The sequence below is a fragment of the Ixodes scapularis genome, unplaced genomic scaffold (assembly GCF_016920785.2).
Source record: "Ixodes scapularis isolate PalLabHiFi unplaced genomic scaffold, ASM1692078v2 PGA_scaffold9__187_contigs__length_104089568, whole genome shotgun sequence".
NCBI lineage: Eukaryota > Metazoa > Arthropoda > Arachnida > Ixodida > Ixodidae > Ixodes > Ixodes scapularis.
The window spans coordinates 101343230-101487408 of record NW_024609884.1 but is presented as its reverse complement, the minus strand read 5'-3'; the positions used below and the strand labels follow the sequence as shown (position 1 = coordinate 101487408).

The following is a 144179-nucleotide window of genomic DNA, read 5'->3' as shown; positions in this document are numbered from 1 at the left end:
TACTCTCACTCAAATATTTGCTTGTAACACCCGTAAATTGGTGGGGCGTTCACATCCTCATAACTGGATGTTAACTTCCAACACTTAGGAAGATTGCGTATGGTTGTTGATCGCTCTTGCCGTTTCGGTTCTCTACTGGTTCAGACCAAGGACTTTATCAACAAAAGAAAATGTGCTCAAAATTCTGAATGTTTTTAACCTTTTATGTTCAAAATACACTAGATTTATTGTTTATTTTATGTTTAATCTGTTGCTAGGGTCCCAGTCACTAATTCGAGCGAAAGCAATGCAAATCTAAAAAACAACAAAAAAACAAATGGCCAGAAACGCTTTGAATGGCCTCTTCAAGTACAGATGCAGCCTATGCTACAAGCGCAAGCCTTTGGTTCCGAGCACTCGCACTGCAGGCACGCGCGTGCTTGGACGCTGAAAGCCCAGAGTTCGCTTTTTTAGCTTCTGAAATACTTACACTTAAAGTGGAACGGAGTATTGTGTTGAGAACATCACATTTCAACAGAAAACTGGACTGTTTGACATGGTTTGCATTTTGCTGAGAAAATCAAATTTCGAGGTGCAAAATGCACGCTGCAAAAGGTTCGCGCTCAGCGCAATCCATTTATTCAGAAATTTTTCTTGCATGGCGCAGCGTAGCGAGGGACAGCGCGAGCGTCTGGCACCCCGAAAACGCGCTTTCTGGCAGGAGTGACTTCGCAAACGAAGTAGTTTTGCAGGATCACGCTGTCTGCTCTGCGCCGAAGATGCGGAGCAGAGGAACCTGCAAAACACATTAGGTTTTTAACCCCCCCCCCCCCCCCCCCCCTTTTTTTTTTTCATTTGACGGTGCTCCTTTACAGAACACTTTTTAGTTTTGAGAGACTCCCTCCTTTGTTTGGGGGTGCCAATTCGACAATTATATTTCTGTCATTTGTTTGCAGTAATTCTCCATTTCTTTTATTTTGCACCCAAAAACTGTGAACTTTAAACAAAACTGCGAGATTTTGAGCGACTGCCGACGTCCGGCTGTCTCTCAAAGGCCACTAGAATCATTTTTTTTTTTTTCAGGTATCTTTGTCGTAAACATCAGTAGTTCTATTTATCGTAAGATTAATAAGTCATATTTAGTCCTTTCAATCCTTTCAATCCAATTCTCGGGGACAACTTTCTGAGACTGTTCAACAACAACGAAAACATGTCCGAGTGCCTCAATGTTGTGTACATGTAAAATGATTCATGCAACAATTTTTGCACTTTCAGTAAATGCCGCTAAGAGGTAATCTCCGACGTTGATAGCTTGCAGAAATACCCATTAGTTTCCTTCTCTGCTCAAAGGCAGACGCAGAAAAAAATAAAGGAAAGAACACCTTTCCCTTTCTCAACTCGCAGTTGGAACAAGCAGCGATGTGATCTGAAGCTATACCGCCAGTGTTCCTCATAGTCATGCGCTGGGGTTGGCAAAGAATAAAGCATGGCTTGAGCTTTAGGCATTATTAGAGTTCGGCTATTCTCATCTTTGATCGAACACGAGTCAACACGAATGTTTGGCGATGCTGATTGTCAAAAACTCGAGCACTCGGCTCGGGCTCATGACAACCGAGTACGTTACGGTGTCGCATTACTCGCAGTGAGAAGTCGTGATGGCATGTGACATCACGGTGTCGACAACGCTAATACATCTATGTTTTTTTGCAACTCAAGAAGGTAGGGCGAGCGAAAAGATTGCTGGGAAAAAGCACACGAAACTTTGGAGAAGAGAGAGGGAAATTGATGTTCTGAATTTAAGTCGACTTGACGCGGTGAGTCATGCGACCACACGACGGGACCACGTGATGTGACATTATTTGACAGCATGTCTTGAAACCATGACGTCACGTGACCACGTGGCACACGATTAACCGTAGTGCCAATACAAAAGCGCCACGAAAACCCGCTATTTCTTACACATTGCAATTCGGTATATGACAATTTGATCACTACATAGAAATGCCAGTTGCCAATTTTTACTTCTCAAACACTCACTTTGTAATAGAAAAAAATTACCGTGAACCGTTTTGAACCGGTTACCGTTATATTTTTTTCCGGTTTAGTTCTGGTTCAGTTCCAAGATGGCAGCGAAGATTTCGGTTCAGTCCCGGTTCGGGTAAAAATAACGGTTCTGTTCCGGCTTTCGGTTCGGTTCGACACTCTGGCGGCAGCATCTTGGGCATGAGGTTTAACAACCCTTTCCTTGTTCAGATTACGCTGGACGTACTGCTGCCGGTCTCTGACAACGAATCAAGCAGTGTTGCGGATTGGGCACCCCCCATTCCATTCCAATACCAGGGAATTAGAGTTTTCGAAAATTCCTTTCAACTCCTAGGAATGGGACACTGGGCCCATTCCCACTCCTAGAATGGCTGAATCGTCCCATTCCTCTAATTCCTAACCGTTAATAGTGTCACTTAACAGCTGCATTGCGTTGCAGGGTTGTGCAGAAATATTCAATAATGTATTTGGAAATACAAATACTGGGATAGATGAAAATAGTTGCTAATATAGTGATACTCAAGTCTCAAATATATCTCTAAAAATGTATCGCAATACGTATCGGAAATACATTTTAAAAAGAGGCAAAAAGTCTTTGGAAATACAAATACAAGAATACATAGGGCAGAAATATGAATACTGATAATGCAATACATTTTTAAAATTTCTTTGAGACGCCAACTGAGATGAGGCTTTAAGTTTGAAGTGGAAGTTTTTTGTTGTCCCGAAATTACTTTCCCGCAGGCTTGGCACTTTGCCTTGAAGGTAGTGGTTCCGGACGAAGAGTCTTCAATCGGTTCAAAAAACGTTCCATCAAAAATTGACCGTGCTCCCTTCCCTGGCATCCTGACTGTCTGACCAGTGATGCGAAAAGATTTCGACCTCTAAATAAATTCCCTCAAAACATCACCACTTCCCTGTCCAACAAGGGCGCCCCTGTCAGCACTGATCACTTCACGTCATGGTGGGATGAACTAGTATTGCTAGTATTCTTGTATCTGTAGGTGTTGCCTTGAACATGAAACTTTACCCATGTTGCTGTATTAGCCCCGAGAAGTTCGCCTGGCGCCCCCTTACGGCGAACCGGGGTGACGTCACGGCGAGGAGAGAATTTTTCCCCGACTCGCCCCGCTCGCCCTGTGGACGCTGTGACGACGCTAGCTGTCGGCGCGCTCGTTTCTATTTAATTTTTTTTCCGTGTTTTTTGTAGGAAGTGTAAATTTTTATATACGCCTTTATTGAGGTATGGCCTGTGGCTACAGGCGAAACTTCAACAAACATTTTAAGCATGGCTGACAGGCCAGGCAACGCATGAACCACAGCTGGTATGTGAAAATAAAGAAATATGGCCACAATTGCAGGGGCATCACTACAGATTTACATCTCGCACAATAAACGCTGCTGATGGTCCGAATGAATTGGCAGGTTATTATACTATTTTTTTTTTATCTCTGTCTTTAAACAAGATCGCCGAAGCAGAAAAGCTGCATGCTGCTCGAGCAACGTGCTAAATACAGTCTCGGCCATGGGGAGAGAATCACAAGTAAGACAGCCCAAGTGCACGGGCAAAGTAAAAAAAAAAAAAACAAGGAACATTTATTATATTCATTGCTCGCACTTGACCTTTGCTGGATTCGGATAGTATTTCAATGGACTACACGGGTGGTATCTGTGGACTTGTTTATATCAATCCTCAAGTAATATATAACAAACGTAAGTTAAGGTGTCTAGCTCGTTATTAGTCCATTAAGCCCTAAAATTTAGATTTTACTTAAATCGAATTGTCCTGAAGCTAAAGTACCAGAAGCTTTTCTCACGCAGACTGTGGCCCTTCACAGGTTCCAAATTTTCTGCTACCAGTGCTGCATCTACCACTGGACAGACGTTCGAATGCTTGCTTTTACTCCTGTTTCCCTCTGTTGTCAGAGAGGATCCAGTTGCAGGGAGTTTGGAGGCTGAGGAAGCTTTTGGGGACCTGCGGCAGTGACTGTTAAATGGAAATGACAATTCAGACTTTGTATTTTCCGAATACCAAAGGCTGGAATAAAGAATGTCAGGAAAAAGTATAAACATTCCAAATTACGGCACTATTGCTGTGCATATTTTGGGCAGTTTACTGCATATCATAGAGGCAACTGGGGAAATTCGGCCGTTTTTGCTGCTACCATACATAACTAATTTCCAGTAATTGTGGATCCTCTAAGAAATATGCCTGCATACGCGTATAAACTATATAATTAATTCAGGAAGAAGCTACATTTATGTAAAACAACCCTGTTTCATGAGCACTTCAAAGATCATCAGACGCAGGGCCTTTAAAACATCTGCAAACCAGCGCATGCAGAGTGGGAGCGCAGAGTCGGGGTCGCGAGCTAATTTGCCGACCACCGAAAGGCCCATGATATAAAGGCCGCTTCAGATGCCTTGAAAGCGGGATGTAATATCGTCCTAAATCATGAACATGCAAGGAACAGAATTCCAGCGTCTGAAACACTTGCGTCACCGCTTCACCGACCCCTCTCAAGATTGCCTTGCGTCGTGTGGACGGACGGGGAGGTTCATCGGCGTAATTGCCTCCGCCGATAGTTTTCGGGATTTGTAACCCAATTTTAAAGGTAAAAGGGACAAGCAGGCTTATACTTATAAAATGTACGGAAGCACGTTAATATCGGCCTATCTCAACGTCTTGTACACCGGGTAAACGAAGTCCGGCTCCTCGAAGAGCTTGCGGCACACAACGCCAAACCAGGAAACTGGTGCTGGGAAGCGACCCGATGCGAGATCGCGGAGCGGGGTACTCGGCCTGACGTCACGGTACACCTCACCCAATCAGGGCGCGGCGACCGCAGCGACGCTTGTGTTCGCTCTCGGGGCTAATAGACCTTTTCCACAAGGGCGCCGCCATCTTGAATTGTCGTCACTTCCAGTATGGGCGAAAACATTACTTTGCCGTCGCCACGCCAATAGAAGACATTTGGGATATAAGCCTAACCGTCACACATTCTCGTTTTGGCTCCCCTCTATTTCTTTACTGGTTACAGGTTGAAACGTTTTACTATTTGTCGTCGCCCATACTGGAAGCAGGGCCGTGTTGTGTTGTGTAGCGAGGGGCGACTTACGGGAGCAAGACAGACACACGTGCGACGCTTAGGCAGCCATGTTTGAAGAACGTTTATTCATACCCGTGTTGCCAGCGTCTTGGGCAAACCTGCTAGTTAACCTATGTGTTCACAGATGGCAGCACTATCCCACATCTCCCCTTTTTATGGGATAGGCATAAGGTCTGCTACTGAATATATCGCTGTGGTGTTTTCAGACACCGGCCACCTCTGCTGTGTAGGTGCGAGTTGTCCCCGCATCTTGTTTGACCTTTTCCCGAACCATCGTCGTCTGACACACTTGTTGACGGTTTTGATTGGTTCGGTGAGGCAGGAGAAGGCGAACAAGGGATTAGATGTGTTCTGTTTCTCCTGACTGGGCCTTCTTGGGTGTCGACGATGTAAGATCTTGGCTCAGAAGTGCGACGGTGTACTGTTCCTCTTCTTTCCAGGTCAACGACCCAGACTTCTGTTCCGTCGACAATGTCGGCAAGGTCTTGTACTCGATGTCGGCGATCATAGGCCTTGCGCTGTTTCACGCGAAGCTCTTCCTCGTATTTTCGTAGCCGTGTCATGTCTGGAGTTGACGGAACCAGCATCTTCTTGGCTGTTGGGATTGTGGACCGGAGTCTTCTTCCCATGAGCAGTTCAGCTGGGCTGTACCCATTGTTCAGTGGTGTGGTCCTGTACGCGAGTAGTGTTTTGTATGGGTCTCCAGTTTTCTCCATCGATTTTTTGATGATTTTTAACAGCTGCTTCAGCCAGGCCGTTGCTTTGCGGGCAATGGGGACTGAATGTGATATGTTGGAAGCCGTACTCTTGAGCAAATGTGGAGAATGCCGACGTTTTCACGCGCGAGAACTGAGGACCGTTGTCCGACACGACAACCTCCGGTATCCCGTGGCGGGCAAAGATGCTCTTACAGTGTCCAATCACTGTTTCAGAGGTGAGATTGCTAAGCAGTGCTACTTCCGGGTACCTAGAGAAATAGTCCGTAACGATGAGCCACCACTTGTTCTGATGATAGAAGAGGTCCATAGCCACCCGTTGCCATGGCCTTTCAGGGAAGTCCGTTGGTAGTAGTGGCATCTTTCTGTTGCTTGACTTCTCGATGCAACGTTGGCACCTCTTTACAGTCTCTTCAACATCCCTGCTGATGCCAGGCCACCACAAAGAGTGTTTAGCTCTGGCTTGGGTCTTGACAATTCCAAAGTGCCCTTCGTGTAGAAGACGTAAGGCATCTTGCTGGCAATGCGCAGGCACGACGATCCTTGCGGTGTACAGCAGGATGTTGTCTTCTAGCGTGAACTGATGCCGAAACTCGTAGAAGGGTTTGACATCTTTGTTGAGGTCACGGCGACTGGGCCATGCCTGTTGAGTGTACTTGCACAACTCTTGGCATACAGGGTCCGTTTTCTGGTTCTTGACGAGCCATTGAAGACATAGCTCTTTGACAGGAATGTTGGCTCTGACTTGACGGACATAAGCACCAACCTCTTGCTCAAGGTCCAATGAGCCAGTTTCTTGGAGAGGCGATCTGGAGAGTGCATCAGCAGCAAGCAGCTCCTTTCCTGGCACATAGGTGATGCTGTACTTGTAGCGCATCATGCGCATACGCAATCTCTGCAACCTCGGGGTGAGGTCATCCAGTGCCTTCGATGAGAAGAGGGGAACCAGCGGCTTGTGGTCCGTTTCTAAAGTAAACTCCTTGCCGACAAGGTAGTCACTGTACTTCTCACACGCCCAAACAAGTGCCAGTCCTTCCTTCTCTATCTGGGCATATCGCCTTTCAGTTTCAGTCAGGAGCCTTGATGCATAAGCAATAACTTGAAACTTCCCATCTTTTCGCTTTTGTCGCAGTACTGCATCCAGTCCATAAGAGGATGCATCCGCAGTGACCACTGTCTCTGATGCGGGATCGTAGATGCCGAGGACAGGCTGTGATGACAGGATGCTCTTCCACTTGTCAAAAGCTGTCTGTTGGCTTGGTCCCCAAACAAATTCTTGCTTCGAGCTAAGCATGGAGCTCAGTGGTTGAAGAACGTCAGCCAAGTTAGGGACAAACCTTGCGAGGTATGTTGCCATTCCGAGCATTCTTTGGAGTTCTGGCTTTGATGTGGGAGGGCACATTTCTCGTACTGCTTTAGTCTTTGCATCATCTGGACGGATGCCTTGGCGGTCGATTTTGTGGCCCAGGAAGGTAATCTCCTCAACTTGAAAGGAGCACTTGCGATGGTTGAGTGTGACTCCGGTCTCTTGTAGTCGCTGAAGCACTCTACGGAGCCTCTCGTCGTGCTCTTCCTGGTTGGAGCCCCAAACAAGGACATCATCCATGTGGCAGACAGCCCCGTCAATACCGTTCAGGATGCTTGAAAACTGCTTCTGAAAATGTTCCGGGCAGAGGAGATACCAAATGGAAGTCTGTTAAAACAAAACCTCCCGAATGGTGAAATGAATGTTGTCAGACTCTTACTTTCTTCACTGAGCGGTATCTGCCAAAACCCCGAGTTTGCACCAAGTTTGGAAAACACCCTTGCGCCTTGGAGAAGTCCCAGTGTGTTTTCAACCGACGTGATGGGGTGCCATTCCCTCTTGACGTAGCAGTTGAGCTTTGTAAAATCCACACAAATCCTCACCGTACCATCCGGCTTTGGTACTACCACCAAAGGAGCACACCAGTCCGTTGGTCCATCGACAGGTGATATAACTCCCATAGATTTCATCCGCTGTAGCTCTTCTTTGGTTTGCCGGTACAACGGTAGAGGAACACGGCGTGGGGAACTCACAGCAAAAGGAGTCGCTTCGTCTTGAAGCTGCACGTGGTAGGCGTCCTTGATGTGGCCTAATCCTTTGAAGAGAGCTGGGAACTCCTTTTTCACGTCGAGCTGTGAGCTCCGGTGAATTTGGCTGTTCTTTGTGGCAAGGCGGTCCACAAAAGATACCACTTGTAGCGCTTGAATGGCGGGTCTGCCGAGCAGGGGTGTGCGTAAGTCCTTGAGGATTTAGACATCTTGTTAGGATGTCGAACCTTTGTAGGTCATGGTCAGTTGTGCCACACCTTGGACTGCTAAGGGACTGCCGTCTGGGCCGTGAAGTTGCCGTCGTGGTTCCTGAAGCAGTGGTTTCCGCTTGATTTTTCGGAACACGCTTGTCGGGATGACTGTTTCATCAGCCCCTGTATCAATTTTGAAGCTGACGGGGTCGTCTTGAAGCACCACCGTAGCCTCCCACTTGTCTGCTTCTGGATGCGACACACCTCCGATGAACCCGATCTCATCGTCGGAACCGGAGACATGGTTGACCCGTTTGGAGAGACAAACTGAAGCATAGTGACCTTTTTTGCCGCAGTTTTTGCACGTTTCGTAGCGAGCTGGACAGGACCTCCTCGAGTGCCGTTTCCGCCCGCACCAGTTGCACGATTGCTTGTCTTGAACAGCTGTGGATTTGGAATTCGACGCGGCAGCCGCGAACCTTTCCGTAGTGTGAGTAGCTCTGTCCCCGGTTGTGCCTCGGGAAGACTGCTTAGCTTGCTTGGACCCAGAGGAGAGCTTGTTGACACTGCCGTTCGACTTCCCGTCCTGCGTCAGCTCCGCTTGTTGTTGTCGAACACTTTCCACTTGCCTGGTGGACTCGAGGGCTTTGCGTAGCGTTAGATCCGAGTCCAGTTGGAGCTTGGCGGATAACTTCTTGTCACGAATTCCTACCACAAGGCGGTCTCAGACGAACTGTTCTTGCATGTCGCCGTATTCGCAGTGTTTTGACAGGCTGTGAAGCGCCGTCGCGAATTCTTCCACAGACTCCCCTTCCTGTTGGACGCGCGTGTTAAATTGAGCTCGCTCGAATATCACGTTTCGCCGGGTATGAAGTATCTGTAGAAGCTGGCGATGACGGTCTCGAAACGGCCTGCCTCCTCTTCCGAGAGTTGGAACGAAGCGAACACGTCTTCGGATTGGTCGCCCATTATGTATAGTAGAGTGTCTACCTGATGCTCTTCGGGGTTGTTGCTTAGTCCGGACGCATTGTGGAACTGTAGAAAGCGCCGTTTCCACTTGGGCCATTTGTTGGGGTTGCTGAACACAAATGGCTCCTATGGTTGGAGAACAAAGGATCCCGATTGGGGGCCCGTCCCGGGTGTACCGTTGGCGGCTGTCCCGTCGGCCATGGTCAGGAGTCAGGCGTGACTTCGTTTCCGGTTGATTCTAGAAGTGATTCAGCACGATCGCACTTCTGTCACTATGTTGTGTTGTGTAGCGAGGGGCGACTTACGGGAGCAAGACAGACACACGTGCGACGCTTAGGCAGCCATGTTTGAAGAACGTTTATTCATACCCGTGTTGCCAGCGTCTTGGGCAAACCTGCTAGTTAACCTATGTGTTCACAGATGGCGGCACTATCCCACAGGCCGTACCCAGGGGAGGGTTTCGGGGTTCGAACCCCCCCCCCCCCCCCCCCCCCCCCCCTTTCACTGTCGGCTGGGGAAGGAAGGAGCGATGGGGCGCATTTCGAAAGAGGCCCGCGGTGGTCTCGATTTCGCTAAAGTCACTGGATCGGGAAACCCAGTGGGGGACCCGCTGAAGTTCCAGCGATGCTGTTAGGGGTGCACGTGTGCCTGTATGTACAACACAGCACTCCTTACTATTACTGCTAATTAGAGGCGCGGGAATTCCAGCGCGTCTTCGCCGCACCCCGAAAACCGCAACGCACCCGGCCCACGACCGGTCTTTTCGGAACCACTCTGATAGCGCCTTCCTGTTTTCCCCTCTCATCCAAGTGCCTGGGTGCCATCCCCCTCGGCAGAAGATCTCCGGGCGCCTCGCTTCCCCATCCTCATACCACGCTCCGTTCCACCGCACAGTGGACCATAGCGGATGCTAGAGATCGTCTTCGCCAATCAAGGGCTGAGAGAGAATCACATGACGTTGAGCTTCGCATAGCACACCACAGAGGGTAAGGTGACACTCTGAGCTGGATTGGCTTGGATGGCTCGTAGCGGCCTCTGCAGTCCATTATAAGGTGACACAGAGGAAATGTTTGCTTGAGCAATAAACACGTACGTTTGAGGGAAGCTCGTATCGGTTCTTCGTTCGTTAGTCCAACTTCCCAGAGCACCGCGAGCGTGCGACGCCTCGGGGGCTTTGGGGGGCCTGCCGGGGGTATGGTCTGTATGGGGTGTTTTGCGCGGTGAAAAGAGGATGGAAAGAGAATGACGAAAATTCGTTCCGAGCTGTGTCTGCAGTTGCAGGGGTTCCGAATGACACTGGACCCTGCGAAGGATGCGCGGGGCTGCGGTTAGGGAGCTGGGTCAAGTATGGCTGTATATATATTTTCTTGTTCTCTTACCCCCGGTTCCCTCTCACCCAAGTCATGCTTACTGGGACGGAGTTTGGGCCAACAAATAAATTTTGTCGTAAGCTGGAAGTAAGCTTTGAAACAATTCACTTTCGCTGTGATGGTGCATGTGAAACATTTCGTCGCTCGCTATTGTTAATTATAGGTCGATTACGTGCTTGTTTTTTAAAAAGTAAATACAAAAAACAGCCATTCAAGATGGCCACCGTGTTCCAGAAAACCCCCCAAAGAAATTTTCTGTGTACGGCCCTGAAAGTGACGACAATTCAAGATGGCGGCGCCCCTGTGGAAAATGTCTATAAAAGGACAGTGCACACTTTTGTTGTAGGTGACCTCGTTGAAGACCATGCAGGCAGTTGCATTTGGAATTTTCGAGAAAAGTGGACCACCTGATGCATCCTGAAGCACATGTCTTAATCTTCTGTTATGGTTGAAAAATCGATATGGTGGCATCCCTGTTGCGACGTTCCTACCTGCCGACCCTCCGTCTCCAACGCATGAATGGCAGCTGTCCTCAAGTTTCGCCTAGCATCATTCAAACAGACTTTGTGTATTGCGACCTGAGATGGCCGGCACAGGTGCGAGCTCTCCAAGAAACAGCACGCTCGAGACGAGTCGCAAGTGTACAAAGTCTGGGTACGCACAACGAGGCAACGTCTGGCTTCCTTCCTGGGTTTCGGATTACCAGGGCTGCGGGTCACGTTCACGTCGGCTGATGACGTACCTTTGAGCCGTGCAATATTACAGGCGCAGAGGCATTCGGATATGTGCTGAAGTTCACTGGTGAAATGCGCCACTGCCGCCCCCCCCCCCCCCCCCCCCCCCCTTTGTTCTTTGCTTTGACACTTTTTTTTTATTACATTTTATTTTTTGCGTGTAAGTCTGTTAGGGTTTTACGCAGGTTCGCAGTTTCCCGCTCATTTTATTTCTGAACAACTGACTCGCTGACTGGCTCGGTATAGCTGAACGTAAATAAATAAATAAATAAGTAAACAAAATATATAAGGAACTTGGCCCATTCCATTCCCATTCTATTGCGGGCAAAAGGCATCTAATGCCATTCCCATTCCATTCCGGGGTCGAGAAAACGCGGAATGATTCTGGAATCATTCCAACTCCGGAGTGGCATGCAACTCCGCAACACTGGAATCAAGTTTGGGCAAGAATGCTGCGTCCTGCTGCCAGTATCTCCCCTTCAACAACGGCACTGCGGCCCATGTACCTCCTTTGTCATCACGCTCGAGGTATAGCGTTGTCAGTGGCCCACAGCGACAACTGCATCTATGAACTGAACGTGGCTACTTGTTACCGACCGAGCGAACACCGTCGTCAGTGACATCAACTTTTGAGGCTACAAAAATGCGCAGCGAGCTGCACTTCAACATTGGGTGCGGCAGCATCTTCGCCATGAGGTCAACCCTTTCGTCTTCCTTGTCTAGATTATGCTGGACGTACTGCTGCTGCTCTGACAACGAATCAAGTTTGGGAAAGAATGCCGTGTCCTGCGGCCAGTATCTCCCCTTCAACAACGGCACTGCGGCCCATGTATCTCCTTTGTCATCACGCTCGAGGCATAGCGTAGTCAGTGGCGCACAGCGACAACTGCATCTATGAACTGAACGTGGCTACTTGTTACCGACCGAGCGAACACCGTTGTCAGTGACATCAACTTTTGAGGCTACAAAAAGGCGCAGTGAACTGCATTTCAACATTGGGTGCGGCAGCATCTTCGCCATGAGGTTTAACAACTCTTTCGTCTTCCTTGTTTAAATTATGCTGGACGTACTGCTGCTGCTCTGACAACGAATCAAGTTTGGGAAAGAATGCCGCGTCCTGCGGCCAGTATCTCCCCTTCAACAACGGCACTGCGGCCCATGTATCTCCTTCGTCATCGGGAGGCATAGCGTCGTCGGTGGCCGACAGCAACAACTGCATCTATGAACTTGAACGTGGCTACTTGTTACCGATTGGGCGAACAGCATCGTCAGTGGCATTAACTTTTGAGTGTGTGGGATGGGGCCCCATTCACAAGCAATGAACCAACTTATTTATTTATTTATTTATTTAAAATACCCTCAAGGCCATTGGCATTACAGAGGGGAGTGGGGGTTAGTGGCAGTAGTACACTTCGCAGCTCAATCTGAGCAGTATAGATTATTCATGGCAGTCCTAAATAAATGGTCAGGAACAATTGTTGCGATAGATGCGGGAAGGTGGTTCCAATCCACTGAAGTTTTTGGAATGAATGACTCTTGGAATGCATTAGTGTTGCATTTTAGAATGTCTACTTTATACATATGATCAATGCGAGGTGAAATATAAGAAGGTTGATTCAGCAGTCGGTTGTGAAGTAATGAGTTAGTATGGTATATCTTATGAAAAAGACATAAGCGAGCTATTTTACGACGTAAATTGAGGTTAGGACAATAGGCTAGTTTTCATTGAGCTCACGCTTGCGGTGCGATGAAAGTTATTAAGAATAAAACGAGCAGAGCGGTTCTGAACTAATTCCAGGGCGTTAGTTAGTTTGGAATGACCGGGGTCCCAGATAGAAGAAGCATATTGTAATTTAGAGCGTACAAGCGTTTTGTACAGAGTTAGTTTCAAAGATGAAGGGGCAAGTGAAAAGTTTCGTTTTAGATAACCCAGCATTCGATTAGCGTTATTAATAACATACTCAACATGCATTTGCCAGGAAATATCTGAGGTTATATACACGCCTAGGTATTTATAAGAAGAGACAGAATGTAAGGGGACATCTTCGAGAAAATAAGAAGAAGGAAAATTACATTTACGCGATACTGTCATGGCCTTGCATTTAGTCGTGTTAAGTTCCATCCCCCATAATTCACACCACTTTGAAACATGGTTGATGTCAGTTTGTAAATTCAGAACATCCGAGGCGTTAGTAACTTCTCTGTAAATAACACAATCATCAGCGAATAAACTAATTGAAGAAGAAATCGAATTCGGCAAATCGTTAATATAGATAAGGAACAATAGCGGACCTAATACAGAACCTTGCGGTACTCCAGAATGGACGGAGGCGAGCGGGGACGTTTCATCGTTAGCGGTTACAAACTGGGAACGATTAGTGAGAAAACAAGTTATCCAGGACAGAACATTTGCGTCAATGTTAAGACTGTTAAGTTTTAATAGCAGCAGCTTGTGTGAAACTTTATCGAATGCTTTGGAAAAGTCCAAAAAAACGCAGTCTACCTGGGACCCTCGGTCAAGCGCTAGGTGCAAATCATGGGTGAATGACAAAAGTTGCGTTTCGCAAGAGAAGGATTTACGAAAACCATGCTGAGCGGTGCTAAAGAAAAGGTTAGATTCTAAAAATTGAACTAGTTGTGAGTAGATGATATGTTCTAGTATCTTGCATGGAATGCTAGTAAGCGAAATTGGTCGATAGTTATTCGGGCAATGTTTATCACCTCCTTTGTGGATTGGCACCACCCTCCCTATCTTCCAATCAGCAGGCAACTCTCCAAGTGAAAGCGACTGGGAAAAAAATTTGAGATAATATCAAAGAGCAATATATTTTTGTGTTCTTGAGGAACTTTGAGTTAATGCTGTCGGTGCCAGCAGAGGAAGAAAGTTTTAAGTTATCGATTATTTTAACAATACCAAATGGGTCGACAAGAACGGGTCCCATAGGCAAAAAATCACTCGCGTCAAATCTACAAATAGGCGTGTTAATAACAGACTGAAAGGACTTAATAAAAACATCATTCAAAACGCGAGCACATTCATCGCTATTAATTACGTCTCCATTCGCGTCCTTGAGTGAAATTACGAATTTTTCTTTTTTACTAACAACATTCCAAAACTGCTTTGGGTTAGTGGCTAACATAGACGGTAGCTTAACGTTAAAATACTCGTTTTTTGCATCTTCAATAGCACTTTTGTAAACTGCATTGGCGTTGTGGTAAGATTCCCAACGGTTACAGGTACTGGAAGATTTCGCGGCACGAAACAATCTCTTTTTCTTGTTCGATAGCCTCCTCAGTGATGGGTTATACCATGGTGATTGATGGTGAGACGTTACAGATCGCAGTGGAATGTACTTGTCGGTGAGAACAGCGACTTGACCCTTAAACATATTCCAGTTCTGCTCAACAGAACGCTCGGAGCAGTTAACAAAATAGTGATCAACAAACTGACTCAGGGCATCGTTTATAGCGTCGAAATTAGCTTTTCGGTAGTCACGAATAAGTTTTATCTGCTTTCTACTATTACACTTTGGTATGCTTAGAGAGATGAGTAACGAGCAGTGATCACTTAGTCCTGGTAGGTGAGATATTAGGGATACAAGGTCAGGTGTGGAGGTCAGAACAAGGTCAAGAATATTTGCTGACGTGGCTGCAATTCTTGTGGGTTCTGTAACTAGCTGCGACAAGTTAAAATCGGAACACATGTTCAAGAAATCGAAACACTCCGACGAAAATGGGTTAGGAAACGGGCTCTCATGTGACCAACAGATGTTTGGGTAATTAAAATCACCTAGAAGAAATATTGGACTGTTTGGAAACCTTGTTACAACTATATTGATAGCATCATGAAGTTCGTTTACAAAACTAGAGGTACACTTCGGCGGACGATAGCAAACACAAAGGATAACTTTTTTATAATTCACTTCAAAACAAACGCAGAGAAACTCAATATTTAACGCCAAGTTTACACAATAGGAAACAATACAGTCGGCTACTGCAATTAGTACACCACCTCCAGATCCAAACTGCCTATCGGAACGATACACGTTAAACCGCTTTTGACAATCAAATATTTCACTATTCCGTACTGTAGCGGAAAGCCACGTCTCGGTGAGTACGACAACGTCAGCCGATGACGAGTCAAGCACAGCGCATAACTCATCTCGCTTTTTTAGAACGCTCCTTATGTTAGTAAAAAAGATAGACATATTTTCGGAAGAATGACCATGATCGTTTCTCGGTTGCTATGACGAAGGGGATTCATTCGCTGACTCAGCAAGGACGCCAGCGGCTGTATCGGCGAGACTCAACTCAGAGGGAGCCCCGAGCTCGCGCACACTATCAGTTTCGGAGCAGTAAACATAAATTTTTTTGTCAAAATGAAGCTTGTTGTACCGTAATCTAAAGTTAATATTAGGATTTAATGCCTTCGCAAATTCGATTAATTTCTTTCTAGCCTGACGTGTAGCTGGTGAAAAATCCTCATTAATAGAAATGCCACTGCCTTTTGCCTTCGTTCTTAACGACAAGATGCTCTCTCTAGATTTCGAATTCGCAAATTTTACAATAATCGGTCGGCACTTGTTCCCGAGAAACAGGCCTATCCTGTGCGCTCGAGCTATGGCGTCATCTGTGACCTCCATATTCATTACCCGCAGAAGCACCGCTCTAACCTTCTCCTCAGACTGACTCATCGTTTCTGACGGAACGTCCTCGATTCCGTGAAAAATTAAATTACCACGTCTTGACCGGTCCTCTATCTCGTCCATGCGCTCACGCAGGAGAGAATTCTCTTTCCTGGCGTCATCAGCAATGCACTGTGCAGCATGTAGTTGCTTCTGCCATTCGTTAAACTTTGCAGACTCTTTCTCTACTCTTGTGAGCCTACTGTCGACTGAGATGAGTCTATTTTCCATCAGTTGTTGGTTTTTCTTAATTTCATTTACGGAACTCATTAGCATCTCCTTGCTCAGCTTAGGCCCGTAACAACTTTTGAGGCTACAAAAAGGCGCAGCGAAGTGCACTTCGACATTGGGCGCGGCAGCATCTTCGCCATGAGGTTTAACAACCCTTTCGTCGTCCTTGTTCAGGTGAGCAAAAACTGGAAAGACCTTCCGAAGTAATAATGGCTGCTTGATCTTGCAGCCGTGCCCACTGAGACATGGTTAAATCCTCAAATACTCGATAGCGAAATTGTCTTTCCAAACTATGTTATGTTAAGACCAAACATCTAGAGATGGGGGTGTTGTTGTTTGCGGGTTTCATGGCGCAACAGCAACGGAGTGGTGGGGGTGTAGCAATCCTTTCAAAGCATTTTTTCCTCACGTAAAAGTAGTTGAGTCTCTTTAGTGTGAAGTGTACTTGGCAAATAATTCTTTCTTTGTTGGTGTGGTTTACCGGCCTCCCAACTCGGATCTAAAATATCTGTATAGCTTGTTCGACTACATGTGCCAACACATCAAGGGTGAAAGAATCATCATGATGGGAGAGATTTTAATGTACCAGAGATAAACTGGGATTTGCTGCACCCAGGCACGTCTACTTCAGATGCTTTTCTTGACATTGTCTATGTTACACAAATCGTCAGGGAGCCAACCCGCATGCAGGGGTACTCTTCTAGTCTACTAGACTTGGTGTTTCTTAGTGACCATTTTCCACAAGCCCAAACCGATTTAGATGTGGTGGATGGCATATCCGATCATAAATGTATGTATGTGCAATACCTGCACGTGCTTCTGTGCCCTCTCATCGTTGTACTACCCATGTCATTGATTTTAGCAATTCTGATGATGCTTCTGCCCTATCTTACCTTGCGCATAAATTCTTTGACTTTTGCAAAATGTGTGATTGTAATTTCTTTAGCAGAGATGATCTATGGTACAGAGCAATTGTAAATCGTTGCATTACCCAGCTCGTCCCCCCAAAAAAAAGGATGATAAGGAAACATAACCCACGGATAATCAGTGAGATTATCCACCTGAAACGTCTACTAATCAAATGCCTTAGAAAGTCATCTAAAAAGTATTCCATTACAGACTGCAGAACAACAGATTACAAAGCAAAGCTTTCGGAACAAGCGTGTGCACTTAAATTAAAAATTAAACAAGTCTCCAGAGAAAGGCAGTCAGATTTGTTTACCACAAATACAGTCAATTCGATTCACCAACAAAACTCCTAAGGAAAGCTGGTTTATGGACTATCGTTGATCGTGTAAGACTCGGTCGGCTGAAATTTATGTTCCTCCTTTTAAACAATGCATCTAAAATAGATAAAAACAAGTACGTTAAGGGATCGGAAGCGAGAGTCATTAGACATACACATAGCGACACACTCGTTGAGTATTCCTTCAATAACAACAGTTTTAAATACTCATTTTCTCCTTCAGCGATAAGAGACTGGAACAGTTTACAAAGACACTTTTTAGTAGTACAAGTGTTGAATTGTTTAGTGATGCAGTTGAAAAACTACTACTTTGTCAATTTATGAATTGATGTTTTTTCCGTTACAGGAATGACGCAATATTTTTGCTGTTCCGTTTTTATTGATATTAGCCTCTTGATGTATATTTGTTTTTCCCCAATACCTGCAAAAATCGCAATGGGATTGGGAGTATTTTGAAATAAATAAATGAATGGAGGAAACTCCCCCTCGATAGCTCCATTCGAGAAAGAGGGAGACTCTCTTTTGCGCAGGGAGTAGCTCAGAGACCCGCTCCTTTGGGGAGAGTGGGAATGGAGAGAAGGACACTAGGGACCTCTGCCAGGCACAAGACAATGCTCTGCCAATTCCTCAGTAGTATTGGCAATATTGAAATTATGTTTGTACAGTTTATGGTGCTTAATCTTCTCTTTATAAATCGGTGCTAGATTTGATATACACATAGCTTGTTTTTATACAATCTCGATGCAATGTACATGCAGAAAAAACTATGTTCTTGTGCACACGTGACAGGGCCGTAACCAGGGGGGGGGGGGGGGGGGGGGGTTAGGGGGTTCTGACCCCCCCCGAAATTTTTTTTCTGCGTACGGCCCTGGCCGGTGCACTTGCAGCCAGCCGATTTTAATCTCCACCTCTGAGCACGCGCAGTGGCGCCGGTAGGCTACCGGGTACCAAACCGGGACCGGTTCTCCGGTTTGCTATAACTCTCCATTATATGCCACCGATGCACATGATTCATAGGCGAAAATAAGACAATAGACATTTTCAAAATGGCCGCCGTTGTCCCCGAACCCCCCCCCCCCCCCCCCCCCCCCCCCCCCGAAATATTTTTCTGGGTACGGCCCTGCGTGAGACATGGCAACACACTTAAAAAAGCCTAAACTAATTTGCTCCTTTTGAACCACAGAGTGCAATGAGCAACAAAACTAATGTGTGCAACACTCTTTTCGTTCTAAAATAGTTACATACAGCCAGACTTGTACGTAACTTAAATACTCTACTCAAGTTACTGTATCTTAAATACTTTTGTAACTTGGTATCTTGCAAATACTTTAGAACGTCAGTATTTAGTACTCTAACTTAAATACTTTTTTCAAGTAACTTGTACTCATTTTAAAGTTACCTAAGTTACTTTCTATTTTTTATTTTCTTTAGAGGTGGAAAGCTTGGAAAATATTGAACTCCAGTTATTTTCGCTAGGCGCCCCGCCATTGCAGATACATTTCGTGCCAGGTAATACACTGCACTTCCGTGCTTCTGCTGAACGAGGTGACACGGAGAAACAGGTGTCACAGCCTCAAGTTGAGCGGACGCGTGTCGTGTCTTCTAACTGGGCAAAACTTCAAAGCAAAAATTACTTACAATTTGTTTGTGGTCAAGCCCAAGAACAACAGAGATTCCGAAGCTGAAGGGCATGTGGGTGAAGGCATAAGATATGTGTACAAGGCTACAAGCCAGAGGGAGGGCACTTGTGTCGAAGAGAGGGTGGGTTCTACAAGTGTCTGGAAAGAGTCGACAGTAAACTGGAGTTTATTTTTTTATGTTATGGAGTGAAATCATATAAAAGAAAGCATCCAGCTTCAGAAATGCCTTTGCATCCGCACGCAGTCGCACACACCCGCTCGTTCGTTTCACTAGGCTCTCTTCGCACACAAGACTCGCAAAACGCAACTACACGGCTTCAATCTGGCGGCCCATCGCTTGTGGCGTCCACAGCCTTAGCAGGTTTTAGTAGAATGTGTCCCCCCCCCCCCCCCCCCCCCCCCCCCCCCCCCCGCTAACCCTCTGCTACGAAGAAACCGCCACTGCACCTGCGTGCCGATGGCCTTGGCTGTAGAGTTCCGGGTAGCAAAGGGGCTTAGCGGAGGGGGAAACGCGGTCTACTAAAACTCGTTATTGTCTTCGGTAGCACGAACGACCGCCGGCGCCCACCACGGCGGCCAGTGGCGTACCAACTTGTTTTTGAGAGGGGGGCAAACCAGACCCCTTTACCCCAAGGGTCGGGGGCGGTGCTCTTGGTATCCTTTGGGCGCCGCCGGCCCGTGTTTGGCTGTTTCAGGGGGGGGGGGGGGGGGGGGGGGTTGGTACGCCCATGACGGTAGCACCCCTGGCCTGGACTCCCCGACTGCACGGGACTGCCAGTGCACTGCCGGGGGAAGCGGAAATGAACACCCGACGACGCAAGGGGAGCGTCGGAGGCGAGCCTCTGAACTCCCTCCGCAGGAAAACGGGCCCCGCGCTGCCCTCGCCTATGTCCCCGCCATAGCGAGGCTATAAAAGAAAAACATTTTTATTTTTGTTTCATTCGTAGTGTCGTGTGACGTCAGGGGGGTGGGTCACGTGGCCCCCCGAGGTCACGTAACCCACCCCCCTGACATCACACGACACCCCCCCCCCCCCCCCCCCCGAGGTCACGTGACCTCAAGGACTCACCTATCCCTCAGTACGCTTCCAACCTTCTCCTCAAGAGCTGCGCTCTAATCTGGCGTTACAGGAAATTGTAAACGGCTTACATTTGTTTTTTTGTCGTATGCTTGACATACAATTTTGGGAATCGGTTGGCAACGGAGCGGAGTGCAATGGTTTTGTTTTCGATCAAACGTCCCCGCTCACCCGACGAAGCACGCGCAACTGCAAGCCTGCCAAAGTTTCCCTCACGTGCATGCGAACATGATTGAACGACAGAGGCACCAGCTGGGACACTTGCAATCCATCGTTTTACGTTTGCTTACTTTTGACGAAAATCTGGCATGTCGGGAAAACGGTGGCAAGGGGTTTTTCGGAAATGCTCGGCAATGCGTACAGCAATGTGCTGTACACTTCGAATTTCGAATCTCGCAAAATTCAAAGATTTCGAATCTCTTTCGATCTTAAATTCAAACGCTTCGAATTTTTAGACATACAGGTCGAGAAATGTGAAGATTTCGAATTTCTTTCTACATAAATTCGAAAATTTCGAAGGTTTCGATTCTCTTTTAGAGCTAAATTTGAAAAAAAAAACTTCGAAGATTCCGTTTTTTTTCAAGTCCAAGTTTTCAAAGTTCGAAGTCTGTTTTCATGTTCCTACACACTTTCAGTTTCAAATAATGTTTTCACGCCTCACTGGTTTTCACAATTCCCCTCTCCCACCAACAAGCAAGAGTTGCTACGCTTCTTGGGTATGGTCACATACCTCACAAAGTTTGTACCCAACTTGGCGCATGAAACCTACCCACTACGACAACTTCTGAAGCAAGACGCTGCATGGACCTGGGATGCGAACATGCAAGAGTGCTACAACAAGGTGAAGGGCTTGCTGGTATCGGCACCAGTTCTGCGCTTCTTCGATACAAAAGAGACGACGGTGTTGTCCGTAGATGCGAGCTCGTACGGACTGGGAGCGGTCCTTCTGCAAAATGAACGTCCAGTCTCGTATGCATCAGCCACATTGTCTGAGTCGCAGCGCCGATATGCACAAATTGAGAAGGAGCTTTTGGCAGTGGTTTTCGCCTTGGAACACTTCCACTACTATGTGTACGGACGCCAGGTCGTTGTGCAGACCGATCACAAACCACTAATCGGACTTTCGACAAAGCAGTATGATACAATATCCCCAAGACTGCAGCGCCTGCTCCTGAGGCTCCAGCATTATGATGTACACCTAACCTACGTTCCAGACAAGCAGCTGCTAGTAGCAGACGCCCTTTCCAGAGCACCGCTTATAACAGAAAAGGTGGACACGGCTGAAATTGAGACGTCGGCAGCTTCAGTTTGCCTAGTCGTTCAAGCGTCTCCTTGCAAGCTCCAACAAATAAAGGAGGCGACTGCCATGGACACTGCACTTCAGCGTGTACTTCAGTACATCAAAGATGGATGGCCCGAGCGCTCAAGCGACATGAGTCCGGAGACACGGGGGTTCTGGCACTGCAAAGAGGAGCTCCACTTCACAGACGGTCTACTGTGCAGAGGCAACCGCCTTGTCCTGCCCGCTGCATGCAGAGCAGATGCACTGACGAAGCTTCATCTTGGTCATCGAGGGATAGTGACTTGCAAGAACAAGGCAAGAGAGGCTCTGTACTGGCCTACCATGAATGCAGACATTGAAGCGTTGGTAAAAAACTGCACCATATGCCAGGAGCATCAGAGAGCTAACCCTCATGAACCCCTTCTTGACCGAGAGCTGCCAAATCTATCTTGGCAGAAGCTAGGAATGGACTTTTTCCATCTTGGAGGAACAAACTACTTGTTGGTCATTGACTACTATTCGAAGTACATTGAACTCAAGAAGATGGTCTCGACCACAGCAGCAGCCCTGGTGAACACCCTGAAGGAGATCTCTGCTCGGTTTGGGATACCTGAAGAGATCATCACTGATCAGGGTCCACCATTTGACTCCTTGGAATTCATGACCTTCAACAAGGAATGGGACGTCCGCCACAACCCATCATCGCCACTTTACCCCCGCTCTAATGGGCAAGTGGAGAGATGTGTACAGACAATCAAAGCATCCCTTCGTAAGGCTGCACAAGACGGTCAGGATCTTTTTGGAGTGCTTCTAGACTACCGCTCATCCCCCATGAATGGCCTTTCATCGCCAGCGGAGATGCTGATGGGCCGTAGGGTGAGAACACTTCTGCCAGTTCACCCACAACTGCTACGACCGCGGTACCCACACAACCAGTACCAAAAGCAGCTACAGAGGCGCCAGAGCCAGCTGCATCGTCATGGAGACCAGCACACAGCTCTGCTACCACCACTCAAGACTGGTGACGCAGTTTGGCTTTGGCTGAATGGAAGATGGGCTCCAGAAACAGTTCTGGATGTGGGACCTCATCGATCATACACTGTCAAGTCATCGAGTGGTGTGGTCTACATGCGCAACAGGTACCATCTGAGACCACGGTTCCAGAAGTGCATCGCAGAGTCACCTCCGCAGGCATCATCTGGGTGTGTTCAGTCCCGTGTACCAGCATCCCAGCCACCTTCAGCTGGGAACCACCAAACTCGTTCGGGACGTGCTGTGAAGCTCCCAAGCCGTTTTAGAGAGTGACTTAATTTTAATTGTTGCTAATTTCAGAAGCTAAAAAAAAAAAGGACGTGTTATGTATATTGTTAGTTAGCACGTCACTAGCGCCACCTAGCGCCAGCTACAGTGTTCCCAAGCAAGGGCCAAGCCTAGTCAAGTGTTGGACTACGCCCGATCATGTAACCGACCGGATATAAAACATGTGCTCTCAGTAATCCCAGTAATCCGATGTCATCCTGTTAATCCGTCCCAGCATAAACATAACAATTTAGACCGGGCGAAGTTGGTCAGGCAATTAAATAAGACGACAAGTGTCCCGGATGTGCTGGAATATTTGCCAGTGCAGTGTGACGTGTGATGTCATAGATCAGTAATTGTGGCCACCAGCCCGGGAGGGGGAGGGGGAGGGAGGGGAAGGGGGGGGGGGGGTCTTTAACATGCATCACGCAGTAGCGATCACACGAATGCACTGTTTTACGATACTCATTCAGTTCGAAACGGCCAGGGGCGGGCAGGAGGTGGAGGCTCAGAAAAACCTTGAAGCGATCTGGCAAACTGCCTCCCCACCCCCTTGCACGCTGGTAGTAATCTGATCGAACGCCTCCCGAGTGATGCTGGCATATAGTAAGTTTAGTTTGTAACTAATCTGGAGGTTTATTTTCCGGGACGGAGGAAACGCCTTGCAAAAAGCACAGAAGCCGACACAACTCGAGGTCGATGGGCGTTCTACCATTCTCATACCAATGGCGTCGGAAGAAGAAAAACGGGAAAGAAGGGGGGCTGCAGCTCTCCCCCCCCCCCTTCCAGATGTTTCGTGCTGTTTCAAGAAAACAATACGGGGAAAGGGGGCATGGTCGAGCTTATTTTAATCTGAAATTATTTATGCATATATATAGCTACTGTCGCTCTTCACTGCATAAAAGATCGCGTAGATGGTCATTGTCGGAAACTCGTTGTCAGAAGGCCCTACTCGTCACATGCTTAGTGGTTTGGAAGTTCAAAGCTATGTCTTTTCGACCTAAATAACTAAGCCATTAAAAAAAAAATAATTAAGCGTAACAATACCCACGTAGCATCCAATGTCGTGCGAACATTCACTGGGTGTCCTGAATGTTGAAGGAACGTTAAAACACCATTCGGAACGTTCTAGGAACGTTCGTATGCGAACATTCCTTACAACGTAAGCTGCTCAACATTCTAGAAACGTTTGTTGTCGAACATTCGTATGCACAACGTTCTCGGAACGTTCCCCTTTGAACACTCATATGTGCAACATTCTTGGAACGTTCGCTTGTGAACATTCCTAGAATTTTCGCAGGTGAAGCCAACTTTACGGAGCTTTCAAGCAACCTGTGTTTCGAAACACTATCCACTATATGCCACCTTGTGCCAAAAATATGCAAATTAAGTGGAGGTTTTGGAAACTTAGCATAAGGGATCAGTTTTATCTTATACGAGTCTACCGAGTAACGTGAGATAAGGTGTAGGAGAAAAGCAATGGTCTTCAAAATTTGATAATGAGCTTGGCACTCACTGCGTATGTAGAGGGGCAGTTTTGAATAAACCCGATTTTTAGCATCTGCGATTCAATACTTTGAAGAAGGTATGTCCCGCTTGAGGGTGGGATGCTGTAGGTATCTGTTCTTATGCTCGGAGTGAGTAATCGGTTATGTATGCAGCATGTTTTTATAAGTAGGAGTAAACTGCCGTTATAGTACAAGCTCTGTCTAATGCTCTGGAAAAGCGGCTAGGTTGTGCTAGGCCTGGAAAAAATATATTTCGATTAAAAATATTGATTGCTCTGTGAGGAGATTTATTATATCTATATATGTAGTATGGCTCAGTGGGGCTGTAAGCTAAGCAAGCCATAATTGTGGAATCTTTGTAAACATTCCTCAGAGAATGTTGCAGATGTTCTTTGGATGTTTTGGGAACGTTCTTAAAATCTTTTTAGAATGGTGATTAAATGTTCTGTCGTGCTCAGAACGTTCTAAAAATATCCCCTAGAAAGCATTCCCCGAATGTAGCGATAAGTGCCTGCGCCACATTCTGACAACGTCGATAGAATGTTCTTACGTAAATTTGAAACATTCAGAGAATGTCGCAGAAGTTCTTTGGATGTACTGAGAACGTTCTTAGAGCCTTGTTAGGATGTTTCAATGTTGATTTAATGACTTGGTAATGTTCTATGTCGTTCTAAGAATATCCCTTTGAAGACATTCCCCGAATGTAGCGATAAGTAGTACCTGCGCCACATTCTGACAACGTTGATAGGATGTTCTTACGTAAATCTTCAACATTCCAAGAATGTTGTCTATGTTATTTTAAACATTCCCGGAATGTTCTCAGAACGTTCCCGTGCTACGTGGGTAAATGCAGCAAGGCCAAGATTCCGAGACATTCGGGCTAGTTTCAAAACTTCCCACCACACGGCGCTCAAAGACCAACCTGCAGAATATTTTTCAACCAGAAAAAAGTTCCCCTCGCCACACTACCCATTTCCTCCTCTCCCACAGTTGACTTGACGGCGGGGAGACTCCTTTTGTTGCTGCATCTCGGGGCCAGATAACTGAGATAAGCCAAGCTAAGCGCATAATGGGCGATTTGCGGCGGGAGGCACAGCGACCCCTTTCCTCCGGCGATACCAGAGAAGCGCCCGAAACCGAACTCTCCTTTCTGCAGCATTTCAGAGCCTAGCCTCACGGTTTTGTCCCTGAATTTTTGTTTTGTTTTGCGATAAGCATGCTTGGCTACTCCGAGCATTTGACTGCTTCTGCCGTCCATGTAAAGTGACCCAAGGCCATGTGAGGATGGGCATAAGCTAAGGGCCATCGTCCAAGAACCCTAGAGTTCGAAGGAACTACCACATTTTCCGGACTATAGCCCGGACCCGGTGCATAGTCCGCAGGGAAATATTTCGCGTCAAAAATTAAAGTGCTTGCTTAGATAGTCCGCACCCGGTACACAAACGCCACCCAGTGCAAAGCCCGCACTTAGCACCTAGTCCGAACGTAAAAAGTATCATACTCAGCAGACCTTGACAAACGCCTACTGTATTAGCTCACGATGAAGCTTTATCGTACGTAAATCAACATTAGTATACACGAACTCATCTCTGTTACGTCACGGCGCGGTGGTGGCGCGTCGGTCGCATTTTCGGTCTGGGGCTGTGGGCAGAAGTCCCCATGCCAGACGTCTATTCCTGCGTTGTTTTGAAAGGAACCAGACAAAAACCTGCCTTCTCGTCAAAACGCCGCGACTGGGGCCGCACCAAAAGTGTCGAGAAAGGTTTGAAGGTCAGTTTTCACGTGCTCGGTTCGTCCGAGAATATGTTTATGCGCCGTGAAAAGGGAAAGGCAGACGCCGTCGGACAACGATTGCTTGGGTGGGAAGCACTTTGGGTTGAATTCACGGATAGCTGTGATCATCAGATTTATTTGTTTTGTTCCAACATGAACGCCAAAAAACCGTCAAGTTGTGCGGACTACCTGCGGACTACGTTCAGTGCGTCTTCAAGTTCAAACGGGCATTTGATCGTTCGAACTGTCGTCTGCTCTTTCAGACGTGTCTGCTTCTCGTCTGCTCTCTCAGACGACGCCGGCCCGTAGACAGAATCTTGGCCCGGTACTTGCGATAAGAAGTAATGCACGCCTCAAAAGACCTAAATTTGAAGGTTGGTGAGCAGGTTCGATGTAAACAGTAGATACAAGGAGATGTTGATCATTGTTACCAGTGACCATCACCGACTCGCTAGGCCTGATTCGCAAGGTCCGATTCTGCTTGAGATTTTCAGTATCGACGTCGACCATCTCAGCTTCGGTTCACGCTTTTGCAGCCCGAGCGACGTTGCGACTGAAAATAGCGAGCGAAAGCTCATCATGCGAATCAGGCTTTAGAGTACATTCTGCGGCGTCCACGCGGAATGAATCGCGGCATGTCACATTATTGACGCGAAGTTTTGCGGTGTAACGAGCCTTGTAAATTTCGCTCAGGCCGCTCAAGTAGTCAGACATTGCCAGGAAGACGTAGAATCAACAATTCGAACGCGAAAAAGGGCAGGGGGACTCACACAGACGCCGATAACATCGCATTTCAATGGTTTGTTTATGGGCAAAGGCGAGCGTCTTGCCCACACCCCCATCGCGCATGCGCGGCGCCGGTGGCGTCCGCTAGAGGCGTTCCGGGCGCTCCGGTTTGTTTGTAAACATGAGTTGGTGTATATTCACGATTGTCATAGTGAAGGATCTAGAAAAATTATATCATTTTATTGTCCGCACCTGTAGATAGTCCGCATCGGGTGAATTTTCAACTTTTAAACTTATATAGTCCGGAAAATACGGTACTACAGAGTGTATTGTGACCCTGGGTACTTGAAGAGGAAGTGGCGTGCCTTACAAAAAGTGTTTACGGGACGGGAATTCATGCCAGCGTGCGTACTCTAACATGTCCCGTGCTTTTACCCCAACCCACCTGGTGTTGCCTAAATGGGACACACGTTGAAATAAACAGTGCTGGGGGCTGTCAGACTGTTGTTTTTGTTCTGAAATTTGACCGAAACTCCAAATATTGAGATCTGCAAAAATCCATAATACGAAGCAGAGCCTTTTTTTTTTTTTTTTTTCGGTTCCTTGCATTTTTATATTGCGTTTTGAGATCCTACTAGTGACCAGTGCCGCGTTTAGACGTCATATTGCACGTGGCCACACCGGTGACTAGAACTCCACCTTTCCGTAAACAAAAGTTTAAAGTACAAGTTCACCCGTCAAATTTTGGGAGTGTAATTACAATATTGCGTTAATTTTTCTCAACTCATTATCTCTTCTCGAAATGGTTAATCACTTTAGTACAGTCGCCCTCTTGAGATTTCTAGGCGAGAGATGGCAAAAGCATTTTCCAAAACTAACTGTTTTACATTACCGATCCCTTTCTTAAAAATCACTAAAATTTAATTATATCACATTACAAATTACTGATTACTAAAACTATGGGCATTCTCTTCGTATTACATTTAATTTTTGCAGGTAGAGTTTGCTTGTCGATAATGAAATATCAGTCTGCTGTTGCAAACAGTGCAATGTAGGCGCAATATAATATATTACTGTCATGCCGCAACCTTGTTCAGGAAGCCGCCGATGACAACGAGGTTTTACGATGCGCTAGTAACTCCAAAGTATCTGAATCAGTGGTGTCGCCATGCTGTACTACAGCGCAACATATGAGATGAGACCATAACCGTGCTCTCGCAAGCTCGTTTTTAATAAAAAAAAGAAGATAACATTTTTTTCTTTAATTCTCTACTTGTGCTTGTAAGTTGCAACACAGCAAGAGCTACTCAAGTCTATTGTAATGTATCACTGATATCCGATAAGCTGAAATGGCGTAACCTGTGCAGCATAAAATGCTTTGACGGAATCGTTTGCTCTTAGGTTCACACGTGAGGTGCGAGCTAACCTAACCTATACCTACAGCCAAGAATAAAGGCTCCGAGCATTAATTGGAATGCGACGGAAGCACTTCGACTTTCCGGACTGCCGCGACTATATCTGGAATGACTTCTCTAATCGAGGTGAACACACGCACACATATACCGGAGGCACTGTTGAAGTCTCAGGGGCTCGGGTTTGCGTATAGATTATCATTTGCGCCGATACCCGGTTTTCGCTTTGCTAAAATATTTCAACAACTGCCAGTCTTGAACGGGTCAACAAAACAACTGATCGTTTTCACGTAGTTGGGTTAAAACTATGTGGTTAGGCTACTGTACGGGTGCACTACTAAAACCAATTATAATGACATCTAAAGCGACAATCACTTTCCTGTGTACTTTATCTTGTAAATAACACTTTTGCGATTGACATGTACTTTTGCGCGCGTGCACCGTCGGCAAAAATCGCACCATTAAATGATCTCCCTTCTTTTTCTTTTCTTTTTTTCTGAGCGAGAAAAAAAAGGGGGGGGGGGGAGAGAAGGTTGTTGAGGGTAAAACATGTTGGAGATATGTGCTCTGATTGTCATGATTGTGCATTTTTGATCACCTAACCTTTACAGCTCCCACATGAACGCGACGTCCCATGATGTCAACCGCAGAAACAGTTTGATCACTACTCATACATCAGCCACTGCATTCGGCTTTCAGGTTATTGTGTACCTTCGTGCGTGTGTGCGTGCGTGTAACTTTGATATTTGTATCTGATGTTTAGGAGTGCATATCTCGGAATATTTTCTAGATATAGCGTTGAATTTTTTTTTGTATATTCTTTCCGGAACGTTAAATCATCTAAAAATATTTTTTTACTCGAGTTTTATAACTGAAAATATTTACAACGCTTCAAACGTGCTTCAATGTGAAAAGTGCCCCAACTTCAGCGTGCAATTAAAAAAAAACTTCGTTTTTCTTTTTTTTCTCGAGGAAAATATTTTACACTATATCGCGTGGTGTTCCATTAACATGTTGCATTATTTTGTCTCCATGCGAAATGCAGCGCTTCGAAATACACGAACTAGGCAACTTTGACATTTTTACCCAATATTTGTGAGTTGTTATCTGGCAATGTCTTCAAGACATAGCATTGAACTATTTCTGATATGTTCTTCCCAAGAGGGCCTATCACCTACATAAAAATCATTACACTCACTAATAACTGCACAAACTTACAGTGCGGCAAACAGCTCCCGGGGCCGAACTCGGTCCCAAGCAATAACAAAAGTTACATGTAAAAAAAGAAAAACGATACCGACATTTTCAGAAGCTTTTATTTCTACGCCACATAGATTTATTGTGTCCAGAGTTTGCGAGCTCAGGCTGAACTAAAGCAGGATTTACCAATGAACCACTCTAAGCGATCCATTATTCGCAAACACAACGCAGCGTACTCTGTTACGATCCGTTCTACCTTAAAATGGACCGCAGCGGACGCTACGATCCATCGGAGGTAAATCAGTTCCGAGTGTGTGACACGTGACATGCGCTAAGTGTGGCACGAGGCCAAATGAAGCGCTCACAGCGCTGCATTGGCTGGAACGACTTGCAGCGTCCGGTGTGGTCCATCCCTGGGTATACAGAACATAATCTTGTACCAAAGCAGTATGTCTGACTTCTCGGATTACCCCGAAGACATCTCCAAGCAGCTCACAAAAGTGTCATTGTATATTGTCAGAATGTCGAACCGGACAAAACCATTATCACGGAGTACCTTCCGCACAGGACAAGGCGAGGGGTTAAAGGGGTACTCCGCCGATTTCTTCATGGTCCCCGATTTGCTTGAAATTTTGCTAAACTCGCCAAACAACTTCGCCAAAATAGTATCCCAAATATTAGGTAAAAATATTTTTTTTTTCACGAAGTTATTGAATTTACAATTTTGGTCCTCACCGTGTTTTTCAAACTGAAAGTCTCTACTGGCAACAATGAAAAAGTGACGTCAGTGGAAGTGCTGGGGTTCACTCTTTGGACTGTAGAATTTCTTCCCAACCGATTCGAAGCAGTTTCATGGTGTCAAATGAATGCTTTGGAAGCTCGCTCCTGTCTCCGCGCTCCAGCACGGAACAAATGATTGGCATATTCTATTTTTTAGACTGCTCGCCCGACTGGCAATTTTAACCTTCCACTGACGTCACGGCCCTGAAAAGGGCGGGTATATTTGAATGTTTGTTTTTGCATCATTTTCATTTGCCGATTTCGGAATAACTAATATGAATATCACGATACTAAATAGCATACCAGAAAGGGTAAAGGCCGGGGAGTCAGAAAATATAGTTAGTTGAGGTAGCTCAAAAATCGGCGGAGTACCCCTTTAAGTGCTCGCTCAAGCGTTGTGAGAGCCAGTCCTTTGAAGACAGGATATAAAGCTACGACCCTCGTGAGCCAATCGGGGCATCGGAGCAAAGCACTTGACGATGTGCCATAGAAACACGATCCTCCCACGGAGAGCTGTCTCGTGCGTCGCTCCCTTGCTCTGATTGGCCAACGGGGATCGTAGCTTTCGCCGTTTACCAAGTTATGGTGAAACGGAGATACACTCAGTCCGTGTAGCTTTTCTATCTGATCGTTTTTTCTGTTCCACGTATTTTTAAAATTCAATGTCACGGTTTGAGCGGAGAACGTAACGTGGCTTTTCGAAGCTACTGGAGAATCCAGTGTATGTCTGTTATCTGTTTCAACGGTCGTTTACTTACAAAAGCAAGCCGGGTCTTCCTGACAGACTAAAGTGCTCCTCGCCGACATTTACGATTCTGCCCCATTCCATGATTAGTTTAAGAAATAATCCAAATCCGAAAGCCCCGTTTCCATACCCCTGCCGCAAACCCCCGCGTTTTGTCACACATCTTCAAGATCCCCGGCTTTTAAAAACCAACGCCCGCTTAACAATTTTCCAAGCTTCTCCCCTTATATTGCTATCAACGCGTTTCTTCCTACGCATTGTATACATGATTAAGCAAGGGATGGAGTTGACAACGCGACCACAATTACTACTTTTGTGTACTTGTTTATCGAATGCGCTCTCGTGGCCCGAAGTCGTTATAGAGCGGAAGGTAAATACACTGTCAAAATAGTCTGTACATCTGTAACAAATAATTACTAATAATAAACAGAAACAAAGAAGCAGGTCACGGGCCACCGCAAAAACGTCACTGATGGCATTTATAATAAAGTTAGGTCATTGATATTAGCAACCAACCAGATGAGGTGGTTTTATCCGTGGACTGAGCAAGGTAGGAAAGATTAACTCGTATTTCAAATTAATGCTGGTGATTGGGTCCGGACACTTCATCGAACGCCGTCTCATCGAAGCCATTTAATCGAACGTTATTGAATCAAACGCCATTTGATCAAAGCCGTTTAATTGAATGCATAAAATAGTATTTGGAGATCGTTTCTCGTTTTCGGAAATAGTTCCTTTTGCATCGAAGGACAACTATATTCTATGCCATATTTTCAATTAAATGTCAGGACCAAGAAAAGAACTGCTTTTCTCCGGCAATATAATGGTAGTCGCATGAGGACAAACACGCGTACACTATGCAGTGCTGACTACCCCGCGACAACCAGAAAGTTTCTGGCTCAGTGACTTGGTGTGCGCCGCCTATTTGTGTCACACTTGTGCTACTAAGCTTGTCTAAAATAGGGAACACCCAAGATCACAATTGTTTTAAAGATGTCATTTACGCACGAGAAAACCAGAAAGTTTTAGATGAGGCGATGAAAGGGATAAAAAAAGGGTACAAATATTTTCGGACATTTCATTATGCACGTAGTTCGTAGCTCAGGCTCAAATCAATCACGATTTGCACAAGAAGCTGTCTGGTTTTCGAAGCTTTCTCCCAAACCTCCCCGTTATTTACAGACTTAGGCTTGAAACATTGAACCCAAACACAAGAAAGAACGCAGTGGAGACTCCTCTCCCCCCTTCCCCCTCGAGCGCCTCGATACCATGAGACATCGGAGGTGACTCAGTGCTGGGAAAAGTGACACGTGGCATTCGGATTTGGTGCAGCGATGCGCGCCAAGGAGCGAGAAGTCATATGAAACCCTCACAGCACTGCATCTGCTGGAACAGCTTGTAGCGTCCGGATGTCCTACTTCCATCAAGCCCCACCTCAGCGACCCGAAGGAATTCCGCAAGCAGGCTCTAAAGCGACCCATTGTGCGTTTCGAAAACCTTGAACGGGCAATAACGTTATCACAGAGTTCCTGGTATACTGAACAAAGAAGAATGATAAGTGCATCCCCCCCCCCCCCCCCCCCTTCCTCGCTTTCAGCATGAATCACACACACCCCGTTCCAGTATTGCTTCTTTCTTTTTTTTTTAATTCAATATTTAGAAGCGCGGGAGGCATGGGGTAGTGCGAGAGCGCCCTGTTTCAACGACTGCTCTTGTGAAAGATTGCATAAGTTTTGTTTTTATATATTATTATGAAGCCGCCAGTCGCTGCAGTTAGGGCTTAAATCTCTGATGAACCCGCATACTTGGCGTTTTACAAATTTAGAAAAATACAAGGAGAGTCAAATGGCTCTGTCTTTATTCGCAAGGTTGTTGGATTCTTCAGACTGGGGATCCGAACAATTCAGTGTAGGAAGTTTCGGTGTAGGTCGTTTCGGTGCCGACATTTCGGAGCACGGACTTTTCGGTGCAGAGACTTTTTGCTGCATGGATATTTTTGTGTAAATACACGTTTGGAAGTTCAAATAGCTGAGCTTTCCAGCAGGCATTGCTGACGGCTAGCGGACATTTCATCGAACACCGTTTCATCGAATGAATGGACATTTCATCGAACGCCGTTTCATCGAATTGCTTAGGGCCGTTTCATCGAATTTCTCTGTATCGAGTTTTGAGGCATAAATGTGTTTTGTAGATGTTTTACCTTACATTTGTTAAGACTAAGGTAGTCACTTAAGAAACAGTCTTTAGGGTGGAGCCAAATTACTAGAAATAAAAACCATTGGTATAAAAACAAATGGGTATGCGACTTACTGAAAAGTTTTACTCATGTACCTGTCAGAAAACATGATACTGGAGGTAAAGGACCGACACTTAAAACACTTTTGAATGTCTGTCGTTTTTTTTACCGGCTGTCCGGGGGTTTCGGTAATGTGCCATTCACACCAGCTCATTTGCACACTTACGCTTAGTTGAAGGTTTATTCACGAAAAGCATTTAACTGCCAGGGCAGCACGCTTATAATAAAACGATGCTCTGCGAGGAGAGCACACGAAATAAAATATAATGATACTCTGATTATCAGCTTTATGCTCAAATTAAACGTTTCTGCTTTTTTTTTTTTTTTTTTTTTTAGTTTTCAAACTCTACAGAGTCAAAAGCTGCACAAAGTGTCAGCCAACATGGTTTCGGGCTACACCTGGACTGGAACCACCTCCCCTTCACTGTCAACTTTATTACCGACCCTTTTGCCTATTATGAATCATCTTCAGGACGCTTTCTTAGGAAGGCCAACCCGCACCAGACAAAAGTAAAGCCCTGGGTGTACTCTGTCACCCTTTCGGATCCTCACATAACCCAAGGTTACAGGTACACGCTGTCAAACAATAAAACACTACTCGCTTCCCAGAAAGCACATCGTGCTTTGTTTCTTTTGTTGTTTTTTTTTGTCTCATTTTTAATTGTCTCATGTGACATGAAGAGGGGTCATTGTTTCATGGAGGCTTTCTTCTCGAAGCAGGACATGCTCACAATGGAACTTATCCCGTCACTGCATACTGTGATTTAAAAAAATGGAGAATTAGATGACGTTGTGTATAAAAATCAAAATAAATTGCCAAAATATTGCAGGCTGTAACAGCGTTCGATGAAAAGGCGTTCGATGGAACGGCTTCTATGAAACGGCGTTCAATGAAACGGCGTTCGATGAAACGGTGTTCGATGAAACGGCTTCGATGAAACGGCGTTCGATGAAACGGCGTTCGACGAAATGTCCGGACCCAATATAAGGGATGTAATTATCGAGATGTCTTATTTGACTATGTTTTTCCCCTAATGAAAATATACGATAGGTGTAATCAAGCAATTATTGGCCTTTGTGATCCTGTGAGGACATGTTCATAGAAGACGTAAGGTACACGGATATTTCGGTGTGAACGGCCCGTCATTTCTGGCAATAGCATGCTTTAATATTTTAAAGGTTAGAATAAACGTCTAGGACATCTTTATTAACATTTGTCATAATTATGTCTGGATGATAGGTATGTAACGTGCATAAGCATATGCATATGAAGTTATTCGCATGTGTGGCTTGATAATAATATATTCCGGAAAGAATGCCAGTTTCTAGCCCTTCCAAATACTATAACGGCCACGTATTACAAGTGAGTCGTCGTATACGTAATAAAGTCTCAGGCCAGCTGCCTTCAAAAGAAATATAATCATGCACAAAGGGTAATGTGGGCCCCTTTTGTTTACAAAACGCGTGTGCTCACTGCACTGTGACCTAATCGGCGTTGCTAGCAACGCCCCTGAGGAATCGTCGAGCACCATTGCAGTCCCTGATCCCGGCTTTCCAAAAGACGCTACACGGGGGTGCAAGTTTATTCATTGTGGTCGGAGGCGAGAAACACATGCTCTAACCCCCGTGGGGCGGTGGTATCTGCTAAAAAGTCGAGCAGAAAGAGAAGATGACATTTTTTAATGAAGTTCGGGCAAAAAATAATCGTAAAATAAGGACAAAAGCGACTCTTTGCGTCGCTTTGTGTTCCACGAACATGCAACAAAAACTCCGCACACCAAATATTTCGAGCACCGAAATGTCCTAGACTCTTCAGACTGCTAGATAAAACCTAAAACAAACCATTGTACTATACATGGGCTGCACCTACGCCACAGAAGGACGTCGCACGCCGGTTTCGACCGTGCTGGTGGTTGAGACGACCGCGATTTCCAGCGGAGCTATGGAACACGGTGGTGCGTTGGGCTGCAGCAAGCGCTCGCGCAACAAAAAAGAAGCGGAAACTACACGGCCAGCTTCTACCGTACTCCGGCGATCGCAACATCGGTGTGCACTGCGACGGAGATGCTGTCCAGAAAAAGAAGGCACGAATGGCATGCAGAGCCGGCTCAGGACAGACGTCGATGATGCGGCCGCTCATTATTGAGTTTGCGGGGCGCATTTATTTGTTAGCGGTGTGTGACGCACTTTCATAACGTGTTTGTGAATGCCGTGAGGGCCAATACGACACCGACGCGCTAAAGTTAGTGGCCCAAGTGATGACTTTCCACTACACCACAAGTTTGTGTGGTAGAAAGAAACAGTCTAGTGAGGTGCACCTTGTGTTGTTGAGCAGCGCATCGCAAACATGGAACTCAGAAAATGTGGTTATGGTTGAGTTGGAAGTCACTTCCTAATGTACACAACTTCACCATTCGAAATAACATTCAATCTCGGCTCCTGCACCCAGCCGATCGATCGTCAAGTGGTTCTGTGTGCTTTAAAGTGTTTGCGTACAATAAAGCTTCTTTTTCGGACAAGGTAATCAATCTCGTGACATGCGCTCTACTGGTCATGCGCTCGTGTGACGTGCACTCTAATGGTAAGCGCGCTCCTATCGCAGCGCTCTCGAGTCGCGCGTTCTAACGTCGGCGCTCTAGTTACACTGAACTAGAATATAGGGGCAGTGGAAAAAATGTCGGCGGCGTCCCATCGGCCGTGTGAAGCCAGAAGTGCAGACTGCCGCGAGTGGCGCTGTTGTCGAAATCCGGAGGACATGGCTACTCTAACATGGGATATGGCGTCGCGTACGTTCTCGGATGGTTTCTGTAGTGTCTATGGTCGTTTTTGCAATTTGTTTTTGTGATTATCAAGTGCTTCGCAGTGTGAGTACATAGGTTCGAGTTTTGTCGCTAAGCAATGAAAACGAAGAGAAAGAAGACGGATGCGCAGCGCTACGCGCCAGCATGCAGGACTGGTTACCCCAGTTTTCACTAAATTGTGGAAGTAAGCTTTAACCAATTTATTCATACACGTTGAAACACCCATGAAGCATTCAAAGGCCACACTAATGAACCGCTAATATCAAAAACAGCTACGCTTGGCGCGAGCTTCGCTGCCAGGAGTGCTCCGGAATCGAACACCAGCGCCACCTGGCAGGTTCTACACGAAGCGCCTTACCTGGAGGCCGGCTAGTGTCGTGCGCTCGAAAGGGCCTCTCCCGTCTGAGTCCACCTTTGGAGAGCGATAACTAAATAAATTCTGGGCCGCTTCAAAAGCACTCGGGCATATGCGTCATAGACCTAGAGGAGATTCCTTATAATGAATTATAAACTGCTGAGTATCGCCACTGATGGTACAATTGACGGCGCGTATGCCCAATTTTGTGGGAAACGCCCCTTTTTTGGCCGATTTTGACGTCTGAGGCAACCTTTGGAGAGCGATAACTAAATAAATCCTGGGCCGCTTCAAAAGCACTCGGGCATACGCGTCATTGACCTAGAGGAGATTCCTTATAATGAATTACAGACTGCTGAGTGTCGCCATTGATGGTACAATTGACGGCGCGTATGCCCGAATTTGTGGAGAACGCCCCCTTTTTGGCCGATTTTGACGTCTGAGGCAACCTTTGGAGAGCGATAACTAAATAAATTCTGGGCCGCTTCAAAAGCACTCGGGCATACGCGTCATAGACCTAGAGGAGATTCCTTATAATGAATTACAGACTGCTGAGTGTCGCCATTGATGGTACAATTGACGGCGCGTATGCCCGAATTTGTGGGGAACGCCCCCTTTTTGGCCGATTTTGACGTCTGAGGCAACCTTTGGAGAGCGATAACTAAATAAATTCTGGGCCGCTTCAAAAGCACTCGGGCATACACGTCATAGACCTAGAGGAGATTCCTTATAATGAATTACAGACTACTGAGTGTCGCCATTGATGGTACAATTGACGGCGCGTATGCCCGAATTTGTGGAGAACGCCCCCTTTTTGGCCGATTTTGACGTCTGAGGCAACCTTTGGAGAGCGATAACTAAATAAATTCTGAGCCGCATCGAAAGCACTCGGGCATATGCGTCATAGACCTAGAGGAGATTCCTTATAATGAATTATAAACTGCTGAGTATCGCCACTGATGGTACAATTGACGGCGCGTATGCCCAAATTTGTGGGAAACGCCCCTTTTTTGGCCGATTTTGACGTCTGAGGCAACCTTTGGAGAGCGATAACTAAATAAATTCTGGGCCGCTTCAAAAGCACTCGGGCATATGCGTCATAGACCTAGAGGAGATTCCTTATAATGAATTATAAACTGCTGAGTATCGCCACTGATGGTACAATTGACGGCGCGTATGCCCAAATTTGTGGGAAACGCCCCTTTTTTGGCCGATTTTGACGTCTGAGGCAACCTTTGGAGAGCGATAACTAAATAAATCCTGGGCCGCTTCAAAAGCACTCGGGCATACGCGTCATTGACCTAGAGGAGATTCCTTATAATGAATTACAGACTGCTGAGTGTCGCCATTGATGGTACAATTGACGGCGCGTATGCCCGAATTTGTGGAGAACGCCCCCTTTTTGGCCGATTTTGACGTCTGAGGCAACCTTTGGAGAGCGATAACTAAACAAATTCTTGGCCGCTTCAAAAGCACTCGGGCATACGCGACATAGACCTAGAGGAGATTCCTTATAATGAATTACAGACTGCTGAGTGTCGCCATTGATGGTACAATTGACGGCGCGTATGCCCGAATTTGTGGGAAACGCCCCTTTTTTGGCCGATTTTGACGTCTGAGGCAACCTTTGGAGAGCGATAACTAAATAAATTCTGGGCCGCATCGAAAGCACTCGGGCATATGCGTCATAGACCTAGAGGAGATTCCTTATAATGAATTATAAACTGCTGAGTATCGCCACTGATGGTACAATTGACGGCTCGTATGCCCAAATTTGTGGGAAACGCCCCTTTTTTGGCCGATTTTGACGTCTGAGGCAACCTTTGGAGAGCGATAACTAAATAAATTCTGGGCCGCTTCAAAAGCACTCGGGCATACGCGTCATAGACCTAGAGGAGATTCCTTATAATGAATTACAGACTGCTGAGTGTCGCCATTGATGGTACAATTGACGGCGCGTATGCCCGAATTTGTGGAGAACGCCCCCTTTTTGGCCGATTTTGATGTCTGAGGCAACCTTTGGAGAGCGATAACTAAATAAATTCTGGGCCGCTTCAAAAGCACTCGGGCATACGCGTCATAGACCTAGAGGAGATTCCTTATAATGAATTACAGACTGCAGAGTGTCGCCATTGATGGTACAATTGACGGCGCGTATGCCCGAATTTGTGGGAAACGCCCCTTTTTTGGCCGATTTTGACGTCTGAGGCAACCTTTGGAGAGCGATAACTAAATAAATTCTGAGCCGCATCGAAAGCACTCGGGCATATGCGTCATAGACCTAGAGGAGATTCCTTATAATGAATTATAAACTGCTGAGTATCGCCACTGATGGTACAATTGACGGCGCGTATGCCCAAATTTGTGGGAAACGCCCCTTTTTTGGCCGATTTTGACGTCTGAGGCAACCTTTGGAGAGCGATAACTAAATAAATTCTGGGCCGCTTCAAAAGCACTCGGGCATACGCGTCATAGACCTAGAGGAGATTCCTTATAATGAATTACAGACTGCTGAGCGTCGCCATTGATGGTACAATTGACGGCGCGTATGCCCGAATTTGTGGAGAACGCCCCCTTTTTGGCCGATTTTGACGTCTGAGGCAACCTTTGGAGAGCGATAACTAAATAAATTCTGGGCCGCTTCAAAAGCACTCGGGCATACGCGTCATAGACCTAGAGGAGATTCCTTATAATGAATTACAGACTGCTGAGTGCCGCCATTGATGGTACAATTGACGGCGCGTATGCCCGAATTTGTGGGGAACGCCCCCTTTTTGGCCGATTTTAACGTCTGAGGCAACCTTTGGAGAGCGATAACTAAATAAATTCTGGGCCGCTTCAAAAGCACTCGGGCATACGCGTCATAGACCTAGAGGAGATTCCTTATAATGAATTACAGACTGCTGAGTGTCGCCATTGATGGTACAATTGACGGCGCGTATGCCCGAATTTGTGGAGAACGCCCCCTTTTTGGCCGATTTTGACGTCTGAGGCAACCTTTGGAGAGCGATAACTAAATAAATTCTGGGCCGCTTCAAAAGCACTCTGGCATACGCGTCATAGACCTAGAGGAGATTCCTTATAATGAATTACAGACTGCTGAATGTCGCCATTGATGGTACAATTGACGGCGCGTATGCCCGAATTTGTGGGAAACGCCCCTTTTTTGGCCGATTTTGAGGTCTGAGGCAACCTTTGGAGAGCGATAACTAAATAAAGTCTGGGCCGCTTCAAAAGCACTCGGGCATACGCGTCATAGACCTAGAGAAGATTCCTTATAATGAATTACAGACTGCTGAGTGTCGCCATTGATGGTACAATTGACGGCGCGTATGCCCGAATTTGTGGGAAACGCCGCCTTTTTGGCCGATTTTGACGTCTGAGGCAACCTTTGGAGAGCGATAACTAAATAAATTCTTGGCCGCTTCAAAAGCACTCGGGCATACGCGTCATAGACCTAGAGGAGATTCCTTATAATGAATTACAGACTGCTGAGTGTCGCCATTGATGGTACAATTGACGGCGTGTATGCCCGAATTTGTGGGAAACGCCCCCTTTTTGGCCGATTTTGACGTCTGAGGCAACCTTTGGAGAGCGATAACTAAATAAATTCTGGGCCGCATCAAAAGCACTCGGGCATATGCGTCATAGACCTAGAGGAGATTCCTTATAATGAATTATAAACTGCTGAGTATCGCCACTGATGGTACAATTGACGGCGCGTATGCCCAAATTTGTGGGAAACGCCCCTTTTTTGGCCGATTTTGACGTCTGAGGCAACCTTTGGAGAGCGATAACTAAATAAATTCTGGGCCGCTTCAAAAGCACTCGGGCATACGCGTCATAGACCTAGAGGAGATTCCTTATAATGAATTACAGACTGCTGAGTGTCGCCATTGATGGTACAATTGACGGCGCGTATGCCCGAATTTGTGGGGAACGCCCCCTTTTTGGCCGATTTTGACGGTTGAGGCAAGCTTTGGAGAGTGACACCACATAATAAATTCTGGGCCGCTTCAAAAGCTCTCGGGCATATGCGTCGCAGAACTGGAGGAGATGCATTATTATGGCTTATAGAGTGCTGAGTGTCGCCATTGATGGTACAATTGGCGGCGCGTATGCCAAATTTCTGGGACACACCCCTTTTTTGCCTGATTTTGACGTCTGAGGTTGTGATGACTTAAGAGATACTGGGCCGTTTCAAAAGCTCTTGGGCGCACGCGAAGCAAACCTACGTAAGATTGATTAATTAGCAGTAACAGCGTGCTAAATGTCGCCATAAATGGTACTCTTCATGTCCCGTTTGCCAAAGTGTCTGGACCACGCCCACTCATTTTGGCATTTTTATTTTTAATACCATTCTTGGAAGTTGAATAGCTGGTGAAATGAAATTTGGACACTTTGTAAAAGATAGTTCGGATCAAAAAACGCTTTGACTCCTTAATTATTCAGCGCTTTAAGTATAATGTATTTGAGCTAATTACGCGATAAGAACAAAAAAACAAAAAAACCTGCATTTAGATTTTGTGTTTATCAATTGAGAAAATATTCAGTGTAGTTGCCGTTTTGTTATACATTACATATGTTGCTAAAAAAATGTATTTAGGAACGCAACAACGTCACTGAATCCTCGAGTCTCCTCACCAACTGCGGATTCTTTTTGGTATTTAAAGCCCTGGGGAACCACTTTAAATTTAAGTAATTTGAAAATAAAAACTGTTTCCAAGGAGCTAGAGACATTGGTTATATATATAGCAAAATGCAACTAAATTGATCGTGTGGTTTTCTTAGGGTTTGCATCAAATGTTCAAAAGACGTATGATTTTTCTGCGGTTCGCCATAGGCAGCCGGCAATGGCCAGGCGGCGCCACGAGAGCACTGCATTCAGCGCCACAAGCGGAGGCGTCTCTGTTAATGGGGCGGCCAGTTTTCCCGTCGGGCCGTTGCGAGCGGCGGCGACCGCGATTTCAGCAGTCCCCGTGTGTACCTGCGTCCCTGGTTCTTTTATGCGGTTTTTTAATCGGGAGCCTTGCTAGGTCCAAGTACTGAGAGAATATTCTAGAGTCGTCATTTGGACACCAGTTTGAACTGTCTTCACTACTTGTGGCTGCCCGGCGCCCGACCGGTCTGTGTTTCGCTCGTTTCCCAGGAAGTGACACAATACAACAAATGGGTTTATTGTACATCCCGGTTGCCCGTCTTCGAGAACCGGCACTCCGGACCCGCCGACCAAAGTTGTCGCCCGTCGTTCAGAGCTCACAGTCGGGGCCTGTGTCCAGGCCTGCGGATCGCCCTTCCCACGCCAGCGCTGCGTAGGCTAGCTGTTCTGGGCTATCACTGCCAGAGTCTCGCTGCGGAACCACTCCGGGATCGTCATGGACTAGGCCAGTATGGTCAGGGTTCGCCGCTTCCGCCGGTCCTGATCCGAACTTCGCTGGTGGAATGCTCCCGGGAATCGCCATGGGCCAGACCAGCCAGAACGGCTCTATCGTTCCTGCCCGGCCCCAGCCTCGTACAGCACGCTCTTCCTCTTTCCTCGCCGGCTGGCCCCGCTCGCGCCTTGCTCGGCCGTCCTCTCCTCCCGACGCCCACACACACTAGAATAAAATTTGGGTAATGAGAACCAAACTCTGCATGCTACAGAACCGTACGCACATTGCAAAGCCTGGTGTAAAATGGCGACAGGCAACGAAGTGTAGGTGTAAGAAGGATATTTACGCTTCGCATGAGATTTTTCTAAAGAAAAACTTTAGCATCCCGCTTTCTGCATGCCGTCACAATTGTTACCAGACTCACCATTAAATTTGGTTGCTGAAACAAACAAAATTTTGTGCTATGAAAATCCACTATTTGAAAACTCGCAGGTTTGAAAGGTTTTGGTTGCGACCACGCGTGCCGAACGGCATTAGGAGTGCCGGAACGGGCCGACGAGCCTTTCGCTTGAAGACCTGATCGCCCGATTCTCGACGCCACAGCGAAGCAACAATCGCCCCGATTGTTCCTATCGTATTTCCCTAATGTGGCTGTCAAAGCGACTCGTAATACAACTTGTATAAATATGTTATTTTGCCGAGTAGTCCGCAAAATGAGTTCGTCCGACCACTTTCCAAGCCTGCACATATATTTTCGTTTACTTCCCTCCCAACAGTTTCTGTAAAATTCACTTACTTGATGCGTCGCACTGCAGTAATCCGCTTCTGTCGCAGTGTCGGTTCCCAAGATCTCGAAGGAAAGCGGTGAAGTTTGACGTTTGAGTCACCTTCGCGACTGTGACCGTCTTTCATGCAGCAGTAGCAACGTTTATTTTTTGGAAGAACTCCAGGAGTAGGCGAGATGTCACAGGAACCCGGTGAGGTTATAGAGACGTGAAGTTGGGACTTACTTTTACGAAAAACGGATCCAAAAAAACTCACGCCGATCCGAAATGCAACGTTCACACGTGGTTTCTGGATGCGCCCGCCCGCAGCCCCCGCAACTCGCGTAGTACTGGCCTACCCAGTTTCTTTATTTTGCAGCCGCTAGATGGCGCAACGTGAAGCGCCAAACTGCATTGCAGGTTGCCTATAGGAACCAATAAGTAAAAGTTTGGTTGCATTTTGGCCAGACTTAATATAAACCCAGGACCACGAAAATTCTCGTGGAGGTTGAGGGCAACGTAATAAAACGTGACACAAAAGTGCAAAGGGATTGAGTGATTAGTTTTCTTTGTATAAAAAAAGATTGCTTTGGTCCATTGAGTTACGGGCGCCGGCGCAGCGGCGGCCGATAGATGGCGTAAGTAGTAACGGCGCTCGCCTGTCCGAGAATCTTGGGGTTGAGATAAAAAGCTGGAGAAGAAAAAACTATCAAGAACCTGCTGGAAGTGTTGTATGATTGCATATTCAGAGGCTTTGAAACAAGTTTTCCTACCAAAATGTGTACAGGCTAAAAGAAACACGTCCTAAAACGTAGAGCAAAAAAAAAAAAAAAAAGTTAGAATTTTTTTTTTATTATTAAGGACTTGCTGAACTCCATCAATATTAGAAATCTTCCCCCAAGAGTTAATTTATTCCTCAACGTGAAAAAACAATAAAATACATTATTTTGTATTCTGCACATGGCAATGATATGTTACATATGTACCGTCTGTGGTGTTAAAAGGGGTAGGGAAACGAAATTACAGCGCTCATTTTCTAGCTTGAATGTGTTGCATGTTGCGCCCTAACCTCAAAAACACCAGTCTTCCGTTGAAAGGCACAAGAAAACTAATTTTAAAGCTAAATAAACAATCTTTCAATGTGCACCTGGTGGATGCATGCGGAGCCTATTTGGGAGGTAATCTAGTAACGTTGGGGAACTTCCTACGTAGTCGTGACGCAGCAGATTCCTTCGGAGCAGCGCCGCCCTTTGGAATTTCAACATTTTCCTTCTTAGCTTTCCTCCTAGCTCAACTCACAAATTGTGCATTGTACCAAACGGTCCAAGAAGACGGAAAGGAAGGACTCCCCTCTTTCTCGGACCGTCATTCGTGCAACCGGAAACAGCCAATCTCCCCTTAGAAGATTAGCCCGTCGCTCAAAACTCGAACAAAAGTTGCTTTCCCCGCCCCGTTCAGCCCTAAGCTGACAGTGTTGTGGAAGCTACATGCTCCTTGGGCCAGACACACGCTCGTCACCCCACGGGTACTTCGAACGGCTCGGTTGTTACGCGCCGACGCTATTGACACCACCACGCCACCAAGTACAAAGCACATAGCCACGCCTGCCTTGCTACCTCACGAATGCGGGGAATCTCTCCTTTCTGTTTTTGTTTGCGCCGGATATCCCATGACGCATCGCGCTCTCCGTTCGCTTCTCTTCGAACGCTTGCTTGAGTGCACCGTTTGGAACGAAAAATATAGACCAGTGTCTGCTCTGTTCCATGCAGGGCGGTAAAGGTGGGTGAGGAGGAGTGGCAAATCCCGTGCGCCGACACCCGGGGTCCCGAGTGAACGATCGCAAAAGAGAGCGACAGAACACGAAAGAAAGCAACGTTGCCATGGTAAACGGAAGAGTGAAAACTCTCAGCAATATAAACAGTGATAATTTAACGTTGTAAACTAGATTCTGAGCGATTCTAACGCTTATAAAAAGCAATAAAGTCATTACGCTGCATTAACTTCCCTTCTGTCGAAATCTCGGAAATCTGGTGGTTGCGCAGTTTCGTATTCCTCAACCGCGCCCAGCCGCGCCCCACCGGCGAAGCCGGGTATATGGTATAGTTTAGCGTTAACGCGAGGCCGTTCATCTGCGCGCTATGCAAAAAGAAAGCTTCGAAAGGAACGCGAATATCTTTCCACCGGTAAGTTCGTGGATTGTTCAAGTTCACGAAACTGCTCTGATGATGTAACCGTGTTTGGGACCCCGAGGGTCTGCCTGCATCAAGGAGGTTAGAAGTAGGGGTGTCGCGAACTTTTGTCGAACCAGATTTTTAGGTCGAACTTTCGGGGTTCGACTGGGTCGAACCGGTTCGACAAACCTTCGAACTTTTCAACAGATTCGACCGGTTCGACTTTGTGGACAGTGTGGCCAGACCTTGATACAAGCATGTCTAGGTTTGGAGAATGTTTTTTTTTTTAAGAAAAGGGTTATTTTATTTTATAAACAGTTGCAATTAAAAGAAACTAATTCTAATCACTGAAGAGGTTAATAACTTAATTTTTTTGTACTGTATTAAGTGAAATAACCAATCGGCGCTGCCCTTAATTTATCCCTTAGCCGTTACCATCCAATCCGAAGCCAACTGGCCAGCCTGTCGCGCATGCGCACACGAGTCGAACCTCAATACAAGGTTCGTCGAATTTTCCACTAAAAGGTCGAAAAAGTCGAACCTGGTCGAACTCGAACCTCGGCCGGTTCGCGACACCCCTAGTTAGAAGTACTAGGAGGGGGCACGTTGCAATATTGGTGAAGCCTAGTCATAAAAAGTTTAAACGATTTTGTGCCCAGCGTGACCGCAGATCTGGCTGGCGATTGGTGTGCGTGACATGTCACGTGTGAGATGGATGGTTGATTGTAGAAGGACTCCTTGCAGGCTTGCGCGCGCCCCGTCCGGTAGGTTCTATGAGGTCGAAGTCTAGACTGTGGTGTATTCTAGTACACCATAGCAAGACGATGGCTAGCTAGGACACGGGATGTGGTCACGTTGGCATGGTAAGTGAGGAGAGTAAGGGGGAAAATGAGAAAGAGGCGAGGCGTCAAGGGAGCATGGCTTGTGGAGGCTACGCGGCCGACGTCATGCCCTCTCCTACCCTTCTATTCTCCATGGCCTGCATGATCCGCCGCTTGCGGCAGCCAACATGTATGGGAAAATGGCGGACCTTTTCCTCTAGAGTTAGTATGTATGATCTCTATGGTTCCATGGGCGCCGCCATTTTCGTTTATGCTGACGTCATGACACAGAAGGGGGGCTGCGTTTTTTGAAAGGCTTAGTTTCTTTTAGAAACCTTTGCCCATATCGTATACTTCGTTTCAGCCTAGGCCCGAGCGCGGCCGATGTTATGAGCCGAAGGGCCAATCAAACAGCGAAAAAGGCACAACGTCATGGTGTGCTCTCTGCAGTTGAAAGGAATAGCCGGTATTCGCCGTCCCTCTTTGCGTGCTCCTCTGCCGGCTAGTCCTATCAAGCGCAGGGAGCACGCCATGACGTTGCACTTTTTGCGCTGTTTGATTGGCCCTTCGGCTCATAACATCGTCAGCGCTCGGACATAAGGTGAAACGAAGTATAGTGCAAGAAGGTAAGAAATGGACAGTCACGAAGCTCCAAGAACCGCACCGACGCCAAGAGCGTTGTAAAAAGCAAAAATATTGTTTTATGCGCAGCCCCCCCCCCCCCCCCCCCCCCCCCCCCCTCCCTCTTTACAAGAGCCTGCGTTTGAGATTATTATTTCCCATTTTTATCGCTGGGGGCTAGGATATCGGACACTGGTCTATACATAGTCGTTCAAAATACAAACGTGCAATTATCATTTTCGGTTATTATCTGTCATGCTTGACTCATTTCCGAATGAAATTTGAATATTTCAATTTTTGTTTCCGTACCCCTTTATTTTAAATGCGATACCTCAAACAATTTAGACGAAAAAATTACAAAGTTTATGGCATATTTGCCCGTAGATACATGATTGGACATTTCTTCGAAACTCAACTTGAATAACAATAGTCATATCTAAAGACGACACTTACTTAGGCTATACATAGATCATCTTAAAGGGGCCCTGCAATCATATTCAAGCGTCCACCTTTTTTGCGGTTTCCACGTCTCTTGGGGTTCGGGCAAGCCAGCGGGCACGGAGAAAGTTAATAAATATCAGTGCGTCATATTTTAACCGGACGACGCGGAAACCTCCTCCACCGATGAGGGCGACCCGCGGTACCGAAAGCGCGCAAAATGTGACGTCTTTGGTCCTGGGCTTAATACTGGTCAGAGCCGCTAAAAGCTTCTTTTTTAGTCGAAATACAAAATATAAGTGGCGCGAACCGTTTCAATTATTTATAAAAGTAGTTTTTGTTAAGTATTTTAGATCAAAAAGAAACGAATGCAGTTCATAAAGTACGAAAACAAGAAATGACCCGTCGACATACCTGCCACCAAGCGGTGGAAAAAGCGGCGCATACTAGGAAGGAATAGTGGGATCAGGCGCCGACACGGAAAGGTCCCGGATGTACGCGGCGGTGCTGCGGTCGTATACCGGCTCGAGGATCCGACCGGTCCCGAGCGTTCCCAAGGCTCTCGGCGCGGGCTTGGCTGGTGATTTAGCCCATTGGCGGTATGGCAGCGCGAAGTGGCTCCCGTTTTGAACTGATATTTACCCCGTGTTTGCTGTCGTTTGTGGCCAATGAAGTGTCATGCCGAATTAGTATTTAATCGCGCAGCAAATGCAATGAGAGCCGCTCTGGCTGACCGCTGCATACAGCCTATCCGGAACACGCTTCAATGGCGCCCTCTCGCGCCGTCGACTTGGAGTGCGGCAGTCGTGAGCGCTCGATGAGCTCACTACTTCTCCTCTAGTTCACGGCCACTCTCAAGCAACCAAGGACGTCATGAGGGAGGTTATTTTTTGCTTGTTTTTGTCATTTTAATTTGCCTATAACTTTTAAAATAAAGGGAATTTCGAGAAAAGAAAAGTTTCACTAAGTTACTACGTTCAGTGCGCTCGGGTTCGGTGCAAATTAAAAATTAGTAGAAAAGTCATTGCAGGGCCCCTTTAAAAAGATCTCTACCATAAAAAGCTTCGGCAAAAATCCGTCGTCCTTCCTCGCTACTTCGGGAGTTTATTTCTTTAAAACTAAGCGTGCCAGAACATTGAAATAAACGGCATTGTCTTTCACAAGGAACGCGGCACCGCATGTAGAAATTCAAGAAAAATAAAATTATGAATGTACCTCACTGCTTGAATTCAAATAAAACCGTCCGCCGGTCTTTCGAAGCTCGACGAACTTCAAACTTTTACCATAGAAGTTCGAAGTTCGAACTTTTTACTTTTTTAGGATTCGAAAGTTCGGAAGTTTTTAAATTCTCTAGATTAAATAAGTTCGAAAATTATTGATTTCCTTAGCGTAGGAGGTTCGAAAGTTCTAAAATCATAGAATTGTTTGGTCTATAAAGGTCGAAAGTTCGACAAGCATCGAATTTTGCTGCGTAATAAGGTCGAAAAGAATCGATTTTTTAGCGTAATAAGTTCGAAGGTTTGAAAAACATTGCATATCTGAACGTGCAAAATTCGAAATTTCGAAAGGCGTCGAACTTCTTAGTTTAACAAGGTCGAAAATTCGACTTCCGTCGAATTTTTCAATATAGAAAGTTTGAACATTCGAAATCTTTCGAACCGCTTGATTCGATCATCGAAACTTCGGTTCGAAAAAAGTTTGCGGCATCCCTAAAAATAACAAAACACCAAAACCCCAAAATCATTTTTTTTTAATCTTGCTGTTTTTAGATTTGCATCTCCCTTTACAGGTGTTTGGACACAAACAATAATCTCGAAATTAAATGATTGTAGGTTGCTTAAAATATAAAGCAAGTATTGCGATTTCTAGGACTCCAAGGATCACAATAATAAGGTAATTTAGTACTGCTCATCATTTGCGTCTGGCAACCAGGCAAGGCTAGTAGAATTCTGACGTGTGCCCAAATAGGTTCTTGTCTGTAAACCATGCGATGGTGCCTACTTAATTCTTGGCCAATCCAAGGCTCGTCCCCTTGGCGTGTGCTCGGTTGGCTCGCCCTTTACGGCATTGGAGAATGCTTGCATAGCTCCCGACGCAGTCTCAAATGGGGAATGCAGAGGAAAACCACTGGTTTTGTTCTCCAAGGACACAATGGGAGCATGGAAACGTCACCCGCAATGGTGGACACAACGGTTTTGTGTGCAGACTATTTGACGGCTGAGTCTTCCGCGTCTATGGGGAGGTCGTTGCTGCAGCGAGTCAAAATAACCAGCTTGCAACATTTCTCGATAACAACTGCTCCTGCGATTAGTGTCATCGGAGCTGTACTCCGTTTCACATTGGGTCAATGCTAGAATCCAACGGAGCAAATGGGGCCGCACCAAGAGTGCATTGTCCAATCACGCCCAGTGAACGCACAGTGATCCTGCACTCTTTTCTGTGTTTAGCGTGCACCAGCAAATGAGGATGCAATTGCTGCTTGACTTGCTCAGTCCGAGTCTAGGGGAAGACTCTCAAAATGCAAAAGGTAGCCCAGAGGGTGCACATGTGCAAGGGTCGAGTTGCACCAGACGCCACCCCACCGACCCTTCAAACGTGGCAATTGCCTTCCCGGATGGTCGCCTCTCTCGCAATTACATCCCATCCCAGGCAAACTTAGTGCAAATACACCCAATGGCCTTTTAGCAATGCAGTTATACTTTTGCCATGTCCCCTTCGATGGTCGTCGCCATACATGTACGGCGCTAATTACACAATTCAGGGAGCCCACCTAATTGCAAAACTGAGCCAAATAACTGAGCACATCGCAGTACTATTTCTTACGATAAACATTCCATTTGTGCAGTGTTTCGCTTTGCTGGGCTATTTCCTTTTGCTCCGCACGCGTGACGCTCACTTTGCATACCGACTGCTCAGACCAGTAGTGCTAATGGGAGCACTCGCTCTTCAAATTCAGAAACATTTTTTCAGAATTAAATTTGGAGAATGAGAGCTCATCAATCGATGGAAAAGCTCCGTAAAGCATACCTCCGGTTAGTAATCCGAAGCGGCGGGAATGTCTCGGAAGCGGATGCGCCAAATGAAACCGAATGGCAGAAAGGTGACAAGTTTTCGCCTTTAATATTTAATTTGATGCTTCTAAACCTAAACAGCGTGCAAGCACTGTATGTGCTCCCGCTAAATAATTGGGGAAAAATTCTGCGGATTGACGTTTTCTTTATGATATTTCTATAGAAACAAAACCAGACCACTGGGAAACATTTTTTTTTAAAAGAACTTTACCGTCAAAGAGTTAACAGGCACTACGAGCAATATTACACAGCAGCCTGTAACTAGCATAAAATTGGGCCACATGCCTTTTGTGCTGCTCATGGCCTAAACTTTGCCATTTTGTTGCAAACACCTTCATTATCCAGTAATTGCATGAATGTTGATGAATGTTCCAAACACGAGTTTACATAGTCTTTTTTTCCTCAGGTTCCGAGCAAACCAATTAAGATTCTATTTGGCAGGATATAATTATCTCTACCTGACAAGTTAGTGAAAGGTACAATAACATCTCTGCCTCACTTTTGAAAACCACAAAATTTGTAAATTCCCATATAAATGCACGAACAAAGCACTGGCAACAATACAGAAGAAAGCCCACTCCATGTGGAGCAAGCAGCAAAACGGGAGCAATTCTTGTCTGACAATTTTATTTCTCAAAAATCAAGGTAGAAGTTGCCATGTAATAAATATCTTTACATATATACAGAATACTTACAAAAATATGTAATGCTGCACTTCAAGTTTGACACTATTGCTTTCTGTGGTGAACAGACTGCCCCTTGGTATTTTTCAGCTTTGATTTTCATTGTAATGATAATGCAGGAAAATTGCATGACTGCAAAAAATCATGGCCTCTTGGCCATTAATTAATATGGAATAACCACAAGGGGCACTAATCAAAACATACAAAGGCATTGCTCAAACTGTTGAGCAGCAGCACTCAACAGCTCTACACATGCTCCAGAATAAGACCAAGACTACCAGACAACTACATAATGTCGCGTGCAACCACTGGTATTTAAAACTGCACTTTTCGCCCAACCAGAACCGGGGGCCAAGCGCCGTCTTGCCAGCAACTGTGGCAAAGGTCGTCCTGAAACTGGGTGCACCACTCAAAGTTGAGCACCCATTATTCTTTGGCCTCTTGACTCGCTTCCAAGTGCATCTTTCACAGGGACTGAAACCTCCGGGCTCCGATAGCCCAAAGCACAATTCGTTGGGACGGAGGTGCATAGATGCCGGATGTCATGATGAAAACTGCCGTCTTGGCAGTGATATTAAGGCCTGCAGTTCTCAAGGACCTGGGAGGAAGAGACAACAACGCTCGTGTTAAGAAAACATGCGCCAGGGGAATTATTACTATTTACGACATTGAAATATTTCGTTTATGGTGCTTAATCTTCTCATTATAAATCTGCTGTTAGATTTGAAATAGCTGCTTTTTTAGGTTTTCGATGCAATGTATATGCAGAAAAAACTATTCTTGTGCATGCATGAGGCATGGCAACCCACTTAGAAAACCCTACACTTTTTTCAAACATGGAGTGCAATGAACAACAAAAATCATGTGTGTGACACTCTTTGTTTTGAAATAATTGCAACAGAAATGTCATTTCAAGGGTCTAAATTTCTTAAAATATACATTCTAACCAAACTTAGATAATTGCCTTACATGTCGAACATGGATATATCGAATTCAAAGGGGATCGTAAAATAGTTCGATATATCGATAATATGACATACGAAACTATGTTAACTTAAAGGAGCACTGACACCCCAAAGGTTGTATATTTTTTTATATTGTCTAAAACGATGCAAATTGTAGTCATAGGCTCGCAAAAAAAAATGCATCGCGAAAAAAAAAAATTTTTGCGCGCGCGCGCTTTTTTATTTTTGTTGTTTTTCTCTACCGCTTCTCACCTCCTCACTTCTTTTGATCGGCGACATCAAAAATCATGAAATTTAGAAGCTTTGTAGGCGACATTTCTATAACATTTAACAACAGCAATTGTAAAACAATTTTTTTTTAAAACAAAATTGTGAACACATTACGGCCCCTCTTATTGAAATATCGAAAATCGGAGTCCGGTGTGACGTCGCTTCCTGGATTTGTATCCTCCCTCGGAAAATTTTGCGGCGCTCGAGCAGAGGATGATCGGTGAGTCGGGGGAAGAAAGCGTTCTTTCTCCCGGTCCGTCGGCGCTTCTGGTCGCGGTGGCAACGGCGCTTTGCTTTGTAGCATGGAGCGAACGTCCGGGAGAAAGTCGACTCGCAGGAGACCGCAAAATTTGACGTCACTGCACTGGCGCGGACCGCGCGGGAACTTCAAATTCGGCATTTGGAAACTTTTTTACTTCACAAATACTGAATTCCCAAGTTTCGAATTTTGAGGGTAATGTCCCAGCATCGTTTTCAATCGTTTTGGATAATAAAAAAAAAAGAAAAAGATTTTGATGTTGTAGTGCCCCTTTAAAGCTCCAGTTGAAATTTCCGCCCGTCTCTGCTAATACCGAACGCCGCGACAAACACGACCTTACCAAATAGATGATAGAGTTATTAAAATAAACGCTAGAGGTTCAGGTGGCGCTAGTGTGCTGTTTGCATTTCGAAGCAGACAGCAAGCAGTCTAAATTTGACTTCCGGTAATGCATTCCCATGGGAAAATGCAAATGCGTTTTCTCTTTGCGCTCGATTATAAGAGCAAATATTGCTTAATGTTGTGACAGAATAGGAAGTTTGGAATGTTTTACAATCGGATGTACAAAAATGTATCGGAGCGTTTTTCTTTGAAATTCGTGGCGTTGAAAACTGCGCTAAAATAGCCCAATGCGCATGTGTAATACCTGTTGACGTTACAGACTCCTATTATAGCCACGTATTTATGCCAGACTTGTGCCTATCTCAAATACTCTACTCAAGATACTGTATTTCAAATGCTTTTTAAAGTATGTTGGTATCTTCTGACTTTTTTTGATCGAGAGTATTTGATACTCTATTTTAATTACGATTCTGAGTATCTTGTACTCATTATCTCAAATACCTTTTCGACATTCCGCCATTTTCCGAGTTTTTCGGTATCAAGTGGCGTGGGCGTGGCATGAGCAAACGTGAACATTCTTTTGAGCAACCAAATCCTGTTGCTAGCTCCGATAAGCTACGGTGACTTAGATTGAGCTTGTAAAAACATTGCTAGTTTGCCGATTGTGACTCATATTTCAGCCCAAAGTTCGTACAATGAAGGTTTTCTCCCCCCTTTCCCAAATGCGCCTTTTGTTTCCCCGACTTTCCCCCCAAAAAAGCCCTCAAACAAAATGGGTGGTTTTAAGGAAGTAAAGATAGCCATACTAAGGCGCAACGCAGAATGGGAAACGGCCTACGGCAGCAATGTAGATTTGAGTGTCAACAAAATAACAAATAGAATAAAATGAGCAGTGGACACACACAGACACAAAAAAACTTTTTTGTTTTGCTTTTTGTATATTCCACCCCGCTAGGGAAAAACGTCGAGGTTTTCTTACTATAATGCAATTAAATGCAAAGGAGCAAGCGAGCTGGACAAGATTGACGAAAATAATCCCTGGAGAAGGGGAACAAGAGGGACAAAGGACAAACACAAATCTCCAAACACAGCTAGGTGACTGGTGAGCGACCGAAAAAATCCACCTGGTCCGGGTATCGAACCCGGGACCTCTCCATTACAAGTGAAGCGCTCTACCAGCTAAGCTAACCAGGGGTTAGACGTCAGTAGAGCAAACAGGTTTTATCACTGGTGATTGTGACTGGTGGCAGCTGCCAAAACCCGTTTGCTCGTCTGACGTCAAACCCCTGGTTAGCTCAGTTGGTAGTGCGCTCCTGTAATGGAGAAATCCCTGTACCTGTAATGGAGAAATCCCAGGTTCGATACCAGGACCAGGAAGATTGTTTCGGTCGCTCACCAGTCACCTAGCTGTGTTTGGAGATTTGTTTCTGTCCTTTGTCCCTCTTGTTCCCCTTCTCCAGGGATTATTTTCGTCATTCTTGTCCAGCTCGCTTGCACCTTTGCATTTAATTTTATAAAAATTATAACCTTAAATTGCAAGCTTCCCCCTTGTTGGTGTTAGACTGGTGGCAGCTGATACAACCCGTTTGCTCTACTGACTTCTAACCCCTGGTTAGCTCAGTTGGTAGAGCGCTCCACTTGTAATGGAGAGGTCCCGGGTTTGATACCCGGACCAGGCGGATTTTTTCGATCGCTTTTCAGTCACCTAGCTGTGTTTGGAGATTTGTGTTTGTCCTCGTGAGGGTAACCCTCAAGGATTACCACTGTGAGGGTAACCCCCGTGATGGTTACCCACGTGAGCGTAACCCCGTGAGAGTTACCCCCGTAAAGGTTGCCCTCACGGGGGTAACCCTCATGAGGATTACCCTCACGGGGTAACTCTCATGAGGGTTACCCTTACGAGGGTAACCCTTATGGGGGTAGCCCCCCCGAGGGTCACGAGGGTAACGTCAAAACGTTACCCTCGTGATGCCACATGTGTCGCCATTATGGGACGGGACGTCACGTGACGCCATTATGGGACGGGACGTCACGTGACGTACGACGTGAGCATCTAAAATTGCCAATATTTCCGCTAAATTTAGCGGGGAAGGAGGAGGCGCATACCCTTCCCCCCGTACCCTCCCTCCTCCTCCTCCTCAAAATCTGCGCCCCAATTCGTCATTACAGAGAATTGTAAACATCTCACATGTTTTTTTGCTTGAACTGATAGCTTGTATTGACATATCATTGCTGTACAACATACCTGGGCCTTAATTTTTGCTAACTAAAACATTGCTCAGTAGTGAAACAAAAACATTAACTAAATAAATTACACTTTTATTCGCGACTCCAGAGCCCTATAGGGGGCGCCACCACCAAACAAACATGGCGGCTGGGTCCAGGTCGCGTCGGCTTGGCCGGGCCGCCTGAACAAGTGGCGCATTCGTTAACAAATATTCTTTTGTTTAATGCCCAATTTTATAGGTATTTAAACTGAGACGGTTAAGTGTAGCCGGTGCACATAAACCTGCAGAACATAGTTTTGTTTCCCCGGTGTTTTTCTTTTTTTTTCTTTTTATGTCAAATTTTTGTTTCGGATTTTGTTCAAAACCGAAACTATGGGCTTCGCAGGGACCGTAACAGACTGTAATCAGTTTTGATCAGCTAAGGAAAGTGGCGATGACTACAGAATTGTTCCACCGGGAGTAATTTTCAGCTAACTCGCATGCCTCGGCCATGCGACTTATCTCTCCGCAAAATCGAGCTTTTGTGCATATCCGCGTTTAAGAAACAGCTCCAGTCGTCTACTCGTCAACAACACAAGCTGCAGGAAAATTACGAAAATTAAGCAAGCACTTCTTGAGCCGAGAAGCATTTTAACCCGCTGTTGCCCCACTAAGCAGCTGATACTCGTATTTTGATTCAGGTTATACACTCTAAAAAAAGCCCGTGCGTCTGCTTTCCCGCACAACACTTCGAGAGCCAATCACCGCAACTTACGGGGGCAGCTCAGCGAATGACGATGCCAAAACATGTGTTTAGACGAAATAACGCAGTCTGGGTTGTGACATTAAGCAATGCAAGCGTGACGTTTTGCATTGCTTAATGTCACAACTCAGACTGCGTTTTTTGGTCTAAACATGTTTCGGCATTGTCATTCGCCGAGCTGCTTTCATAAGTTGCGGTGATTGGCTCTCGAAGTGTTGTGCGGGAGAGCAGACGCATGGGCATATTTTAGAGTGTAGTAGCAATCAAGAAGTCATTTTGACGAATATGCGGGTTATGTACTATATTACTTACTATGTCCCACTAAAGCAATACTATTAGTATATTCTTCGGGTTGAAATATGAGCTTAGTTGACTAGCTATTAAGTGAACTGCTGAATAAAAGTATATCTGACAGACAGATACTACTTAAACTCAGCCAAATGGTATTAGCCGGTAGCATGGAAACGAATGCGGACAAACTAAAGAAAGTCTTCATCGGGGATTTACGCAGAACCTCTCTGCATTGAACTTGACTTCGAATCCTGAACAGAGAAAATGAGTATTCGGTCAACTTCAGCAATGTAGGTGTATATTGCTGCTGGCTTCGGTGGGGGTATAATATCAATATTGGAGGATGGATAAATCATAATGCCGTGACAGCTTCTAACTTTGTGAGGCGCGTCCCCCACCTTTTGAAAGCAGATAATTTCCCTCATTAAAGGAGCTGTGCAACAGTTTCAGGGCTTTGCTTAAATAATTGTGGAAGTTGATGCCTGACACTTCTGCAGTGAAATACAGAAAACAGATTTTGCCTGGATACCCTAGTTATTATTTTAAAAAATGAAAAAGATCCAGGCTTTTGCCACCTCTCAACTCGTACATCGTCTTCCGGGTCACGTGCGCAGTGACGTCACTTGAGTAGGCGCGGGGTTCCGGAAAAGTTCTCTCTTTAGAGCCATCAGCGAGCAGCGAGAACTCATCCGCTCGCAACCGTGTAACCATGTGCTGGCGGGCGCCCCGCGAAATATACGGTGAAAGGAGGAAAGTCTCATCCGGGTCCGGCCATACCCGTCCTTGCCCGTCCGGCGCTGTCCTCCTCCCCCTCCGGCTTCTGGCGGCTATTCGCGGTTTTGTGGACCTAGGATAAATGGCGCCACTAAAACTCCGTATAATAAAAGTTTTGTCGTTGATATCAGGGTTTTGACGCATTTATATATATGTTGGAACGACAAGATTTATAGAGAAGTTAAATTTTATCGAGCAGGTATTCGCACAACTTGCTATCTTTTTTACAACTACCCAAGTGACGTCACGCCGCTTGTTTCTCATGGCCGCCGCTCGTGGCTGCAGGTCGGGAAATATTCTAAGTTTTGCCTCGCTATTACGCGGCGGAATCGCAACATTTCGATGAAAGGAGGTGTGCTTTCTGCCATTTGTGACAAGGTGAACAATATCAAAAGCAGAAAATGCCAATTCTTTCAACGTTAAAATCGTTGCACAGCTCCTTTAATCATATGCGGCAAACAGGTTTTCCTGAATCAAGTAATTGCGAAATCAGCCCAACTCCTTCGGTGTGGTCCAGAGGCTTTTTTGGCGAAAAGCAGCCAAGATGAATAGCCAACACACCGACCGGCGCGGGTGGCTCAAACTTAAAGCTAATCGAACACAACCAAACTCAAGAAAAGCAGCTATCGAACCTTCCAATTCACTTGACTACAGCATTGGTGTTCCCTCCAGTGAAACACCTTGTCTGTCGTCCTCAGTCCACTGTTCTATATCCTTATAAAGAAACCACTTATCAGTTACCAAGTAGTCGTCACTTTGAATGCGATTCGAAACAGATAAGAAATCTAAACGTTTTTCCGTGATTCCTCCCCATCCAAGAAATCGAAAGCACGCGACCGTGAGTTGTGGAGTAAATGGACTTTCAAACACGTGATGGAAGGAAACAATCTGCTGAGGCTTCACCACACTAATGAACACTTAGGCAAACTTAAGAAATTTTCGTACCTTTGTCAAATTACATTGTTTGCCACTGCGCCGACAACACGTGTCCGCGAAAGCCACCAGAAACGCGGAGGGGCGTGGAACGACGTGGTCCAACTGGTTCCCGGTTTTCTCGCTTGGTGGCATCCGTTTTGCTGGAGTCGCGAATAATGTGAATAAAGCTACATAGTACCCGTTACGAGTAAAAGAACTGTGCTGATTTCTATTCTTCCCTGGTGAAGAGAAAAATATCACGGACAGTCGCCGGCCATGAGCTCCCCCGGCCAAACGCCGACCGCATCAGAGAAAATCCTGCACGCGGGGCGTCGAGCGTTGCCGCGTTTTGGGAGCCAGGCTATTGGGACCAAACCATATCAAAGGGGTGGACACATAGCTTTTATCGGAATTCCAGCCTTTCGAAGAGCGAATCACAAAAACATGGCCGATTAGAATTGCTGTCTTCGGGTGTTGGCCCCAAGTGTTCAGAGATGATGTCATAACTGCTGAACTCGAGCTTGCTTTAGGCGTAGATAAAGCAGCATTGTTCGATCGATCCTTACAAATGTAAAAACCCTATGTTGGATATGATATTAGGCATGACAACAATGATCCCTTGGCAAGCGAGAAGTGGCCGACGAGGAAGCCATCTGGAAAATCATTGTGTAGAGAGTCACCCTTGGCGAAGCAACACGCTGCTGAGCGCAGAACAATAGAGTCTCCTCGATAAAACGCGTTCATGAAAAGTGCCTGAATCTCTATTCTGCTTCAACATAAATCATTTATTTTTTTGTTATGTATAGCATATCCTTATAGATTAAAAAATTATTTAAAAATCGCTTGTCATTGTCTAGTCTAGGTTGTAAGAAAAGGGGGTGGGGGGGGGGGAGGGCTTGTGCGTACGATTACTCTTCGGGTAGTAACTATTTAAAATGACAAACCGATTTTGCAAATAAAAAAGTAGCATATAACACGTCAGAGATATTATGCAGTAAAGAATTTCGATAAGCCGTCTGCGTTTACCTACAACCGGAAACGGGATTGTAATCGGCTGTGCTTCAGATTCACGTTTCAAAAGGCGGAATGCTATTAAACTTCCTGCGTCCACCCCTTTGATAACGGAATGGTTTGGTCGCAATAGCCCGGCTACCAGAACGCGGCAACGCTCGACGCGCCGCATGTGGGATTTTCGCTGCTCCAGTCGGCGTTCAGCCGGTGGAGCTCATATGGTCGGCGACTGTACGTTCTCCCATAGCAATAGACAGGAAAGCTGGAAAAGTAGACTGTTTGCTGTCTGCTTCAATTTCCAACCGGAAATCCCGTAGACACTAGCGCCAGCTGCGCCTCTAGTGTTTATTGTAATAACTCTATGAAATAGAGCCTCTAAGAGCCGCTCAATACAGTAGGGCTTAGTTGGTGAAGATCACAACTGCGACGATTGTTTCCGCCTGGCCACAGCACCAGGCAACAAACCACAAAAATAATTTAAAAAATGAAAAAAAAAAAAAAGAACACTCGATTTATACACAAACTCATCTCTGTTACCTCACGACGAGGTGGTGGCGTGTCGGATGCACTTCCGGTCTGGGGTTGTGGGTGAAAGTCCCCATGTGAGACCATTTTTGTGTACTCACGTCCCCAGCCACATAATAGGCATATCTGGTATGGGCGACGAAAAAATACTAAAACGTTTCAACCTGTAACTGGTCAAAAAATAAGGGGGAGGCAAAACGATAATGTTTCACGGTTACGCTTATATCCTAAGTGTCTTCTACTGGCGTGGCGATGGCAAAGTTTTCGCCCATACTGGAAGCGACAACAATTCAAGATGGCGGCGCCCTTGAAGAAAGGGTCTGCGTTGTTTTGAAAGGAACCAGACAAAAACCTGCCTTCTCGTCAAAAGCCGCGACTGGGACTGTACCAAAAGAATCGAGAATGGTTTGAAAGTCAGTTTTCATGTGCTCGGTTCGTCCGAGAACGTAAATATGTGCGGTGAAAAGGGAAACCAGACGCCGTCGGACCACGATTGCTTGGGCGGGAAGCATTTCGGGTTGAATTCACGGATACTTGTGGTCAACACATTTATTTGTTTTGTACCTACATGAACGTCGGAAAACCGTCAAGTTGTACGGACCACCTGCGGACTATGTTCAGTGCGTCTTCAAGTTTGAACGGCCACCTGATCGTTCGAACTGTCGTCTGCTCTTTCAAACGCTTCTGCTTGTCGTCTGCTTCTTTAGACCACACCGGCCCCTCGGCCAAATGTTGGCGCGGTACTTGCAATAAGAAGTAAGTGCAGGCCTTAAAAGACTTAAGTTTGAAGGTTGGTAAGCAGGCTCGATGTAAACGGTAGATACAAGGAGATGCTGATCATTGTTACCAGAGGCCATCATCGACTTGTTATGCCCGATTCACTTGGTCCGATTCCGCTTGCGATTTTCAGCATCGACGTCGACCATCTCAGCTACGGTTCACGCTTTTGCAGCCGGAGCGACGTCGCGGCTGAAAATTGCGAGCGAAATCTCACCATGCGAATAAGGCTTTAGCGTAAGTACAGTGGTAATCACACTTGTCTACAACGCGCGAGCGTGCGGCTTTCTCCGGGGAACGCTAGACTGGTGGCATTCGCGGAAACTAAGCTAGTCACGTGGTGCAACATGGAATGGCCCGCTCGAGGGGCGTCCTGCCCACTCTATCAGCTGGCGGCGAACGCGGAAGGCTGCTCGCACGCTTTTGAAAACATCGTTGCTCGAACAATAAACAAACTAAAGCATGAAGGCGTATCAAAGATGTCGTCATCAAAAACAAAACAAAAAATATATCATAAACAACGAGGTAGAGGGCTTAGAGCGATAAACCAGGGTTCCGGTCTGCACTCGAAAGTGACCCCCATAAGGCGGCTGCCATTGTACGCAAAGTTGACCACTCGTCACATGACCGAACCAAATGCGTGACGTCACAGGAAAGATGGCAGCGCCCATGCAGCGGCTGGCCCCAGCTGGGCCGGAGCTTGTCGGGTGCTTTGTTGGTTCTCGTTCGTCTCGGCGAGTCGATTTCAGACGCAGAAGCCGTCATATGAGGCCGGTCGACAGCGACTTCAGAGTTCAGCGTGATGTCTGACGTAGGTACAAGGTGAAAATACGGAGGAACGGTGTGCATTTCGCTGGTGACCGAGCGCAATATTGCCACGGAAGAGACAATCTGCCCTACGTTGCTCGCACCTCGGATTGATTCGGATACCGCTAGAATAAAATTTAAGGCGACGTTTCTGTGCTCTCGTTGACCATCGGAACCTTCGAGATCTGCAGTAAAGCGTGTGCAATACATTTGGATACACAGTTTAGCGACGGAGATTGCGTGAGTCGTGCTTGGCAGTGTGCAATCGTGATGTCGCTTTGTTTAAATGCCTGAAGGCTCACTTTGGTTGTGCGGTGCACCGGAGAGATGCCTTGCCGCTTGTAGTTCCCGTGCTGTGCTAAATGATACTGTGCTGCTTCCCAAATTTGTTCCGGCGTAGACGTGCACTTTCACGAAGGACAGGTGTGCGGCGCGCCGAAGAGCTGCCCTCAAGCTGGTAGTTCCTGTGCCATGCTTTAGGTGATGCTGTGCTGCCTACTAAATTGTTCTGGCGTAGACTTGCACCTTCACGGAGCATAGGTGTTGCAGTTGGTATTGATTCCGCTGGTCTGTCGCACGTTTCGTCGACACCAAAGTTTCATCAACACTCGTTACGCGAATTGCAAGCTGTATGGACATTTCATCGCGCGTGTTACCTACCCAGTCCACCCATTCACGACGCTTTGCGACGGCGGTCTGCAGCGGCTCGTTACCAGAAAAGTTGTCTCACATCTATTTCAGTTCAGCTCGTCCACGGCAGTCGCCAGACCCCGAAGGAGAGGATTTGTTCGAACAGAATGCCACTAAAGCAGTGCAGCTTCTTTAGTGGTCAGGATAGACTCTTTTCTGTCTGTTTTGTTATATTGCCGCGGATGCTTGCTCCAGTCCTATTTTCTATCAATATTTACTATTCTGGAAAGTTCCAGGCCATGCTCAGCTGTCATTGTATGTTCTGGTGGAGGTGCTGCGCACTTTACCCATAGCCCTTCACTGTGTGTACCCTGGCGGCTCCTCAGCCGAGTTGCCCGATAACAAGACACGGGTGGCACATTATCCCGAGTCTTAAACCCCTGGCGAGCCGTGAACCAAGTCCTATCCCGAGCCTGGCAGAAATACCGCAAGACGAGCGGGTACCACAAGGACGAGACTCGGAAATACACCACGAAGAACTTGAAATCCAAGCCGGTCGCTGCTACCAGCAAGAACCGCCGGAATTAGGTCTTTTGCCAGAAAAAACCGAAGCTGACTAAGCCAACAATGACAAACCTCTAGCAGCAAACTACGTCCGCTCCCACCATCGTTTGCATGCCCGTCGCACCTCGCACTCTGATGCCCTTTCACGCAAGGTGCATAAGACGTCGAGGGCTGGATTGAATAATATGACCGTGTCGCCCGCCACAGTGGGTAGATGGACAACCAGCTCCTGCAGAACCTATACTTCTCGTGGAAGAAACTGCGAGGCACTGGTTTGAGAACCACGAATCCTCCTTAACGTCGTGGGAAGTTTGCAAGATCGAGCTGAAGTGCATGTTCATCAGCCAACATTGACGAGAGAAAGCCGAATTCCTGATTCTGTCCAGGGCACGGCCCCAACGAGAGCGTCACCACCTTCGTGGAGGATGTTTTGCTTCTGATCGAGCACCCACGCCAACCCTGATGCTACAGAAGACAAGAAGCTAAGAATCCCATGTTCCTCATGTGAGGGACAACACCTTCAGCAGCCTTGTCTCCAACCCCACACAACAGTCGAAGGGTTCATATCAATGAAGCTTCCAGCATTGAATGTACACTGCAGGTCCGAGCATGTCACTATCAACAACTCCCCAGCGTCGCGACACTCGAGTCGTCCAGGCATCCGTGACATCATTCACAACGGTGTCCGGGAGGAGATAAGGAAGCTAGTTCCTGCCATCAGTTGCCCGGCTTTTATTTTGATCGCCGAGATTGTTTCAGAAGAAGTTCGACAGGCATTTCAACTGGAGACTTCTTCGAGCGAAGCGGCATCTGACGAAACGAGGGTGACTTATGCAACAAAGTCACAACGACCATCACCGGCGACCTGTTACTATTCAATGCCGATTCAACAAGACACCCCATCGCCGAAGCATTCCCAACATCGGGAAGAACCAGTGTAGGTCCGCGCTGAACAGAGTACACCGACGAAAACGGAGGTACTGCGAATGGCCGACCGAAAACCACTCTGCTACCACTGCATGAGGCCGACCATGTCTACTGGAGGTGCCCGTACCAATGAATTGGCCTGCAAGGGTTCGTGCCGAACGACCCTCGACCACGTCTCGACGAGCGTCCGGGGAAGATCGGGGATTATCTTCGGCGGTCTTTGTCCCTGGTGCCGACATGACCCCGAAGCTTGTGATCTACTTCATCTGGACGGGAGGTAAGCACGACAAAGCAGGTGAGCGGCAATGCAAGGAAAGTTGATCTGGTGTCGGTTGTCGTCCAAGGACAATACCTAATAATTTGCTGACACTAATTATCTGTGTCCATGCCACGAAGCACACAATTTCCAACTTTGAGGGAGAATACCGCTCAGTGACCTTAAGAAATAAAATGGTTGGTTGCTCTCAAAAGTGGACTGCAAGCATCACGAGACTTCACTTTGCCCCACAAGACTTGCACAAGTTGTAGTGGTTGTGGGATGCAGAATAAGTCTCCATTACGAAATGGAAGTGAAATGGCTTGGATAGCAAACAAACATTGTTGCCAGCTATCAAGTCAACGGTACAGCAAAAGGCACAGCCACATAACCAATATATGCCCGAGCTTGCTGCATTGGTGCAGAAAACTACCAGGAAAATTTTGCGGATTAGAAGCCAGCCCTGCAGCTTCAGTGCGCCAAATGTCAGTGGGCGCACACGACGTATGATTACAAGACGGCATCAGTCGGTCAAAGTTGCTACTCGACCAAACTGAACACCGACGTGCCAGGAGCGTCATCCCACAACAAGGTCCACAGGTATTACGACTGAACGCCTGACAGGAGACTGTCGGAGAAAGAACTTGTTCTGGAACCATTAACTAAGAATCAATAATTATGTAATCCTGTGGAAATAAACATATTTGATACACTAACCAGATCAACCTATTTCCACTTGCCTTTACGCCTTGAGAGTTTATACACCAAAAATTGTGTTCACCACACGCGCAGGTCCTTTTGAGGACACTCGCATCTCTGACTCTTCAATATTAATTAATGGGACATACCAGACTGGCAGACTTGTTGCATTGGGCTGCACTCATTCCACTTCTCCTCAACACACCTCTGAGCATATACTTTAATCATATGTGTTGATGCATTGTTATATAGCAGGACACTTCCTATACGTATGACACAATAGACCCTTTGCGGAACCCCATCAAGCAACAGAACTGTTACCATTTTTTTTCGGCGTAAAGCACACAAATGGGCCCCAGTTCACGTCGAATGCTAATGCAGCATTCGAGTCCAATATAGGCGCTGAGCCGAGTTCACAGTGATGGCGGGCGTAACATTCTTGTCGAACAAATGACCAAAGTATGAAAGCCTGGGGTAATTAGAGTAGTAGCTACTGTAATTCGTTTCATTACAATTTGGCAAACAGCAAAGGCTACAGTCTCGGTGAGCCAATATGCACGTTGGAGAGAGGCACATGACAACATGCCATTCAGAGTGCTCGTCTGCACAGATTTGTCACACACCTTCGCTCTGTCTCTCTGATTGGCTCGAGGGGGCTGTGGCGGTTGCCCTTTTCCAGGTTACAATGATACGAAGTATAGACGCTTTACAGCAGCTGTGCATGGGCGCCGCCATAACCGCCCTTCAGTTTTTATTTTCGCTTATATTTTTCACTCTGCTCCATCATTACCACAGGAGGACAGGTTACTGGCATTTTAGATATGACGGTGTCTTTCCCCAGCATTTGCCTTTGTGGAGGCTTGCCAAAGCCCGCTTCAGTGGTTGGATATCTCGGTAAGACAGTAGAAGGTCGGCAATGGCGTCTGTAATCTGGCGCGTGTGTAAAGCGTCTATAGGCAACCCACACTTTTCAAAAAAGGCTATTGAAGAGACCGAAATGAATGGTCAACATTTTTCAACAAGACTGCTCTTCAGGCAAGGGATGAACACAAATATGAATAATTTTATCCAGGTAATTAGAACAAGTAAATAATTGACCGACTAATACAATGCAATCTTGATGAAAAAAAGTATTGCTGCAATAAATCCTACGAAAGAGAAAAAAGGTGCAGTTAATCTATGCATACACCAAAACAGTTGTTCTTATTGCAAGTCAAATAGCTTTGAAGCAGGTGCCTGCAACGACTTATTCATCCCCACACTCAATAAAACGTCATTCTCGTAGCTGAAAATAAGTGTGCACTTCGCACTCACCAAAAAAGGAAGAAAAGCGATCGAATGTAGAATCGTCGATTAGCACAAAGGGTTAAAGATCGCAGGAGCTTCCTCGCTAAAAGTTGCTATGGTTATTCGGTGACGCAGGCCTGAAAAAACTTCTCCTAGGCCCTAACGCGACGTATACCCTTCGCGTCGATTCTCAGACATTCCAACGTTCAAACAAAGCTAAGAGAATGCGAAAATTTTATGCTAAAACCACTCAAAGTTCTATCGATCCTCGAACAGATCCCGAATCCGAGCACCGGTACGGCGATACGGCTGATGCTGTCTCACAGGTGTTAATATCCAGATGATCCAGAGCGATCTTGCGCAGAAAAGGTATAAAGTCTCATTCCTTCATATTTTCACATCATACCTGCGTCAGCGAGCACGAAAAAGCCCGAAATCGTCGGAAAGCCGCTGCACATCACGGCTGCCGCCGCACCGAACAAACTCGCATCCGCCAGCTCTGGGCGCTGCCATCTTACCTGTGACGTCGCGGCTCTTGTTAGGTCACGTGACGAGTGGTCACATTTGCGTAAAACATGGCGGCAACCAACCGGGGGGGTGCCACTTCGGAACTTCCGGTTTATCACTCTAAGCCCCTCTACCTCGTTGATCATAAATAGGGGTGTCGCGAACTTTTGTCGAACCAGATTTTTTGGTCGAACTTTCGGGGTTCGACTGAGTCGAACCGGTTCGACGAACCTTCAAACTTTTCACCAGATTCGACCGGTTCGACTTTGTGGACAGTGTGGCCAGACCTTGATACAAGCATGTCTAAATTTGGAGAATTTTTTTATTTTTTATTTTTTATTTATACTACTGGCCGTTGTGGGGCGGCCAAGGTAGGAGGGATACATGGATCAAGTTTTACGAAAAAAGCAAGCACAGAGTGTGGCAGCGCAGCAAAACAAACAAAAAATAAACATTTTACATATATGATCACGAACACACAAAGAGCAGAAAAATATTCGTTTGAGGGGTATCAAGGCCTGAAACCTCAAAACTCTGGTAATTCGTTTATCAATGCTAAAAACAACGTTAGACAATTTGAAGAGACAATTTGTTCGGGTAACGCATTCCAGGCATGGATAGTACGAGGAAAATAAGAGTATTTGTAACAGTCGGTCCTGCACTTTATTTCAGTGATTGATTTACTGTGTTTATTTTTTGTGAACCTAGATGTGTTGAAGTGAAAGTAATCTAGATAATCTAAGTTGTAGTTCCCATTTATTAGATTAAAAATAAATTTCAGTCGATTGATCTTTCTACGTTTTTCTAAAAGCGGAAGGCCGGCCTGTACATAAAGCTCCGAAATCGAGGTGTTTCTGCCATACTTGTTAAATATAAATCTTAATGCCTTCTTCTGAATTCTTTCTAATTTGTTAATATTACATTTTGTGTAAGGATCCCACACAACGTCGGCATACTCGAGTATAGATCTAACAAACGTTTTGTACGCCATTAGTTTCGTTTTGCTCGAGCAGTCCTTCAGTTTCCTTTTTAATGCCCACAATTTATTCATTGCTTTTCGGGAGATAAAGTCAATATGTGAGTTCCAACGCAGATCTGAAGTTATGATTAATCCTATGTATTTGTATTCACATACGGTATTTAAAGCGGTTCCTTGAAGAGTATAATTAAAATTCAGTGTTTTTTTTTTTCCTAGTTATCGTCATATGTGCACATTTTTGGTTATTTAGAGACATTTGCCAATCATCATACCATTCTGAGATCATTTCTAAACTCTTATTTAATTTCTTTTTTTATGCAAAGGGTTATTTTATTGTGTGAACAACTGCAATTAAAAGAAACTAATTCTATTCACTGAAGAAGTTAATAACTTAAATTTTAGTACTGTATTGACTGAAATAGCCGATCAGCGCTGCACTTAATTCATCTCTTAGCCATTACCATCCAATCCGAAGCCAACTGGCCAGCCTGTCGCGCATGCGCACACGAGTCGAACCTCAATACAAGGTTCGACGAACTTTCCACTAAAAGTTCGAAAAAGTCGAACCTGGTCGAACTCTAACCGCGGCCGGTTCGCGACACCCCTAATCATAAACCACTTTACTTTTATCGCTTGTCAAGCTGATAGAGTGGGCAGGACACCCCTCGAGCGGGCCGTTCCATGTTGCGCCACGTGATTAGCTCAGTTTCCGCGAATGCCACCAGTCTAGCGCTCCCCGGAGAAAGCCGCACGCTCGCGCGTTATAGATAGGGGTGTCGCGAACCGGCCGCGGTTCGAGTTCGACCAGGTTCGACTTTTTCGAACTTTTAGTGAAAAGTTCGGCGAACCTTGTATTGAGGTTCGACTCGAGTGCGCATGCGCGACAGACTGGCCAGTTGGCTTCGGATTGGATGGTGATGGCTGAGGGATGAACCAAGGGCAGCGCTGGTTGGTTCTTTCAGTTAATACAGTACAAAAAAACAAGTTATTAACTTCTTCAGTGATAAGAATTGATTTCTTTTAATTGCAACTGTTCATAAAATAAAATAACGCATTGCATAAAAAAAAAAAAATTCTCCAAACCTAGACATGCTTGTAAGTTGGTGTGGCCACAGTGTCCACAAAGTCGAACCGGTCGAATCTGGTGAAAAGTTCGAGGGTTCGTCGAACCGGTTCGACACAGTCGAACCCCGAAAGTTCGACCTAAAAATCCGGTTCGACAAAAGTTCGCGACACCCCTAGTTATAGACCGTTTTACTGAAAGAGGGCGAGAGAGAAAAGGGGAAAGGGCTACCGGAGCTTTCCTCCTTTCTGATTGTGTAGAAAGAGTGAAAGTCCCGGATGAGAGGCTTGGCCGGTGTTGGGTGCCCGCAGTACCCCAACTTCGTTCGCACTTTCTTTTGTGTTTCAAACTCGCAAACTTAATTATAGCTACGGGCTTCAATGGCAACAGTCCCCCGGTCATCGGGACACCATTGCTCGGTCATAGGGTGCACGAATAACGACAGAAAGCGTCGAATACTGTCCGAGGACCCATGTAGCTTGCGAGGAATCCAGCAAGGCGAGAGCGGCTGCAATGTCTTGCAATGCAATGTCGGGATCATGTAGAAAGCTCCATCGCTTTCCATATGACCCCGGTTTCAGGCGGCAGTGGATTGCGTCCGTAAACCGAAAAGGCGTTTCCTCAACGCCAACCTCTCGACTGTGCTCGGAACATTTTGTGAATGGAGCGCGCACCGAACGCTGTATCGCCGATGAACATGGGGTACGCTCGCAAGGTGCGTGCGAGTTTTCTCGTGATAACTGCTGTTTGAGCTTGAGAAATTTTGTAACTGAATATATCTTAATATTGATAATTTTCAGTGGTGACTGACTCGATTTTATTATCTACAACACTTACTTGAAGGCTCGTTTCCGCCGCTGGGTGAGGCTGGAAATTTTTGAAATGGTAGTTCTATCGGTTTTCTTGAATCGCGATCTCCTGCGTGATACCAGAGAGCCAGCAAAAGAGCTCCTTGGAGTGGCGCTGGTTTGTTGTTTCCTTTGATTGGGCGATTTGAAACGCCGGACAGTCGCTGCAGGGTACGTCTCGTGTGTTGCGATCTGCGTTTTCGAGCCCAGTGTGCAAGTTCCTTTGTTCGAGTCATGGCATCCGTCAGTGCGGCGACGTGGGGAACAGCGGCAGCGAACGTGCCAGCGATAGAAATTGGAGGTGAGTACTCAAACTATTGCATCACATAGTAAAATTATTCGTGGCTGCTTTGAGACTTACTGCGGTTACATATAAGTACATCTAGAACGTCCTCGTCGTTCATCCACAAGGAAATATAAGAACACGAACACGAAGATAAAAGCAGCGCAGCAAAACGAGCAGTAGCAGCTCCGGGTGTTTACAAAAGTTAACTGATGTTCCCGTTTCGTGTATCGCTTGTTGATTACTAAAAATGTCTACGTTGAAATAGGCTCATTGCAAGGAAAAAGTGATAAATGGTTCACCATTTCCAGTCATGCGGAAAGCGATGGAGCCTAAAAAAACATTACAGCCGCACTCGCCTTGCCGGATTCCATGCAAGCTACTATAGGTCCTCGGACAGTATCCGACACTTTCTGTCGTTATTCGTGCACCTTATCACCCAGCAATGGTATCCCGATGACCGGGGGACTGTCGCCATTGAAGACCATGGCTCTAATTAAGTTGGGGCACTGCAGACATCCAACACCGGCCAAGCCTCTCATCCGGGACTTTCACTCTTTCTACACAATCAGAAAGGAGGAAAGCGCCGGTAGCCCTTTCCTCTTTTCTCTCTCGCTCTCAAATGGCGCTACCCACGATAAAACGGTCTATAGACCGTTCCATTAGGGTCATAGCAGAGAGGGTAAAAGGGAAAAAAAAAATGCACTCCTCCTCTCCCCCGCAAGCCGTCCGCTCCGCCGAGTGGGCTGTAGCTAGCGTCCGGCTGGCGTGCAAACTCTGCTTAAAATCGCGTCATTTTGGAACTTTCAAGCGCAGATGCGCAGATTTTGGAATGCCAGTTGTCGTGTAATATTATGCTAGATGAAAAGACTCACAGGGTCCAATTGCACTGTTACCTGCGTGCAAATAAAAAACAAAAATAGGGAAAACTGTCAGATTGGCCGGTCTCTTTGGCGAAAAGAAAATCCGGTTGCTGTACCTTTTTTTACTATACAAAAGTTCGTACTGGTGTAGGCCTTTAGCGACCATGAGTGGAAGTCTGAAATAATAAATAAAAACGCTCTCCTGCCGCAATACACGCAGTAGTTGAGGGTAGTACTGCCGGCTGACTCAGCTGCTATTTAAGTAACGGAAAAAAGATATGCTAGTTTATCATTTAGCAAAATAGAACAACAAAGAGCTATAGGCTGATTTTCGGGGTAGCCATAAATATTCTAAGAACGCGAACCACTTCACAACGGCAGCCAGGAGCGAGAGTTCGGTGTTCGGTAGAGCCCGCCGATACAGCCCAAAGATGGAGAACGGCAACCTCCCGGTTTGTCGTCTGCTAGCGGAGTCGGCGGTGTGCCATCCACTGATCTCTATGACAATTGCTGGATCGCGTTTGCCCGCTCCGCGAATGCGGTCACTGGCGGCCATCTTTAGGTAGAGTTGTATCACCTCTAGCCAATGTAAGCTGCTGGAGCCGCTATCATCCATCCATGGCAGATAGCGTTTTGGCAGGTGGGTTGGCAGGCTGCGGTCAAAATAGCGTGGGTGATATTGCGTGCTTGATTAAAATTATTTGACGAAACATGTTTTTGAAACCCAGTGTGAACAGTAGTCCGGTTTTTGAGGACCTGGTAAAAGTTTCACGAAATCGCAGCACCGGGAGAAAAGCAGCACAGCACGTATCGAAAGTCGCATCGAAAGAAGCATCGAAAGCAGACGACGGTACGGAGTCTGCTTTTGATGCGAGCTGCGCTGCTTTCCCCCGGTGCTGCGCTTTCGTAGAACTTTTGCCGGGTCCTCAAAGATGAGGCTACCGTTCACGCCGGGTTTCAAGAGTCTGCTTCGTCGAACAACTTCAATCAAGCACGAAATGTCACCCACGGTACAGTGTACTAGATCTACGGCTATTTTTATGGCAGCCTGCCGCCATTGCGCTGTCCGCCATATTACTATGGTGGCTAGAGATGATATAACTCTACCTAAAGATGGCCGCCAGTGACCGCATTCCCGTCCATAGGAGGAGCTGGTCAAACGCGATCCAGCAAATAGACATAGAGATCAGTGGTGCCATCTCTCTCGTTTTACCCCGCCGAACCCGCTGAACTTCCCGGATGTGTGGAGAGGGAGCTGCGGTCGAACAAAATGGTGCCGCCCAGAGAGCGCTTAATGGAATGGTCTATAGAAAAGTGTTATTAGGGAGCTTTCGTAACTCGTTTTCGCCGTCCCGCAAGGCCCTCCGCAACCCACTAGGATAGCGGGAACTCCACAATCAAGGCTATTGACGCGCAGGCGCAGTAGCGACTTCTTCGTTGCGGAACGCTTAGCGGAGGGGGCAGCGCGGTCTACAAAAACTCCCTATTAGCACTGTACATCCTGCGGCGTCCGCGCGCGGAATGAATCGCCGCATGTCACGTTATTCACGCGAAGTTTTGCGGTGTAACGAGCTTCGTTAATTTCACTGAGGCCGCTCAAGTAGTCAGACATTGCTAGGAAGACATGGAATCAACAATTCGAAAGCGAAAAAGGGCAGGGGGACTCACATCGCATTTCAAATTGGTTTGTTTACGGGCGACGGCGAGCTTCTTGTCCACACTCCATCGCGCATGCGCGGCGCCCGTGGCGTCCGCTAGGGGCGCTCCAGTTTGTTTGTAATTATGAAGCAACAAAAAAGAAACCACAAAATTCAGGCCGCAGAGAACATAGAGTTATTATAATGTACGCTAGAGGTTCAAGTGGCGCTAGTGTGCTGACGCAAATTGAAGCAGACAGCAACCAGTCGATAATTGACTTCCGGTATTGCATTTCTATGGGAAAAAGTGAGTGCATTTTCTCTCTGCGCTCGATTATAAGAGCAAATATCCCAAATAATTCGTATGTACTAAGTAGCTTGGAACATTTCTCAGTCAGGCCGACGAAAGGATTGGTCAGTTACGGCGTTTTTCTTTTGAATTCATCGGATTAAAAACGGTGCTAAAACGGCTTCGTCCATGTCTTTATGTGCACTGTCGGACACTGTTAGCGCGAACGCGGCGATTTCCAGCATGGGGGATATACATGCCAAAGGAACGAAGGACATCTGGAAAATCCAGAGCGGCTGCAAGAACTGCGCAGTAACACTGGATCAGGAACTCGCAATGCATGTACGATCAAAATAAATTGGGTGTCACGTAATCTATTCCCATTTTAAATAAGTAAGTACCGCTTTATTCTTCCTGCCCTGAGCGAATCTGCTTCTTCTACGTTCAAAATATCACCCGCGCGCTCGATATCTTTGAGAACAAGTGCGCGATAAAAGCTGCCCGGCAGAGAAAACAATACGAAGAGACACCTTTTATAGCCCACGGACTTTATTCTCTACGTTTTGAAAGTTTTTATCCGCTCATGCACGACGGGATCATTCTAATATAGTGACAGGACTGGCATATTATCAATATACAAGCGTCACCGGAATGCTCGCGAGCCTTGAACACACTCTATATTCGTTTCGATTGAAATTTTAATTTGAATCGTCGCTTGTTTTTACACACCTGCTGCGGAACACACGTTCGGGACTGAAATTTAGCGAAGTTCAATATCGTTCACTGATGAAGAAAAATGTGCTAACTAAAGCAATTACACTTATATAGTGTCAATCTAGATACATGCTATTTGGTACGACCCAAATAACCAAAGTGTTCCGTGTTATTTTCCGGCGAAGAGACAAAATGCACGCGCGTTTTCCCACAGGAATGCACAGGAGCACCGCAAAAGTAGACTGGTTGCTGTCTGCTTCAATTTGCGTCACGGAAGTCGCATAGACACTAGCGCCAGTTCAACCTCTAGCGTACATTATAATAACTCTATGGCAAAAAAGAAAGAAAAAAAAAACAAAAAAAAAAAACGCGCAAAGCACTAACGGCAAAAGGGTAAACAAAGATAAGGCGTTCGAAGTGCGATTGCTCAACCGTTGTCGACACACTCAACTTGACGATGCCTTTTTTTTTTTTTTTTGGCGCTAAGGAATCGCGCAGCGACAGCGGGTGTCCGGGGAAAGAGTGCACGCTACTATTCCAAGAGCGCGGGCAGTCCCTGCCCTTCCTACGCGGGTGCGTGCCCTTCCCCTTGTGTTTGCTATTGTTCACTTTTTTTTTTTTTTTTTTTACATTTGCTTTTTCGCTGCGTATTCCCGAGCGGGTATGCTGGCATGGCGGTCTGCCAGCCCCGCAATGCGAGCTACGTGCTCGTCGCGGGCGCAATTCTACCGCGGGAAAAGCGACGGGCCGCCGTGCTGGAGCAGATCAGGGGCCCTATGCTGCGCTTTTTGTACTCCCCCGGCGACTAGGGAAAGGAAGTGCCGTCAACAAAGCAGCAAACGCAGATTGGATGTTCATCGGTGAGTAGCTGATGACGAATTTCCCCAGAAGAAAACAGAAAAAAATGAAAGCCGTTTACAACTCCCTGTAACGCCGAATTAGTGCGCAGCTCTTGAGGAGGAGGAGGGAAGGGTACTGAGGGGAGGATATACCCCTCTTTCCTCCTCCTCACCTCATCATAGATAAAATAGGGTGCAGGCGAGCTGGTGGATGTTAACCATGTTGAATATACCTGAGACTGGGGTAGAAAGGAACATAAAAGTCGAAGAAACAGACGTCGTCCCTTTCTGTTTCTTCGACTTTTATGTTCCTTTCTACCCCAGTCTCAGGTATATTCAACATGGTTAACACCTCATCATCCTGTCTGCTACTCCCTCCGAGCGGCGTCGCCGTCGCCTCACGAAGGTCACGTGACCCCCGTGGCGTCACGTGACCCCTGTGAGGTCACGTGACGATGACGGCATCGTCACTATCACTGATGACGTCATCGGCATCGTCGTCACGCGTCCCATAATGCAACGCGGTTACGCCAACGGCGACACTCAAGCCGGAAACGGGCGCCTAAGAGCTGCGTCTAAAAGTGGGCTTTTGTTTTCTTCTGAGGAAATTCATCAGCGACCCCCACCAATCAACGCCTAATCTGCGTTTGCTGCGTTGTTGACGTCACTTCCTTCTCCTTGGTCGCCGTGGGAGTCCAAAAAGCACCGTGACGCCCCAAGCGGTTAGCTTTAGAACTACACAGATGGGGGCAACAAATACAATGACTCAGCGCTCGGCTGACATAACCGAACGCGGCGTCAGCGTTCGGCTGGAGTTCGTATTCTTCGGTGAGGGGGAGGAGGGGCTCTTTTGTTATCACTCCAGCCTGCATGAACAATGCAGCATGCACGGTGCCCAGCTCGGCACAAAAGCTGAAGTGGGCCAAGCTCGCATTCTCTGACGACTGCTTTCGGGAGACATCCGGCACTAGCGTCACTTCGTTTATTGTTAGTGTTTTTATATTGCACTGCGCTCCGCGCTCTATTGAAGAATATAATATGGACATGGCCACAAGGGCTGTGGCATGTGCACAGGCCTTGTGTTGGGTAAACACCGAATTGTGGGGACAACAAACAGGTCAGAGCGCCCCGTATAGTTCGATCTCCTGCCCAATATCGAGTGTCCCCGCCATGGGAGTTTCGATACAGAAAAACAATGCTCCTATACAGTTACATGTGATTTTCAAGGGGAGTTTTGGACTGTTTCATATAAACAATAATTCGAAATACCCGAGTGTGATATAACCGGGCTCGACTGTATATATATTCTAAAGTATATATGCATGCCAAATTGGGTTGCGATAGGACGATATTAAGAACAGGAATTCTTGCGCATAAACTGTGAACATGCCCCAAAATTACATAAAAAGAAACTCGTTGGAATTTTACCATAGATGTGTAGCTACACTCTTTCGCGGTGCGGAAAAATTATTTGTGTTAATAAATTTTTGCAAGAAATGGAAGCTACAGAAGACTGCAATAGAGAGGGGACGGCTAGGCCTACTTTTCGACATAAATGTGGCGACGGGTGACGTTGCAACTCAAAGAACCGTGCAGAGAAAAATTACTCAAATTCGCGCCGTTCTGGGTTGCCTGGAGGTCTTCAAATGTGTATACGACTAATTTCACTATCTTAACCGGCACTAACTATTTTTATACATCAAACGTTCAAAAATAATCAAACATCACAAAGCCAAAAAGCACATTTTCTAGCAAAATATTGTTTTTCGACTCGCATCTCCCCTTGAGAGCATGCCCGACACTGCTCGCAGACGCCTTGGAATATTTCTTTTTAAAAGGCCACCTTCATACAAAGCCTGGAATCCAGAGCCTGGTGATAGACATTGACAAGGGAAGAAACTGACCGAGATGAGGTTGTCCAGTCCCGTGAGGTAGCCGTCCTCGTGGTTCCCCAGCAGCCAGGGCGCCCGGTGGCTCACCGACACTCCTTCCGGAAGGGGAATGGTTTTGGCAAAGTCAATCATCCAGACGCCTGCCTTCTTGCCATCATGGACGATCAGCAAGCTGCTACCAATAACCTGCAAGTTGAGAGGTCAACTGCCACCTCTGAAGCCAAGAAAGTTGCGTAAAAGGCCATATGCTGGCTTCTACCATTCGGAAATCGTCTTAGCCTTTGTGACGCCTGCCAACAGCTGGACGATTAAGCATCGGAAATATCTACATCCACGTACGGGGACGGGTCGGCGATGCTGAAGGAAGGGGCTATCCACGCGCGTGGACGCTGCCTCTTCCTTCAGGATCGCCCACCCTCATTTTTTTAGTGCCAATGTCAAAACTTAACAGCTTGCTCTTTTAAGAGTAATAGTTTTTAGATGAGCATGCGAGTTCGGGTTTTCAGGTGTTTTATTATCTTTATTTTATGTATGTATGTATATATATATTGTAGCAGAAGTCGGATTCAGTGATGGGGGTTTATTATTTACACGGGTATTGGAGATAGAACTCAAGATGACCTTTTGGTATATATTGCCGCTCGCTCAGTCTGTCCTTCCTCTTCCTCTTTTCCCAGGACGGCGCGTCCCCGAAGACTCGTGCCGCTTCTCTTCGTTACAATATATCCCCTTCGCAGAGGTAGCCATCCTGGCGAAGGTGATGTTAGGGCTGGTAGATTGGCGGACTGTAGAGTTTAAGGCGGTTCACATGAGCTATTTCACGACCACGTCGGCGGCGATCAGTCGGTGGCGAAAAGGGCTCGATTTCATAGTTGACTTCTGAAGTCTGGCGAAGCACACGGTAGGGGCCGTGGTAGTTAGAAAGCAATTTGTCACAGAGACCGGGATGACGTTGCGGTGTCCACAACAGGACAAGATCACCCGGTTTGAATGACAGAGGGTTGGACGCGGCATTGTGGCGGCGTTTTTGTTGTCCTTGAAGGTCGGCAGTGCGTGTCCTTGCTATCTGACGGCGTTGCTCAGCATGTTCTCGGATTTCGGTGAGTGGTGTGCATTCAGACTCCTCCGGCGAATAGAGCAACAGGCTATCGAGTATTGAAGAGACCTCCCTCCCATAAAGAAGAAAAAAAGGGGAAAATTGGGTAGTGTTTTGAACGGCGGTATTATAAGCAAAGGTTATGAATGGAAGCACCTTGTTCCAATTCCGGTGATCAGGGGAAATATACATGGCAAGCATATCAGCGAGTGTTCGGTTGAAACGTTCAGCCATGCCGTTGGTCTGCGGATAATATGGTGACGTTGTTCGATGAATAACGCTGCAAGCTCGTAAAACCTCTTTCAGAATTTTTGAAAGGAACACAGTTCCGCGGTCGCTAAGGAGCTCTTTCGGAGCTCCATGACGAAGAACAATCTGGTTTAAGAAAAAATTGGCCACATTTTCTGCTGTCGCCGAAGGTAAAGCAGCGGTTTCGACATAACGGGTGAGGTGATCAATGGCGACGATGGTCCATCGGTTTCCAGAGGAGGAATTCGGAAGGGGACCAAAAAGATATATCCCGACGCGCTGAAATGGTTTTTCTGGGCACGGTATGGGCTGGAGCAGACCTTGAGATGAATGGGAAGGCGATTTGCGACGATGGCATTCGGGACATGATTTTACAAACTTTTGAACGCTGCCATAAAGCCCTGGCCAGTAGTACCGCAGACGAGCCCGAGTGTAGGTCTTGAGAAGTCCTCCATGAGCACATGTTGGATCATTGTGAAGATGTTCTAAAACCTCACGTCGTAAGTGACGAGGGATAACAAGAAGGCAATGGAGACCTTCAGGTGAATAGTTGCGCCGGTAAAGGAGCCCATTCCGAATGCGGAAATGTTGGGACTGCCTTCGTAGTGACCAGTTTTGGGACGAGTCAGGGTCTCTCACAACTGTCAGAACTTTCGTTAGCCACAGATCTCTTGCTTGTTCGAGTTGCATGTCGACAATATTTAGTGCCGACGAGGTGAGAGGGTCTTCGTCGGTGTCAGATGGATCGGGTGCGTCAGTGCGCAGCAGACATCTCGAGAGACCATCGGCGTCGCCATGTTTGCGGCCAGATATATACAGAACCGCAAAGTCGTATTCTTGTAGGCGCAGCATCCATCGACAAAGGCGTCCAGTGAGATCCTTTAAAGACGATAACCAGCAAAGGGCATGATGATCGGTCACAACATTGAAACGTCGACCATAAAGGTATGGGCGAAACTTTGTGACTGCCCACACGACTGCCAAGCACTCTTTTTCGGTTACGGTGTAATTTTTTCCGGGTTTTGAGAAAGCCCTACTTGCATAGGCGACAATGCAGTTATCAAAGCCTGCTTTTGTCTGAGCGAGAACTGCTCCGGCTCCGAAGCCGCTGGCATCAGTTCGGAGTTCTGTTGGGGCAGTGGGGTCGAAGTGTCGGAGTATTGAGGCGGATGTTAGAATTTCCTTGAGCTGATTGAAGGCAGCTTCACACTCAGATGTCTAAGAAGGCAGGTGGGACGATTTCTTCAAAAATTCATGCAGGGGTGCTGCTATGGATGCGAAGCCACGCACAAAGCGTCGAAAATAGGAGCAGAGTCCAAGAAAACTTTGCAGTTCTTTCTCCGTGGTTGGCTTTGGCATGTTGGAAACGGCCTGAATTTCTCAGGATCCGGCTGAATGCCGTCTTTGGACACGAGGTGACCCAGAACGTTTATTTGCCTCGCCGCAAATCGACAATTCTTGACATTTAGCTGGAGGCCGGCGTGGCTGAGACAGGACAATATGGTTGTTAATCGATGGAGGTGCTCCTCAAATGTCTTTGAAAATATAACTACGTCATCTAAATAACACAGACATATTTTCCATTTCAGGCCTCGCAACACAGCATCCATCATACGTTCAAACGTCGCGGGTGCGTTGCATAGGCCGAAAGGCATGACGTTGAACTCGTACAGTCCTTCCGATGTAATGAAGGCTGTTTTGTCTCGGTCGTTGGAGGCCATGGGGATTTGCCAGTAGCCTGAACGGAGGTGTACAGAAGAAAAATACTCGGCTCCCTGCAGGCTGTCAAGGGCATCATCGATTCTGGGCATTGGATATACGTCTTTGCGCGCGATCTTGTTCAGCCGCCGGTAGTCAACGCAGAACCTTATGCTACCATCTTTCTTCTTGACGAGGACCACTGGGGAAGCCCACGGACTCGTAGATGGCGTGATGACACCTCTGTCTAGCATGTCGTTCACTTCGTCATCTATTATGCTTCGTTCAGACGCTGAGACACGGTATGGACGTTGACGTAAGGGTTTCTCGTTGCCTGTATCAATGTGGTGGACTACAGACGTGGAACGGAACAAAGTAGACTGTGGGCGATCAAATATGGTGTTAAATCTACGCAGAACAGACAGAATTGAGTCTTTTTGAGACGAATCGAGGTGGCCATCTACAGTGGATAACAAGAACTCGTCTTCGTCATGTCGCTGCTGAACTAATGTACAACAATATGCAGGAGAGGGAGTATCGAATGCGAAAACCTCGATGGCTTGAGATGGTTCGGCGTAGGCTACAACTTCACCGGCAGGGAGCATTATTGGGAGAGAAGACCCCATATTGAGAGCCACAATAAATCCGTGGCCGTTGTCAAGGTTGAGCAAGAAAAAAGGAACAAGGATACCTGTCTTGCGAAAAAAAACTGCAGATGGAGATGCCATTAGGACTAGCACTTCGAGTTTAGATGACTGAATCGGCAGAAACACAGAAGCAAACGCAGGAATTCTTGTGTCATCAGTTAGAAATAATTTGATCGTGTCGACAGCGTCATTTTCTTCAGGAAGCCGAATTTCAGCAAAGTCCACCTCTGCACGTTCACAGTCAATAAGGGCATTCGTTGCTTCCAAAAAGTCCCAGCCACGAATCACGTCGTGAGAGCAGGAAGGAAGCACCACAAATTCGACGCAGTAACATATATCTTGAATCACAATGCGTGTTGTGCAGACCCCGGTAGGGACAATGTTTTGCTCATCAACAGCTCTAAATGGACGTCCAACAAAAGGGGTCGTGACTTTCCTCAATCGATTACAAAGGTCAGCCCGAATGACTGATACAGCAGCGCCGGTGTCAACTAATGCTTGAACATGCAAACCATTAATTACAATATCAATCATATTTCGTGCAATAGGGCGAGGACTTAAGGATATAGAAGGATTCGCAGTTCTCGCCTCTGGAACTGCTCCTAGCAGTTTCCCTCTGGAGCGGGAGATGTCGTACGCGGGCGGAGAGGAGACAGCGAGCGTCGTCTGGGAGACGGAAATCTGCTTGGTCGTTGCTGCCGTTGGTAGTCAGAGTAATCTTGGAAAGCATCACTTCGACGACTACCAGCGAAGCCTGGTCGATGGTGAGCTTGTGGTGGGGGACCATAACTTTCAGTGTACCGACGTCGACAAAATCGAGCGACATGTCCAACCAGACCACATGAAAAGCAAATTGGTCAACTCTCCGTGGTCCTCCATATGTCGGCTCTACGTCCTTGCCTGCGAGAGGGAGGAAATGGTTGCTGGGGTTGGACGACAGGCATGGGGGGCGGACGCGCTACTATTTCGGCGTACGTAGGCGCGAGCGGCATTGGCATGGTGGGCGGTATCACAGGGTCAAGGGTGTATCTCAAAACGCCCCATTCGCATTTGAACCGTGCACATTTCGACCCATTCTCATTTGGTCCTTCTCGTTTGAATCTTCTCATAAGATCAGAATCCTGTTTTTCGCAACTGGACCCATTCTCATTTCGCCCGTTCGCCCTACGACCGAATGACACTAGTTCGGCATGCTTCTAACGCTTGATGCTTGATGAGCCTTACCTTAGTTGGGCCCCCAACATACCGTCAGATATATGTTATGTGTAGAGGTACGCACTGAGAATCGTACATTGACGCCTGCTTCCCTTCCTCTAAGCAAACGAGAAAAAAAAGCGAGAAACATTTAATTTGGAAACTTTGTTTGAACAGAAATAGCATACATAACAGCGGTGGTTCTCAACCATTAATGTTTCGCAGACGCCTTGAAGAAAGGCGGAGATGATGGAGGACCCCGTTCGGGGTATAGAAAGGTATAGGTTATCATGATAATGATTTAATAAATGGATATAACTAATTGCTAGTGTAAAGTATACTTATCTCATTGACATAAACACAAGAGTACTCTTCCGAAAATTGGAACGTTTCTTCTCAACGTGAAGAAAGGCAACTAATATTGCCGTGCCTGACTGATGAGACAGGGCTTCGCGGACCACTAGGATGTCTTCGCAGACCCCCTTCTGAGATCCACTGCATGATAGAAGTGGTGGCATTGTCCCAAGTCGACAGACCTCAAACAACGTAACATTTCGGAATATGATCTGGCTGTGATAAAAAGTTGGTCTGGTTTATTGTCAGCTAGTAGCTTTTCACGACGACCTCGACGCATTGCTAAAATCCTTAGCAGAGAGAGTATGCCTGTAGTGCGGCCAAACACACACACACACACACACACACACACACACACACACACACACACACACACACACACACACACACACACACACACACACACACACACACACACACACACACACACACACACACACACACACACACACACACACACACAAAGTATATCAATGTATTAGTATTACCCTAAAAACGATTTTGATATAGAAAGAGTCAAGTGCGACAGGGGGGGTCAAAGCGAGATATTTTTCAGAATGACTGTTTTGAAAAGGGCCAGGTGAAAAGGGCGAAACGAGAACGGGCCCAATTGAGGAGGGTTGGAATGCGAAAGACGAAACGGGAAAGGGCCAAATACGACGGGTCAAAGCGAGAAGATCTTTTTGAGAATGTTTGTTTTGAGAAGGGCCCAGTGAGAAGGTGGAAACGAGAACGGGCTCAAATGATAACCACCCCAGGGCAAGGGATAGCGGCTGTGACTTGCTCTTGAATAAGCGCTCTGATGGAAGGTGAGACGTAGGGCTCTGGGGAAGTGGCAGGCTTTCCTAGTTGGCGAGCCACTTCGTCGCGGATGATTTCCTGAATGAGATATCGAAGGTCACCCCATTTATCGGGAGGACTGTCCGCAGCGTTATTCAAGCTAGCTCCATGGGAGGCTGCGGCTTGCGGCTGAGTGGCAAACGCTGGGTGCCCAGCTCAGAAAAGTTTTGGCAAATATCGATGGCTTCAATGACGGTCGCGGGGGCTCTGACGACAAGAATTTGAAATGCGTCTTCAGCAATTCCCTTCATGATGTTTTTCAGTTTTTCGTCTTCCGGCATCTGTGTGTCAATGCGCTTGCACAATTTGAGCACATCTTCAATTTAGCTGACGAAGCTTTCATCATTTTGTTGAACCCATGATTCCAGGGTTATTTTTGCTATCAGCTTTCGCTGGGCTGGCTTCCCGAATACTTCCTGAATTTTCGATTTGAACAGAGTCCAGGTCGCCAGCTCTGACTCGTGATTGGTGTACCATAATTTAGCGACGTCAGTCAAATAAAAAATAACGTTATTGAGTTTCAGCACATCATCCCATTTGTTAGGAAGGCTTACTCTTTCCACGGACTCCAACCAGTCATCAATGTCATCGTCGCCGATCCCGCTGAAGAGCTTCGGGTCACGTTGGCGAAGGGCTCCGGCACACATAATAGTCGTGGGTCCTTGGTTGGAGGTAGCCGATCTGGAAGCATCCGAGGTTCCTTCGCCTGTCATTGCTGATGGTAGCCGCCGATTGCGGAGCTCCAGGGTTGGGAATTATACTTTCGAGTGGAGGTCGGAGTTGGGGAAGTTGGCACTCTCCACCAATTGTAGCAGAAGTCGGATTCAGTGATGGGGGGTTTATTATTTACACGGGTATTGGAGATAGAACTCAAGATGACCTTCTGGTATATATTGCCGCTCGCTCAGTCTGTCCTTCCTCTTCCTCTTCTCCCAGGACGGCGCGTCCCCGAAGGCTCGTGCCGCTTCTCTTCGTCACTATATATATATATATATATATATATATATATATATATAAAGCACGACCGAAATAAGTCAAATAGCTACTGGATTTGAAAAACTCTCGGTGACTCAGAAAGATGTCAATCTTGGCCATTTTCGTGCGCCATTCTATTTATTTTGAGAAGTAGGCATAGCTGTCTTCTCCCCATCGCAGTCTTCAGTAGCTTCAGTTTCTGATGGAACAGGATAACCAAGAAACTTTTTCCATGCCACGAAAGAGTGTTGTGAACATCTCACATTCGTACGAGTGTTTCTATTTCACAGTTTATGCACAAGAGGTTTTGCATTTCATATTGTCTTATCACAACCAAATTTGGCAAGCACATGCTTTAGGAAATGTAGAATGCAACTAGAGTGGAAACTCGTGTTTATGCGTTTTCCCGGCTTTTATGTTCAGAAGCGTCGGTCCTGCCGAGCTCTCATAGGAACACGTAATGTTCTGCTTAGTCTGCTTGCTTTCTTAGTTCTTTTGTCCAAAAAGTCGCCGACATAGCGCCACCGCCCGATTCACATGCACGACGGACCGACTCGTGGACGGATGGATCATGGGGCGACACATCCGTGGATTGTCCACTTCCCAGGCGCATTCACACGGAGACGAGGGACTGCCAGGGTCGACCAAACCACTTAAAGGGGCCCTGCAATCCTATTTAAGCGTCTACCTTTTTGCGGTTTCCACGTCTCTTAGGGGTCGGGCAAGCCAGCGGGCACGGAGAGAGGAACTAAATATCAGTGCGTCATATTTTAAACGGACGACGCGGAAACCTCCTATACCGAGGGGGGCGACCCGCGGTACCGAAAGCGCGCGATATCTGACGTCTTAGGTCCTGGGCTTACTACTGGTCAGAGCCGCTAAAAGCTTCTTTAGTCGAAATGCAAAATATAAGTGGCGCGAACCGTTTCAATTATTTATAAAAGTAGTCAATGCTCAGTATTTTAGATCAGAAAAGAAACAAATGTAGTTTATAAAGTATACGGAAACAAGAAATTACTCGTCGACATACCCGCCACCAAGCGGTGGAAAAGGCGGCGCATACTAGGAAGGAGTAGTGGGATCAGGCGCCGACACGGAAAGGTCCTGGATGTACGTGGCGGCGCTGCGGTCGTATGGACAGGATAGGGCAGGGGGGTAAAGGTGGGTGAGGAGGAGCGGCAAATCCCGTGCGCCGACACCCGGGGTCCCGAGTGAACGATCGCAAAAGAGAGCGACAGAACACGAGAGAAAGAAAGCAACGTTGCCATGGTAAACGCGGTAAACGCTTAAAGTGTAAACTATCAGCAATATAAACAGTGATAATTTAACGTTCTAAACTAAATTCTGAGCCATTCTAACGCTTATAAAAAGCAATAAAGTCATTACGCTGCTTTCTGTCGAAATCTCAGAAATCTGGTGGTTGCGCAGTTTCGTATTCGTCAACCGCGCCCAGCCGCGCCCCACCGGCGAAGCCGGGTATATGGTTTAGTTTAGCGTTAACGCGAGGCCGTACATCTGCGCGCTATGCAAAAAGAAAGCTTCGAAAGGAACACGAATATCTTTCCACCGGTAAGTTCGTGGATTGTGAAGTTCACGAAACTGCTCTGATGATATAACCGTGTTTGGGACCCCGAGGGACTGCCTGCATGATCCGCCGCTTGCGGCAGCCAGAATGTATGGGAAAATGGCGGACCTTTTCCTCTAGAGTTAGTATATGATCTCTATGGGATAGGCAGCGTTTGCACTTTAATGGCGGCGCTTGAGGGAGAGGATTGGGCAAGGATATTCGCCAATGTTGCCTGCACGAGAGCAGTCGCCCGCTCTGTTGCAACTCTGTTGCTCCATGCGCCTTTCCTCCTCTGGCCTGCCATTGCAAGCAACGAACGCCTTGGCGCAGCCTCTCTCGCTTCCTTCGCGCTCCGAGAATTGCAAACGTCGAGAGGCGAAAGCAGGGTTGCCAGACAAGCAGCAACGTCCAAGATTCGCGTTAAAAAAAAACAAAAAAACTTAACCTATCGCTACAAAACTGGTGGCTATGGAAAATTAATCATTTATACCTTGTGTAAATTATTCAAGCACCTTAATGGGCTCTTATGACCTGATTTAGGAAATAAAACGACTTTTTGCCCCATAGACTCCCAGCAAAATTTAGCAATTAAATGGCGTCCATGTCCCGTGATCCCCGATCTAGCAGTTGCACCCACCCTCACTTGAGCCTCCCTAGGACAGGAGGCTCAAGTGAGCCTGTTTTCCCCAAAGGTGTAGCTAAATGCGAGAAAACACACACACACACACTAAAAAAAAAAAAAAAAAACACCAGTCGTTTAGTCATGCCCAGATCTTTGGGCCGCCAAGCGTGTGTCGCTCGCGTGGGCAGCGCGTGCAATTGGAAACTTGGTAGGTATATTCCTCCGCACCGACACCGGTCGTTACGGGTTTTTCTGACTTTTTTCTGGAAATAGAAGGAGTGCACATACATAGCTCTGATAGGCGCTGAAGATACGTGAGTGGAGATTCCGAAAACTTCGAATATGACGTTACGCTCCTGGAAGGAAGGGCTTCGGCGGTACTTTCAAAATGATTTTCTGCAGCCTCTGTGCACCAAATCGAAAAATAATCTCGATATTTGTGATCCTGCAGCCCAAATGAAGACAATTTAAGTTTATGATGTTGACGCAATTAATGCATAGGTGCAGGCAAGCTGGACAGAAATAACCAATAATAATCCCTGGCGAAGGGCAACAAGGGGGACAAAGGACAAACACAAATTTCCAAACAGAGCTAGGTGACATGCAGGTCTGTTTCTAGATTTGTGTCTGACCTTTGTTCCCCTTCTCCAGGGATTATTATCGTTTATTTCTGTCCAGCTTGCCTGCACCCGTGCATTAAATGCATTATCATCATAACCTTAAAATGCAATTACACGCCTCTTTGTAAACTTATGCTTTCTTGGGTGCTTTCAAATGCGCTACTTTTTATATAGTCTATCGCAAATCGAATTTGAGAACATATTGTAGTTCTGGTTTGCGATGCTGGAGCAGTATGTAGGCTTCACTGCACACCACCTTAGCCATCACAAGTCGGACCCGTTTTTCACAAACATCTCGCCTGATTTTTGTTTTAATTTTTAGAGCGCAGCTCTTAGGCGCCCGTTTCCGGCTTGAGTGGCGTCGCCGTCGGCGTAATTACGCGTTGCATTATGGGAAGTTTCCCATAATGACGTTACGAGGGTTACCCTCGTGTGAGCTAAGAGGGTTACCCTCACGAGGGTTATTAGTTACCCTCACGAGAATCACGAGGGTTACCCTCACGAGGATCACGAGGGTCACGAGCGTTACCCTCACGATTGTTGCGAGGGTTAGTTACCCTCACGAGGGTTACTCTCACGAGGGTTATGAGAGTTACCCTCACAAGGGTCACAAAAGGTACCCTCGCGAGGGTTTTGAGAGTTGCACTCAAGAGGGTCACGAGAGTTACCTTCGTGACGTCACACGTGACGTCACGATGGTAAAATGTTCCCACTATATTTAGCGGAAAATTTTCTTCGCCAAATTTAGAGGGGAAGGAAGAGGGGCATACCCTCTTCTCCGTACCAGACCCCCGTCCTTCTCGTCCTCCTCGAGAGCTGTGCTCTAATTCGGCATTAAAGAAAATTGTAAACGTCTTTAACTTTTTTTTTTTTTTTTTCATCTACAAGAGTAGGACGTTTGAGGATAATAAAGCAAGCAAAATCAGAAATTTTCAAAATACTTAAAAACCTGTGAGTGTGCAGGCAAGCTCGTGATAATTAATCATAATGTAACACTTTAGACAGGGTGTGGAAAACATTAAAGATACTCAAATTGAAGAACTTCAATTTCTTCATTTTTTTCCACACCACTGTACGAGGCGTTACATTATGATTCCAAAATAAACTTGACTGTTGGACCCGCTCCGATCGACATACATGGATAAATTACATCCAAAATGTGATTTAATTACGATTACTTTGCTCCAAAAGTAGTTTAACTACAATTACTACAACGTGGAAAGTAATTCATTACAATTACAAATTACTTTTAAGAAGTAATGCAATAAGTTTACAATTACTTATCTCTGAGAGCGACCCCCTACTTGGGTCATAAAACTTTAAACTAGTTGTTCAGAATACAACGCATTTGTTCATCCCCCCATGTTGAGGCGGCATAAGGTTCGTTGCATAAATGTCACGTATTGTACTTTCCTTTTGTGAATTTTGTTAAATTAATGATATAACTTGACAGTTTGGAGTAATGAAGTTCTACATTATTATATTTTCAATAAATAATAAGTTTATATACTCGAAGATGCCAGATCGCTAAAGTAAAATTGGGTTGAGACACTTTTGTTAGCCAGGCAAATAAAAATGCGACAATCAGTCATGAATATTTTAATAGTGTTAATATACAACTACAATCCACACGCGCTAATACGACCAGATTAATATACAAACGTTTCATGTTATTGTAAATTATTTACATTGAGTTGAAATTATAATGGCTCAGAAATATATAAGAGCCAAATCGGGGCTCCCGAACCAATGGTGACAATATTCACAGTTCGGGGCCAGTCTCCAATATGCTTATGTAAACAATATTCGAAGTCAAACGAACATGATCAAAATACAAAAAAAGAAAAAGCGATAGTACTAGAATAGGAACGTAAAAAAAAAAATGGGAAAAAAAGAAACCTAACTTCGTAGACAAATGAAATTACCGACCTCGGCTGAAAGCTGCAGCTCAATTTTTTCTTTCAGTATTAGGGCATGTTTACGCTCTTGTTTTCTGCTCGAACCGAACCGCAGACAGCGCCGTTGAGGTAGGCTCCAAAGAGGATTGTCTCTCAGCCCGCAGTGTAAGCAACAGAACAACAAACAATGCGATGCTACTTTTGTTGTGAGTGCGTGTCTAGGTGTGCGAGTGTGTCACCTAGCCTTAGGCCGCTTGTGCCAGCACTGAGCCCTTCAGAGGTTCCATCAACGTCGCAAAGTCTCGCAAAAGTAATTGTAATTGTGCCCGAAATTTTGCAATTACTGATGCTAGAAACTAATTAAACTACAATTACAATTTTTTACAATTACATCTCAAAATTCGTTTTCTTTCCGCCCCAAAACCGACGACCGAGAACTGGCCAGTTTGAATTGTGCTCACTCTCTTCTCCGTGGTCACATGCCATTTTCTACGGTTTAGACGTAAGCTCCAAAGATAATCAAAGTCCTGTGTCACCAAAGTCGTGGCTCACTGCGCATTATGAAAAATAGAAAATACAATACCAGTTTTTGGTACCTTCTAAAAAGCCGCAAATACATTGATTGAAGAAAAAAAGTTTCACGGCCACGCCACCTCCAACAACTCTCTCCTCTATATTTCTTCATCCTCCCCAGTTTCTGTTTCGAGCAGTTGCGTATTTTGACTGTATTAAAAATCTACCTGACGCTGTAGCAAAATATTGATTGGGTAGTCTTCTGACACCATAAGGAATTGCCTGGCAAAAAATAAAACAAACATTTTGGAGGGTGTCAGTGTCCCTTTAATGAAATCACGAAACAATTTCCCAAAGCGAATATTTTACTGTTGGGCGATTTTAATTTTCCTGAAATTAACTGACAGCTTCTAACATATACATCACAGGATTCTAAACATTTCCTTGGTGTGTGCATGATGTTCAATCAGTCAAGTAATCGACATGCCTACCCTTTATGATAATATCCTTGATTTGGGCCTTGCATCGTTACCCGATCTATCGCGATCTACTGTTTACATGTCTGGTTTTAGCGACCATAGAATAATGAATATTATATTGATAACATTGCCTGTTCTAGTTAAGGCACCCATGTCTAAAGTCATTCACGATTTCAATAAAGCTAATTATAGCGCCAATAATGATGACCTCACAACCTTTTTTACCATCTTTCCCTCTTCTTTTTCCTCACCAACCGTTGAAGACAATTGGTTACTTTATAAGCAAAAAGTAAATGACCTCATCAAATTACATGTTCTCCTGTTGAATATCTGTGGAGATGTTGGGCAACCATGTACAATAAAAAGCTGAAATTATTTGATAACAAAAAGAAACGTTTTTTTTTTTTTCGACAAGCAAAATCTAGTGGCTGTGTGGGATAAGTACAGTCGGCCTTAAAAAAGGTGAACACAAGGGAGCGATGGCCCGGCCGGTGATAAGGCGACACGGGGCACTACGATAGCGTAAGCAGGCTGGGGCCGGGATTACCGAATTAGTCCACTCTTGCAAGCACGGGGGACGTCGACACACCGAAGCCATTCCCAAAAGCGCGCTTTCTAAACGACACAGCGTGACTGCACATATATGTTCTGTTTTCACTCGCTCCTTGAGAGCAGTGCTATCTTTTTGACGCTATCTTCCCCAGGACGTGAAATCCTGGAGAAGAGAATTTCCCCAGGATCTCACGATCCTGGGGAAGCTATCTTTAAGGGCTAGCTTCCCCAGGATCGTGTCCTGTACCAAACAAATGTCAACACCCGTGGCCCACACAACACTCTGGTTGCCGCCGTCGCTCATAGATGGCGGTAGCTGTCCGGAGTGTTGTATTTGCCGGTTGTCTGCTTGCCGCCGTCGCTCGCTTATAGATCGCGGCAACATTTCTTCGGAGGAAGAAGAGCAGGAACGGAACGAGCGGCGATGCGCAACAGCGCGAATGGTTCCGCAATCGCCGCGAGGCCGCTATCGCCTAAAGTTACACTGCGTCGAGCGCCTCAGATTCCCTTGCGAAAGAAGAGCAGATCGCTCGCCTGGAAAAACACCGCCAAGAACAGAAGCTACAATTCCGCTGCTCTTCCTTCTTCACCAGAGTGGAAAGACTGAAAGTTTTTAGAGCGCAGCTCTTAGGGACCCGTTTCCGGCTTGAGCGGCGTCGCCGTCGCTGTCGGTGTAACCGCGCGGTGCATTATGGGAAATGTCCCATAATGCACCGAGCAAGCCCTCACCCGGGGTCACGTGACCTGAGGGGTCACGTGACCCCCCCCCCCCCGAGGTCACGTGACCCCTCAGTACCGTTTCCTTCAGTACCTTCCCCTCAGGATCCTTCCCTCCTCCTCCTCAAGAGCTGCGCTCCAATTCGGCGTTACAGGGAGTTGTAAAGGGCTTTCATTTTTAGAGCGCAGCTCTTAGGCGCCCGTTTCCGGCTTGAGCGGCGTCGCCGTCGACGTAACCAAGGTCACCCCAAGGTCACGTGACCCCCCAAGGTCACCTCAAGGTCACGTGACCCCCAGGTCACCATAAGGTCACATGACCCCTCCCAAGGTCACGTGACCCCCGAGGTCACGTGACCCTTCTCCCCCCGAAGTCACGCGGCACCCCCCCCCCCCCGAGGTCACGTGACCCCCTCCCCCGAGGTCAGGTGACCCCCCCGGAGCATATTAAAGAATGAGGGGAGGAGGAGGAGGAGGGGTCTACCCTCCCTTCAGTACCCTTCCCTCCTCCTCCTCAAGAGCTGCGCTCCAATTCGGCGTTACAGTAAACGGCTTTCACTTTTTTTTATTCGTGTTTTACCGTCATTTACGATTTATTGACACTGAACTGTCAAGGCTGGCGAATAAAAGGAAATAAAAAGCGTCGTCTCACGCATGACCCGTCATCTTCAAAAAGCCCGTCCGTAAAAAAAAAATACTACAAACAATAATTTTTCCTAAGCACCCCTGCGATTCAAAAGTGGGAACGTCCCAGTCACTCTCGCATTCCGTGTTATCGCAAAATGCAGTGCCGCGTCTGGTTGTTTCCCCGCGCCGGCCACGCATCGCTTGTGTTCATCTTTTTAGGGGCGAAGCTCCTTAGGGTCTAGCCTTGTCCGTCCGGCGTCCGTGCTCACATCGATTTTGCTGGTGCTCATGCTCGTGAGCTCACGTGCTCAAGTGCTCGTGTAAAGCAAAAAATAAAAAAAAAGATGAAAAAAAAAATGTTTGTACTGTCGACAGGATTCGCACCTCTGCAGGGAGACCCCAATGGATTTCTAGTCCATCGCCTTAACCACTCGGCCGCGACTGCGGGACGAGTAGGGGGCTCTGAGATGTGGTAGTAACTCAAGAGCTGGGGATGTCATGGATGAAACGTTGCCTGTGGCCGCTCAAAGTCTATACAGGAGAGGGCGCTGTGGTCAAATCCGTATATAATCGCGTTAAACTTTGCATGCATTGGCTCAACGTTTATAGACGAGAGGGCGCTGCGGTCAAATCCTCAAATACGTATATAACCACGTTCCATACCACACATTCTCTTTCTGACATGGATGAAAACGAACGAAAGGCTCGGCATGCTGCGGCTCAGCGTCTACACAGACAGGCACCACCAGAGCTTCGCCCCAATCAACATTATTCACCACGTGGAGATGCGGTCAATTTTTTTAAGGCCGACTGTACTTTTCTTGCCTAAAAAGAGTACACTACGTTAATTAAAACGTCAAAGATGGAAGTATTTCCATCAGGATTTCTCCATTATTCTACGCAATAACACCAACAAGTTTTGGAAAACAAGTACACCCAACCACACTCCCCAGTCTATTGAGTTACTTGACGATGACAGTGTGCCTGGCGAACTTGCACCTGCAATAATGAATGACTATTTTTCCTGTTTTCACAACTGAGACATCGGATAATGTACCTTCCCTCTCTCCCCTTCTGTTTTCCTGCATGCCTCCAATCACCGTCACTGCAGCTGGCATCTCTAAGCTCATTGATAAGTTGAAAGTATCTTCCGACCCAGGCCCTGATGTCATCTGCTCAAAGATACTCAAAAACACTACAGTCATTTCCAGTTAATTTCTTCAGCTAATCTTCAGCCAGTCACTATCTAATGGTTGCTTTCCAAAAGACTGGAAAATAGGCCAGGTCATTCCTATTTACAAAAGCGGTGATTGATCCCATCCTGCTAACTATCGCCTAATATCGCTCGCATGCATTGCATTTAAACCCTTGGAACACATTGTCCTCTCTAACATTATGAATTAAGCTGCAATAACTTATTTTTCCAAAACCAGCATGGCTTTCGTCAGGGTTATTCCAGTGATACCCAACTGCTTGAAGTTTTCCACGATCTACAGACTAATCACGACTCACTCTCTCAAACATATGCCATCTTCCTAGACTTCTCTAAAGCTTTCAATCGTGTTCCTCACGTCCGCCTCCTCTTTACATATTGATCCACTAATCGCATCTTGGATTCGCAGCTTTCTCTCATCCAGTATACAGTCGTCAACTCAGAAGAACTTAACCTCGCCAATGTCTTGTCCAAAGCTCCACAAGGCAGTGTCCTAGGGTCCTTTTCTTTTCTTGATCTTTATTAACAATCTTCCAGATACTATCTCCTCTGACATACGCCTTTTCGCTGATGACCGTGTAATATATCGCCAAATAAACTCTTTTAACGAACACCTGCTTCTCCAGAATGACCTTGACAATATAACCAAATGGTGCGATCAATGGCTAATGTTACTAAAGCACTCAAAGTGTAAGTCTGTGCGTTTTTCCCGTACGCGTTCTCCGTCCATTTTCAAATATTCTCTAGGCTCAATAACAGTCAAGTGTGTCCAATCATATAAATACCTTGCACATGGTTGAAAAAACCCCGAGACTGCGGGTAAACGACACAACACTAAAAAGTCTCTAACACAGCTGAAATTTTTATTTTCCGAAATCTGGTTATATAGGCACTTCGATACAAAAGAAAAAAGGGGGAGAGGGTGAGAACCCAAAGAATGCCACTTTCCACCAATGTAACCTTTGACTAAATACAATTGTATCGAAATGTCTATATAACCAGATTTCGGAAAATAAAAATTTCAGCTGTGTTAGAGACTTTTTAGTGTTGCGTCGTTTACCCGCAGTCTCGGGGTTTTTCAACCATGTGCAATGTATACCAGCTCGTTTGCGCCCTTACTTTTTGTTCATAAATACCTTGGTGTTCATTTCCCTCCTAACCTGTCTTGGACTCTTCACTTTGACTCCATCACTGCCGAAGCCTCTAAAACACTAGGTTACATCTGATGCTGCTTGCACTCTGTGCCTCTAGCCTTGCGGCAGCTGGCCTACAAAACATTTGTCCGTCCGAAAATTGAATGCGCAGCTGCCATTTGGTTTCCCCACAAGATCTACCTCCCTAAAACCTTAGGATCCATTCAAAATCGCACTGCCCGATTGATCCTATCTAACTATGACTGTACTGCCAGTGTGTCCGTAATGAAAGCTCATCTGTGCCTCCCCACTCTCCATTCTCGCCGTAGAATATCACGCGTTTGTCTTTTCCAGAAGATTTTTTTATCACCACCCTCAACTCGGACAGTCGCTTCTGTTGGACCTCATCGTTCATCCCGACGACTTTTTAACTTCCTTAAAGGGAGTTAAATCGTATTTAAGCGTCTACCTTTTTTGCGGTTTCCACGTCTCTTGGGGTTCGGCCAAGCCAGCGGGCACGGAGAGAGTAGCTAAATATCAGTGCGTCATAATTTAACCGGACGACGCGGAAACCTCCTCCACCGACGGGGGCGACCCGCGGTACCGAAAGCGCGCGATATGTGACGTCTTTGGTCCTGGGCTTACTACTGGTCAGGGCCGCTAAAACCTTCTTTTTAGTCGAAATACAAAATGTAAAAGGCGCGAACCGTTCCAATTATTTATAAAAGTAGTTTTGGTTCAGTACTTTAGATTAGAAAAGAAACAAATGCAGTTTATAAAGTACGGAAACAAGAAATGACCCGTCGACATACCCGCCACCAGGCAGTGGAAAAGGCGGCGCTTACTAGAAAGGAGTAGTGGGATCAGGCGCCGACACGGAAAGGTCCCGGATATACGCGGCGGCGCTGCGGTCGTAGGGACTGGAGGATCCGACCGGCTCCCAGCGTTCCGAAGGCCTTCGGCAAGCAGCTTTGTCTGGCGATTTGGCCATTTCGCGGTATGGCAGCGCGAAATGGCTCCCATTCTGAACTGATCTTTATCCCGTGTTTGCTGTCGTTTGTGACCAATGAAGTGTCATGCCGAATTAGTGTTTAATCGCGCAGCAAATGCAATGAGAGCCGCTCTGGCTGCCCGCTGCATACAGCCTATGCAGAACATGCTTTAGTGGCGCCCTCTCGCGCCGTCGACACGGAGTGCGGCAGCCGTGAGCGCTCGCATAGCTCACTACCCCTCCTCTAGTTCACGGCCACTCAAGCAACCAAGGACGTCATGAAGGAGGTTATTTTTTGCTTGTTTTTGTCATTTTAGTTTGCCTATAACTTTTAAAATAAAGCGAAATTCGAGAAAATAAAAGTTTCATTAAGTTACTACGTTCAGTGCGCTCAGGTTCGGTGCAAATTAAAAATTAGTAAAAAAGTCGTTGCAGGGCCCCTTTAACGTACATCGCATTCCTAGTTCCACTGTTACTTTTAAACACTCATTTTCCCCCTTGTCATAATAGAATGGAATAATCTGCCGGACCATATAGCACCTATCAGTGACACCGAGCTTTCTAAACATGCTGTGTCATCGTTAATTATTGTATAACCAGTGCCATGTTTTTATGTGAGGCCACCGCATGGCCATCATTTACTTTTATGTTGTTTTTGTTTGCCATATGTATAAAAAGTTCCACCCGTATGTTTTCCCTGTATTGCCCCCTTGTGTAATGCCCCTAACAGGGCAGGAGCCCTTCAAGGGTTAATAAATGAAATGAAATAAAAACAGGTTTTCTTTGCATATCCATTGCATCCAGGACATAAACAACCAGCTATATCAAAACTAAGATCAACCAGTCTAAACCGAAAAAAATAATTCAGTTATCATAAATAATAAAAAAAATCCAGTAGTGCATGTCTCTACAAGACGAGGATTATAAGAGTAGTAACGGTCTTAGTTAAGGGTGAGGCTCACCTCGTGACTCATCAGGAACTCTGATGACTCCATCTTCATCCGCAGGATTAAAAGCCTGTCAATGACCTGGTTGTGGATGACTTCTCGATTTCCAAGGAACTTTCGCATGACGTCAATCACTTCTTCTCTTGTTTTGACAAGCTTCAAGTCATTCATGGGTTCCTGATCTCCTGTCTTGAAGCCTTCTATCCGAAACCCAAGTGTTGACGAGGAACTGAGATTTTCCCTGAACTGCAAACCAAAGGATGGCATTGAGACGACTAAATACACTGACTTGCCCAATGGTCACAAGACTACAAGGGGGCTCAGGAGGTGCACAACCACCCTCGACGAAGGCAATTACGAGATGCTCCAGAGCTATTCATTTTCCCCTTCCAACGCTGGCGAATTTCCAAGTCTAAAAAACCTGAAGGCCTCTCCAATCATGTTTCAAAGTTGAAATGCCCCATTATGTTCCAAGAAACATATTACGAAGTACACTGAATGCGTTACAAAGGGGGTCTACGAGATTCCCTTGAGTTGTGGCCAAGATTATATCGGACAGATGGGACATCGTTTTAATGATGGGGTGAGGGAGCACCAAGCTCGCTCTAGGTAACAATTCAGGGGGGCATCTCATAGGGCATTGTCAGCGTTGCGGTTGCAAACCGCTTTTAGATTCAATTAAGTTTGTTAAAAGAGTGAATGAAAAGACAGAGAAATCGTTGAAGCTTTCTTTATCAAGAACGCGCGTGAAAAGTATGTGATCATGCAGTCTATTTTTTTCTGCTGGATAAAAAAAAATGTCTTAATGACTTTGTATAAGACTGCCGATATGTTATCGGTTTAGGGGCTAGTTATCGGTATGGTGAACGAGTGTTCCTTGTTTCGTTCGTGTTCGAGTTCGCGCTTTTAATCTTTTAAATGATATGAACCAACTAGACCCAACCAAAGTTTTAATGTTCATTAGGTCAGTTTCGGAATATTGGGTCATAACAATGCTTCTATATACTGTTCACTCAAGAAAAAACAAAGTTTGGTGCATTGTTTATATGTTACTCGAAGTAGTAGTTCTTCCAGATTTTATGTCTATGTTTTGATAAAATCTCGTAACTTTAAAGGCACGTAAAAGTATCTCAATTTACCACATCATTGGAAATGCTCCAAGGGGAGTCAGACTCTTTTTACTACGGACTGCAAGCTCCGGCCAAGTTCAACAAATTGAACTAATGGTCACCAATCCCAAACCTAGTCCTTGTGCTTACCTGCATGTAGCGAAGCTTGGTGATTGCCTTTGCCTCCTGCTCTTCATATGTGGGTGCGTGGGAGTCTACTTTGATCATTTTCTCATACAAGTCTGTACGAGATTTTGCATTTTGGACTTCAGACTCGAGGAATGTCCTTGTTCCCATTTTTATGTCCATTATGGATGGTTTGACAAAGCTCTGTAACAAGTCTTGCATCTCTATAAAGCCTGAGGATTGACTGTTAAGGAAACAAGCAAACCAGTGTTGTAGAGTTGCCACTTCAGAGTTGAAATGATTCGGGAATCATTTGCACCTTTGCAACCCTGGATGGGAATGGAATGGCGACAGCACTAGGAGGAATGGAATGGAATTGGACGCCTTTTGCCAAAATGGAGTGGCTCTTATGCAAGCTCTTTCAACCTTCAGCTAGGGCCTACGGCCTGCTGGTGCAACACTAATGCATGGTCAAAGTGGCTCTTGAAACAGCGTCACGTCAGTCACATCTGACGACTTGACGGTTTCACCAACTCCTTCGAGGATAAATGTGGTAGAGCTTTGGACGGGGCCGGGCCAAACCGAAAGCCCGGGCCAGGTAGCATGAATTGTTGCCTGCCTCAGGCCGGGCCCGGGCCGGGTAGCACGGATTCTTTCTGTGCCCGGAAGCAGAGATAGCTTCTTCTTACACCACGCACAAACTAGACATTTTTAAGGCTGATCAAACAAACAAAACGCTAACCATATACCTGTGGAGGGTATACGATCCATTTGCGAAGAAAATGGGTGGTTTTAATTTTTGCCGTCTGTTGCAACTCACGAGCCTTTTACGCTTGATCGCGCGATCGATGTTTGCAGTGACACCAAGTGCCTCGAAGTGCTCTTTGCGACCACCCTTTGGCTTAGTAGAATGACTGCTTTGAGGAAGCTTTTGCATATTTTTGCAGTCATCTCCACATTTGATAAAGTCAGCAGCTTTATGCTGCTTTTTTCCAGTAACACAATGTGGGTGTCACCGGCCAGTTTTTCACGTTTAGGAATTGCAGGAATGGAATGGTGGAGTTCAGTAATTCCAGGAGTGGGAATGGGCCCAGCGTCTTCACTTCAATGGGTTGAAAGGAATGGAATTGTCAGGAACTCTAATTCCCCGGAAGGGAATAGGAATGGAATGGAGGTGCCCATTCCGCAACGTGCCACAGTGCATGAAGATTTTGGGCTAGCACCTCACTTTTGACAGCGTACTAACGATGCGTTGTGCAGAGATTTGAAGCAAGAGCAAAACATTTTCTTTTTTTGCACCACACATGAACTACCGTACAGTTCCGTATGGACGCCTTCCCCCGAGAGATTGCCCATCCCATTTTTCTGGCTAAATATCCATAACATAAAAATTCCGAGACATCGCCCACCCCCCCGATTTCCGTCAGACGTCACGCAATGTCCGACGGCATTCGCATCGACCGTGCAATCTATGGTACCAGTACATCTGAGAAACGAGTTCATAGTGGGTTCCCGCGTTTTTGTCCACGATCTGCGTGCGCGATATAGGCTCCCGTAACACACGAGTTCCCGCGTGTATATTGCACCGTGAAATACGAATCTGCTGCGTCCACGATCTGCGGTATCCGTTCCCGTGAGATGCGAGTTTTCGGCGGGTTTCCGTGGGTCCTTCGCACCGTGAAACGCAAATCTTCTGCCGCTGCAAACCGCTCAGGGAATCGTAGTGAAATACCACGTGTTTATCGCATCGTGAAACGCGAATCTGCCATGTCGACGATCTGCGGTATCAGTTCCCGCGTCGCGTAGTTTGCAGCAGGTGCCCCCGTGTTTATCATTCATTTTTACAGCAAAGCTGTCTATGACTCGTTGGTCAGATTTTTTTCATCTCGGCGTCCTCACGGAAAAAAAAAAAAAAAAAACCTTTAGTGATTGAAGCAAAAAATGCATGTATCATGCATACAACATACAGCACAGCATTCGCTTCAATACAGAACGAGCACAAAACAAGCCTCCGAAAACATAATTGATGATAATGCGCTGCTGATAACAATGTGAAGCATGTAGTGCTCACCGCATGCGTTTCTCGGTGAAGATTGCAGTTGCATAAGCTGCCGCGGCAACGGCAGCGTACGAAATCTTTCATATATAAACAAAGTTTTGGTGCAGTGCATTTACTTTCCTTTCGTCAATCGCTTGGTACAGACCCTTTTGCTGTTTACAAACATGAACCGCCGCTTCTGTCCCAAGCAACTTCCGGTCGCACCATCTTTGCAAGCCTGTTGAGCTTGTTTACGTCACCACTGCCAGAAAGCAGAAATGCTACACGAACAACAAAGTTGGAGATTTAACGAGGGCCTTCGGCTGTACAGTATTACATCTTGGAGGAGGCAAATTGGTTTACAAGAATACTCTAAACGTTCGAACAGATCTCACACTCCTTCGTTCTTTTGGCGTTTACCTGGAGAATTAGTATAGTTAAACCTTTCATCCACATTGGCCTTTGTACATTGCTATTATAAACCGGAAGTTTTCTGGGACGTCAAAGACTGGAGCACCATTTGGTGGCGCTTGCCATAAAAAGGGTCTATAGGATAGTGGGATCGTTGCAGGTGATACCACAGCCTAGCTGTGGTATCACCTGCAATTAACTCGGGCAATTAACGAATGGAATTCTTTGTCTAATGAAACGGCAACCCTTCCGTCACTTAATATTTCTGTTGAGGCTTCTGCCACGAGAAAGTGCTCGTAAGCATATAACAGCAAGGAAATATGTAACCACCCCTGCTATGGCTCACAGATGGGAGCCGCAGTATTCTTTAAACGAAATAAAAAAACACCTTCACGGCGTGGATTAGAGCCTTATTTTTTTAGAAGGCTTTGTTGTTGCATTACCAAAAATGAATCCCGGAGAAAAGCTCGCCCACTTTTGTGCGAGTCCGGAGAAAAGCTCGTCAAACTTATCGCACAGGTTTGTGCCCCAAATGAGCAATTTCTACCGCACTAGTAATTTTGATGGCAACCACTAAAATGCAAAAAAAAAAAAAAAAAAAAAAATTAAACCTTTGTTTACGGTTGACAGTATCATCTCGTCGCTCTGCTGTAAAACAAAAAAAAAAAGTATTTAAAAAAAATTAAATTTAAGTTAGATTTATTTGATTTACATAAGACTAAATCACTGTAGCTAGAAAATATTGATTATTTATCACTATATGCATTTTTAAACCTGGCGGGTTGTTTTATGCATTCTTTCAATCAGTGAAAACAATGCAGAAAAAATACAGAAATTTTAACAACGCAAAGAAGTTGCTTTTTGCGTTAGCGAAAGAGCTGTTTTGGCTTATTCGCAATCTGATTTTCTTGCAATGCTACATTACTTTCTCAGTTTTCGTTTTTATCCTTTGCGTTCCGATTTCATCGCAAAAAAGATATGACACAACTAACGAACGAAGTCGGAGGTAGAAATAGATCTCAACGCATCGATTTGCTTTGAAGACCACCGCTTTTTGCTCGTGTTCAGTCGATATAGATCTTTCTTGTGTGATGATTCTTTGATTTAAATACAAAATATATGGCCACAGAAAACAATTGTTTCACAGGGTTCGCACAAATTTTACTGACATTCCTAATGCAGCGCAGTTTTAACAGTTGTACTTGCATTTCGAAGCGCACTACTGAAGATTAGCAAGCACAAGTAATTATTTTTTCTTTTTTTTTTCTCCTATGTTCAGAAGCGTGACCCTAGGGCCCTTCGATTTCCCTGTACTTTCTGCACCAGTGCACAAAAGGGTAGGGCAGTGTACTTCCGGTCCTATCTCAATACACATACCGGAAGTACACTGCCCTACACTTTTCTGCGCCGGTGTAGGAGGTGCAGGCAAATTGAGTGAGCCTACTGTTTTATACGAATGTGCCTGCACATGGTTCCCCTTTTGTTAGCATGCTCGGTCGGGACTGCTTGGTTATGAATTGTTGCCTTTTTTCACGTCAAATGATCTGAATCCTTGATCGCATAACTCGTTACAATGTATATACATTAGGGAAAACCTAGAATATTTGTATTGATTATTTGCTCGTTTCACGTGATAAGACTTTGTCTACTGCTAATTTCCCTCTTGAGCAGGGTGTCGAAACCCCGGCCCGCGGACGCGCTCGATCCAGCCCGCAGATGGCCACAATCTTTCCAGTGATGTCCGGGCGGGCATCACTGGAAAGACTGCGGGACAAAAGGCCCTCTCCAGTGTTCGCTCTGCAAAATTGGAAAGAGGAGGGAGGAGCTTGCACGTTACTCTTCACCTGTTCCCAACTACGTACAACATATAACTGCAGAATTCAGGGTTTCTAATGGGCACCAAGTAACTGATCGCATGGATGCAGGCCGGTATCACTAATAGGGAACTGCACCGAATCGCTCCAAAGTTACGTGTGTGCTGCTCCAAAGCCCCCCCCCCCCCCCCCAAAAAAAAAAAAAAAACGATTTTTTTTTTATACAAACAATTTTTCCATCCATAAGATTTTTTTTTTTCTGTTCCAAAAATTGCTCCAAACTCAAAGTTGGCTGGACTACCACTGGTCAACACATGTCGCGCAAGTGTTACCATATTTAATTCTGACGTAGCCGGGATAGGGTAAATACAACCTCATATTTATTTTCCGTTCGAATAAGGTTGGAATTGAAACCACTGCTTTTTAAACAAATGGTGAAATGGGAAAATTTGGCAATGCGGTGCCGGTATGCGACATAAAAGGTAATTCATAAATGAATACCGAGACACTACTCCAGCTGCAGCCTTCTACACTGGTTTTATTTCCCTCCGCTATTTTTAATGCGGTAGCGTTAAGCTCGTGTCGCAGAAAATCAGTGCCGTGGCAGAAAAGCCGGCGTCGGTGGCGTGCCGCACAAATCCTGATTGGTCGATAGGGTCATGACGTCCCAGCCACATGACCTTGCGCCGGAATTTCAAACAACCCACAATGCTCACGTGAAACGTGACGCCACCCGTGGAATGAAAGTGATTAAAAATACATGACATGTAATGCGGATTAAAATCGCCGCATGTATCAAAGGATTTCACTTTTTAAAGTAATTAATTTGCCTTAAAGAAAAAACTTGAAAAAGTTCAGGAAGGATTCGAACCCACAGTTCTTCGGTTGCAAGCCAGACACGCTACTGAGACGTAAGGCAACGCTTGCACGGTTTGGGAACGAGCAGGAGTTTCTAGGGTTTCGTTATTGCATTCCACTCTTTTTTTAATTAGCGTTCTATTGAAATCATTTATTTTGTTTTCGTCGGGCAACGCCTGACATGCTGCCAGGATGTTTTTATATTTAAAACCAATATATTCTGCTAGTGAAGTGCAGGGTGAGCACATATTCCAGCCTACTTCAGTTGAGTGAACGTGTTTCACTTGATTGAACGCTCTATTCTTAGATTCATACGTGAGCTTTTCTAGGCCGCCCCCCAAAGATAGTCTATCCCATGTTTTTTTCAACATTTATCTCTTCATTTTGAGTGGGCGTTCTTAAGGAATTTTCTGGGAGACATTTTTAAGGCCTTGTCTAATAAACACCACGCTGGCCATGTATCTGCTAGAAGTAGAGAGTAGACAGTCCATTTGCGAGGAAAATTAGTGGTTTTACTTTTTGGCGCTTAGTGCCGGCCTTTTACGCTTCATCTCGCAATCAATATCTCTAGTGCCATGAAGCGCTTTCGACCACTGCTCAGCTTAGTAGAAGGATTGTTTTGGGAACGCATTTCGCGAATATTTGCAGTTGTCTCTGCGTTTTATACCATCAGCTTTATCCTGCTTTTTCCAGGAACACAAAAAGCTAATTTTTCACATTTAGGAATTAAAGGAATGGAATGGTAGGGTTCAGCCAAATCCAGGAGCAGGAATGGGGAATTGTCAGAAACTCTAGTTCCCCGGAATAGAGCTAGAATGGAATGGTGGTGCCCATTCCGCAACACTGGAGCAAACACTGTGTTTTCTTGACATGCAAGTCGAGAAACAGCGGTTTTGTAACATAAAACAGTGCCATCTCTTCCGAACAAATGAAGGATACGTTGGCCGTGGTAGTCGATGTCCCTATAGAACTTGGGGACCATGTCAGCTAGCTCGTCCTTCATTAGAGACTTGTAGGCTTGGAGCTCTCTGTTGTCCCCCGTGCATTTTTTCCAGATGGTGCCAGGTCCAGCCCGGGCAAAAGCACCTGAATTTAAGAACAGTTTTAGGGCACTGTCAGATATACCACAGTTAAGTGCAGGAAGCAGTGTTGGAGGTAACGCGTTACTAGTAACGACGTTACTGGTAGCGCGTTACATTTTTCGCTAACGCAGTAACGTACTCGTTAGTAATCTGAATGACTACCGCGTAAAGTATTTCCGTTACTTTTTTACGGTATCGGCTGTCAAATTTCGTTACTCGTTACTCGTTACTTTTGACCAGAACTGGTGAAATCCTGCACGAGCTTGTCTCAAAATCCTGCACCAGCTTATCGCTGCGCGGAACCAGCATCCGTCACAGTCAAGTAAAAAAAAACAAAAAACAAAAAGAAAACTCACTTCTCGAAGGCGAAAAAACCTTCGGCTACCAGCTAATTCCGTTCATCATCCTTTTTCTTTTTTTTTCATAGTGTGAACACCCACAAGGCTTGAACGAACGACTGCGTTACAGCCTCCTCCCCTCCCTCCTCTCCCCCCCCCCCTGCTTTGTGCAGCAGAAGTGGACAGCGGGGGGGGGGGGGGGGGGGGGAGGGACGGGAGCCGTGGAGAGACATCCGTTTACGACAGTGGACAACTATAGTCGGTTACAAGTCAAGAAGGTAGGAGAAGCTCCTCCCACAAGCGTGATGCGCCCGTTTCAAATCTCTCCGCAGTCGAAAGAAGAGTTCACTGGAAACGCTCCTTGTTCCGCTTCAATGGATTCCCACTTGTCTCCGATCCCACTTTTTAAGAGAGCGACCTTTGTATTCATTGGAGGGGGAACCGAGCCCCTGGAAGCAGCCTTTGTATCCATCGGGGGGGAAGCTAATCCCCGAAAGTCGTATTTGTTTCCGTCGGTGGGGGAGAACTCTAATCTCCCTCTCGTGCCTTCCACAATGCTAAGTCAAAGTCGAAAGATAAAGCAAATATGTACAGAAAGGCAAGCCCTTCCTCGCGCGTTGGCCGCGACGTCACGGAAGCGGTGGAACGCTATTGGGTGCGGAGGTGGCGGAGGGATATCTGATTCCCTTTGAGGGGTATTTGCCGCTACCTTCTTAACCTGTAACTGACTATAGTGGCGAAGCGATTTGCTAATTTCTCCAGTTTAAAAAAAAAAAAAAAAAAAAACCTTTGTGGAATATTTTTACCCTCGTTCTCCCCCTCGCTGCCTTAAAGTTCCTGACCCACTTTTGTACACAGAAGAATCTTTCGCTTGATTAGTGTTTAATTCCCTAAGGTCATGATAAAAAAATAAAAAGAAGTTTTAAACCTGGAAAGAAAACTTACAGCCACGAAACCTTTCTTTTTTTTTTTCGCAGAAAAATTAAGAGCTACTGCTGGTGTTTTTCAGCATCTACTGCTGAAAAACACCAAAACGAAACCCGAAAGAGACTGGACTCTATCAGTTCTGAAATTAATGAACTAAAACTGAAGGTATGTACTCTAGAGAAACAAATGCAGGAGATTAGCGCCATTAAGGACAGACTCGCCGTGGTTGAGCATACCATCAGTGGCGTCCAAAGAGACGTCCGTTACTCGCATGATAAAATCTGCACCCTTGACTCTAGTATCGATGATTTAAATAACAGAATGAGACGAAATAACTTATTAGTCAGGGGTATCTCAGAAGAACCAAATGAAACGTGGGAGGATACGGCTAATTGTTTGAGAGGCTTCATCAAGGATTACTTGGGTATAGAACCGGGAGAGTGAACGTGCCCACCGCGTTGGCCGGAAGCAGGGGGTGACAGCCCGACCGATTGTGGTGCGTTTTATTGACTTCAGAGTAAAACAGAACGTACTGAATAACGCAAACAAACTCAAACACTCGCCTTCACTTAAGGTCTCTATCTCAGAAGACTTTTCGCCTAGGGTTTGCCACCACCGGAGCAAACTGTGGCATTTGAGTGCGCAGTTCAGAAATCAAAACATAAAAGTGACACTTGTGTACGACAAACTTTATGTCGGTGGAAAGCAGTACGTTTATTGTCCCGAGTATGATGAAGTTATTTTAGTTCAAAAATTGCAAGCTGTAAGTCAAGCGATGACGTGACAGTCTAGAAAAATAGCTAGGCAGGATTGTGTTGATATCTGTGTACTTGTCGCGAACTTTCGCAGTCTTCTGCCTAAACAAGATATTTTTTGTCAACTGTGCATGATTCAGGTGCTCAGATTGTGCTGGGAACTGAAACGTGGTTAAAGCCGGAGATTAGCGATGGCGAGGTTCTTCTTAGTCAATCATTTCATTTGTTTCGTAACGACCGCACACGTTCCCGCGGTGGCGGCGTACTTATTGCTATCAGTAAAGCCATGAATGCATCACTTATTTCTGTAGATTGTGACCTTGAAGCTTTGTGGGTACGCTTAGATCATCCTTTCTTTCCAGTTATCGTTGGCGCCTGTTATCGCCCTCCTGGCCGTGACAATACTTTCGTTGATAAACTGTACGTTTCTATGGAGCACGTTTTTTCTTTATTTCCCGGTAGTACCATTATTTTTGGCGGGGATTTTAATTACCCAGTTGTAAATTGCAAGGGGGGCATTGGTCTTACCTTTTGTGCGGTTGGTGCAGAAGCTTTAAATTTTATTAACCTGATGCATAGCTATGGCCTCGCTCAAATTGTAAACGAACCCACACGGTTACATTCTGTTTTGGACCTTGTTTTCACCTCGAGTGCGGACGATGTGCGGTCAGTTCGTATTCTTGACAGGATCAGCGATCGTAACACTGTTTTAGTTGAAATGTCTTTGCCATTATTAACTAGAAAGATAAGTCCTAAACTCATCAATGTGTACAGCAAGGTTAACGAATGTGCCCTAAACGACGCTTTTAAGCAGTTTGCTTCAGAATACGAACACCATTTTTATGGAAGATCTGTGGAGCAAACTGGAAATTACTAAAAGACGAATTTAAGCAGTTGATGTCTCGATTTGTGCCTCAAATTGTGTTAAAAACGAATGCTGATCAACCCTGGTTTACGAATACACTCAGAAAATTAACTAATAAAAAAAGCGTCTCTTTGCCAAAGCTAAAAAAACCAACCTTGTATCTGATATGTCAAAGTACTTGGACTGTTTTAGGGAATTCAAAAATAGCATAAAAAAGGCAAAGAACAAATACTTCAAGCAAGACCTGCTAAATTTACTATTAACCAACCCTCGGAAATTTTGGAAAACAATATGTCCAAAGAAGGATGACTCTCTCCCTAAGCTGAGCAACGACCTCAACGAAGTATTAACAAACATTTAATCAGCTACCGTTTTGAACAACTATTTTTCGTCCGTGTTCACCGTAGAAGACTTTCTAGTATTCTGTGATCCGATCTGTAGACCACTTAACATTTCTTGTGAAGCTATTGTCTTTGACCGAAATGGTATCCTGAATGCAATCGAAAAACTCTCCCGCAGCTCAGCCCCTGGCGACGACAATATTTGCCCTAAACTTCTCAAAATAAGAAAGCACATATCATCTTATCTTCTTTGTAGACTGTTTCAACGATCGTTTGACTCGGCGACCCTCCCGGAGGACTGGAGATTCGGGAGAGTTCTACCTATTTTTAAATCCGGAAACAAGCAGGACTACTCCAATTATAGACCTATATCGCTGACAAGTGTGCCATGCAAAATTTTTGAACATGTCGTCTACTCCCACATCATGAACTATTTGTCGGAAAATAAATTAATATGTAACAACCAACATGGTTTCAGGTCGGGATATTCATGCGAAACCCAGCTTTTTGAGTTTGTAACAGATTTGCATAACAATTTTCACTCCTCTAAACCCACTGACGCCATCTTCATCGACTTCTCTAAAGCATTTGACACGGTCCCTCACCAGCGACTTCTATACAAACTTTCTGAACTTCACATCCATCCATCTCTTATACTCTGGATAGCTGAATTCTTAACTAACCCTAAGCAAGCTGTTCACCTTGGGCATGCCAGATCACCAAGCCTGCCTGTACTGTCGGGCGTCCCCCAGGGCAGTGTTCTCGGTCCGCTTTTATTTCTTATATATATTAACGATCTTCCTCACCAGATAACATCATCTATTAGGCTTTTCGCGGATGATTGCGTAATTTACTGTCGCATCTCTAACCCTGAAGATTCATTACTACTACAGCAGGATCTAAATGTTCTGTCTCATTGGTGTAACACGTGGCAGATGAAGGTCAATGTAACCAAGAGCAAACTTTTAACATTCACTGGTCAGCGATCTCCTATTGTACGTAACTACACCTTACTAACACTGCCTCTCGAAAAAGTACCAACTTACAAATATTTAGGCGTAACATTTTCTGATGACCTAACTTGGAATACTCATATTGGCAATGTAGTGGCTAGTGCATGCAGATCTCTAGGATACATCAAACGTAACCTATACCCCACTCCCCGTTGTGTTAAACTAACTGCCTATAAGACTTTCGTCCGATCAAAATTGGACTACGCCAACTTTATTTGGTGGTCTCATCAATCATATCTCATTACTAAACTCGAATCGGTGCAAAACAATGCCTCACGTTTTATAACACACGACTACTCGCGAACGTCAAGCGTAACTGCACTAAAATTCAACCTCGACCTATGCGCTCTATCTCAGAGAACTCAACTTGCTCGTCTTGTCCTTTTTCCCAAAACTTACTATTCCTCTTCTGATTTTCGAAACACCAACTGTCACCCATCACCTCACATCTCCTTGCGTCATGACCACAGCCTAAAAATTAAACCTCTATTCGCCAGAACTAATAAATTCCAAAATTCCCCATTTTCTCTCGCTGTTACTAACTGGAATTCCCTTCCTGAATCCATAGTACGTGAATCTAACCCTAAGACATTCCGTGAACTATGCAAGGCACACCTGAAAAGCGTTGATCCTTAACATGTTTATCTGTTAATTATTTTTATACATGTTATGTTCTGATATCTGTCCTATGAGTTTGTAGTTTTTTGTTTTCTTTTTGCGTTTTCGTATTATTTACCTTGTCGTCACTTTTTTGCCATCTGTATATGTCATTTGATCCCCCCTCATGTAATGCATTTCATTTGAAATGCCTTTGAGGTACAATAAACTGAACTGAACTGGTAAGAGGCAGCAAGTGATTATAGCCAGTGTGCTGGTAACCGGTGTCTTGTTCCAGATAATGAAGTAAATCAGTCTCTGGTAATAGTATGAACCGGACTGTTCCTAAAACCGGCGTACAGATGAGGGGTGTTGGTTGGCTGGTCGTGTGTTCCAGCAGTCCTCGTTCGCATGCTGTAGTTTATAAAAGCCGATTGACTAACATATCCGACTCATTCTGTGCTTGAGATGGGCATGATTAACGAAAGTCCGTCGCCATGGCCAGCAGATCTAAATGAAATGTATCAACTAAAGGAGACAGAGTCAGGTGATTTACAGTTTCAATGCCTAATCTTCCTGCCGAAAATTAAGCTGCTTCGCGCATCAAAACACTATGAAACCACTCTGTTAATTTTTATCTTTATCCAAGTCTGTTAAGGAGGCTTATCATACGTCTCTGCCAAACTTATGTACTCGAACAGAAAAGTAACGTAAAAGTAACGTAAGACTAACGTTCGTTATTTTTGAAAAGTAACGGTAACGGTATATCGTTACGTTTGCAAAAGAGTAACGTAGCTCGATAACGCGTTACTTTTTACCAAACTAACGAGTAACGCTATTTCGATACTTTTTTTCGGTAACGGGAACAACACTGGCAGGAAGATGCCATGTAGGAAGTCAAATAAAAAACTAACCTTCATGGCCTGAAAGCTGGACCCATGTGTTGGTCCTGTTTTTCAGCAAGATATCGCTGGCGGGTGCTGTCAAGTCCAGCGCATTCTGAAAGTATAGCGAGTGATTGCAGAGAGCGTCTGTTACTAGCAGCTGCATAAACATACCAAGGTATTCGAGAAAGGCACTTACCAATGCTAGCAGCTGAAGCAGGCTGAGATCCTGTGGCTCCACATTCTCAAGATTTAGTTCATCCAGGGAGGCTGTGTTCACATAGAGGCCATTGGGGCCAACCTCCACAGACTTTCTGGAACCAAACACACTCTTGCTGAACTGTTTCCATCGCTTTGGCACTTTCTTTGGATTTTTTGAAGTTCCCTCGCTTAGATTCTTCCTCTTCTCCTGGAGGATGCTGGTCAACTCCTTAGCCTTAATGTCTCCGGCTGAGGCAGCCTAGGGCGAGGAACAAGTTTTCACACGTGAGAATGCTTCACTGTTCAATCAGTCTTTGCTGACCAAAAGAGCATCCCAAGACACGAGTAGGTTAAATCAACTAAAATCAAACAGGGTGATAACTGCTAGGAAGGTCTTACTGGGTGCAAACAGTCGCAACCACAAACAAGCATTGTCAAAGCGGGCACCGCATCAAACGGTAAGCTCGTACTGCAGCCCATCCAAGATGGACTACGAATGCGTCTTTGGCAGGCGTAGGGCACAACTGTACCAAGTAAGGGCAGGTGGTCTTGGCTCGACTACGAAGAGTACACGTGATCCACGGCCGTGCGCAGATACGCCTCTGTTCGTCGCTATCTTTCCTCTATCTAAAGGGGGTCTTTTGCCGATGGTGCTAAATGCAATCGGCTGACAATCGACGGCATTGTCTCGCGGACGAACAATAGAAACATGGAAAACGTTCAAGTGATATTACATTAGTTTGCGGAGGCCCCAACAGTTTCGTCAGCACAGTGAAAGAAATGCCAGGTTATTTCAAAACCGCACGTTGACCGAGGAAAAGATGGCCGTGCAACCTTTTGCCGACACAACGATGCAAGACCAAAGGGAAACGAGTGACATGAGCATCGAGGCACCGCATAGATGCAAGGTTACTCGGTGAGATGACCAAATCGGGGGAACCAACCCAAAGCGTGCGAGCATAAGACTCCACTAAGGCTCGCATACATGGAATTAAGAATGAAGCCTATGGATGCCGCGAACCTCCTGAAGTTCGACTTGGAAAGGCTTGAAAATTTCTAACCTTGCTAAGGTTCGAATTTAAAAAGTTTGCAACTTTTGAACCCCGCTGAGGTATGAATCGGAATAATTAAAAAATGTCAAGGTTTCTGAAAGTTTGAGTTCTAAGATTTTAAATTTTTTTACAGATTGTTCGAACTATTTGAACATTTCGAATTCATTGAACATTCATGTTTAAAAAATTCAAACACCTCAAATTTTTTCGAGGTACAAGTTCGAAGGTTTCGATTTTAAGTTTAAAGTCTGTGAATTTCATGAATGGAGATTAAATTACGCAGTTTCAAACTAAGTTTTCATGAATTCATCTAAAAGCATTGTGAAATGTGGTACAAATTTTACTAAAAACGTTGCCCATTTTTCTTATACCAAGAATATACTCCTTAGTGTTGTGGCACTGACGGTACTGCCTGTATTACTCGTTATTTGTCGTAACTTATGAAACAAGCTTTGAACTGGTTGAACAGTTCATCAAAAAGCCCTGAGGGAGTCAGGTGAACATACTTCCTACTTATTTTCGAACTAGAAGCAATCCGATCAAACGTCGCCTAAATGCAATGCTGGCATAAGACAGTAAATATACAGTCCTACGCATGCACATAAAGACATCCAGGCTTCCCGAATTTTTTTAGTTGCCAGGGAGTTTATTTTTGGCGAGATGACCCGTGGGATGCAGAAAACAGTGAACACAGGCACAGCACCCGACACACGCCAAGACTGAGAATACAACCAGACTAAATTAGAGGACCACGGGGAATTTTAAAATATAGCTGGTCAGATCATGACCAGTTGTTATCGGGCTAACCATATATATTGCCGCTGCCTGGAACTTCTTCGATGAACCAAGATATTGGCCGCTCTAAAATGCAGCCGGTTACTAATGATAATGAAGAAAACGCCGATCCGGCGTTCGCTGTAGCGCAGTGGCGCTACAGCGAAAGACTTGCGTTCAAGAACAACTAATTTTACGAAGGACGCTCCCAGCGAATCGCCTCAGTGGAATTTCAAGCATGCAGATCAGGGATCTGTTGGCCCACCTCGGGGCAACCTACGGAGTTGTGCGTACGAGAGGTTCTGTGCGCAAGTCAAAAGAAAAAGGTCTAGACCACCCCATAGTTAACATTCAGCGCTTTACAAGTGAGTTGTTTGTGGCACGATCAGTTAAGTAAGACTCTAGTGCAATCCCAACTCCACTTAACACATTGACATCTTGTGTCTTTTATTTGTTGCCTCGAACCAGTGGGGGTGAACTTGGTTCGAACTTCGTCTATCATTTGTGCAAAATGTTAAAGTTTGTCGAACTTCTGAACTTAGCAGGTTTGCAAATTTGAAAATCGTCGAGTTTCTTAGCAAGGTAAGCTCGAAAGTTAGAAAATGTTGAATTCCATAGCACGAAAAATTTAAAGTTCAAAAACAAGCAAATTTCTAAGCACCAAAAATACGAAAGTTTGAAAATCATTGGTTTTTTTATGCACTAAGTTCGACGTTTGGGAACTTAGCGAATCTTTTGAACCCCTTGGTTCTACCTTCAAACCTCAGGTTCGCAAAAAGTTTGTGGAATCTCTAATGGAGCCGTTCGCAATAAAAATAGGCCCTAATCAAAATGCATAATATGCCGCCACAGCAAGTTTCTTGCAAAAGAAAGCTGAGCTAAAAGAAAATTTTGATGGACATTTTCTTTTACTCGAGCTGTCTTTCGAACTATCTTCTGTCTTAACCGCTAATTTAAGCGCTCCACTTGCCTTGTTTTGCACAAACAAGGCAAGTCGAGGGCTCAAAAGATAGCGGGGATCTATTCGTACAAAAACTAGTTCTGGTTCTCTTCTTTTTGTTTTGTCCTGCTACCACGAAAAAGCATGGCTGAAGTCCATGTGTGCGCTCTTATCTAGAAACACCATGGCGGAAATGCCTGGATAGGAAAAAACACAAGCAAGAAAAAGGATGGTGCTGAAACAAACACTGGTCCCACTCCGCCCCTATACTCGGGCTCAACTTTCTGTGGAATTTGCTAGGAGGAGAGCGCGTGCCCATACCTTTGACTGCCACAGGTAATGGACCCCCAGGATACAAACGCAGCAGGGTATATTGAGTATTAGATCTCTGCTGACTGTAGTGACAGCAAATACTACCGTACGTCAAGGAAGTTGCTACTTTCAGAGACACTCCCAGTTCTTTCGTGTAAAGCAAGGTTGAGTGTATAACAACGGACAACCTTGCAACCTTACGGTGACGAGTGTCCAAGACTTCCGCTCACCAGTGGGCCCATCTTCGAGGATTGCGGATTCAGTCCATGGACTACGTGCAGCAAAAAAAAAAAAAAAAAAAACTCAATGTGCAGGCGAGTTGGTGCGTATTAATTGTGATGTTTTTTTATATGATTCACAGCTTTTCTTACGAGCTATGTTCGAGCTATGCACGCACATCTTTCTATCCTGTTTAAACACCGAGACCGGGAAGGAAACTTAAAGGGGCCCTGCAATCATATTTAAGCGTCTACCTTTTTTGCGGTTTCCACTTCTCTGGGGGTTCGGGCAAGCCAGCGGGCACAGAGAAAGTAACTAAATAGCAGTGCGTCATATTTCAACCGAACGACGCGGAAACCTCCTCCACCGACGGGGGCGACCGGCGGTACCAAAAGCGCGCGATATGCGACGTCTTTGGTCCTGGGCTTACCGGTCAGAGCCGCTAAAAGCTTCTTTTTAGTCGAAATACAAAATATAAGTGGCGCGAGCCGTTTCAATTATTTATAAAAGTAGTTTTTGTTCAGCATTTTAGATAATAAAAGAAACAAATGCAGTTTATAAAGTACGAAAACAAGAAAGGACCCGTCGACATACCCGCCACCAAGCAGTGGAAAAGGCGGCTTAGAAAGGTGTAGTGGGACCAGGCACCGACCAGCGGCAAGGTCCCGGATGTACGCGACGGCGCTGCAGTGAAGGATCTGACCGGTTGTGAGCGTTCTGAAGGCCTTCGGCGAGCAGCTTTCGCTTGCGGTTTGGCCCTTTGGTGGTATGGCAGCGCGAAGTGGCTCCTTTTCTGAACTGATCTTTACCCCGTGTTTGCTGTCGTTTGTGGACAATGAAGTGCCATGCCGAATTAGTGTTTGATCGCGCAGAAAATGCAATACGAGCCGCCCTAGCCGCCCGCTTCATACAGCCTATGCAGAACATGCTTTAGTGGCGCCCTCTCGAGGCGTCGACACGGAGTGCGGCAGCCGTGAGTGCTCGCTGAGCTCGCTATCCCTCCTCTAGTTCACGGCCACTCAACAAGGACGTCATGAAGAAGGTTATTTTTTGCTTGTTTTTGTAATTTCAATTTGCCTACATCTTTTAAAGCTAAATTCGAGAAAAGAAAGGTTTCATTAAGTTACTACGTTCAGTGCGCTCAGGTTCGGTGCAAATTAAAAACCAGTAAAAAAGTCCTTGCAGGGCCCCTTTAAAAAGTCGAAGGGACAGAAGGAAGTAGGCAGACAGCGTCTCAAATGACTTCCGACCAATATTGTTACAAGAGCCACCACAGGAAGAGAATAGGGCATAACATGTGCGTCGGCTTGCCCCTGGTTGATTATTTCTTCATCATTCTGGAAGTCGTCATACGTTGAACGTTGGGCCCTGTCCCTAAAAGGTAGTTTTTCTGGCTTTTGCATAGGGCTGCATATAGCCATTATGTACACTACGAGATTCCACCCTGGAGGAGCGCGCAGGCTTGCGTCAAGCCTCCGTTGCACTACGCGGCAGACCAAAAGGCGTGCAGGGACCATTGTTCCCGCGGGGTTCACTCTTTGGATTGTAAACTTGGTTCCCAACTGATTCCAAGCAGTTTCATGGTGTCAAATGAATGCTCTGGAAGCTCGCTCCAGCACCCACACCGCAGCACGAAACAAATGCCCGGCATAGTCCATTTTTAGACTGTCTGCTAGACCTGCAAGCCTGCCTTCCCCTGAGGTGACCGCACCGAAAAACTCGGGTATATTTGAATGTTGGTTTTGACATTATTCTCTCTTGCCGATTTCACAATAAGTACTCTGAATTTCGCGATACTAAATAACATAATAGAAAAAGTAAAGGCCGGTAATTCCGAAAATATAGTTAGTTGGGGTAGGTCGAAAAATCTCCAGTTCCCCTTTGAAAAAAAAAAAAAGGAGTTTTACGTGAATTCTGGTGCATCTTTGTCCTGTGAATTTCAAAATCACAAGCACTTGACCCGAACGTATCAATAGACGCGAGAAAAACCAACCGCCGGGTGCGTCGTCATAGGTTTCAGCTGCCTAGCACGTACCGCTTGTGAAGGAATGTGTGCAGCGCTTTGGACTGCTCAGGTAAGACTTGCGGAAGGTGCGGAAATGTTGATATCTACGTCACGATTCCGTGCTCGCACCGAACCCGGCGGCAAGGAGGGGCTTCAGCGCTATTGTGAAAGCGCTGTTGTGGCGGCTACTTGGCACCTCAACCTGAAATATAATTTTTATATTCGTAATCCTGGAGGACAAATAAAGCCGATGCAAGTGTTTTTTCCTAAATACAGAACCACTTCAGTTTCCTTTTAAAGGGGCCCTGCAACAGCCTTTTGACTGGTTGTTAGTTGCACCGAACCTGAGCGCACTGAACGCAGCAACTTCGTGAAACTTTTCTAGAAATTTGCTTTATTTTAAAGGTTATGGGCAAATTAAAATGACCCAAACAAGAAAAAATAACCTCCTTCATGACGTCCCCGATCCTGGCTTGGGTGGCCAAGCGACTGGCCAATCGGCTCGCGTTGACGGTCGCTTCCCCTACAGCCCCATCAACGGCTCGTTGCTCCTTTTAGCCCTCCACGGGGCTTGCCGCCATAAATGTACCGGGTCTGTTGGAGCTCCAAATCCTCGAGAGAAGGGCGGAGCTGGGAGTAGTCCCGTACTCCTCGTAAGCATCCGGAGCGCGAAGCCTCTCGGCTCCAACTCGACGACGCTCAAGTTCCGGATGGGTCTCCTGTGGGGTCGCGAGGAGACCATACTGTCGCTTCTTGCAAAATGTGCCGCCAGTGTCGTCCGTCGTCTGCTATACTTTGTTTCCGCTTAACTCGAGACGGAGCTGATGCTACGAGCTAATGGACCAAGCAGGCAGCGTGAAAAGCGTAGATCACTATCCCTTTTTTGTTTCTGCTTGGCTCAGCAAAAATAGAGCACGCACTCATAATCGTGACTACCACTATGATGGTGCGCTTTTCATGCTGTCTGATTGGTCCCATCAGCAGTCGGCTGTGTCTCTCAGCGGAGTGGCTTCATACAGGAATTAGCAAACATTCGTGAGGCGGCGCGCGTGACCTCTGACCACGATGACGTCTGCTCCTTTCTGTGTAGAAAGAAAACCTTCGTGCGAATGCACCGTAATTTGCTAGTGGATGTTTAGGCCATCGAAAGTTCAAATACCCAGAGGTGGAACTGACAAATGGTGGTTTGGAGAAGCTTTTGGAGCAGGGAACAACGGGTTTTGGAGCAGGCAATTTTGAGCTTTCTTGTCAACATTTTTTATAAATCTCTTTAAAAGTTAGTTTGTGGAAAAACACTTCAGTTGTTGGAGTGTTGGCAGACTAATTAGGGTATCATACCTACAGGGGACCTGGCCACTACAGATATTTATTTATTTATTGAACAATGATACACCTTTTTTTCCCCTGATGTCTTAATTAACCTATTAGGAGTATCGATGGCCTCTTCAATTGGGGTTTGACGTAAAAAAATGTTTTTGGCTACTTGGTAAGGCTTGTATCACGGTGAGGTAACTGTTGAGAGTTCGACATCAAACGGACACTTTTGTGTTGAACGCGTCTCACGCTGCCCTCGCTCGTATTCAACCTGTTACTGATCTTAGAACACCTAAGCGGAGCACATACCGACTCTAACTGATCACGAGTATAGCGCTACCTATTCATGCGGTCAATGTGAGCACCCGTTCGCACAAAAAACAATAACTCTTTGTTAGACATGGGAAAATAATAAATTTGGGGTTCGAAGCAAATTCAAATTTAATACCGTAAAATCCCGAGAGATAGCCCACCTAAAATCGAAAGAAAATTGGGTGAAAATAAAGGGTGGGCTACCTTTTGGTGTGCAATCAAGTTGAAAACATGCTACCTTTAGATCATATGTCTTTGTCAAACTTGTTATCGCGGCAAGGGGCAATGAAGCAAAGATGACTGTACCTCCCAATCAGCAATGTTTGCTTATGTCCCGCTACAGCTAACTAGACGCATTTATGCAAAGGTCATCATTGATCCGAACACTGCGATTACTAGGAGTGGGCTATAATTCGGTGTTTAAAAAAAATAGCAAATCAAGCCAAAAATAGGGGTGGGTTACCTTTCGGACGTTGTGCATCTCTTGGGATTTTACGGCAGTGGTTTTGGCCAAATATTTTTTAATCGAACATTGAATAGTGCGGCACCTTTCTCGATGTCTATCACTACTGTTACACCATGTTTAAACAAAAATTCAGCTGAACTCGCAAAGGTTGTTCCCAAGCTTCTTACGAGCTCTGTTAAATTCATTCAATCTAGCTATATCCATAACCTGTGGCCTCAGACAGTCCAATGCCTACATTAGGATGGCAAGTAAAAGACAGATTTGACATAAACAGTGATGTGATTGGCCTAAGCCATTTTTGGAGCACTTTTTGGAGCAGCCAAAAGTGTTTCGCAGCAGCAAGTGGCTTTTGGAGCAGACATTCTTAGAAAAATATAAATATTTGTTTAATTGCTGGACAAACGAAGGGCACTTTGTGCTGGTTTGTGACGGAACTCGCTGTTTGTGTTTTTACTGCTGAGACATCCCACAAGTGTACAGTGTTGTAGGCGGTGCCGAGCAATTCTAAAAAGAACGTTTGCCACCGTTTTACTGGTTCCCGACGTGCCAGATTTAACGTCAAAAGTAAGCAAACGTAAAACCATGGATTGCAAGCGTCTCGGCTGGTGCCTCTGTCGCGCACTCATGTTCACATGCACGTGAGTGCAACTTCAGCAGGCTTGCAGTGGCACGTGCTTTGTCGCGCGAGACAACGGCTGTTCAATCGAAACCGCAACAATGCCACTCCGCTCCGTCGCCAAGTGGTTCCCAAAATAGTATGCAAAATGGAACTGTCCAGCATACGTAAAAAAAAAAAAAAAAAAAGAAGCAGCGCGTGCTTGCCAGGCCGGCAGGCGAAATACAAGCTAAACAAACACACACACAAAAAAAGAAAAAGCCTGAGCGCATCGATTGATGCATGACATCACGAGCCAGGGTCATAAAGTTCTTGGAGCGTTTTGTGTAACGGCTAAACTCGAGACAAACAAGCGCGCTGTGTGGGTTCAGCGTGCAGACATTGCCTTCTTTGCTTTAGCTCACTTCTCTTCGCAAACTTTCTTTCGCGGCAGATTTTTCACGTACCGGGGTCCCTCTCGAAAGAAAGCCCACCGAGAGAAACCTAGGTAATCCATATTTCGACAAGCAGTCTTTGAATTAAAAAGGTTTTTTTTAGTAGAGTGTAATTTAAAGAAGGACAGGAATGTTGGTGAACAAGCTTAGAAAGCGCAACATCTGCAGCGACGTGGGGACGGCAACACCCGACGTGCGCGAGCATTTCAGCTCACAAATTAACCCTCGCCGCCCAAAAGCGTGGTTTTGTTTCACAGCGTGACGGCATGGTTGGCACCCGGCACACCAGTGTCGGAGCGTCCGCACGCGCCCGCCACGCCCACGTGTATGGTTGAAAGAATTAAGACGGCTAGACGAGATTCCCGAGACCCCCGAGACGACGAGGGCACGAAACGCGAGACGGCGGGAAAAAGCATACAAGACCGGATGGACGATTGATGCAGGGTACTTTGTGTCGGGCGGCCGCCTGCGCCACCTAGCTCACGCATGCTCAATTACGGTTCTCAGTTTAGTTTCGGTTTTGAAAGGCGACCGAAATTGGTCCTTTGGCGCAGGCTTGACGCAGATTTCCCATACTTTGGCAAATTGTAGCAGGGTTAGCCCTTTGGCGCAGTTTGGCGCAATTGGCGCAGCAACCGCCATACCTTATTGAGGGGATTTATAAATCTTTTTGCCATATGAAAATATTTTCTTCAATTCTCAACTAAAACAAAATAAGCGCAAGTAATGAACGCAGGTTGTTAAAGGGACAATGAAGGCAATTTTGGAGATCATTTTGGCGATTGAACTGGGTTCCAGGCACGTCTCAGGCCACGTTGCCCAAATTTCAGCCGAAACCGGCGCTTGTGTGCCGCGCAAATCAATTAAACAGTCGCGGTAATAACCGTACCGGGATCGACTGGGGCGACGCCCCAAGAGTTGCGGGAGAAGCCAGGAGAAGCGGAGCTCACGTGACCGATGCGGGGCCAAGGAGCGCGACGTCACAAGAGACGCGTCAGCGATTGGTCGAAACGAGAAACGTGCCCCCGGTCACGCTTTGGTTCGCGATTTTTAGAAATACTGTTCTAATTTCCGCTTGAATAACCATAAAAAGTATAAATCGGATCGGAAATGATTACTAAACCGTAAATAAAGCAGCATCATTGTTTTTTTCTTTGCCACGCTGGACGCGAAACCGGCAACGAGCAACTGTGGGCCCACAAAATAAAATTAAAAAAGAACACGGTACTCGAAAGAGTTTGCAAAATGCTAGCTGTAGATGGCTGTTCTAATGGTCGACTAAAGACCCGTATTCGTCCGGGCGACGCTAGTTTTCACGTGTGGGTTGCTGATCGTGTTCTTTGACGACAAAAAGAGGACGTCCGCGGAGGAACCGGATCCCGGAACGGCGGGATCGCTGCCGCTTTCCCTTCGGCATCTCCCCCGCGTCCGTCCTTCGGCATGCGGGCCGCTCGTTGCCGGCTGGGCGGTCTCCGTCGGGTGATGGCAGTGGCCGCCACACACGTACTCCCGTTCCGTTGGTGTTCGGTCACTGAACGGAAGCTCGAACTCGCTCGCGAGAGCGGCATTCGTCATGTTGACAGAGTCGGCGCAACGACTGCGCCACCGCGCTGCTATAACCCACCGCGGTAACCAGAGTCTCGATCTCCTAAATACTACCGATACCGACTATTCACACTTGACGTCACTCCCTACGTCACCTCCGTTTTCGGAGGCCCATAAACGAGACTGGAGATGGTTCAGTTTCGGTTTCTTTACTTCTTTCGTAGGCACATAAATACGCGTCATAAATGTCTACAAAAAATTAGGCGGCATGCTATGTCCCCAAGAAGCATTAAAACACCATTTAAAAACATTAAATAAAATCGTCTTCATTGTCCCTTTAAACATCGCTGCCTAACATACAGCCTTGCATAAAAGCCACAGTTAATTGTTGAAGATTTTACTGCAATATAAATATCACCAATCACTTTTTTCTTTTCTTTTTTTGATAAGACCAGGCGCGCGCGCGTGCGTTCACCACTTTGAAGGTGTGTTTTTCGCGTAAGTGCGCGGCTGCGCTGCGGCGAAGCGAGTCGCGAAATCGCGGTGTCAGCTCGGCGGGCCTTGCTTCTCTGCAGTTCATCGGCGCTGAGGAAAAGCGCTTCCAAGGGGGCTAACCCGCCGGGATCAACACTTGGAAAAAAATGAATATTGCAGTTAATTTTGAAGCAAAGAACGTAAACTGTGAAACTAGCATTCGATTATTCGAATATTCAAGCAGCTCTACTCTTCGCCCATAGTACGTAGGCATCCGAAAAAACAACAGTTCTCTCTTAATTTTCAGTGGCATCGCCAAGAATGCCCCGTGCCAGACACTTTCAGTTTCCTTTTCGAAAGTAGCTCCTTTTTGACGCAGACATGGCAACAATTGTGCACAAATACAACCTTATACGGCCAGGGGAACATATTATAGGGGGCTAATCGTAACGATCAGTCGGCTAATTAACTAAAATTTGTTTATCAACTTTTTAATAATTAAGAATAGACTTATGGTTCTAATTAGAAACTTGCTCAGCGTAATCCAAAACCACTAAACCAACTCTTTTTAGAAAGATATAACGCAGGGGCATCATTTTACGGCGTTCCGTAAAAATGCTCCATTTAGGCGCGTTTCTAGGTTTCGGTTCCGCTCTGACGTCGAGCTAGCAAACGCGGCGTAGCGCAGCGCACACGAGTTTTCGTAGATGGTTTTCGCCGTCCCGCAATGCAACCGGCTACGATACCCGGAAGTCTATAGCCAAGACCATCGGCGCGCAAGTGCAGAAGCAGCTGCTTCGCTGCCAAGGGCTTAGCGGAGGGGCAAATGCGGTCTACAAAAACCCTCTGTTAGGGGGTTTTCGTGACCGGGCTTCCCCCTCCGCTAAGCCCTCCGAAACGAAGGAGTCGCTACTGCGCCTGCGCGCCTATGAGTCCCGGGTATCGTAGCGGGTTGCGGAAACTGTGCCAAAACGATCTACGAAAACTCCCTACTGATTGGTCGCAGATATCGAGTCCCTGGTCGCCGGCGGAAGTTTTCGTAGATCCCTTTCGCCGTCCCGCAATGCTCTCCGACACCGATACCCGGAACCCTACAGTCAAGGCCATCGGCGCGCAGGCGCAACAGCGGCTTCTTCGCTGCCAAGGGCTTAGCGGAGGGGGAAACGCGGTCGACGAAATCTCCCTCCCTTCAGACGGGGCAACTTTTCCAGCAATTTTGAGGTCGCTGGCGGGTTGTTCCCTAGCTTCCCCTAGCTCGACACGAATTGCTGAGATCGGGTCCGGCTTGAAACGGACTAGCAACTGGAACAACTCGGAGACGTTTGAAGCGGCAGAAGCCAATCAGGGAGGCGATATTTTCACGTGACACCCCTGTGGTGGTGATGATGACAGCTCAAGACTTGGTTCTGGTTTAAAATGAATCGTTTTTGGAAATAACCCTTTTCAGAAAGATGAGTTAGTATTCTCAACGCCATTCAAAGAAACACGTTTTTAGCGCGTAGCGGTGTGTCTAAATAGCGGAAGAAAAATCCAATTTTATGATGATGATGGCAAGTCCTAGCGGTTGCTGCGTGCGAACGCGGCGGCCCGTGTTGCTGGTGTTGCGACGTCAAGTTGCTGGGCGAAATTGCCCCGCGTGAAGCGGACGGGAGCGCCCTGCTCTCCAGTGGCCGAGACGCGCAACACACGCCCCTCCCTCCTACGCCGAAGGGGGCCCTCGCGCCGCGATCACCGGGGGCAGGACCGCGGGCTCAACGTTCCGATAACCGACACCTCGTGCAAATTGAGCGTTTTTTCACAACGCCATCAAATGCCGCCCTTGTATCTTGCTAAAAAGTTGTTCTGGTGGTTTTCGATGATACTTAGCAAGTTTCGAACTGAAGCCATATGTATATTTTCACTTATTAAAAAAGTTAATGAACAAATGTTACTTAATAAGGCGACTGATCGTTACGATTAGCCCCCAAATACTATGTCCCCCTGGCCGTATAACTCACCTGCACAAACTGCATTAGTGACGCTTTCGCGGTTTTTTTAAACAAATACTGTAAAGCCCTGTGTATAGGAACTCTATCTGGTTTGGACCTCTAGCGCTACCTTTGGGCGGGGAATGAGCGTTCGCCGATGCATAGTTGATTTTTGGTATAAAAACCCTGTAATTTGTTATTATATATATATATATATATATATATATATATATATATATATATATATATATATATATATATATATGTATATATATATATATATATATATATATATATTTTTTTTTTTTTTTGGGGGGGGGGGGCATCTTGCAAATAACCAGACATGTACAAGTTACCCAAAAAAGTAATTGAATTAAGTTACTGGGTATTGACGTCAAAAGTAATTTGAGTAGAATAGAAATTACTCAAATAGAAAGTAATTGAGAAAATTACTAATTACCGTAAAAAAGTAGTGAATTACTTTTGAAGTTACTGTTATATGTTTTTTTTATGGTAAAGAGAAAGTACAAAGGTTTTGATCCGTTAGCGAAATTGTGCTAGCCAGATACGAATCGGTTTTTTTTTTTCACAGAAATGCTTTAATAGCTGGTTCTGGTTCTGCGTGACTAATTGTTTTGTGCTTCCTTGTTTGTTTGGTCAGTGATGCACTGTGAATGTCATTTGTACTTTGAGATTGAGCACTGTCCGAGCTTGATTTTTTAGACAGTGTTTGCTTGTTTACAGTGTTGTGTAAAGTACATGTAAAAAGTACTTGAAGTAAATGAGAGGTTATGTACTTCAAGTAAAGTAGTAAGTACACCGGGTGCAATGTACTTGAAGTAACGTATATAAATACAATTTATTTCAAGGTAAACTACAAGCACTTTTAATACAATCTTTCATGATGCCCTTTCATTCCCTATAATGTGTTTTTTTAACTGGTATGCAATGCTCCAGGCATAATCGGAGGTGCATCAGCTTTTTACGGAAATGGCAGCAAATATTGTATAAGTCAAGTCGCTGCAGAGTAGCTGTTTCACTCTGGCTGACGAGCTATTTGACACAATCGACTAGGGCACTTATCTGCATCGGTCTTACACCCGCCATTACTTCACTCAGAGAAATGACCAGATGACGTCTCGAAAGAGCGCGTTTTCACAAGACGATACCGCCATTTTTTGTTTTCAAATTTGTGGAATGTACAATGAAGTAGGTAGCTTTACTTTCCTCGGAAGGTACAAGTACATGCTCAGAGAATGTACTTTAAGTACATTTTTTCTAAACAGCGGTATTTTGAGTACCCTGTACATAGAGTACTCCCCAACTCTGCTTGTCTATTATTTTTTATATAAAAACGTTGGGGGAATTACTACAGGTTTCTCGAACGATCCATGAATCTTTGAAGATCTCCATATTCTGAGTTATGGGAGGAAAGGCAACGCAAAAATGTAATCCTTGCGTTGCCCTTTAGCACGCGATTCTTCGAGTACAGCACAAACTACGGAAGCACAAGATGAGTTCCAGAGCAGGTGCTGTATTTTGTTGCCTCCTTTGAGTGAGGATGCAGTGTGTGCACCTCCTGTAGTAGGCGAGAGCTTCTATGTTGGGGAGAAGCGGGGACCAGCCCTTTCTTCAAAAGGGTCGAGTCTTCTCGATCTTCGGGACACAGAGAAACGACAGTCTTCGGCGCAAATCCCTCAGTTATTCAGCCTCTTTTGCGCCGTGTCTGTTCGCTCCCCGCGCCTCGTAGCAGTGTTGTTGCAGAAAGGGGGGGGGGGGGGGGGGCTGTGAAAATTTTGGGGGGTTTCGGAGTCTCCCAACCATGTTCTCCCCCCCCCCCCCCCCCCCCCATTCCTACGCCACATGCTTCCCCCTTTTTGCAAATATCCGCTGATCTTCGAACAACTTATCTTCTTTGTGCAGGAATGTTTGTTGAAATGCAAAACAACCACTAAAAGTCGAAAGTAATTTTTACTCAAAAAGTAATTAAAGGAAACTACTGATTACGGAAATAAAAATGTAATTGAAAGTTACTAAACTACTCAGAAAAGTACAGTAACTTGAGTAGAGTAGTTGAACTCCGTACAAGTCTGCAAAGAACCTACTAGAGCATCAACAGACGTCGTTTACAGCGGTGCGAAGAGCCCCTATAGTAGCTCTCGCTCATACCTATGCACATCAAAGCTCCTTTCCCTGTGTCCAACAAAACACTGACGAAAAAAAAGAAACGGATTCTCAGGAGCAGACGAAGCGCCTAATCAGGTGAGCTCTCCGAATGTGGCCGGAGTGCCCCGAGAACAATGGCGACCTCGGGTCATCTCTCCGCGTGCCGATAATGACTCAAGAGCTGCTGCCTCGAGTGAAATGCCGGACACGCCGCAGCGGGTGACGCGCACTCCCGAGGAAGCCAACGACGCTGGCTCAGCCAGAGAAAGGGGCGCTCGTTTCGCATTCCCCCGTCAAGCAAGGCCAACACGCAGCCAAACATCGCAGATGCGGGAAGCACACGATTCGATCGCCTCGGGCTTGTTTAGTCTTCCTTTTATTGTGTTTCTTTCTAAGCATTTTGGCTGGCTGGATCACAAGCGCTGCCCAGGGATCAATCCCGACCTCTGTCCGATCTGCAACGGCGTGTGTTTGCGTCTCCTGCTCGACGAGTCCAGGCGTCGTAATGGCTTCCCATGTACACGGTCGGCATACCCCGAGGGCAGACAAAACTCAGCTGCCCGGGCACCGAAGAAGCTCCTTTTGAATTCTCCGCATTTCTTGATATTGGAGGCCGTTCTTTGTACGCCGTCTTGCTCTTCCTCCGCGCAGCAAACGCGAGCGAATCGAGAACTCGCTTGAGCACTAATCATTAGTTCCGAAGGCAAGAAAGAGAAGGAAAGCTAATCAGAAAGTTTGTTTTCGACTACGAATCGAGCCTCCCACAAGTCTCGGCAGACAAAAATTACATTTCTTGCAACTTTGCAGCTTTCGAGCGCGATAAACCTGCCATTAAAATTGGCTTTTCCAGTCAATAAGCTGTGCGCGTGCGTCGAGAAATAATTCAAAGGGCACAAATCTACAACGGCCAACGGCCTTCGGAAATTGTATGGCGCACCAATGACGGGAAAATTGCTCTAAGCTCCAACATAGCGTTCTCGGTTTTCGGTAAATACCGATAAACCCCGATAAATAACCCCGAAGGGGTCGGGGTTTTCTCGAAATCGGGGACAAAGCGAAAAACCTCGAATTGGAGCTGCCATTGAATACAGAAATCCCCGGTTTTGGTTAAAGAAATCTGCAGCATTGTTTCTGTGTAACCCGCACTATCTGTCCTTGAGGTGGTTGTTTTTCCTTTGGGGACCTTTGCCCCCGTCCTGTCGTCGGAACCGGGATGACGTTTTTCAAGTACTATTTGGGTCACGGGCGTAAGTTGCACGGACCCTGGAAGAGGTAACAAATTTATAGACATGCAGTCGTTTTATAAAATTAGCCCAGATAAACCCTGATTGTTCACCCGGCGCTGAAAATAAACACCGAAAAACACAGATTCTATAAAACAGCAATACGAAAGCCCGAAGGGGCAAAAAAAGGAACCTGAATTTGAAGAAAAACCAAGTCCGAAGCGACGGAACCCTACAGTTCTATATAGAGTTGCTCGGAGGACTGCCCCGAAGGATCTACAAAGGGGGCAAGAAACTCTAGATGGCCCTCGGCGACCTCGAAGCACCTCGTTGCAAAAATCCCGGAACACAGCGCTCCTGCGAGCCGTACAATTGAACGGTTTTGAAAGGCTACCGAGAAGAGAGCTGCCAACCCTACAAACAAAACAAATCAAATAAAAAAATAAAAAAAACACGAAAGACGATCACCGAAATGGAGACGAAAATAAAAATTCTTAAGGCGAACAAAACCTGAGCAGTGTCAACGTTGCGGCAGTCGAATTCTCCAAACAACTGCTTGGACTAAATAGTGGTCAATCGTTTAATGTAAAAACCCGACAACACTTTGATATCTTTCTCAATTCATTCCAAATAAGCTCGGACTGAAATTCCAGTCGTGGCATGCGCGATTGCTTCTCGGCAACTCGAATTGACGCCCCACAGCCTTCAGAGCACAAACAGCAGAAACGGATCGAGATTTCCGCAACGAACATTTGGGAGACCAAAATCTCGGGATAAGCCGTGTTTCCCTTCCGCACTTCGGTAGGCAATCGTTACTTCGATGGACGAGTTTCATTTCTTGTTAACATGTTTCAAAATATATCGCGGAAATGAAAGCCTGCAAGAGACTGGGGCAGACAGATTAGTTACAGGCTTTCATTTCCTAGAGATCTGACCAAGCGTGCTCTAAAAATAGTTGCCAGTTTTCCCAACTGTTTTTTTCTTCTTTTTCTTACGCGATGGCCCCCGTCGCGCTTCTCGTACCAATAAAAATTAGAAAAAAGTGGCGTTAAGGATATATGTATCTACTAATCTTAGGCAACCGGAGATCCGTAGAACTCGCAATTTCGAGCGGAGGACTAGCAACCATCACGGGGACGTGGAATAAAACAATCAGGGGTGGAAGCGGGCTAGAGCCTTTTGTATCAGGGCTGGGAGCAGCAAAAGTCCCACTTTGGAGCAGTTTTGGAGCAGTAAAACGCTCGCTTTAGAGCAGCTCGGGAGCAGCAAAAATAAGTTTTGTAGCCGTAGAAGTAGGTTTTGGAGCAGGTCACGGAGGTCAAACAAATGTCTAAAAGTGATTTGTTGTTTCTAAATGTGAAAATGTAGCAAAAATATATGCATGCACATCCCAGAATAATTTTCAAGCAACATACATACACATTTTTCTATTTCTATTGCATTGAAATATGGAATATTGGCAATTTATGCAAAGGAAAGGCTTTGAGAACCATTCCGGCAGCAGGCAGAGTCATGATAGACTTTATATGGGAGGCCCCGACAATAAAAGCCTAACTTGAGCCACGCCAGTACAAAACCGTCTACTTAATAGACCAATTGTAAACATGTATCCAGAAAACTAAACCACTGCAAGGTGTCAGATAAACTACCTTCGCTGACTACAGTTTTTGTTTAATAAAGAATACATATGTTCAATCACTACTTAAAAAGCCCTATATCAAGTTTAGTAACAAAATACAAGGCTACTGACATTTGACAAAAATTCAGATGCAAAATAAAATGTGTATTTTATATCTTTAGACTACCACAGTCACTCGTACATATGCAGCTTTAAGCATCGACTAGAAGAGCAACGCAACCTTATGTACTCCATAAAATGCTGTGCATTGCGTGTCTCCATAAAAAAAACTAAGGTACTACAACATGCTTCAGAATAAAGCAGTCCTTGCTGACCTGTTTTCATTAAATACAAATGTTCTTAATCCCTGTTCATAAAATACAGTAATCCCTACACCCAAGTTAACATACAAAGCTATATCTAATTACTTTGGATGGAAAAATATATTGTCTTAAAAATATCACAGCCACTAATACATTTGCAGCATAAACACTGACTAGAAGAGCCCACAGGCTCCATGTTAAAAAAAAAGGGTTGTGACTAAGCTGAATCTGTGTAATTTAGATACAACTGAAGTTCACCTTTTTTTTCACAGTTTGAAGAGCAGAGTCAATTTCTTTTATGCGCTCGAGTACTTTGGGCAGTTTAGAGTTCACATGTCTTAGCAGGAGGTGACCACTCCCCACCTTGTCCATGTCCTCAACTGCCTCACCCTTGCTTATGAGTTCTTGTGCACTCAGTAGAAGTGCTTTAAGAGAAGACAGTTTGAACGAGACTGAAAATAAGATGTAGCTGATCAGGCGCTGATCCCTGCGGCGCAGGCTCCCTTCTTACGTGACAAAAAGCCCACCAACTTCTCTCTACCCTACCCAACCCCCCCCCCCCCCCCCCCCCCCCCCCCCCCCCCCCCAAACCAGAAACTTATACGAGTAGAGTGGCTATAGCAAGTTAAGGTGCGTTCTTGACAGGAATCGGCAGCGCGGAAGTGTTGTACGGCATTTCTGATGTAACCCCCACTCCTCCACGCTAAAGGAAAGAAACAAAAAAGTGTGTAGCACTGCCAATTAACCAACTCGCTTAAGATCGCGGGTATTGTTTTCGCCAGTGGTTTGACGGCGGTAGACAACACACGACAGCGTGCGCATTCGCGCACACAATGATGGTTTTGGTTTCGTTTTGACAAGACAAATTGAGCTCGAGAACGCATGTGCCTGTGCTCGCGATTCTTCACGGCTAAGCGTCCAAATATGGTAGGCTACCAAATAACAGGTAAAGCGAGTAAAGACCACTTACTTCTGCTCATGTTAATGGCCAAGGTAGCCCACCGGTGCCGAGGCACCAACTCCCTCGATCACGGCGAATCGAGACCACGGGCAACTGCATGCGCGCTCCAACCGCGCCAACCAACTATGCCCGAAACCAAACCGATGTGTTCGTATATAAACTCTTTGTAGTAAAAAACGACATCGCACTCTCGATGAACTAAAATCGACGCCTCGCCCTGAGGTTAGACATGGTTCGGAGCCCCAGTCGAGTTGGTACGAGTCACCCGCAGTGACACCTAAACAAAAGTACACACCTCATGGTGGCCCGTGGCCAACCGTTTTCCGCAAAATTTAGAGAAAACACTAAAAAAAAAAGTTGAAATTGGCGTTTAGGAGCAGGCTGGCGCAGGGAAGTGAATTGGCGCAGGGTGGCGCAATTGGCGCAGCGCTTCCACCCCTGAACAATGAAGTTTACAGGACGCCAATGCACAACCGCGGCTCGTTTGCCGAGGTCTGGTCGAATGACTCATCCGAGCCCACCAAGCCCACCGAGGAGGATCCTAATGACGCGAGACACGAACGGCGCGCTCGAAGGAAAACTCGGAAGCGACCTCGAGCACTTCGGGGAAAGCAGGCTCGGGGAACATTCGAACGAAGCTCGACGTTTTGAGCGGCCAACACAAGTCAAGAAACTCACCAGTGCTTCCAATATCGCCTTCATAGCACCGAAGATGTAGCGCCGGCCGTTCTTCAGCTCCGAGTCGCCGTTGGGCATGACTGACTATGCGGAAGACCCGAAAAAAGAAGGTCGCAGTTCACGAAGCGGCGAGGAGGACACAATGCGCCCAGCAGCGTCGTCTTGACCGTCTTGTTGCTTGGAAGCATTCGGCAGCAGGACCTCGCGCATCCAGTTCCGTATCGCTCACCCGAGGTGAAGCAGTCGCCGAGAAACCGGGGCGGGCCCCAATCGGCTCGATCTGGCGCGCCCGCCGCTCATGAGGCCGCCGTTGACGTCAGCGAGCGACGCCAGCGCCCCGTCAGCCGTTGTGGGAGGCCCCCTCGCCGCTCTCTGCTGGCCGGCTTTGCTGCGTGACGCCGACCACGCGGCGTCCCCGTTGCCCTTCTGCGCTGTGTTGGGGCAGGCTCCGATAAAGCAGGGGCGCGCATCATAAGATGGGGTCGAGCTCTGCACGATTTGGAGGCCCGGCCGGCTCTCCATTTTCGACAGCCGGCCCGACGCTAATTGGCACGGACCCCGCTGAGGCCCGCTCTATTTTCGCCCAGTATGAACAACTCCGGTGCGGCGTGGCAGCTCGCTTGCTGACTGCGGTACCAGATACTAGGGAGTTTTAGGGAACCGTGTTTCTACATCGGTACAATGGGCCCTCGGGCACGAACTGCGCTACCACAACACTCGCATGTGCGCAGTTCGTACCGGAGGGCAGTACCGTATCGGGCGTAGACTAGGGGGGGCATCTGGTGCCCCCTAATGAGATCCGGGCCAGGGCCATGATCCTTACCGAGACCCTGTTTACGTGCCATGAAACGAGCTTCTAGTACTGGCATGTAAACAAAATAACGCCCACGTTGGCTTTATTGACAAAACACATGGGAAATGGAATCCCAGCGTGATATATATATATATATATATATAAGGCACGTAGCCAGAGGGGAGGACCGACCCCCGAAATCTTCCATTTTGCTGGGACCTCCTCCTCTCCCCCTCCCCCTCATACAGCATTTTGTCATGGGTGCCCCCCCCCCCCCCCCCCCCCCCCCCCCGAAACAAAATCATAGAGTTATTATACTGTACGCTGGAGGTTCAACTGGCGCTAGTGTGCTGCTGCAAATTGAAGCAGACAGCAACCAGTCCGAAATTGACTTCCGGTAATGCATTTCTTTGGGAAAAAGCCAGTGCATTTTCTCTCTGCGCTCTAATATAAGAGAAAATATCACGAATAATTCGTACGTACTAGGCACATTGGAACATTTCTCAGTCACGCAGAGAAAATAATTGGTCAGTTACGGCGTTTTTATTTGATATTCGTGGCATGAAAAACAGTGCTAAAACTGCTTCGTACGTGTATTTATGTGCACTGTCGGACACTGTTAGCGCGAACACGACGTCGGCGCTTTTCAGCATGAGGGATATACGTGCCAAACGAACGAAAGACATCTGGAAAACTAAGAGACACGGCAAGAACTACGCAGTAACACTGGATAAGTGACTCCTTGTGCATGCAGACGATCAAAATAAATTGAAAGCCACGTAATATAGCCCGATTCCCAATAAATAAGTACTGCTTTATTCTTTCTGCTCATGAATATGTGCGAAGATGCTTTTTGTTCTGGGTTCAAATCATCACCCGCACGCTCCAAATCTTCGCAAATAGGAAGAAGCCAGAAAACAGGTGCCCGATAAAAACTGCCAGACATAGAAAATAATAAAAAGACACACCTTCTGTAGCCCACACACTTTATTTTTTACGTTCGAATGTTTTTTTAACCGATCGTAAAGATGCGCACGACGGAGTCATTTCCATCCAATGACAGGACGGACACATATAGATTCCTTTTGATCGTAATTTTGCTTAGAATGGCCGCTCGTTTTTAGGTACCTGCCATGGTACAGAGGTTTGGGCCTGAAATACAGCGAAGTTTGAAATCGTTCTGCAGTAAAGAAAAATGCTGTAACTAAAGCAATTACACTTTTACAATGTTAATGAAGGTGCATAATATTCGTTACGACCCAAATAACCAAAGTGTTCCTTGTTATTTTCCGGCGAAGAGACAAATTTCACACGTGTTTTCCCATAGGAATGCACAGGAGCACCGCAAAAGTAGACTGGTTGCTGTCTGCTTCAATTTGCCTCCCGGAAGTCGCATAAACACTAGCGCCAGTTGAACCTCTAGCGTACGTTATAATAACTCTATGAACAAAGTCCTGGCTACGTGCCTGTATATATATATATATATATATATATATATATATATATATATATATATATATATATATATATATATATATATATATATATATATATATATTTGAGACGAAGGCCGGACTCCGGCCGAAACGTCGAAGATTAAATCCTCCGTTGTTGCTATTTTCACTAAGGGTTCCTTTCCTCTTCTGTATATATATATATATATATATATATATATATATATATATATATATATGAAAGTGGAGGGAGTTCCAGAAAAGGCCTTTCTTTACTGCACCAAAGTTTCAAGCGGGGACGCTTTTCTTCAGGGTGGGATGGACATTTCACAACCATCCCACCCTGAAGAAAAGTGGTCCCCGCTTGAAACGTTGGTGCAGTAAAGAAAGGCCTTTCCTGGAACTCCTCCACTTTCGTTTTACGTCCAACCGGCCCGTTGAACCTTCTTACCGTGTACATATATATATATATATATATATATATATATATATATATATATATATATATATATATATATATATATGGGTGCTTTCATCTCAAATCGTGCAGGCAAAAAGGGTCGAATTTTTAATTTCGATGAAAAAAATATATGTTATGGCGCCGTTTCTAAAACCGCAGTCGACACAAACCGCAAGTTCGTCGGATTTTTTGTTCTCGACTTAGGAATTTTTAAAGAGGCCGCGGCGAAAAGCAGTGTTTTTCACACCCGTCGTGGGTCGGATGTTTCGCTTGATCTCCCGCCATGGATTTTTAGTCCACATTATATTATCTTTCTTGAAACACTCTGTGGATACATTTAAAAGGCTCCAATACCATGAAATAATTTTAGGCCTTTTGCTTTTTTTCTGTAAAAATGTCAAAAACGCCTCATCGGTCAATTGTTGACGAACTTTGACAATTAATTACTGGCGATCTACTTGGGTTACACCGATATTTTTTATGTCCACGGAGAGCCCAAAACACGCTCTTTATATTTATTATAAAATGACTTGGCTGTATAAATTATCCTTTGCGGTACGTTTACGTTAATATTATGCAACAACCAAAAAGTACCATTTTTGAAATTGAGTTTCTAAAAAAAAACATTTTTTTATTTTTTTTATTTTTTGTTCAAATGTAGACATGATAGTTGTCTACACGAAAATTAAGCCTAGAAAGTGTATATTTTGTTCGTATGTTCTACATTTAAGCATCAATATCGTACAAAAACGTGTTTTTACGGCTCGAAATGGACTTGCGAATTGCGCGTCTTCAGAAGCTTGGAAATAGTTTTGTTCTTTTTTTCAACGTTCCCACATAAAAATGAAATACAGTATTTTCACCTTGATATATTTATTGATTATTTAAATTTTATTATAGGCGGCAAGCTACATCGGAGGAGTTTAAAAAGAGAAAGCAACACTTCTTAACAGACCAGCAGGTGTCGTAAATTTTTAACGTGTAGGAGTCGGCAGACATCGTATTGATTCGGGGCCCTCATTGGCTTGCATGAACGTCCTGCCCTTTCGGAGCCAGCAGATGACCACGACCTTTCGCGCTCGTTGTGTTAGGTGGGACGGCCCGTGACAGTAAAGCGAGCAGCGCACCCTGTGTCACGAGGAGTGAAATGGTACGATTGTGTCGTTGACGCGGCGAACAGTGACAGCCACCCAGGAGGAGTCTGTGAGAGTATTGCACAAGAGAAAGCAAAGGAATCGTTGCCTGAAAGGATGAGGACACCACGGCCTTACAATGTCGACGGTCAACAACTCTTCTGCCAGCCAAAACAATGCCGCGTGCGCGCTAAAACCGGCGGCGCGGGACAGAAATCCCGCAGACGCACACACGAAGATGGGCCGGTTTCGTTAGGGATGTGGGGAAATTTGAAACCAGCCATCCGTGCATGCGTGAAACGATACCACCTGTTTGCCCTAGCTTCGAGCGCCCTATCCTTACCTCGAAACGGCCGTGATCTCTGTCTCTCTCCGGGGAGATCCGATAGCACCGAAGGGTTATCTATTAAACTTGAGGAAGAAAACGAGAAGGGAGTGTTTAAGTTTAATTATCCCCACAAAACCCGCTCGTTCTGTCCTGATAAAGGGTTATCTCTTTTGGAAACAGCAAAGCCCCGAGATTGACATTAAAACGAGCGTGTTGGTAAATATACTTGTGTTTGTATTCTGCCCGGAGACTAGTTGGGTCGAAGTCAGCCTCCTTGTCAACTATAACCGTTTGTGAAGAGTGGGCTTCTCCCGAGATGAAACGTTAGCGCCGGCTGACGTGTTCTTTTGAAAAAGGGAAGGGGAACGAGAAAGTTTGAGTAACTGCAGAAACTACCTCGAAAGCTCCTTTCCCGATATGAGGCTTGAAGCATAGTCTCGGTTAGCTTCTCGCGCATCGCCTGCTCGAATCTATTCTTCACTTTCTTTCGTACAGCCACTGTTCCGCACAGCCGTCGTGAATGTGCGTAATAGAGGGAGGAACAGATTCGAGCATCATCTGGACGCCGTCATATCCTGCCAGACTTCAATGTCGTGGGACCGACTCGTGTGTGTTTCTTCGCACCGCTGAACTTTGTTTCTCGGGTGCGGTTTTTTCTGAACTTTTTTTTTTTCTCAGTATTTTCTTACTAACTGTTAGCACTGTTCAGTTGTTGGGTTTATTTCGTCATGGCGTAGCGGCCTGGCGATGATGTAGAGAGCGTGTTCGCACGCATTTGGTTGCTTCCCGTTTAGGGAATGCCCGGGGGAGTTGGTTTTTGTTCTTGCCATGTGCGGCTGAGTTTTTCCGTCTTTATTAAATTATTGATTTTTTTTTTGTTTTACCTTTACGTGCCGTCGACTTCTTTGTCTGACTCTCCACCAGGCGTGGACCTATCGCCTTGCCACCGCTCGAACCTAAATACTTTATTTTTTTTTTTAACGCAATTTTCGTTAAGATCGGCGTTGGGCAATTTAATTCCTATTTATTTATTTTTATTTCCTACCCCTCTCCATGACACACTCTCTGTGTGTTTCGGACCGTTTCTGTGTCACCACTTTTGTGTATTACGGAAGTGAAAGGACATTCCCTGGTGACCTGTGCGATGTGCGGTGAACAAGCCCCAGTGTTTGGTTTCGTAAAGAATTGTCTATAATATATCGACGATGTGGTGACTTTCTTTGTCTTAGTAATATGACAGCTAATAGCTAGTCGTGCTAGTTTACTTTGAAAGGTTTATAAATTGAAACAATACAACGTCCGTGCCTTTTGGTTATTGAAAGTCTACTAGGCCTGCTGATTTGGTTAGATATGTATCTCATGGTTCCTGCTCTTATCAAAACATACATAAATATTCAATACCAAAAAATCCGTTTATAATTGATTACAAAATGCAGAAGAAAATTCAAGAAAACTTTTTCACAATTCATAGAGACGCATGGGTCGCTATGCCTGACTTAGGTCTTGCAAAACAAAGACGTCTTTTTTCCGATATTGAGGCCTAAATATAAAACATGCAAACAAAATATACACTTTCTAGGCTTGATTTTCGTGTAGACGACTATCATATCTACATTTGAAGAAAAACTAAAAAAATAAAAAAAATGGGTTTTTTGAGAAAATCAATTTTAAAAATGGTACTTTTTGGTTTTTGCATAATATTAACGTAAACGTACCGCAAAGGATATTTTATACAACCAAGGCATTTTATAATAAATATAAAGAGCATGTCTTGGGCTCTCCGTGGACATAAAAAATATCGGTGTAACCCAAGTAGATCGCCAGTAATTAATTGTCAAAGTTCGTCAACAATTGACCGAGGAGGCGTTTTTGAAATTTTTACAGAAAAAAAGCAAAAGGTCTAAAATTATTTCATGGTATTGGAGCCTTTTAAATGTATCCACAGAGTGCTTCAAAAAAGATAATATAATGTGGACTGAAAATCCATGGCGGGAGATCAAGCGACACATCCGACCCACGACGAGTGTGAAAAACACTGCTTTTCGCCGCGGCCTCTTTAAAAATTCATAAGTCGAGAACAAAAATCCGACGAACTTGCAGTTTGTGTCGACTGCGGTTTTAGAAACGGCGCCATAAAATATATTTTTTTCATCGAAATTAAAAATTCGACCCTTTTTGCCTGCACGATTTGAGATGAAATCACCCATATATATATATATATATATATATATATATATATATATATATATATATATATATATATATATATATATATATATATATATATATATATATATATATACATATATATATAAACGCGGTCTACGAAAACACCCTAATAAAAGAAGAAGCAAACGGCAAGTTTGTCGGATTTTTTTGTTTTCAAGTTATGGACCGTGGAAGCGGGCAAGGTGGAAACTGTCGTTTTTCCAGCTTATCGGGGGTGCCATATTTCACTCCATCCCTTTTCCCTACTTTTTACGCTGCATCAATGTAACCTTTTGGGAACACTCTAGAGATATGATTTTTTATGCTAATTAAGCGTCTAGCTCATAACATTCTTTATGTATATTTTTTTTTCTCAAACTGCCTCTCTGCGACGATATTTGACGAAGTTCAGCTAGCTGTGCTGTCTTACCTAATCAACCTTTTTTTTTATCTTTACATCACCGTAAAGCTCTAATTAAGCTCTTGCTTTTGAGTATAAATTAAATATTGTAAAAAAAATATATAATGCGCTACATGTGCCTGAGAAACGAATATTTCGAAAAACTAGCAAGCCTGTAGCTGATTTTCTAAAAAAAAAAAAGACCTTTTTTATTTTTTTTTTATTTAGAGTTAGGTAATATAGTAGTCTATCAGGAACTACCAACAGAAATTGTAATATCTTGTTTGTATGGCCGCTATTATGACTCGAATCTCGTGCTATGAGCTTTCTGAACGGGACTTCGCGCAGACGCTCTGCTGAGCAGAATTTTGGCCTATGTAAGGTTTTCTACTTATCGTTACCAGTTACGTCAATATCCAACCATAAATATTAATAAAATTTGGAGTAGTGTACTTAAAAAAAAAGTTCCTTAGAAGTCCGTATCCACAAGTGCGGGCACCCCCCAGCGCTTACTTCCCCTCAATCGTTAGAGAATTCCTCTGGGGCCATTTGCTTTCGGCTTTGAGTTTGAAATACCCAAATTGATATGTAATTGTCATATTTTCTTGTGTCAAACAGATATCCAGTGCATATACATATGTACGATTTTGTAGCTGACGCTTAGTAAGTAGGGTTTATTTTGTGCGCGTACGGACTCTTTCGTAAAATAATCAGTATTTCGTAGCGTTTAAGGCTTCAAATGTGTTAGTCATGTGTTTTGGTTTAATTTCTACTTTCAGTGATTCATGCTGGGTTACTTACGCTTTTCCCTCTTGACTTAAGTTGGTCCGTGAGTCTAGATGTTACGCATCTTCTCCGTCAATACTACGGCCAAGCTCACACATCTTGCAAATCACGTCAGTGCCAAGTAAATCAATATTGTTAGAATAAATATTGTTACTTCGCAAGCTTTTACGCTCATATATTGAGGTAAGTACTAACATTAAGTAGAAAACCTTACATAGATCAAAATTCTGTTCAGCTGAGTGTCTATGCGAAGTCTCGTTCAAAACTCTCATAGCACGAGATTCGAGTCCCAATAGCGGCCATACAAACAGTATATTACAATTTCTGTTGGTAGACCCTGACAGACTACTATATTACCTAACTCTGAATACAAAATAAAAGAAAGAAAAGGTGTTTTTTTTTTAGAAAATCGACTACAAACTTATTAGTTTTTCGAAATATCCGTTTTTAAGGCATATCTAGCGCTTTATATATTTATTGCACAATATTGAAATTATACTCAAAGTAAAGAACTTAATTGGAGCTTTATCGTGATGTAAAGATCATAAAAATGATGTTGATTAGGTCAGAGAGCACAGCTTGCTGAACTTCGTCAAACATCGTCGCAGGGAGGCGGTTTGACAAAAAAAAAATACATTAAGAATGTTATGACCTAGACGCTTAATTAGCATAAAAAAGCATATGTCGAGAGTGTTCCCAAAACGTTATATTGATGTAGCGTAAAAAGTAGGCAAAAGGGATGGAGTGAAATATGGCACCCCCGATAAGCTGGAAAAACGACAGTTTCCACCTTGCCCGCTTCCACCGTCCATAACTTGAGAACAAAAAATCCGACGAACTTGCCGTTTGCGCTTTCTTTTATTATGGAAATTGCGCGATAACATGTATTAAAAAAAAATTCGACCCAAAATTTGTGTTTGCGTTGAGGTGAAATCACTGATATATTATATCACCCCCATCGTCTTCTTTTTGCGATCAAACACGCGTATCGAAAAGGACACAAAAGTAAAAATGGCAAGCAACAGTAAACAAAATCATGTGCCAAAGTTGCAATGGAAGTGAAATGTCTCCCACTCCCGTACAACCGAAAAGATATTGTAAAAAAAAAAAAAAAGTTCGACCCAAAATTTGTGTTTGCGTTGAGGTGAAATCACTCATATATTATATCACCCCCATCGTCTTCTTTTTGCGTTCAAACACGCGTATCGAAAAGGACAGAAAAGTAAAAATGGCAAACAACAGTAAACAAAATCATGTGCCAAAGTTGTAATGGAAGTGAAATGTCTCCCACTCCCGTACAACCAAAAAGCTATTGTAAAAAAAAAAAAAAAAAAATTCGACCCAAAATTTGTGTTTGCGTTGAGGTGAAATCGCTCATATATTATATCACCCCCATCGTCTTCTTTTTGCGATCAAACACGCGTATCGAAAAGGACAGAAAAGTAAAAATGGCAAGCAACAGTAAACAAAATCATGCGCCAAAGTTGCAATGGAAGTGAAACGTCTCCCACTCCCGTACAACCGAAAAGCTATTGTAAAAAAAAAAAAAAAAAAATTCGACCCAAAATTTGTGCCTGCGTTGAGGTGAAATCACTCATATATTATATCACCCCCATCGTCTTCTTTTTGCGATGAAACACGCGTATCGAAAAGGACAGAAAAGTAAAAATGGCAAGCAACAGTAAACAAAATCATGCGCCAAAGTTGCAATGGAAGTGAAACGTCTCCCACTCCCGTACAACCGAAAAGCTATTGTAAAAAAAAAAAAAAATTCGACCCAAAATTTGTGCCTGCGTTGAGGTGAAATCACTCATCAAACACGCGTATCGAAAAGGACAGAAAAGTAAAAATGGCAAGGAACAGTAAACAAAATCATGTGCCAAAGTTGTAATGGAAGTGAAACGTCTCCCACTCCCGTACAACCTAAAAGCAATAGGAAAAAAAATTCGACCCAAAATTTGTGTTTGCATTGAGGTGAAATCGCTCATATATTATATCACCCCCATCGTCTTCTTTTTGCGATCAAACACGCGTACCGAAAAGGACAGAAAAGTAAAAATGGCAAGCAACAGTAAACAAAATCATGTGCCAAAGTTGCAATGGAAGTGAAACGTCTCCCACTCCCGTACAACCGAAAAGCAATTGGAAAAAAAAAAGAAATTCGACCCAAAATTTGTGCCTGCGTTGAGGTGAAATCACTCGTATATTATATCACCCCCATCGTCTTCTTTTTGCGATCAAACACGCGTATCGAAAAGGACAAAAAAGTAAAAATGGCAAGCAACAGTAAACAAAATCATGTGCCAAAGTTGCAATGGAAGTGAAACGTCTCCCACTCCCGTACAGCCGAAAAGCAATTGGAAAAAAAAAAATTCGACCCAAAATTTGTGCCTGCGTTGAGGTGAAATCACTCATATATTATATCACCCCCATCGTCTTCTTTTTGCGATCAAACACGCGTATCGAAAAGGACAGAAAAGTAAAATGGCAAGCAACAGTAAACAAAATCATGTGCCAAAGTTGCAATGGAAGTGAAACGTCTCCCACTCCCGTACAACCGAAAAGCAATTAAAAAAAAAAAAAATTCGACCCAAAATTTGTGCCTGCGTTGAGGTGAAATCACTCGTATATTATATCACCCCCATCGTCTTCTTTTTGCGATCAAACACGCGTATCGAAAAGGACAGAAAAGTAAAAATGGCAAGCAACAGTAAACAAAATCATGTGCCAAAGTTGCAATGGAAGTGAAACGTCTCCCACTCCCGTACAACCGAAAAGCAATTGGAAAAAAAAAAAATTCGACCCAAAATTTGTGCCTGCGTTGAGGTGAAATCACTCGTATATTATATCACCCCCATCGTCTTCTTTTTGCGATCAAACACGCGTATCGAAAAGGACAAAAAAGTAAAAATGGCAAGCAACAGTAAACAAAATCATGTGCCAAAGTTGCAATGGAAGTGAAACGTCTCCCACTCCCGTACAGCCGAAAAGCAATTGGAAAAAAAAAAAATTCGACCCAAAATTTGTGCCTGCGTTGAGGTGAAATCACTCATATATTATATCACCCCCATCGTCTTCTTTTTGCGATCAAACACGCGTATCGAAAAGGACAGAAAAGTAAAAATGGCAAGCAACAGTAAACAAAATGATGTGCCAAATTTGCAATGGAAGTGAAACGTCTCCCACTCCCGTACAACCGAAAAGCAATTGGAAAAAAAAAATTCGACCCAAAATTTGTGCCTGCGTTGAGGTGAAATCACTCATATATTATATCACCCCCATCGTCTTCTTTTTGCGATCAAACACGCGTATCGAAAAGGACAGAAAAGTAAAATGGCAAGCAACAGTAAACAAAATCATGTGCCAAAGTTGCAATGGAAGTGAAACGTCTCCCACTCCCGTACAACCGAAAAGCAATTGGAAAAAAAAAAAAAATCGACCCAAAATTTGTGCCTGCGTTGAGGTGAAATCACTCGTATATTATATCACCCCCATCGTCTTCTTTTTGCGATCAAACACGCGTATCGAAAAGGACAGAAAAGTAAAAATGGCAAGCAACAGTAAACAAAATCATGTGCCAAAGTTGCAATGGAAGTGAAACGTCTCCCACTCCCGTACAACCGAAAAGCATTTGGAAAAAAAAAAAAAAAAATTCGACCCAAAATTTGTGCCTGCGTTGAGGTGAAATCACTGATATATTATATCACCCCATCGTCTTCTTTTTGCGATCAAACACGCGTATCGAAAAGGACAGAAAAGTAAAAATGGCAAGCAACAGTAAACAAAATCATGTGCCAAAGTTGCAATGGAAGTGAAACGTCTCCCACTCCCGTACAACCGAAAAGCAATTGGAAAAAAAAATTCGACCCAAAATTTGTGCCTGCGTTGAGGTGAAATCACTCATATATTATATCACCCCCATCGTCTTCTTTTTCCGATCAAACACGCGTATCGAAAAGGACAGAAAAGTAAAAATGGCAAGCAACAGTAAACAAAATCATGTGCCAAAGTTGCAATGGAAGTGAAACGTGTCCCGCACCCCGTACAACCGAAAAGCAATTGGAAAAAAAAAATTCGACCCAAAATTTGTGCCTGCGTTGAGGTGAAATCACTCATATATTATATCACCCCCATCGTCTTCTTTTTGCGATCAAACACGCGTATCGAAAAGGACAAAAAAGTAAAAATGGCAAGCAACAGTAAACAAAATCATGTGCCAAAGTTGCAATGGAAGTGAAACATCTCCCACTCCCGTACAGCCGAAAAGCAATTGGAAAAAAAAAAAATTCGACCCAAAATTTGTGCCTGCGTTGAGGTGAAATCACTCATATATTATATCACCCCCATCGTTTTCTTTTTGCGATCAAACACGCGTATCGAAAAGGACAGAAAAGTAAAAGTGGCAAGCAAGAGTAAACAAAATCATGTGGCAAATTTGCAATGGAAGTGAAACGTCTCCCACTCCCGTACAACCGAAAAGCAATTGGAAAAAAAAAATTCTACCCAAAATTTGTGCCTGCATTGAGGTGAAATCACTCATATATTATATCACCCCCATCGTCTTCTTTTTGCGATCAAACACGCGTATCGAAAAGAACAGAAAAGTAAAAATGGCAAGCAACAGTAAACAAAATCATGTGCCAAATTTGCAATGGAAGTGGAACGTCTCCCACTCCCGTACAACCGAAAAGCAATTGGAAAAAAATTCGACCCAAAATTTGTGCCTGCGTTGAGGTGAAATCACTCATATATTATATCACCCCCATCGTCTTCTTTTTGCGATCAAACAAGCGTATCGAAAAGGACAGAAAAGTAAAAATGGCAAGCAACAGTAAACAAAATCATGTGCCAAAGTTGCAATGGAAGTGAAACGTCTCCCACTCCCGTACAACCGAAAAGCAATTGGAAAAAAAAAATTTGACCCAAAATTTGTGCCTGCGTTGAGGTGAAATCACTCATATATTATATCACCCTCATCGTCTTCTTTTTGCGATCAAACACGCGTATCGAAAAGAACAGAAAAGTAAAAATGGCAAGCAACAGTAAACAAAATCATGTGCCAAAGTTGTAATGGAAGTGAAACGTCTCCCACTCCCGTACAACCGAAAAGCAATTGGAAAAAAAAAATTCGACCCAAAATTTGTGCCTGCGTTGAGGTGAAATCACTCATATATTATATCACCCTCATCGTCTTCTTTTTGCGATCAAACACGCGTATCGAAAAGAACAGAAAAGTAAAAATGGCAAGCAACAGTAAACAAAATCATGTGCCAAAGTTGTAATGGAAGTGAAACGTCTCCCACTCCCGTACAACCGAAAAGCAATTGGAAAAAAAAAAATTCGACCCAAAATTTGTGCCTGCGTTGAGGTGAAATCACTCATATATTATATCACCCTCATCGTCTTCTTTTTGCGATCAAACACGCGTATCGAAAAGAACAGAAAAGTAAAAATGGCAAGCAACAGTAAACAAAATCATGTGCCAAAGTTGTAATGGAAGTGAAACGTCTCCCACTCCCGTACAACCGAAAAGCAATTGGAAAAAAAAAATTCGACCCAAAATTTGTGCCTGCGTTGAGGTGAAATCACTCATATATTATATCACCCTCATCGTCTTCTTTTTGCGATCAAACATGCGTATCGAAAAGAACAGAAAAGTAAAAATGGCAAGCAACAGTAAACAAAATCATATGCCAAAGTTGTAATGGAAGTGAAACGTCTCCCACTCCCGTACAACCGAAAAGCAATTGGAAAAAAAAAATTTGACCCAAAATTTGTGCCTGCGTTGAGGTGAAATCACTCATATATTATATCACCCTCATCGTCTTCTTTTTGCGATCAAACACGCGTATCGAAAAGAACAGAAAAGTAAAAATGGCAAGCAACAGTAAACAAAATCATGTGCCAAAGTTGTAATGGAAGTGAAACGTCTCCCACTCCCGTACAACCGAAAAGCAATTGGAAAAAAAAAATTCGACCCAAAATTTGTGCCTGCGTTGAGGTGAAATCACTCATATATTATATCACCCCCATCGTCTTCTTTTTGCGATCAAACACGCGTATCGAAAAGGACAGAAAAGTAAAAATGGCAAGCAACAGTAAACAAAATCATGTGCCAAAGTTGTAATGGAAGTGAAACGTCTCCCATTCCCGTACAACCGAAAAGCTGTTGTAAAAAAAAAAAAAAATTCGACCCAAAATTTGTGCCTGCGTTGAGGTGAAATCACTCATATATTATATCTCCCCCATCGTCTTCTTTTCGTGATCAAACACGCGTATCGAAAAGGACAGAAAAGTAAAAATGGCAAGCAACAGTAAACATAATCATACGCCAAAGTTGCAATGGAAGTGAAATGTCTCCCACTCCCGTACAACCGGAAAGCAATTGGAAAAAAAAAATTCGACCCAAAATTTGTGCCTGCGTTGAGGTGAAATCACTCATATATTATATCACCCCCATCGTCTTCTTTTTGCGATCGAACACGCGTATCGAAAAAGACAGAAAAGTAAAAATGGCAAGCAACAGTAAACAAAATCATGTGCCAAAGTTGCAATGGAAGTGAAACGGCTCCCACTCCCGTACAACCGAAAAGCAATTGAAAAAAAAAAATTCGACCCAAAATTATGCCTGCGTTGAGGTGAAATCACTCATATATTATATCACCCCCATCGTCTTCTTTTTGCGATGAAACACGCGTATCGAAAAGGACAGAAAAGTAAAAATGGCAAGCAACAGTAAACAAAATCATGTGCCAAAGTTGCAATGGAAGTGAAACGTCTCCCACTCCCGTACAACCGCAAAGCAATTGGAAAAAAAAATTCGACCCAAAATTTGTGCTTGCGTTGAGTTTAAATCACTCATATATTATATCACCCCCATCGTCTTCTTTTTGCGATCAAACACGCGTATCGAAAAGGACAGAAAAGTAAAAATGGCAAGGAACAGTAAACAAAATCATGTGCCAAAGTTGTAATGGAAGTGAAACGTCTCCCACTCCCGTACAACCTAAAAGCAATGGGAAAAAAAAATTCGACCCAAAATTTGTGTTTGCATTGAGGTGAAATCGCTCATATATTATATCACCCCCATCGTCTTCTTTTTGCGATCAAACACGCGTATCGAAAAGGACAGAAAAGTAAAAATGGCAAGCAACAGTAAACAAAATCATGTGCCAAAGTTGCAATGGAAGTGAAACGTCTCCCACTCCCGTACAACCGAAAAGCAATTGGAAAAAAAAAAATTCGACCCAAAATTTGTGCCTGCGTTGAGGTGAAATCACTCATATATTATATCACCCCCATCGTCTTCTTTTTGCGATCAAACACGCGTATCGAAAAGGACAAAAAGTAAAAATGGAAAGCAACAGTAAACAAAATCATGTGCCAAAGTTGCAATGGAAGTGAAACGTCTCCCACTCCCGTACAACCGAAAAGCAATTGAAAAAAAAAAAATTCGACCCAAAATTTGTGCCTGCGTTGAGGTGAAATCACTCATATATTATATCACCCCCATCGTCTTCTTTTTGCGATCAAACACGCGTATCGAAAAGAACAGAAAAGTAAAAATGGCAAGCAACAGTAAACAAAATCATGTGCCAAATTTGCAATGGAAGTGAAACGTCTCCCACTCCCGTACAACCGAAAAGCAATTGGAAAAAAAGAATTCGACCCCAAATTTGTGCCTGCGTTGAGGTGAAATCACTCATATATTATATCACCCTCATCGTCTTCTTTTTGCGATCAAACACGCGTATCGAAAAGAACAGAAAAGTAAAAATGGCAAGCAACAGTAAACAAAATCATGTGCCAAAGTTGTAATGGAAGTGAAACGTCTCCCACTCCCGTACAACCGAAAAGCAATTGGAAAAAAAAAATTCGACCCAAAATTTGTGCCTGCGTTGAGGTGAAATCACTCATATATTATATCACCCCCATCGTCTTCTTTTTGCGATCAAACACGCGTATCGAAAAGGACAGAAAAGTAAAAATGGCAAGCAACAGTAAACAAAATCATGTGCCAAAGTTGTAATGGAAGTGAAACGTCTCCCATTCCCGTACAACCGAAAAGCTGTTGTAAAAAAAAAAAAAATTCGACCCAAAATTTGTGCCTGCGTTGAGGTGAAATCACTCATATATTATATCTCCCCCATCGTCTTCTTTTCGTGATCAAACACGCGTATCGAAAAGGACAGAAAAGTAAAAATGGCAAGCAACAGTAAACATAATCATGTGCCAAAGTTGCAATGGAAGTGAAATGTCTCCCACTCCCGTACAACCGGAAAGCAATTGGAAAAAAAAAAAATTCGACCCAAAATTTGTGCCTGCGTTGAGGTGAAATCACTCATATATTATATCACCCCCATCGTCTTCTTTTTGCGATCGAACACGCGTATCGAAAAAGACAGAAAAGTAAAAATGGCAAGCAACAGTAAACAAAATCATGTGCCAAAGTTGCAATGGAAGTGAAACGGCTCCCACTCCCGTACAACCGAAAAGCAATTGAAAAAAAAAAATTCGACCCAAAATTATGCCTGCGTTGAGGTGAAATCACTCATATATTATATCACCCCCATCGTCTTCTTTTTGCGATGAAACACGCGTATCGAAAAGGACAGAAAAGTAAAAATGGCAAGCAACAGTAAACAAAATCATGTGCCAAAGTTGCAATGGAAGTGAAACGTCTCCCACTCCCGTACAACCGAAAAGCAATTGGAAAAAAAAAATTCGACCCAAAATTTGTGCCTGCGTTGAGGTGAAATCACTCATATATTATATCACCCCCATCGTCTTCTTTTTGCGATCAAACACGCGTATCGAAAAGGACAGAAAAGTAAAAATGGCAAGCAACAGTAAACAAAATCATGTGCCAAAGTTGCAATGGAAGTCAAACGTCTCCCACTCCCGTACAACCGAAAAGCAATTGGAAAAAAAAAATTCGACCCAAAATTTGTGCCTGCGTTGAGGTGAAATCACTCATATATTATATCACCCCCATCGTCTTCTTTTTGCGATCAAACACGCGTATCGAAAAGGACAGAAAAGTAAAAATGGCAAGCAACAGTAAACAAAATCATGTGCCAAAGTTGCAATGGAAGTGAAACGTCTCCCACTCCCGTACAACCGCAAAGCAATTGGAAAAAAAAAATTCGACCCAAAATTTGTGCTTGCGTTGAGTTTAAATCACTCATATATTATATCACCCCCATCGTCTTCTTTTTGCGATCAAACACGCGTATCGAAAAGGACAGAAAAGTAAAAATGGCAAGGAACAGTAAACAAAATCATGGGCCAAAGTTGTAATGGAAGTGAAACGTCTCCCACTCCCGTACAACCTAAAAGCAATGGGAAAAAAAAATTCGACCCAAAATTTGTGTTTGCATTGAGGTGAAATCGCTCATATATTATATCACCCCCATCGTCTTCTTTTTGCGATCAAACACGCGTATCGAAAAGGACAGAAAAGTAAAAATGGCAAGCAACAGTAAACAAAATCATGTGCCAAAGTTGCAATGGAAGTGAAACGTCTCCCACTCCCGTACAACCGAAAAGCAATTGGAAAAAAAAAAAAAAATTCGACCCAAAATTTGTGCCTGCGTTGAGGTGAAATCACTCATATATTATATCACCCCCATCGTCTTCTTTTTGCGATCAAACACGCGTATCGAAAAAGACAGAAAAGTAAAAATGGCAAGCAACAGTAAACAAAATCATGTGCCAAATTTGCAATGGAAGTGAAACGTCTCCCACTCCCGTACAACCGAAAAGCAATTGAAAAAAAAAATTCGACCCAAAATTTGTGCCTGCGTTGAGGTGAAAGCACTCATATATTATATCACCCCCATCGTCTTCTTTTTGCGATCAAACACGCGTATCGAAAAGAACAGAAAAGTAAAAATGGCAAGCAACAGTAAACAAAATCATGTGCCAAAGTTGCAATGGAAGTGAAACGGCTCCCACTCCCGTACAACCGAAAAGCAATTGAAAAAAAAAATTCGACCCAAAATTATGCCTGCGTTGAGGTGAAATCACTCATATATTATATCACCCCCATCGTCTTCTTTTTGCGATGAAACACGCGTATCGAAAAGGACAGAAAAGTAAAAATGGCAAGCAACAGTAAACAAAATCATGTGCCAAATTTGCAATGGAAGTGAAACGTCTCCCACTCCCGTACAACCGAAAAGCAATTGGAAAAAAAAAATTTGACCCAAAATTTGTGCCTGCGTTGAGGTGAAATCACTCATATATTATATCACCCTCATCGTCTTCTTTTTGCGATCAAACACGCGTATCGAAAAGAACAGAAAAGTAAAAATGGCAAGCAACAGTAAACAAAATCATGTGCCAAATTTGCAATGGAAGTGAAACGTCTCCCACTCCCGTACAACCGAAAAGCAATTGGAAAAAAAAATTCGACCCAAAATTTGTGCCTGCGTTGAGGTGAAATCACTCATATATTATATCACCCCCATCGTCTTCTTTTTGCGATCGAACACGCGTATCGAAAAGAACAGAAAAGTAAAAATGGCAAGCAACAGTAAACAAAATCATGTGCCAAAGTTGC

At 45.2% G+C, this 144179-nt stretch overlaps 1 protein-coding gene across 2 annotated transcripts; it reads right to left on the bottom strand.

Annotated features, from left to right (window-relative positions):
• Positions 1-50110: 50110 nt before the first annotated feature.
• On the bottom strand, positions 50111-126374 carry LOC8043712 (inositol-trisphosphate 3-kinase homolog). 2 transcript variants are annotated; one of them, XM_029971270.3, is made up of 8 exons: positions 126054-126374; positions 106653-106913; positions 106484-106568; positions 100591-100737; positions 94555-94763; positions 93311-93541; positions 74379-74552; positions 50111-50781 (listed from the first exon to the last, which is right to left on the bottom strand). In XM_029971270.3, exons 1-8 carry the CDS (start codon positions 126129-126131, stop codon positions 50758-50760), a joined length of 1209 nt encoding a protein of 402 aa, XP_029827130.2. In that variant the 5' UTR covers positions 126132-126374; the 3' UTR covers positions 50111-50757. The 2 variants fall into 2 exon arrangements, with proteins under 2 accessions (XP_029827130.2, XP_029827129.2); XM_029971269.4 differs by lacking the exon at positions 126054-126374 and adding an exon at positions 107054-107184.
• Positions 126375-144179: the final 17805 nt, after the last annotated feature.

What these genes read in the sequence shown, in the direction of transcription:
- LOC8043712 (XM_029971269.4), bottom strand. Translation starts at nt 107,134, where the DNA reads ATGGGCTGCAGTACGAGCTTACCGTTTGATGCGGTGCCCGCTTTGACA. An exon ending in CCAGCTTTCAGGCCATGAAG is followed by an intron (nt 100,738 to 106,483) that starts GTTAGTTTTTTA and finishes TCTTAAATTCAG; the next exon opens with GTGCTTTTGCCCGGGCTGGA. An exon ending in GACTGGACAACCTCATCTCG is followed by an intron (nt 50,782 to 74,378) that starts GTCAGTTTCTTC and finishes TCTTCCTCCCAG; the next exon opens with GTCCTTGAGAACTGCAGGCC.